The sequence below is a fragment of the Chamaea fasciata genome, unplaced genomic scaffold (genome assembly GCF_029207755.1).
Source record: "Chamaea fasciata isolate MVZ Bird 193981 ecotype frontalis unplaced genomic scaffold, bChaFas1.0.hap1 SCAF_22, whole genome shotgun sequence".
Taxonomy (NCBI): Eukaryota; Metazoa; Chordata; class Aves; order Passeriformes; family Sylviidae; genus Chamaea; species Chamaea fasciata.
Window position 1 is genome coordinate 8058332 of NW_027094107.1, and position 142047 is coordinate 8200378.

At 45.9% G+C, this 142047-nt stretch overlaps 2 protein-coding genes and 1 long non-coding RNA gene across 6 annotated transcripts; 2 read left to right on the forward strand and 1 right to left on the reverse strand.

Moving 5' to 3' along the window:
* Positions 1 to 13929: 13929 nt before the first annotated feature.
* GAB3 (GRB2 associated binding protein 3) lies at positions 13930 to 73831 on the reverse strand. 3 transcript variants are annotated; one of them, XM_066202719.1, is made up of 10 exons: positions 73148 to 73831; positions 33905 to 34208; positions 28576 to 28786; positions 27267 to 27721; positions 24725 to 24777; positions 23398 to 23638; positions 22303 to 22384; positions 20561 to 20663; positions 19213 to 19326; positions 13930 to 18223 (listed from the first exon to the last, which is right to left on the reverse strand). In XM_066202719.1, exons 1-10 carry the CDS (start codon positions 73217 to 73219, stop codon positions 18107 to 18109), a joined length of 1752 nt encoding a protein of 583 aa, XP_066058816.1. In that variant the 5' UTR covers positions 73220 to 73831; the 3' UTR covers positions 13930 to 18106. The 3 variants fall into 3 exon arrangements, with proteins under 3 accessions (XP_066058816.1, XP_066058814.1, XP_066058817.1); XM_066202717.1 differs by having other exon boundaries at positions 24725 to 24780; XM_066202720.1 differs by lacking the exon at positions 73148 to 73831 and adding an exon at positions 34647 to 34994 and having other exon boundaries at positions 24725 to 24780.
* A 10943-nt stretch (positions 73832 to 84774) lies between these two features.
* Positions 84775 to 106677, forward strand: SMARCA1 (SWI/SNF related, matrix associated, actin dependent regulator of chromatin, subfamily a, member 1). 2 transcript variants are annotated; one of them, XM_066202748.1, is made up of 24 exons: positions 84775 to 85100; positions 87567 to 87653; positions 89912 to 90078; positions 90777 to 90877; positions 90995 to 91095; positions 91374 to 91553; positions 92063 to 92218; positions 92452 to 92583; positions 93305 to 93373; positions 94112 to 94221; positions 94875 to 95101; positions 95648 to 95769; positions 96155 to 96307; positions 97663 to 97795; positions 98628 to 98776; positions 99409 to 99528; positions 99802 to 99912; positions 100075 to 100188; positions 100416 to 100538; positions 102040 to 102172; positions 102915 to 103033; positions 103223 to 103435; positions 105785 to 105895; positions 106592 to 106677. In XM_066202748.1, exons 1-24 carry the CDS (start codon positions 85080 to 85082, stop codon positions 106661 to 106663), a joined length of 3024 nt encoding a protein of 1007 aa, XP_066058845.1. In that variant the 5' UTR covers positions 84775 to 85079; the 3' UTR covers positions 106664 to 106677. The 2 variants fall into 2 exon arrangements, with proteins under 2 accessions (XP_066058845.1, XP_066058844.1); XM_066202747.1 differs by lacking the exon at positions 84775 to 85100 and adding an exon at positions 85347 to 85494.
* A 4944-nt stretch (positions 106678 to 111621) lies between these two features.
* On the forward strand, positions 111622 to 122821 carry LOC136300304 (uncharacterized). The gene is made up of 3 exons (XR_010723659.1): positions 111622 to 111708; positions 117769 to 118065; positions 121217 to 122821. It is a non-coding gene; the product is annotated as an uncharacterized lncRNA (long non-coding RNA).
* Positions 122822 to 142047: the final 19226 nt, after the last annotated feature.

A 142047-nucleotide genomic window follows, 5' to 3' on the forward strand; every position in this document is an offset into this window, starting at 1 on the left:
TTTCAGGGAATTGCCCGCCGCCTCTTTGTTCCGTGAGTGGGTGGGAATAAAAAATAAAACCTGCCGAGTCGTCACGGCGAGTTCGCGGCGGCAGAGGCAGCGGCGGAGCAGCGGGGGTGGCGGGCGAGGGGAGCGATGGAGATGAGATTTTCATCACAAATCACAGCGGTTTGGGCTGGAAGGGACCTCCAGGACAGTCCAGTTCCACCCGCCTGCCACGGGCAGGGACACCTTCCTAGACGTGGTTGCACTCCTTGTGGTGATGAGTTTTCTCTTGCGGACTTCACTTTCAGAAGACACGTCTGGGGAAAAAAAAAAAAAATAGCCCAACTTCCCGTGCTGAGGCTGTTTCAAGGGACTGTAGAAGCATTTAGGTTGGAAAATACTCGTGAGCTCCTTGACCCTTAACCCACCACTGCTAAGCCCACCACTGAAACCTGTCACCAAGTGGTGCCACATTCGCATGTCTTTTAAATCCCTCCAGGAGCCTGTCCCTGGGCTTGGCAACCCTTTTGGTGAAGAAATGTTTCATAATATCCAATCTAAACCTCCCCTGGCACAACTGGAGGCTAATTGCTCTTGTCCTGTTGCTTGGGAGAAGAGTCCGAGCAGCAGCCTGGATGCTGTGGAGCACTGCTGACATGTAGCCAAACCACTGGTGGGGTCTCAAAACCCTGTTCCAATGCTTGACGACCCTTTTGGTGAAGAAATTTTTCTCAAAACCTTTCCAGCTACTGATACCCGGTGAGGTTTGCCATGAGGGAAATCCATCCCAGCCAGACCCAGCACCGTGACAAACAAAAGAAAAAAATGCAGCATCCCTATTACTCAGAGCAAACACTCTTCCCTGGCCATTCCACAGAGGAGTCGTTTTTTAACTTCTGCATTTATAGTACACTAATATAAGTGTGAACACTCCTACAAACAGAAGATAGAACACAGCGATAGTTATTTTTACTTTGAAGTAAAAATACAAAAAGTAAGGAGAGTAAAAAGGAGGCAGTTGAATACGAGTGTTATAAACAAAAATCTAGCAGCTTCTGACAGTCAACTCGTATTTTAGGGTGCTGATTAAAACTATATTGCTTACATTATCCCTGGAGTGAAATACTCCATAAATATGTGGGTAGGCTGCCACACACCAACCCGTCTGCTATTGCCGTACACATATACAAGTAATAAAGCAGGAAACACTTGAATTCACAGTACTGTGTGTTTCACTAGTACATGAACTTCTGTCTTTTTGTAATATTTGTATGATACAGAGGGTGTTTCTTACACCCAAGAGTCAGTGTAGAGATAGTGTGGCCACTTTTCTCACTCAGCAGTCTCAAGGGCTCAATTGGGTGGCTTTCAGTTCTGCAAATTGACTTGACTTACCTTCTCCTTCAGCGGCTTCAATGAGTTACTGTGTGGGATAAGCTCCACACAGCAGCTTTCCACTTCTAAAGTGGAACGTGACAACATGACAGGTTCCATCAGTAAATAAAGCGTAACATTTTCCATTTTCTGGTAACTCATTACATGGTAGTGCCTTTTGGGCACGATCCGCTTCCTCAGGCAATGCTTCAAATTCTCTGCCTCCTGGGCAGTCCATGATCTCTTCCAGGATACCTGTGCAGTGGGGTGGAGCTTGTTCTAGGCAAACAAAAATAGGGAAACTCCGTGACCCACACAGAAGCTTGGGATTTATTACCTGCTGTCACTACAGCATGCTTCATACAAACCTGCCCCTGTCTTGGGTCCAAAATGGGCTGTGGTGGGTTACATTGGCTGCCCACCAAGCTGCTGTATCACTCCCCCTCCTCAGCCGGAGGGATGGGGAAAAAAATTAAAATGAAGTAGCAGTATACAGCACAACCCGATGAGGGCTGCTGTGGGGAAGATCAGCTCCATTCCAGCCAGACCCAATAAAGTGTAAAGAGAACAGCAAAGGCAAGCAGGGTCAGCAGCAGAGATGTCTCTTTTGATACCATTGAAAAGCACAATAACACTGAACAAATATTAGTGGTCCTATGAACTGGGGTGTGTAATGTTGTGAATGAAGGATTTCTATAGACCTAAGGGCATAAATGCATTAATACATGGTCACTGATATTAAATCATTGAACATTTCCTGTGCTGAGAAAAGTTACAACCTCTTTAGTCTGACAGGCAGCAGGCAATTTCCAGCTGCCTTATTTTTGTTTTAATCCTTGTAGTTTCTGGGGGGAAAAAAAAGAAAAAGTGATCTTGAATCTTCAAAGCCTGAGGGAGCATCAAAACAGTAAGAAAAGAAGAGATGGAAAGATTAAATACACATTACAAATGTCTACGTCTCTTTGGGCCTGTCTAAACAGGGAAGCTCTTTTGCAATAAAGGAGGGTGTGAGCTGGAGCACAGCAGCTATTCTGCACTACCTCCTCCCCCAGCAGGGACTCAATTATTTTGTTCTGTTTCAGAAAGCCCAAATCCCACAAAGAAGTGCCTGAGTTGAGTGTTTCCCACAGCCAGGGCTCTGTCTTTACTCGATGTGCTGGCCAGGCCCAAATCTGAGTTCAAATGTCCCTCTCCAGTCAGTGCACTGACTTGCCCTGGGTTCAGGCCATCCTGTGCCCCCCCTGGATGCCTGCAGGTAGAATCACAGAATCATTTGGGTTGGAAATGACCTTTATGATCGTTAAGTCCAGCCATTAACCCAGTATTGCCACAGCCACCACTAAACCAAGTGCCGCACCGACACAGCTTTTCAATATCTCCAGGAATGGTGCCTCCACCGCTGCCCTGGGCAGCCTGTTCCGATGCTTGACAACCCTTTTGGTGAAGGAATTTTTCCTAATATTAAACTAAACCTCCCCTGGTACGACATGAGGATATTTCCTCTTGTCCTGTCCCTTGTCACCTGGAGAAAGAAACTGCTCTTCAGGCCCTGAAATCTGCCCAGGCTAAAAGCCTTGCTCTTGGCCACTCTCCTACACTTATGCTTTAGTTCATTTTGGTAAAGAAGTGAAAATTACATGTACAATTCACATCTCACTCATTTTGCTGCCCTCTGTTTACTACAGGGCCAGCAATGAAGGCTTCAGACAGGAAACGTGGTCCAGGCTTGGATGCATATAAATAGATATAAATAGTGCTTGGGGACGGTGGCAGGGGAGGGAATGGATGGTTCTGGGCTTCTGCCGTGACTGAATGACACAGATGGTTTTCCAGGGAAATGAGTATTTTAGCAATGAGTAGTGAATACGCTGCGGGCTGACTGTACCTAGAGCCCTGGGAATGCAAACAGTTTAGCAGCAGGTTTGTCAATAAATACCATCTGCTCAGTAGCACTGCATCCAAAATATAGCAGAACCTACCTTACTGGAGGCTTTGTTTTGCTGAGAGAGTTGAGATAAAAAAAAAAAACCTAACAACTAAATTATTATTTTTTTTTTAATACTGTGATTGTGATCTGAAATTATAAAACTGAATTTCTTCAGGCTCGTTCAATCCCAGTTTAAACCCAGGAGAGTTAGAATGTTGTCATTAGCATTTTTCCCGGTGGCCAGTAAGACATCTGCACGGAGGAGTGAGCTGTAAACAAGGCTGCTTCTCTCTCAGTTCAGGCCACTGAAGGGTCTGAGAAACACCTGGATTCCAGGCTGCCTGCAAGGGGAGGAAACAAACCATGACAACAACAAAAATGGGATTCCTGGGGGCTGGGATTCCTGGGGCTGACATTTCCTGATCCAGCACTCCAGTCACGAACAGTGAGTGAATCCTTGCTCCAGCCTTTCTCCATGCAGGGGCACCAAGACTTCTTTCTTCTTGACTCCCAGTGTTTTCCATGAGTTTTGCCAAAGCAGAGTGCTTTGGGGATGTGTACTGCTGTCAGGTGTGGTTGAAATTGGATGAGGAGGTTTCTGGGAGAGAAACAAGGCATCAGCATCATCTAAAAAGCCTAATACCAGAAAGAGTTTCAATGTTAATTAACTAATTCTTACCTGATTAGAGACATGACAAGGAAAAACTCCACACACTGTTGTCCAGCTTGGATTTATGGGTACCATATTCTGCCAGTCTCTTTGAAAGGCCTTTGTTTCCCTCTCTCTGAGTTGTGAAACGTTGAAAAGAAACTGAGCTCCAGAACTAGGGTTCTCTATAGCTGGATTCATTCAAACCTTGCGCAACTGCAAAATACGAGAAGATCAGATCATGAGCCCCTTCCTCCAGGACCTCACCTCAAGAGACCCTGAGTAGTGACTAGGTTTGTCCCAGGGCTCTTTTTGGAGCCCACAAGATGCAAAAACTGTACACAATCCCTGGGCCTTTAGGCCCCTTTTCCAAGCACCCTGCAGACATGAAATTTATGCTGAACAGTGCAGGAGTGCTAAAAGCCACACGCTGGTTTTCCCCTCTCGTGTCACATGAGGGAAGAAGGTCACACTTCCTCTGTCCCTCCCATCCAGCCCCTGCCGAGGAGCAGAGACCTGGCCCTGGGAGCTCTGTCTCCTCTTCCCAGCCATCTCCAACTTCTGCCTCTCAAACTCGACTGCTGGTGAAGTTTCAACTTCTAAATTGCTGACTTTGTACAGAGAAGAGAGAAAAGAAAGAGGAAAAGAAAGAAAGGGAAGGAAAAACTAATCTGGAGCTATGCCACAGTTGCAAAAAGTGCTGGGAGGCAGAAAGGCAGGACTCCCGTGGCTCCCATTGCAGCAGCTGGTTGCTGTTCCTGCCCCGAGGCTCCTCCTGTTCTTTGCAGGTATATGGCTGTCAATAACAGCACGTTTGAGAAGATTTCTGATTTATTTCTGAAGTACCTCCCTGTGAAAGAGTCTCTGTCTGGTGAAGAAGCTGTTCTGGTTCTGTCTACTGAGCAACTGAGCAAGGTTCATGGAAGTCTCCTGACTTCTCTGTTTAACATTGCAGTTCAATGCTTTTTTAAAAGGGGAATAAAAGTAAATACTCCAATATGATGCAATTGGTGTAATATAATTACACCAGCCTGTCCTGGTTTGGTCTGTTACTTCCTGAGTAGGTTTATGAGAAGGGTTTTGAAAAGCAGGAACTGAGTACGGTATCTCATACAAATTCAGGATCGAGGCTTAGGCTCGGAAGATTAGTCTTGGTTTAAGGGAGGAGGGCTCGGTTTTGCCTTTGGGACTGTCCCAGGACAAACCTTGTTTATTTTCCAGAACCTTTTATGTGCGTGTGTGTGTTTGTGTGTACACTGAGCAGTTCTGATGCAGACAGTCACTGCTGGCATTAGCAGACACTTTAAGAAGTGTAATTGTCACCTGAGGAGATGGCATGGCTACCCCTGCTCCAAACATTTCAGACGGTTTGGGTTGACAGATGACCAATGTCTTGATTGATCCATTGTTTCCATCACCTTGGCATTCATTTCAGGGGACTGTCTGTGACAGACGACTCGGGGTGATAAGACAAAGTGTGATTCAGGTGCTGGAGCTGTCTTGGAAACATCAGAGAATGCAGCTTGGAGAACCCTTGGTCAGGATCAGGAGAGCCAGTCCCTGCCCTTACACTCATCATTTTAACTACAGACCAAATAAAACCTGCAGAAACCAGAAAGCTAAAATCATCGGCCGAATAAAATGGCACAAATTGTGGACCAAAGCAGATTCACAATGTCTCCATCCCTGCCAAGGAAAAGGAGCATTACCTGGCTTGGGGGAAGAGGATTTGGGGAGAGTGAGGGGGGAGCTGATGGGGCTGTGCCATGGCAACAGAGGAAGGAGCTAGCGGCACAGCCTCCAAAAAAACCACAACACTGCCAATGGAAATCAATCTTGTACTAAAATCAGTTTAAAGCACTCCTGGAAATCACAGCCCGTCAGGCATTAGTTTCACACCAAATAAATAAATAGGAACAAAAGATAACAATAAAAATGAGGCATTTGGCTAAGCAGGAATCAATAGGGGCAAAGCTGCAGATGCTTATAAGGGAAAATCTTCCATTTCGGTTCCTTAAGTGTGTCAGTGAAATGGAAGATAGGGGCAAGCCAGCACATACCTTTTATACAGATTTGCAAAAAAATTCTCCCAAATAAACCAGAAAAAGGCTTGGACAAATGAGCTTAGGCACTTGTGAGATGCCATCAAGGCATCAAGTGCTCACAAACCTCCGAAAAGCTGATCCTGAAAGGGAGGAACAGAATTAGATGCAAAGAGCTGAGTTACAAGTATTTTGAAACTGAAACGCTTGTTTGCAATACCTTGCTGATAGAATGAGCACCAAGTCAATGCCATTGAAACACAGTGGTTTCAAAATTGTCCAGGAGATGGATTTTCTTTTTAATGTGAGACTACTTTTTTTTTAATACAAACTAAACCAAACCAAATAAAGATACTTGAATTTAGCATTTAGCACAAGCACTAAGGATTTAACCAAAACTGGGGTGTTCACAGAGGCAACTGAGAGCCTCTAGAGACAGATGAGAGGCTGCTCACGGTGGAGGAAGGAGCCTGAGCAGGTACTGTCACATGGGGTGGCTCCCAGCGTACCCAACCTGCCTTTGCCACTTGTCCTTTTGCCTGGTTTTTGTGGGAAATGCTGCATCTAACCAGCAGCCCCGTGTGCCACCCAACTAATAAATAAACTGATGGATAATTTTCTCTGGGTTTGTGCCTGGGGACTGGCAGACCGAGTTCTCCAAGGCTGCAGCACAACTCTGTTGCTTTCTTCTTCGGGCAGCAGCTGAGAAGGGCATGGGGCTGTGAGGGCTGCAGAGGCTGCTGGGCAGCCAGACAGGGTGTTAATTGCAAACACCATCAGTGGGGCCATCCTTCCCCAGGGTGAAGGGGGACGTGGGTTTGGAATGGGGCATCATCAGGCCAGGGTTAGCTGTGATGGGTGCTGTGTTCCTGGGGTGATGGATTTCTCAGAGTCTGGGCCCAGGAACACCACCTGCCATGGGGAACCGTCCAGCAGCCACAGCAAGGCCAAAGGGTAAAAACTACTACATTAACATGGACGATTTTCTGCCTGCTTCAGAAGGTAAAACATGGCAAAAACTACAAAAACAAGGACTGCAAGGATTCTTGCATGCAAAATTGTCATGGAGAGGACAGCTGTGCTGCAGCTTGGGGCCCTTCCACCTTAAAGACTCTGGGTGTTGGCAGGTTCCCACCCCGTGGCTGGTGCAGCCGGGTCAGAGCAGCCCTGTGCCTGGGCACAGCCAGATACTGCTGGTTATCTCCAGGACACTGCAGGGGAGATGTTTGCACCAGGACATTTCCAGCTCGGGGGCTGCTCACACCTCTGTCCTGCTGTGTGCCAGAACCCTGTGACAGCAGCAGTGGCACTGCTGGTGGTGAGGAGCTGCAGAGTTGGTGTCACCAGTCCCGGCCCAGTTCTGCAGTTGTGGCCACTTGTAACAAAGCCAAACTGATGAGCAATACTGCAGTGAATCCCACAGACAGCATGAGAAACCTGGCTGTCGTCATCCATCACTGACCTGATCAGGAAACGGGAGCAAAATTGTTACAGGTGGCTGCACCTTATTTGCCTTAACCAACCCTTCAACCCCTGACCCTCGAGATCCTGAGAGCATGAGAGAGCGCATTTCCCACAGCAATAAATGCAGTAGAAAGCTGAAAAGAGTCACCATGGCTGGTGTTTTGCATCATCCCTGTCACAGCACAAGCTGCTGCCGGTGGTCACACTGCTCCTGGGCACCTCGGGGAGGAGGTGGCAGGGACAACAGGCATTTTCCTGTCCCTTTCAGCACAGGGAGGTGCTGGGGTGGGCACAGCGCCCAAGGTTTTGGTGTGCACAGGCACTGGGCAGCCAGGCAGGCACAGAAATGGAAACTCTGGTCTTCCCACAGGAACAGTGCAGCTCCAGGCTGGCCCCCACGTGCCTCTGTGTGCCAGTGTAAGAGACAGATGTCTTCTGCTTCTCGAGAATATATCCATAGATGTGTCCTCAGGCTATATATATATATATATCTATATATACACACACATTAGAGAGATAAAAATCTTTTACACAGATAGAGGTCTGCTTGCTTTTCATTTGCAGAATGTACTATTTCACTGGCAGCCCCTCAGGGCTGGGAGTCTTCCAGATGGGTTGTGAAGTGAAGAAGAAGCAGGTAAGGAGACACAGGGAGGAGGAGGAGGAGGTGGAGGAGGAGGTGAGCCCTGCCTCCTGGATGTCCTTGAGCTCTGTCCTGCGTGTCTAACTTGGTGTCACAGACAACAACAGCCCAGACCAGAAATTCTGGCTTGGATAAATCCAAGAGTCTTGCTAGAAGCAGAGAGGACATCATGGACCTTGGCAGTGGGCACTGTGGGGCTGGGCACAGGCAGCAATGACTCTGCAGTCAGCTCAGCATCAGCCAAAACAGCACGTGGCCTGATTTTGTTACCCAGCAGTTGATGAGAAATGCCCTTTTATGAGAAGCAATCTAGGTGAATTGCTTGAACTTGGGGGCCTGAGTCCTGGATTTCCCCTCAGCTCTGCCCAAGGCTCCACAAGTTACTGCTGGACGTGTTTCCCTGTGCTGTGGGCACACGTGGGTGTGCAGGGAGCCGGAGGAATACAGCTGAACTTCACCCCCTTCAGTACCATCACCAACAAAATGTGGTCTGTGGTGACAGCATTCTGTTTATTTTCCTAAGAAATGCCTTCTTCAGCACTGAGGGGTGACATCTATTTGGAGACTTCCATGAAAATGACTCCAGACAGCAGCTTGAGATCGACCACTTCCCCCTCACAGGTTTCACAAGCTAAGATGGGAGATCATCACGTAAGGTGGCAGTGGAAGCTGTTCCTCTTCCCTGCCTTGAGAGCAGGAGAGGCTGGATTTGGGCTTACCTGCACCCCCAGGTCTTGGCTGCAGGGACAAGAGAGAGAGACTGGCCGAAATAAATCCACCAAGTCCACAATTCTCTCTGTCCCCTCTGGCTTTGCCTCGCGATGCTTCCTGAGGTTTGTGGCACAGGTGGAGTGGCACACTTCACCTGTGAGAGAGAAGTAGCAATGTGGCAAGGCGTGCTTGGTTGCTTCCTGCAGACAGGACAGGTCAGCCACGAGGGAGACACAGGATTCAAGAAGGGCCCCTTGCATTCTAAACTCCTTTCTCAGGGTGGTCTGTGTGCAGCTGTGTCCAGACAGAGCTTGGTCAGTGGTTCATGTCTGAAGGACTGTGTGTGCCCAACCAATTGTTGGTAGCACTGAGCTGAGGTTTCAAAGTTTCAGCACACTTGTTCTTAGTTCACTTCATCTGACATGACAAGGATCCTCTCAGCCTGGAGGAGGAGGTGTTCCTGCTCAAGGGCAGCCCTAGTCCTGCAGCCTGCTGCGGTGCAGGAGGGCTCAGCAGGCACTGGGCTGCCTGCTATTTATGGACTAAGATGACTGACTTATGGTCATATTTACATTCCAGCCGTATTTTGGTTGGCACACGCACAGGCAGCCCTCAGCTGTTGAGCAAGACCACTGGCCCTCAGCTATTGACATTATCTGTCTTCCCAGAGTCCAAACCCACCACAGCCACCACTGGTGGCTATTGCTTAAGCAGAAACTGGGAGAGCTCATGGCCAGGGCTGGTTGGCAAAAAAAAGCCATCACAGCACAAAGTGCATTCCACGACCCCTGAAAGTCTTTGCCAGCACCAAGTCCTTTCTTTCACCAAAGTATTTTCCTTTTTGCCTCCCCGCTGCTGTTTGGGGTGACAGCTGCCAGGCCGCTCATGGTGTGTACAGCAGACAAGGATTATCTCTAGAGCTTTAGAAGGACAGATATTTGCATGCTTTCCAAGCCAGGATAAAAGGTGATGTTTTTGGGATGTGGAAGCTGTGTTGCCCTGAGCTCCCACCCCACTTAGCCACAGACATCTCTGGACACCTCGTGCCCACCCTAAAACTGCTGCCAACCTCCCACCAAAGTGGGATTGAGTACCCTGGAGGCTCCTGGGCTGTAATTTCCCCGTGGAAGCAGCAGGAAGGCACAGCAGGCACAGCAGGGCAGGGTTTGCGTTTCTCTCTGCGCTGTCTCACCCTGTGCCTCGCAGCTTTCCTCCCTGGGTTTCCCCTGCCTGCCCTGCCCTTGGCCCTTTGTACTGGGGGTTGGTGGGGAGGGGAAGGGAAGGCAGCCCCTCCCCGGGGAAGTGGCCAGATCACAATTTTACAAACAGGTTGCTCAACCCTGGGCTGGAGTTACTGATCCCATCTCGCACTGACCGCTGCCCTGCAGCACCAGGAAACCTCTGTGTCAACGTTTCCCAGGCAGGGGGCTCTGCCTGGCTGCAGTGCACGTGTCAGAGTCATCAGAAAAATCTGATTTTTAAAGTATTTTCTGGCCACTCAGAGTTAAAAGCTTGTGGAGAAAGCACATCCCACCAGCTGCTAAGGCGCAGTACTTGTGGGGAAAGCTTCTAGTGGAATGTGGTCACTGGTGAGAGGAGCGGAGAGAGAGGCAGGTCTGCAGTAGAAATGAATGTATTCATTGAGCCCTGGGTAGCATTTAACAGTCAGAGCTGTTCAGAGAGAAGTCTGAAGAGGTTTATGGATGGTAAAGTGTGCCTTCCCCCCCCCCCCCCATATATAAACAAAGAAAAAAGCATTACTGACATTTCTGGAGTCATTCCAAATTTTCATTTGGTGCAAAAATCAGGTTGTGGGTGTGCTGACCGTGGAAATCCAACTTTATTTTTCCTCGCTGTCGTTTTGCCTTTACATGTCATGCAAGTTCACTCCTGAGCTGTGTCTGGTGCATTGCCTGGGCAGAGGCTCAGCCCCCCCAGCACTGTCCCATGAGGAGCACGTTCCTTGTGCTGACCAGGCAGAACAGCATGGATTTCCTTCAGTGCCATTTCCTGATGATTTCTGACTAACTGGGGAGGAAGTTAAACCAGAGAAATGATGAATCTTCTGGTTTTTATTTTAAAAACGCTTTTTAAGGGACATCTCTTGTTTTGAACTGTAAACAGCCTGCCTTCCTCTCCTGCTGCCTGCCTCATCTTCGTGGGTGAAATTTACACCAAAAGCCAGATAAATTTTCTCCTGGGAAGCCCTTAACGTTTTGGGGGAGCTTCACTTGCCAGTGTCAGTTCATTGGGCTTGCTCGGTGCTTTAAAATGAATTGTTCGAAGTCTGAATGAACATACCCTAAGATGTGAACATACCCTGGCAGCTTCCTGAAAGCCACATTAATGCTAAACACAAATATGGAAGAGCTATGGGGACCTCAGGGGTTTTAGGAACCCCTGTGTTGCTCAATCCTCCATGTCGTTCTGTAGAGGAATTCTCACTTTCAGGCGGTGTAAAAGGTTGCGCTTAAAGCTTGTCCTGAATTTTGATCTGGAAATTTAAAGGAAAAGAGCTCTGTTTGCCTTCTGGCACCTCCTCAAGTGCTTGCAGACACCTGCCAGTGCTGCCTCTATGTGATGTCTTGTCCTTTTCGTTGTTGTGTAACTCTACAAAACACTCTGCACCTTCCCAGAGAAAACCAAACGCTGGCAGAGTGACAGTCTCCTGGAGAAGGTGGCAGGATGGATGCTTCATGGCAGGGGTCTGTGCTTTTGGGGAAAATACAGAGCAGGTCTCCCCCGTGCTGCTCCCGTGGGGAAGGATGCTAAGGAATGATGGCAGCAGCAGCAAACCCAGCAGGACAGTCAGAGGCAATTCCAAGAAGTCTGAGCTCCTGGACAAGGAATGGAGCGTTTTTGAATGAAGGCACAAACTGAGCTGCCACAACCACCAGGAGCACCATGCAATGAGAACACCCCCTCAAACTGCTCCCAGCTTTAAAGCCCTCAGGATGAGCCCACCAGGGAGCGAGGGCTTCCCAGGCGCTTCCACAGCGATGGATGTGCCAATGGCAAGATCTGAAAGCTGTCAGAGCAGGATGTTGAGGCTGTTTAACAATGAGCTTATGCTAAAATCCGATGTGAAAGGAAAATCAAAGTAGAACAAGAACAGGACAGTGAGTGAAAGGTTGAGTCGCTCCCTGCTCGTTCCTGCATTACAACAGGGCCGGGGATCGGCTCCCCAGGTGGGAACGGGCTGAGCCTCTGCCAGTGCCGCCTTTGTTTGTGCTGGATGCGGTACCCCTGGCTCCCAGTGTGCTCCCATAAATATGTATAACCCCACGGCCCCGTCCCTCTGCGCTCTCTGCCCCGAACAGCTGCAACAGCAGCTTCGGATGCCGTTTGATGGGGAAATGCAGATCTCAAGACCTGTCAAAACACTGAGTGAAGCCTGCATAAGTCGCTAGCAAAAGTGCGGCACCAAGACCCCACAAATTCAGTGTTGTTCCTGCTGCTGCCACTGGCCTGGGGAGAGGCACTGTCCTGCAAAGCCCACGTGAAAAACCGGATTGAAGTGTGGCTCTGTTGCTAAAACTCTTGGAGATCTCCTGGAGAGAAACGAGGTATCACCACTGTGGCCTTGAGCTGATCCAGAGCCCAAGGACTGTGAAGGAATGCCTCTTTCTCAGGCTGATGCTCTCCTGAGCAGCTCCAGCTAAAAAAGCCCAAAGCAATTGCCCTTTAACCAAAAGCTCTAGGCTGAAAGGCTGGATATTAGAAATAGGTTGCCAGAGCCTTTTTCTAGGGCTCAGCTCAGCCTGGCAGAGCTCAGGAAGAGTTTGGCCAATGTGATCCTTGGGGCTGTGCTCTGCAGGACCTGGAGCCGGACTTGAACATTTGTTGTGGGTCTCTTCCAACTCGAGGTATATTCTGTGATTCCCTGATAGGGAACTGCTGCCGTTTTGGAGAGGTTCCTTTTTCACACCCCATGAGGACGACCTGGTTTTGCTACCTGGCTGACTGCTCCGTGGCTTTTTGCTTCAGGGAAGTGTTTGATGTGGTTTGAAATTGCAGATGTAACTAGAGGGGCCAGCCTCCATAGAGCCAAGTTGGTTGCATATCAGACACTTGGCTGACAGTTTTTCCACATTATTATTGCTATTATTATTATTATTGTCGTCCAATCACTACAGTACTTTGCGCGGAGGGGTGAGGACTCTGAGAGTTTCCTGGTTCCGTCCATGGTGGCAGGGTTGATGGTGGCTTTGATGCAGTTTTCCCCCCGAGGCTCTGGGAGGAGGTGCAGTTGAGGGAGGTCTCTTTCCTGGGAAGTGCTCTCTAATGCAAGGGCTCTGCTCTGCTGGGCAGAGGACACAGAAGAGCTGTGAACGGGCAGTCAGCCTTTATCTGACCTTTTATTTGTCTGACCTGCCCTCCCTGGAAGACCAAACACAAAATGTCACCGAGTTCCGTCCTATCGGGCCTGCAGGCAAAGGCTTATCTGAGCCACCCGTGTCAGTGTGTCTTGAGCTGTGCGGGCAAGTTCTCCTCTCTGAGCTCTACACCTCCCTCGATCCACCACCCTGGGGCTCCAGCCAGCCTTACAAAGCGTGCAGATCCAAAAGTGGCAATAAAGAAACTATTTCCAAACTGCCTGGCTTGTCAGCGGCAAGGCTCGCTCGGCTCTGCTCCCATGGACTGCCCGGTTTCGTCTCCCACATCCCCAGACGCGCACGCTGAAAGGATCCCGCGTCCCGACCTTGCTGCGTGTGGAAATTATCTCACCAGCAACTCCACTCCTGGGCACGGGGCAATTAACCATTAATGTAACCAGGTTAAAGAACAACTAGTCTTCGTATTCAAGCCCGGAGCATGTGCTGAATAAATTAGTGCTTGGTGGGTCAGGAGTTGGGGCTGGGACTGGGGGAAGCAGCTCACACTGTCCCAGGAGGACACAGAACACGAGTCCAAGTCACAGCTCCAGGGTTCTCTGTTATTCTGCAAACAATCTCCCTGATACACAGGCCTATGACATTTGTTTGCAAATTTGTTTGAATTTGCATCTGAGTATTTTATGTGAACAAGTCACTGACTGATGGGAGAATTTAAAAATGGAAAAAGCCTTCAATGAAAAATGTGGGAGCTTATCCTGTGAGCACCCTCACTTATCAAAATAATTAAAGATCACAGCTACCTTTTATATTAATTTATTAGAAAAAAGATACAGTTTAATGTGCAAATATGTACACCAAACATTACAATGGAACATGAGGGAGGGGAGCCCCTTCCCTCTAGCAACGACTTGTCCCTTCGTAACAGAGATGACTCTTTAATGCTTCCCCACAGATTTACAAATACAAAAAGAAAAAAAGTATAATGCTTCATTTGCACAAGAAAACATTTTATTTTTATTTGAAAACAACAAAAAAAATATCCTGGCTTTGACATGGCATATGTCTGCTATTTTGGTGGCTTTTATTTTTTTTTTTTTAAACCTGAGCGAGTTTTGTGGAACTGGGGGGGGGACACAAAGGGAAGGCATTGCCCTGTGCTTCATTCTCATCACAGCATCTGGTGGTCTTTGAGTTCCTAAACTTCTGAATCCCTGCAGCTGAGTGCAACTCCAAAATCTGCATCTAGGATGGAGTTAGTGACAATGGAGAAAGCGGGTGCTACCACTGGCAAGGCGAGCTGGCTGGAAACGCCGCGCTCCACTTACGTGGCTGCCGGCATTTCTCAGGTCAAGTGTCCATTTCTGCCAGTAAGGAAATTAATGCTGCCTCCTGTCATGAATTAAAATGGAGTTCAGTCCAAAAAGCAAATGAGTTGTGGACCTGCTAGGCCTTGGTCAGATGTGGGGTCACTGAAGGAGGGAGTAAGGCCATATTAAACACATCCAGCTGATGGCCCCAGCAGCAACCACAGGACCCAAAGCGCTGAGCTTGGTTGTTTTCCACCTCATCCTGCAACCAAGCTTCATCCAGGGTGACGTTTCCAATTAAACCAAAACTGTTGTGCTCATTAGCACTCTCCCCATTTTGAGTGAGAGGCCCCAGCAGCGCTGGAGAAGGCACTACGACACCAGGGCTGGGCAATGCCAACTCCCTCAGCAGTTTGCCAAGGGACCACTGGCCACTCTGTGTTCATTTTATGTGCAGAGCCTCTCTCTGCATCAGCTCTCACCACACTTTTGAAGAAAATACGCACAAATAACCCATGGCAAAAAGAGGACACCATCAGGAGCGTGGCTGGCTGGCCCCAGAGCCGGCACTAACCAAGGGAAAACCAAAGGTTTTTTCAGAAAACCTGACTCAGTTTTCAGGTTTTCTCTCCTCCTTGGCCAAGGGATTAGGATTTAAGAAGAGACCTAACTGAACAGTAACTCCTTTTTGCACCAGTTGGCTCGATGAGTTCTGGTCCACAGGTTTGTCAGCCGTGGCTGCTGCAGCTCCCTCCACACCCAAACCCTTAGTGGTGAGGTGGCCACAGCAGATTTGCCCTTTGCCATCCTCCCACCATCCTCCTCCTCTTTAGCCTCTTTCAAGTATTGTGGAATTTGACCAAAACAAAAGGAAAAATGGCCTTTGAGAAGGACTGCTCTGCTTTTAATTGTTTTTTCCCCACGATTTTTTTAATTGCTCCTGTTTCGTGCGTTGTACTTGCACGAGAATGTATGTCCCAGGCCCTGGAGCAGCAGGTGGAAACAGGTTGCATGAAAAATTGCATTAAACCCTCAAACTTAGCTCTTAGTCAAAAGTGAAAGTTAGAAACCAGTGAGCAGCATTTGATCAAGATAAGAGTGTTGGGAGGGCAAGCAGGGGACACGGGAAGTTGAAAGGGGCCGTTCTGATCTGAAGACAGTCCCAGGCAAGCTAAATGCTTGCAGTAAAAATCCAGACACAGCTCTTCCTTCTTGAAGCTTCTGAATGAGCCATTAGCCAGGTTTGTTGAGATTTCAATATTTTTACAATAAACTAGAACGACAAGCGAGCCAGTCGCCTCAGATAACTTAGTGTTTTTTCCACTTCAGAAGATTTTCTGACAGCGTGAAAGGAAACACCGCAGTCAAACTCGAGCCGATCTGCGTGCGGTTCTGATCTGCAATCCGGGATCTGCAGCAGCAGAACACAGCTTCACTCACACTCTGTGGAGCTTGTCTGTGATTTAAAACACCTTTTAGCTGCTCTTTCAACCCTTCCAGTACATCCCAGCATACCAAGAGCTTTCAGCAACGCAGAACAACACCTGTGTTGTAACAAATCGTTCTGCTGTTGGCACACTTCGAAAGAAAGGCAATTCTCTGGAGCAGAAAGGCAAAGGTCTCGTGGCCCTTCCACGCTTCCCTCTCTCTGACACCTCCGTGCAGGTCCAGATCTCCCCTGCCTCTCCCCAAATGCCCAGCCCCTGTCACAGCATCACTCCCAGGGCACGGGTGCTCACAGCTCTGCTAAATCAGTTAAGAGGGCGAAACAGCTGGGTTTGAACAAACTAAATTTCACACCAGACAAAGTATATACGGAAAAGCCGGAATTAGTTTCAGTTTTTTTATGAACATCGACTTTCATTTGAGAGCTTTGGTGGGGAGGGGGAGCAGCAGAGCGGGAGGGGACAGCAGGGCAGCAATCTGCAGGACTAACCCAGGTTTTCCAAGCAGCTCTAGCCCGGGACACTTCATGCCCAGTTTGCCCCAGTCCGTGAAGGTGCTGGTGAACCTCGTCCCTGCAGGGTAACCTGGTGAGATCCTGGTCACCACAGATCCCCAGGGGCTGGGCTGAAAAACCAGTGAGACTTGCAAGCCCTTCAGCTCTCTTGAGGTAGGAGGAAAACCGTGTTTCTGTTAGCTCTGCTGCCTCTCCCCCTCGCAGAGTGCCTGAACGATGGGAGCACACGGGGTGTAGGCTGAGCAGGAGCCTTGAAATGCCTTGACATGGTTTCTGCAGTGACATTTCTATGACCTCTGTCGGTAGATCAGAATTTTTAGGATGGGTTACAGCAGTGCAAGGTGGTAACAACAGGCCCAGGAAGGGAGGCCAGCGAGTTGGCACTGTCAGAGGAGAAATCCGTCTGTCTGTGTTGACAGGAGCAGACCCCTTATGGCTACTGGGACTCATCTGCAGGAGCAAAGCCTGCGAGCCCAAATGCAGTGTGGGTCACTCAGCATCACTGCCTGCTCCCACGAGTGTGGCTCCGTAAAATAAAGACGGCAGCCGAGCGTTGCGAGTGAAATCTTTTATAAACTGTACACACGTGTTATCCTGAGATAGTGCCGGTGAGCAGTCCCAAGGTAGATGAGCTTCCTGAGCCCAGAGGTCCCCACGCTGCGTGAGCACATTGTTGTCCTGTTTTGGCAGGCTCAGAGCACGCTGCACTTCCTAATGCTTTTTTATTTTGGGGTGGGTCTAGTGAAACAATGGGGTTGACGACTGCTACCAGCAATTCCAATGGCATTTCTCCTGCCCTGCAGATGAAAGCAGTCTTGATCCTTTGCCAGCTCTCTCGAGGCTTGCAGAAACAGGCTCACAGCTTCCCTTTCTATTTTTTTTTTTTTTTTTTTTTTTTTTTGGCCAGCCAAGAGCTGTGTGGCTGCAGCCTCCTACCAGAAGAGCAGCTGTGCTGTGCCAAAGACACTTCCCAAGACAGGGGAGAAAACATCAGTAGGAATCAGACAGAAAAGTGACAGGTATGAGCCACGATGGAGGGAAGAAGCTGAACACCACGACCTTCATCCAGAGGGTCAAAGACCATGCATTCCAGTTGCATGGGCATGTAGTCCTGGTTTGAGTTCTGACAGCATCAGCTCACAGCCAGAACGTTTAAACCCGGGGGAGGGGGGGGGGAAATATTTTTCAAAATTCTCTCTTTGCTTAAGCACTATATATTCAAAAAGTTCTTTTTATTGTTTCAGTAATTTAGCCCTTAGTTGATTAGTCACCGAGACCTGTCAGATGCCTGCTGCCACAAAAGCACTCCGAGCACCTGCAGCATTTGTAGGAATATCAAAAAATAGCTTTAGCAACTAGGAATTATGCAACAGAAGGAGAAGGCAGGACGAACTAGATTAATACAACTTGTAGTGGATTTGTTAACGTTAAGGGTATGACTCGTTGCAGAATCATGCCAGGAAATGGTACCATGTAGCATAACTGGTAAGGGCAGTAAAAAGGCTAATGCATTACTTTAGTCATCAGTGAACCACTCACTCACGCATCATCCTTCTTCCAGCTGAAATCAGAGGTTTCCAGTAAAAATGCCTCCACAGACTGTTCGCATCTTACAGCTCTCTCTGCCTTTGAGCTCTGCTGTGATAGCTGCTTCATTAACGTTGTGGTTCCAGTGCAAAAAAAACCCCTCCAGATCCCAAATCTTCTTTACACTTTTGATTGTCTTTCATCTGTCCATTCCTGCTTAGTGTTCTGTAAAGCTTGAGTCTTCTGTTCATCTACCTGGACATAGTCCACTCTTTGTTCCTCAGACAGAAAAGGTTTCTATGGCACAGAGGGGAAAAAAACCAATATTTTAATTTTGAGGCTGAAAAGGGGTGCTAGTGAAACTTAAGCTTGATTTTCTGTTCTCCCTTTCCCTCGTTCCTTGATGGCTTCCCTTCACCTTGAAGCTCACAGTGACATCAGCTGACAAAAGCGTTGCTTTACAGGCTGCTTTAGCTGTAATTATCCATCTGTCACCCTGTCACTGAGCCCAGCACTGCAAGCCAGGGAAACGTGCTGTACTGGCTATTTCCATGCAGACAATCATTCTCTCCTCATCTGAGTGATCCTGATCTAAAATCTAGACTGATTTTACGTACAAGGAGGGCTGAAATACGAAAGCTTCAGAGTCTTTTGCATCTGGGAGTATTGAGTGATGGGGAAAATGATACACAGGACATAAAATGGTCCGAAGTGACAACAGTTCATTGCTTTGCAGTGGTACCTCCCCACCACCCGGGCAGGTTAGAAGTTCTTTGGAACAAGGAATGTATTTTCTCAGCATTGCAAAGGAAATGCAGATGGTTTTGGCGATGCAAGAATAAAGATGCACATTTTGCCAGATTGTAAGAGTCTGGTACAGTTTTACCCCCACGAATTTATCGTGGAGTGCAAACTTGTTACTGCAAAGAGATTTGGGGGAAAACTAGCAGGAAAGGCTTCGTGGAGACTGGATGAAAATGAAGGAGCATGCAGAGATCCTGCAAGCATCAACCCACCTGCCCAGCAGCCCTCGTGGCTGCACTTCCCAGTGCAGTCTGACCCGCTGTGCTCATCTTAGCAGCATCCCAGTGAGTCTCACTAAGGACACCTTGTCAGCGCCCTCACCATGCTTTTATCACATCAATCTTGAGCCTGACACAACTACAGTCAGCTGGAAACACCACTGGCTTCATCATGGCACTTGGGGCACCTAGCAGAGTGTGGCCCTGGGTCTAGATTTCCTCCCAGCAGACAAAAGGACAGGAGGATTTTCAGATGGCTCGTACCTTCTGCACAGGGGATGGGGAAGCAGAGTTAAAATCCAGTGCTAAGTAATCAAGGTTAGATTTCCTTGTCCATGGGAAAGCACCACTGTATGGAGATGTGGCCTGTCTGTGTTCCTGTCAGGAAAGAAGAAAAACTTTTAATGCCCTAAAAACATGATCCTAGAAGGAAACAGGATCACAAGTGTGAGTTGGGAGATTTGTCTGGCAGAATGGGAGTGAGAACAGTCAGGGCCCACAAAACATTCTGTGCCAAGGGGGCTTTTGGTTACTGACCAAATAACACTGATAATTGTGGGATGGCATAAAGAAACTGTGAGTCTCTTTTTCTTCTGATAATTCTGGCAAAACAAACGAAACAGGCTGATTTACACTCAGTTTTATCAAGAAGGACTTCTTCAGCTTCTCAATCCAGGCCCTTGGAATGCTCAGGTTTCCAGGGGTGCCCACTTAAACATCCTCATTCAATGAATTTTAAGAAACTGTGAAGATTCAGTTCAAATCTAGACACTGAAAATTCTTCTCATAAAAATCACAGATAACCACAAACATATGACAGGAGTGGTTACAACTGGAACTGCCCTCTCGAGCGGATTTCAGTCTGGTAGAGATGTGGGTTAAAATTTGAAACTGTGGTTCAAATGGAGACTGTGGTCAGTTTTGCAATGCATTTTTATAGCTATTGGTGTTGGGCTTTGGCTGCGGAGCAGACCTGTGGACACTGGCTCAGATGAATGGATTTGAGATCCGTTTCCACCTAAAATTTGAAGTAAAACGAGATTCTGATCTTTTGCAAGATATGGCTGAAGAGTGAATGAAAAAAAAGGAAGCCACAAAGCCAGATGTTCTTCTTTCATGGGATGGGAAGTGGGGTTAGTGCCACCAGCCAAAGCAGAAGCAATGAGACTTTAATGGCAGTTCTGTTTCTGCACAATATTTGGTGTGTTTCTTTAGGAAGTGCACTAACGGCTTGCTGTTATTTCCTAGGAGATTTTGCAAGGCACACTTTTTAAAAGGTGAAAAGATTTAATTTTCCTTTGTCTTGGTGAGTTCTCATGTAAATATGGCTGATCCCTGTGATCTCTTGGAACTGCTCAGCAACATTCGTGGGCGAACAGCTGAGTTCTGCAGAGCAGGAAAAGGGCTTCCCTTATCTCTCTGTAAATTGGGCCCAGTGTCTTTGCTTTAAAACCATCTCACCATTTGAAAAAAGAAAAAACAAACCAGAAGGCGAAGGACAAACCTCCTCAACGTTTTTTTTCTTCCCCCCTTAGAAAACAAACTTCTGCATTCTCCATCAATGTGACAGAGCGGGATAAAGCAAAGGATGGCTGTGTGAAAATGACATTACCATATGAATGTAACTTTCTTCCTCTTCCCCGGAAACTGAATTGGCAAATATTCTTGCTGAATTAATACCGTCTCTTTCTGGTGAGATAAAGCTCATTCGATTGCTATGAAGGAAAACACAGGAGAGGTTAAAGAAGCATCTTACAGATGCACTGAAATGAAGCCAAAGCCTCCAAGAGTCCATATGGTGAATAAACTCACACTAAGGCTGTGGCCTTTATGGGGAGGATGTCCAAAGCCACTCCTTAGCTCTAGAAATAGTGGGCTATATTGCTGACTGATTTTGTTGATTTTTTTTTCCTCTGGGATTTAGGAAAGTTTGCCGTCTGGTACAGAAAGTGTAAATTGAAGCAATTCTCTACCAAGGGGCACAGAGCCATCATTCATTTGGGTAACAACGGGGGCAGGTATCCACATTTTGGAGGCTGATGTGAATTTCTCAGCTGCTGGAGGCACACGCAGAGGAGCTTGGTCTGGCTTTGCACACAGTGTCACCACCGGCCCCCCCGTGCTGTGGCGATGCCTGTGACTCAGCCCCTGCACAAGGAAATCCATCCCATCCACACGACCCTCAGAGGTGCACGGTGGATAAATCACCACAGGCAAGCACGATGGGCATGGTTAATAGGAAATTAGATGGCCTCTCTGTGCAGCACGAACAGCAGAACTCCTTTTGCCGGATTAGTTTCGGGCAAAACTTTTTTTTATTATTATTATTATTTTGTTTAGTGTAAAACATGCAAACTCGCCCTAAGCTCTTTGTCTCTCAGGACTCTGCCCTGTGTCAGCACTGCTTGACCAGAGTGCTCTGCCAGGGGTGCTGGGGAGGCAGGGTAGTGCCCTTCCCTAACAGGCAGCACCAAGGGGCTTTACCAGCCTTGGAGTGGATGTGAGAGAGGCTCTGCAGCTGAGAAACTGCTCATCCTGTGCCTCTTTTGCCCTTCACCTGACAGCCTGGGATGGGGGAGTGGAAATGCCCTGTCTGGCACTCATGCCGGCAAAACCCCACAGTTTTTTGATTTAAAACCATCTCACCATTTGAAAAAAGGAAAAAGAAAAAACCCCGTGCCCGGGGTGTGCACAGGAGGCTGACGGGAATTTCTGGCTTTTGCACGCACACTTCAGCACAGCTGATTTCTTTTTTCTTTTGTGCCAAGACCCCCCCCAGGCAGCAGGCTGTAGTCCTCTCCTGCTCACAGGTTCCCTGAAGATGAGTCTTCTGCTGCCCTGGGAACCCAACAGTATCATCTGCTCATTCTACCTGGGCTTTGGGAGCAAAAGCATTTGTTTTACCAACAGCTGATTTCTGGTGGCAAAAGGCCACGCCAAAAGCTCAAGCCTGGTGTGTCGTGTGGCAGTGCAGAATTCTACACCCAGTCCACACTTCAGGCAGATCTTTGTCTCATCAGGGTCTCCTTTGCTGCATGAATTTTCAGGAGGAAAAATGGCTCTATCACAGTTTAGGCAAGCCAAGGTTTTAGCCCTCACAGCAGCCACACCAGGGTGCAGAGCAGCTCCAGGCTGTTTAAAAGGAACCTGCACACCACAGTGCGGAATTCTCTGGAGCTGCCCAGCGTGAGCTCTGCTTTTTGGAGACAGCAAAAACCTGGGGGACACTGAAAGGAACCCTGGGGGACTTTTTGTCTGTGTGGACTTGGCCAGGAATCTTTCTTGTGGGATGGGATAAGTTGTTTTTAACCCTGTTTCACGCTGGTTGGAATGGCAGGTTTCTGGTTGACTTACTAAGGCACAGTCCACATCCTGGTCACGGCAGCATGCTCCCGGATTGTGGAGAGGTTCCTCAGGTCCAGAGGAGGTGGTCGTGCTGCAAGTGAACACAAAAGGAGCTGTTCTCAATGGAAAGTGCAGACTGCTTGGAAAAATGCAGTTTTGTATTAACAGAAGGAAACTAACAGAGTATTTCACAGAGCGTAACCAAGACAGAAATCAGTAACAAATGACCTCTTAGGTCAGTGCTGGGAAGCAAAGTCCCCCAGTAGCCCTGAAATAACAGAATAAATATCGTGGGCATAAAGTGAGCAAATGCTGCACAAGATACGTACACTTGCCCCAGATATGCTGTGGATATGCCGCCTTGGAGAGGCTGGTTCAGCCTACAGGTCACAGCAGGTTTTGGAATCTGTTCTAAACAAAAATGTCCTGTACACGGGGATCAGGGTGATTCCTGTCACCGCTACATGTGCCCACCATTCTCAAAACCCTTGAAGAAAGGACATGAGTTTGCTTTCCTTCATGGCAATGGTCCAAATGTCTGTCCCCACTTCACAGCAGCACTGCCTGAACCAATTTCTGAGTAACCCTGTGGCTCTGCAACCCTTACAGCTTCATCACAGGCTGAGTTCAGGCAATTTCTCCTCTTCAAAGCTGAATTTTGCCCCCAGTATATTCTCTGGAAGTGTGACCCAACAGAAGTTCAACCAATAGCCAACACAGGTACTCGAGTACTTGAGTGTTTGGATGTGCCATTCCTGGCAGGTCAGAGAGCTGCTGAGACAGGAGTACATGTACTTCAGAGTGGCAGGATTTAGTCTGCTCTCTCCCAGGCTACTTTGGCTGTTTGCAGTCACAGGGAGAAGCCAGGCACTGTGCTTGTGCAGCCACCTGGGCTTTGACTGCAAAAGCCGCCGTGGAAGCGCTTCCTCCACTCACAAACCACCCTGCAAGCACGTCCTAGGCTGTAAGTCACTCACACAGCATTTCAAACTCTCCTCCGGAGAGGGGATTGCTTTAAGACGTGCCAAGGACACTAGCAAAGGAGGTGACCCACGTCCCCACCATCAGAACCCCCCAGGCTCTGCGCTTGAGGTCTGGCCTTACACTTCCTCCGAGGCTTGAGGTCCCGGTTCACTGGCGGGGGCTCCACGTCGGAGGGAAGCTCAGGCAGAGGGCTGGTGAGTTTTTCAGTGCTGACCACGGGGAAGGTGAAGGTGGCTGAGGCAGGGCTCATGGGGATGTATCCATCAGGGGAGCAGTCGGAGGGAGAGGTGCTGGGGCGCATGGGCACGTAGCTGTCCTCGGCGCCGTCCGCGGCCGAGCACAGCGGGGAGAACCGGCACGGCTGCAGGCCAGAGGGAGACAGAAACTTTCCATTAATGCACAGCCAGGAGCTGCTGTGGGCTGGGGACACACCTGAGCTGAGCCCAGGCCAGGGGCGTTCTGCTGGGGCCTTTCAGAGAGGCACAATAAAAGACAAATGTTCAGTTCAGGTGAGCGCTCCGGCTCTGAGCAGCCCCGCGCTGAGCTCTGCAAGTCACTGCTGGAAACCAGAACCAAACTGAAACTAGTCACCAAACTTGGTGACTTCATTGCTTCAGTCCTCCAGCTCCAGGGAGGCTGCACTCGCCTCTCACAGCAGTAATTCTATAAAATGAGGGAGGATCCTGAATACCAAAAGAAGTCTGGAAGGAGAACAGCTGACGAACTGGACTTTGGCAAATGTGGAAACGGAGAGAGCAGACACAGACCTACAACTCGCTCCTGATCGCTGAGGATTTGCATTGGGAAATCACTTCATGCAGGTTAGTGCTGGCTGAGTGGTGAGGGGCATCCATTACAATCCTTGCAAGCTTTCGAAAAGGAGAAAAATGTAAGCTGCCCCCCACCAGCAAAGGATCTCCCACAGAAGACAACATCCAGCAGCAGGCAGGAGACTGGCAGTGTGATGTGAGATGGTGCTGCTTGGAATTGTGTCTGCCAAAGGCCAAGGCAGGAAGGTGTGGACTGACAGAGCCTTTAATCAGAGACACTTTGAGAGCAGACACTTTCCAGTGTCCTAAAGAAGAGATATCCCTCCGGACCACGAAGTGAAAGGCTTCTTTAGACCACTTTTTCAAGGAATAAGCCATTTGCTCTGGTGCTTTTGGTCAACAGTTTAATTCTTGAGGCTGCTGGTTACCTTTTCCATTACAGACCCAGCTTCATCTGCTTTAAAAGCAGGATGCTCAGTATTGAGGCCTCTCCCTCCCTCTTCTCTCAAAGGCCACAAAGCAGCCAGCACAGAAGTTGCCCAAAGCCAGGCACTTCTTCAATTTTTTAAATTCTTCTGCTGAACGGAGGAGAAGAATGATTGAATACCAGGACGTGAAGTGATTCACTCTGAAGTTTATGTGCCAGTGTTTCAAATTTGTACAAACAGAGTACTTACCAAATTCAAGCTAAGCCTCTTATCTCGACTTCTTAGGGAACTGCCTTCCATGTCTGCTGCAAGGGAAAGAAAAAAAGTGATTAAAAATGGGATAAGGCAGTGCAACCTTCCAGAGATAATTCCGGAGTAAAACATATGGCTCTAAAATAATTGGAGTTTCATGAAGATTCCATAACTCCTAAATGAGGAAATACAATGACACTTAAGACCAGATCCAACTGAGCGGCACTTGAAGAGTGATTACATCTATTTTAAGTATGATGAAACCAAGGAACCTGCTCATGTATAATCCAGCTGTAACTTATGCTTCCTGTAACACAAGCAGCTGGGGAGAAAGGCTGGTGTGGGAGCAAGCAAGCAAGAATTTAAATGCAGCTCCTGCTCTAGTCGTTCTCTGTTTTCCCATCTGTCAAATTGGGGAAATCACATGGAAAGGGGCGATTAAAGATAATATTATTTCTTGGGTATTTATTTAGGAGCCTTTTAAGGTGCCAGGGAAGCAATTGTTATTGTACAGAAAGTGGTGCGTGGGGGAAGTTTAATGGTAGGAGAAGAAGTCTTTGCTCTGGCATCCTGAAGTGCTGATGTGGTGCACGTGGCTCGGGGTGCTGGGGAATGAACAGCCAGAGGAAACCACCAGTCTCTGTCTCTCCTTGTGCACTTGGGCTTTTGTCTTGGTGAAGGTCAATTTTATTTTCCAAGCAAAGGCCAAAAAACCCTAAAACGCAGCGTTCAGCACATAGAAGATCAGCTGTGGGAGATGCTTACAACCACCACCCTTTTCTGAAAAGGGATTTTCTGTGCAGAAAATGGCTTTTCTATGGGAATGCCTTAAATCCCTGCAACCATGTTAATCCATTCCCTGCTCTTACGGTGGAGATGTGGAGATGCCAGTAGTGCAGCTGGGGGGGCATTTTTAGTGGTACCAGCAAAGAAAAGGCTGAACAAGAACAATTCTGTCAGTGCAGGTACACATTCAGGTAGACACAGTCACTGTCCTGGGACAGCTACATTTATTTATCACGGCAAAAAGGCTCAAGGCTGTGGCAGAAGCCAGGATGCAGGTGCCCTACAGCTCATCCTCCTTCATGGCGCTTCCACCAGCTCATGCTGCTTTCACCCCGGGCTAATTACACCTGTGCACCTTCTGCAGGTTAGCAAGGGCAAAAAATTACCAACTTGAGTGCCCTCACTGGGGAAGCTGGTGAGGAACTGCTGCTTTCTCCCGCGTTTATTTTTCCGATCTTTCTTGTTGAACGCATTTTTAATTCAGAGTTTAACCGTTCGAGTGGTTTCAGCTACAGCTGAGGGTAAGAAAAAGTGGCAGCACTTATTAATTCATTGCTGCCCCCATCAGGCAGAGACAACCCTGCAGCACAGCAGCACAACGTGACGTTTGGCCACTTAATCCTCTTAGAGACATTTTGGTGTCAATTGGGTTGGAGGAGCGTGAACCAGCTGGTTGGAGCAGCGCAGGTGGAGAAGCAAGAGCAGCACCTCTCAGGGAGCAACCAAAACGTAGCTGATAATTAAGAACAGCAATTCCACCGATGGGTGTTTCTCCAGAAACCTTCCAAGAATTGTCTGTACACTGATAAACAGGCGGAGCAGAGATCTGCTGGCTTTCCCTTCTGAGCTGTGAGAGCAAGATCTAACAGCCCCACACATTGTCTGGTCATTCAAACTGCAGGAGTCTAAAGGACTAAACCTACACCTTTTCTCCTCATCAAAATTGAAGGTTTTCACATCACTGCAATACACTTGATGATTTCCAGCCAGGTATTCCAGCTGCCTCCCATTATTCTGTGGCTCCGTGTAATAAAGCTTTCCCATGCTGCATATGCCGGTTTTTGACACTGTGATGTTCTGGGTTTTAACTGCTGCTCTTGGCTGTGATGATGATGTTCCAGGAGGGAGCGGAAAAGCCAGCTCAGCTCAGAGCAGCGTTTGCTTTGCAGCCTTGCCTTGCTCTGTGGCAGCAGGTTTGCAGACTGCCCTGACAGAAGTGCAAGGACACAGTGGGATTTGTTCAAGGACGCGCAGAGTCCCTGGTTCAGCCAGGATTACATCCCATCCCCAGCGTCTCCCTGACTTCCTCCCTTTACTCTAAGCTGTGAAAAGACACGCAGCTCTCACACAAGAGGTTGGGTGCGGCAGAGCAGCAGAGCTCCAGAGGCATTTCCCACATGCCAGCCCACACTTCGACCTGCACAAACAGAGTTTGGCACTGCCCAGTTCAGCGGCTGACTTCTCATTTTGGTTTCTCTACTGCTTTCTCTTCTGAGGAGGGAGGGGGAAAACGAGCAAGGCACGAGGCGGCCCGAAGGGATCAGAGCCAGACTGCTGCCCATCTGCACACACCCGGAGAGCCTTCTACAGAGCAGGAGCCAAACCTGAGGGACAGGCCTGAATCCTGCCGGCGGATTCATTGGAAAGCAGCATTTTATGTTACACCGGGGAGGGGAGGACAGAGAGGCACAACAAGACGTCAAAACCTCAGTGTGCGTGTGGGCGGCTCCATCCCTCACACCGCTGCGCTCACCTTTCCAGTTCCTCACGTTGTCCAAGCTGGACAAGGAGATCCTTCTGGGCACCAGAGTGACCTGAGCCCTGCAGAGGGCTGCGTGCCCGTTCTGGAGGGCCCCAGTGCCCAGCTCGTCCCCTCTCCTGTCCGAGAAGTGCGTGGGCTTGGGCGGGCGCGGCGGCGGCGTGTTGGACAGCACGTCCAGCTGTGTGACACCGTAGGGCAGCGCCTGCTGGCCCTGCTCCATCTGAAACGTGGGTGTCAGCGGTGTCCCCAGCAGTGGGGAGGAGGAGGAGAAGTCACTGGATGGCCCGCTGACGTCTGTGCTCCGCGACACAGCGCTGGGGTTCGCCCCCGGGCCTCCGGCCGGCTGCACGAGGTACAGGGAGGGCTGGGATTGCAAGGAGTCCACGAAAACATCGTCCGAGGATGTTTGCTCCAGAGACCTGTCTGAGTTTGACCAGCTGTCACACCTGCAAGGAGACACAGGTCAGGAGCTTTGTAAGAACGCAGCAACCAAAACTCCCAACCACACAGTTTGGGATAAGATCTGTCCCTTCCCTCTGAGCTGGAAGCTGGGACACTTTGTGGAGCACCTCGGGCAACAGCAGGTGTCTGGAGATCCTCAGCCACCCACCTGGGAAAGGGACAGCACCAACATATGATGCTCACCCACTAATCCGTGCCAAGAAAAGCACCCCGTAAATTGGATTAGGCTGGTGCTCCCCTGTCGTGTTTGGGAGCCAGCTTTGAGTGGCAGGGCTCCCTGGGGGGCTCCAGCCTGACACCTCCGGCGTGTCGTGACGGCTAAAAGAATTATAAAAGAAAGGCCTCAGAAACTCAGGCCTGCTCTGCTAAATTGCCAAAGTTGGCCTGTCACTTCTAAGTAATTTGCATGTTCCCATGCGAAAACCAGCTTGGTATGAGAAGTGGTTAGCACAACAACCTGTTCCTGGGCTGGAAAACAAATGCACCTGCAATAAGCAGAGATTTGTCCCACGAGAATCAGCAAAGAAAACATGTAAACAACCCAAGAACAGATTTGATGGACAAGCAGAACACCTTTTCCTAACCAACAGAGTAATTGGCAGGAAAGCCATTAACCAATTAAAGCCGTGCGCGAGGTCTGCAAAACCTGGATAAATGAGTTGTGATAAGAAATGATAAATAAATAACTAAATGAAGCATAATATTTTGTTTTAAAAAATACTAGTTTTTATATAAAAACTATAAATGAATAGATAACATTGAAAAGACAATAAATAAAAGAATTGGCTTTCCCCCGCATGAAGATCACGGAGTCTGGGCCGAGTTCTCACAGCCTCACCTGTTGTGGCTGAGCTTGCCCGACTCACAGTTGGAGAGGAAGAGGTAGTCAGGGAGGAAGACGGACTCGGACTCGCTGGGGGTCTCCTCGGAGGCAGCAGCGGCTCCGGGCTCCACGGAGAAGGAGGGGTCGGCGATGCGGGAGGCGTGCGTGGAGGCGGCCGGCGAGGGCTGTGGGGACGAGGTGGTGTGAGACAGGCTCTCCACAGAACCTGCAATGGACACGGATGGCCTGGCTCAGGGATGGCTCTGCCCAGCCCTGGCCCTCTGCCTGTCACCACCTTGCTTTTGCACCAGGGATGCTTCATGCCGGAGCAGCATGGTTCTGGGTAGAGGGGAGCCTGATTTTTTGCTCTCCCTGTATTTATCCTGGCTGCAGGAAGTGCAGACCCCTTGCTCTGGGGTCCCCCTCTCCTGCAGGGCCCAGGCATCCCTCCTGCAGCCAGCAATGAAGAGCAGACTGCTGAAGAAAGAGCTGAGGCACAGCAGCCTGTTTTATCAAGTTTGTGGGGTTTTTTTTTAGTATCTAACGCCAATAATTAATTATTCATCTCCAACGCTTCAAATTAATGGTGACAAGGAAAGGGATTGATTTCTTGCCACTTTCTAGATCTCAGTAGACAAAACTGAGCTCTTCAGCTCGTGGAGTAGCCAGACAAGCTCTGAACTTGTCTGCCAGCTTTTTATGCCTCTCTCAGCTGGACACCAAGCCACAGGAGCAGTGCTGTGGCTGTCACTGCCCAGCTGGAGGCTTCTTGGCCCTGCAGACAAAAGTGACACTACTTTTCTGGAGGCCCCAAGCTGCAGAACCCTTCTCCAAAATGAAAACCCCCCCAGCAAAAAACAAACACAAGAAACCAGCGACTGCTGATAAAACCACACCGAGGATGAACACGCCTTCAAAGCGCAGCAGGACGGCAGATTTCTCTAATGCTGACATCCAGACCTTGATGGAACTGCTGGGAACCAGCTGCATGCATCCTGTGCCCCAAACCCTGCACTGTGATGAGGTCCTGAGACCCTCCAGCAGGTCCAATCTGGTCCCAACCTCAACAGAGCCACAAGCCCTGGCGCTGTAGCAGGCTGCTGTAGTCACTTCTCAACCCTGGGAGGTGCTGGGTGCAAGCAGACCAGGAGGGATGGAGAGGGCTGCCAAGACTTGAGTGGTTAGACAGCAACATCACCAAACACAGACTAAACCTCACCAAACACAGACTGAACCTCACCAAACACAGACTGAACCTCACCAAACACAGCCTAAACCCTAAACTCAGGTACACGGTGCAATTCCTGGGGCCATCCTGTACAGGGGCAGGAGTTTGGCTGGATGATCCTTGCAGGTCCCTTCAAACTGAGGGTGGTTTATGGTTCTGGTGATGCAGGGTGCCACACCAGCCTCAGCAGGCTTCAGCCCTCATCTTTCACAGCTGATCTTCCCTCCCTGCACTATCCTACACCTCATCCCTTTCAACCTGGGAGGGAGCTGCCTCTTTCCTTCCCCTCTTCCAGCGCAGATTCCCTCCTGCCTCCTCCAATTAGCCTCAGAGGGCTGGGCAGTGGTGGGCCTCAGCAAAGCATGGAAGAACATGCTGAAATTCAAGTGTAAGCGAAGGGTTTGCTGTAATTTTGAGCAGGTGCTTATAGCAGCAGGGTTTCATCAGTGATCATCTGGAAGGAATGGCTTTTATGGGGCTTCACATTTGCAAAGCAGAGCTGAGGGCTGCAGCCTTCCCATCTGAAAAATAACTTTTGTTCATCGTGCTGGCTCAGACAGTGACTCTGCTTTTAAATCTTGGACTCTGAGAGCTGTCTCGCAAGCTGACAGTGATCAAATATACACTGGGCTAACTCCCTAGGGATCTCAGAAAAGCATGTTCACTTCACCATCTGACTACACTTAAAAAAAAAACCCCAACAAACCAACAACTAAAACTGCCACAATGCATAAGAAAGAAATTAATGACATTCTGGGTAATTAACGGAGAGAACGAACAGGCCTGAGCTCCATCTGGTACTCGCAGGGTTTAGCCATGGATTATCCCATCAGGAAAGGCTGTGAGCTGCAGACCACATGGCAACGGTTGTGAGCAGGAGGGAGGGATGGGGACAGCACTGCCCTGCCCTGTTCTGACCCTCAGGGGCTCAGGGACCTGCAGCCAGCTCCTCACAGGCTGCTCCTGTCCCTGCCAGCTCTGCTGGTGACCAAACCCTGTGCATTAAAACCACCACGACAGCAGCTGGGCAGAAGAAATAAATTATGCACGGCTACTTTCAACGGAGAGAAGGCAGAGAACGGGTTTGGGGCCTGCCATCCCCTTTGCCAGAGAGCCAGCAGGAGGCTGCAGCCAAACTAACTGCTTTGGTGGGTCTTGTCCTGCCCAAGGTGTACCCTAAAGGCCTTTCAATAAATCTCTACTTTATTCCCTGGCTCTGTCCAGTCTCTGTTTCGGGTCAGCTTCCCAAGGCATCACCCCTGCCCCAGACACTCGGGCCAAGCGTCCTCTCAATGCCCTTCATGGGTGCCACGGGGCTGGGGAACGGTGGCTCTAGTGGGAGATTTCACCGAAGATGGAGGCAGGATTTTGCCTAGATAGGGTGGGAAAACCAGGAGCAAGGCCTCTTCCTCCCTCCTCCAGCTGACTCCCCAAAGGTGCCAGCTCCCCTGTCACCTCCAGCACGGCCAGTGACACTTTCTTGCGGCAGCAGCGTGTGAGTGCTGCTGGCAGGTCCTTCCTGACAGCCCTCCCAGGTGCTTCCTGAGGTGTCACCTCATCTGTCCCTTCTCTTACTGACCACAGAGCTGTGCTCACAGGAGGCACAGCTTTCACTGCTCTGCATCTGGCTGCCCACACCTCTGGCGCGGGGACCTGCCGGTCCATCCAGCTCCTTTGCTGCTGGAAGGGACAAACTGGGAGCAACAGGACAGGGCTTAAAGCTGAGTCACTGCAGGAACCTGTGGCTACGCTGTGGGCACTGAGCAGAGAAAGCAGCAGGTTGTGTTTGGGCCTCAGCCACAGCGAATTTTCAGCCATGCACAGATTAGGAGTGATATGACTCACTCAGCAGGGACTAGCGTTTTTTTTAAAACGGCAGCATTCAAGTTAAAAACAGAATGTGGCATTTAATAGGGCTTTTCTCTTCTAATGTTAATTTTTAAGGGTAATTTGTTTAAACCTACAGGCTCTCGGAGAATTTAGGAGATCCTGAAAAGCTGAAGCAATTAGCAACTGCTTGAAATGTGATGTGCAACTTGTGGAGATTTAAATCAGAGGATGTGGATGTGCTTGGCAGCCTGACCTGGATACACCCCAGACCTGAGCTCACTGGCAGGATAAATAGAAGCTCTCAGGAGCTACTTGGCATTAGAGACACAGTGAGATGTCTGGAGGCTTAGCTCACACCATCCTTGATGAGGGCTGCAAGTCCAGGTGCCAGACTTTGCACTGAACCAAGGCAAACGCTCAGCGCTGCTGAACTTCTTTCGAGGGGGTAATATCTGCCTTGGAAAGCAGTGTCAGCTTCCCCGGCTGACATTTTCCAAGAGCTGTCGTTTCTCAGCCATCAGTGCCCACACTGGCAATCTTTGCTGGGAGAGAAACACCAACGTGTGGCAAATACTCTGAGTACTGTCCATGTGCAAGGCTTCCAGGCAATAGTGCGCTGCACCAGCATCTCCCAGAATAAATTCCTCTATCTGGGACAGCCACTGCCTCAGCTCCTCTGCCACAGATCATCCCCCAAGAACATCCTCACACAGTGCCAGGAGAAGGCTGCCTACACAGCTGGCAGACAAAAATTATTTTCCTCTTTTCTCTTTTGCATGGAAAGGGTTTACCTTAATTTCAGAGCAATTGGTAAAACTGTAACTAGAATAATCCTGCAGCAGAAATAACGATCCAGGAGCAGCACCTCAGCACCAGCAAGAACAGAACAGTAGGAAGGTGGTTACTGAACATCCCTAATTCCATCCGAGCTCCCAAGGGCAGTAGACTCCAATCCCTACCAGCCCTGCTTTGAAATTTGCATTCATGGGCAGCTTGTAGCGACACATAATCTGTCAGCAAGTTTTCATGGTGGCTCCTGAAGGGGATGGGAAAAGAACAGACATCACATTTTGTAACAGGACCACTGCAGCGTTCTTGCCACTCCCATTTCCCTCAGAAGACACGACTCAAAAGGCGGCTAAGCAATGCCAGGAACCATGACAGGTTTTATTTTAACCCTTCGCACAGCCTTTTGTTTCCTATCAAATTTCTTGGTGATGGTGTGGCCACGCAGCCCTTGCAGACACCAGCAGCACTCTGAGAGCAGCAGCACAAGGAGCGCGGATGGACAAACTGCCAGGCCACCCTACCATAACCCCAAACACATCACTGCCCCGGGGCTCGTGTCCCTCCGTGCCCCCCTCTTCTCCTCCCGCACTGCCTTTTATCGCTTTGAAAGGCTTCATTCTGACTCACTTCCTCTGAAACTCTCAAATTGCTGCTGTATCTGCCCCTTGGAATTGTCGAGGGAAAGGCAGATTGCTGTTATCTGAGCCCGATTATCTCATTTAAAAGGTAAGTTAATGATGGTACAGGTCCCCACTTTAATTACTGGCTGCATCCATCTCGGAGTGGTTAATTCTTGGCAGCTTCTCAAGAAATTCACTCTGCTGAGAATATACAGGTGTAGGGCCTGGCAGAAGAGCTGCCTTTGTGCTTCACTGGCAGGACCATCTCTGAAGTCTATGCGCACACTTCCAACGCTCCTGTCCTCTGCCTTTTTCTTTATTTTCTCTCATTAACAGACTAAGGCAGCTCAGCATTTCTGTCATTGATTTATGTACACGCATATACACCCAAGCCTGTGCACATTCCACATCCAGCAAAGCCTGAGAAAACGGGACTTTTGCAGGATGCTCTCCTGGAACAGGTGTCTTACGTTCAGCCAAACTAAATAAATACAGGACATGTCATGAAATAAACGGCCCCAGAAGATAACACGCAGTCAGCTTTTCACATAAACAGCAGCTTTTCTTATGAAGGACCTGCTGTTTGCCCCAGCAGGATTTGCTTCATCAAAGCGAGACGGGGCAGTCAGTGAGTATTTCCACCAAAGGGAGACCCAGCAGCAGCTCCATCAGAGTATTTCAGCGGTCAGTATTTCCACCCAGCAGCAGTGAGGTCCCTCAGAACTTTGAGGTGAGGGTTTAGCAATATCTCAGCGCTGTATGGAGCTACAGGAACCGCAACCCTCTTCCACCAGCCCAGCCCAGCTTGATAATGAATTCCAGGCCTTGTGCCACCCCTGGGGCATTCCCCCGACCTCCCAGATGAGCCTGACCCTACCTGTGCCATCTTCCAGGTGCCCAAAGTTACAGATCTGGCTGATGTTGTGCACCCAGGCCTGCATCTCCTCCTCGGTCTTGGCCACCAGGTAGAAGGTGCGGTAGGTGGTCCTGACGATGAAGACGAAGTTGTTCTGGAACTCCTTCCTGATGAAGTTGGGCCCCGAGTGCCTGAGCACCTCGCACTCGTTGAGGTCGATGGTGCGGATGGGTTTTTTGGCGTGGCTGTTCCTGTAGTACTCCAGCACGTCGGGGTTCCCGCTCATGCGGCCCCTGCGCAGCACGAACCAGCGCTTCCGCCAGGCCTGGGGGGGACACACGGGGTTAGTGCCTCACCGCCACCATGGCAAACGGCCCGCGGCCTCCGCAGGGCTGGAGAAGACCCCTCACACACCCACCACAGCGCCAGCAGGGCTGGAGAAGACCCCTCACACACCCACCACAGCGTCAGCAGGGCTGGAGAAGACCCCTCACACACCCACCATGGCAAACAGCCCACAGCTTCAGCATCAGGGCTGGAGAAGACCCCTCACACACCCACCATGGCAAACAGCCCACAGCTTCAGCATCAGGGCTGGAGAAGACCCCTCACACACCCACCACAGCGTCAGCAGGGCTGGAGAAGACCCCTCACACACCCACCATGGCAAACAGCCCACAGCTTCAGCATCAGGGCTGGAGAAGACCCCTCACACACCCACCACAGCGTCAGCAGGGCTGGAGAAGACCCCTCACACACCCACCATGGCAAACGGCCCACGGCCTCCGCAGGGCTGGAGAAGACCCCTCACACACCCAACACAGCGTCATCAGGGCTGGAAAAGACCCCTCACACACCCAACACACCAACCAGCCCACAGCAACATCATCAGGGCTGGAAAAGACCCCTCAGCTCACTGAATCCCGTCAGCAACCCAGCACTGCCAAGCCCATGGGCTGCGCCCCCGATGTCCCGCAGCCACTTCATTTCATCCCCTCATCCCCCCGATGCCTGAAGTTTTATCTCCCCTGTGTTTCAGGGTCTGGGCTGCCCAGGGGTGCAGCTCTGAGCTCACAGTCAGTGTCACTGGGCTCTGCACACAGCAGGGACACAAAACAAACCCTTCTCCTGCTGCACACCGAGGACAACTGTCAGCCCAAAAGCACAACCAAGGGTGGGCTGGAGGGAGGGACAGGAAGGACGGGACCTGCAGTCACCCCCAGGATGTGCTGGTCCCCAAGCTCTGGCACTCGAGGAAGAGTTTGAGAGCTCCCAGATGGGGGTGACTGCAAAACCCTTGGAGTCATCATCCCTGGAATTGATGTGGAATTCCAGGGATGACGTCTGGAATTCCTGGAATCCCTGGAATGGACTACTGGTCCCCAGGCTCTGGCACTCAGAAAAGAGTCTGAGAACTCACTGACGGGGATGACTGCAAAAGCCTCGGAGTCATCCTCCCTGGAATTCTTGAAGGAACATGCAGATGTGGTGTTTGGAGACATGGTTTAGTGGCTGACCCAGTTCTCAGGGCAGCCTGTTCCAATGTTTAGCCACCCTTTCAGTCAAGACATTTTTCCTGCTGTCCAAACTAACCCTCCCCTGGAACAACCTGAGGCTGTTTCCTCTTGTCCTGTTGCTCATTACCTGGGAGAAGAGCCTGACCCCCACCCGGCCACAACCTTCCTTCAGGTAGTTCTAGAGTAGTAAAGGTCCTCCCTCAGGCCTCTCTCCTCCAGGCGGAACAACCTGAGCTCCTTTAGCTGCTCCTCATGGGCCTTGTGCTCCACGCTTGTTTTCTCTCAGGTTTTACAGTTCTTTTGATGAGCTGGCCAAATTGGGATTTTTATTTGATGCACTGGAGATTGGAAAAGGGGCAGAGGGTTGTCCCTGGGAGGTCAAGACAAACATTCTCCCTTCCCCTCACCCTGCCAACATGATGCAATCAGGATGATCCGACACATCACCGCCTGGTCCACAGAAGAGAGAACCCGTTTTTCTCTGTAAAACCCAAATACCGAGAACTGCAATTACCTGGAAACAAGTGCCTGGGCAAAGGCCAGGGCTCCAGATACCCGGCGCAGCTTCCCTCCTACGGTTTTCAGTGCTTTTACAAAGCTGTTAATGAGCTGCCAATTACTTGTGAAAGCCCAGAACAAACCCTTAAGGGAGTCGCAGCGCTAAAAATCACAGAAAACTTCAGCACGTTACAAAAGGACAATTATTCACGCAGCCACTGTCAACCTAAAGCAAACCTGGCAAGCACCGATGTTTTCTGGCCCTTGTGACGGAAGGTGCGGATCCCATACAGGCTTAAATGAACTCCTGGCAGCATCAGATGCAGCATCACTCTGTAAAGATACATGCCTCTTTCTAGGCACAAAATAATATACTTTTTTTTCTTTTTTTCCCCCCCAGCAGCTGTTTCTGTTCATCAACAGTATAAGCACCTCTGTGTTGATTATAGCTGTCACCAACACCTACTCCGAGGGCCAGAAGAAATCAATCCTGATCTCTGTCCCACAGAGAAAAGCCAGAATCAGACATCAGGACCTCTGCCCTTGCCAAACTCCATCAAAACTGTTGGATGTGTCATGCCCAAACCAGCCAGGCCAGGGAGCTGCCAAAGCGAAGTGATGGAAACCTGGGAGAGGTGCAGGGGCTCACACACTGCCCAGGGACCTCCAACAACTGCAGACACTGGCTGCTCTACCTGCCTTCATCTGCGTGAAAACTCCATTGGAAGAAACATCTGAACGAGCACTAACCACAAGCTGAATCTTTCCCAAGAACCCTTTGCCAAAGGACGAGGTAGATCTGGGTGGTGGCTTGTTTTTAAGAATCACACTCATTTTGCCTCCAGGCTATTACATCCAAACTGTTCCATCTATTTGGGGGCCTCCTGAAATTATTGTTCTCTTGATGAAGGAGCGATAGGAATGATTAGAAGTTTGACGTGTCCTCCAAAGCTTTGTGGACATCAGGGAGAAGGCTGTACCAGAGAAACACAACTACCATCAGACAGGAGCCAACATCAATCTGGAACAATTTCCATCTGCCCCTGGTAAGTGAAACAGTTCGATGCCAAAAGAAAGAAAGAATTTTGCAGCAGCATTGGTTGGCCGCCAGCACATTCCTTTGTGTAACACAAGCTATCAGTGTTTTGGTCTTGCTCCCGAATTTTTGACTTTGGGAATCCCAGAGTGGCGTTCGAGAGAAAGAGGAAGAGCTCTGTTTCCATTTCAGTCGGGTTTCTAAGAAAGGGATTGCTCCTTCCACAATCTGACGTCTCTGCTTCTGCTGAGTGAGGGGTGTGAGGTTTAGAGGGCTGCTCCTACGTGGGAGAATTTGATCCGCCTCAGCTCTGTCAGACAAAACAGCCACGAGCAAACCTCCTCCGAGCTGGAAAACAGCTGGCTAGTGAGCAAGGCAGAATGAAAGCTGAAAAGGTTTCGCCAAGGACCTTCATCACTTACCTTCTGCCTCAGGACCGTGTTCTCATTTGTTTGTACGACAGATCCAGTATTTGAGATCTAAATAATTTATTAGAGGACATACAAAGCTCAGTGAGGTAAATTGGCCTGAAATGTAATTTGCCCTGTGGGTTTTGATTTTTTTTTTTTTTTCTGGTTTTAACAACAAAGCGCAGAACAACCAGCAAACGTGAAATTCTTGAGCGGCTCTATTAATGCTTACAACTCCCCCATGAGGATAATGTTCATTTTACAGAAGGAAGCAGAGGGGAGGGGTGGCTGTGTGCTGGGTCCTTGCCTGCCTGGTGGCCTTGCAGCCCTGCTCCTGGCACAGGACCTGTGCTGCTCCCCAGGCTCTGGCACTCAAAGAACAGTTTGAGAGCTCACATCACTGCAAAACACCTGACTGTTTGGGATTGCTCTCATCCCACAAAATCCCTTTTGGGGAGAGGGGAAAGCAGCAGATCCCACCAGGCTTCTCTCCCACAGCTGGTGGAGGGCTGGGAGTGCCCAGTGCTCCTCCTGCCACCCACTGTGTGCCCACAAGTCACCACCCCTGGGGCAGGAGAACCAGCAGAGGTACAGGATCGTAGTCCCAAGGGAGTGCCAGCACTTGGGACAAGTTTTCACAGCTTGTCATTTTTTAGAGAACACTTTTTAAACACATTCCTGTGGAAAAAAAAAAAAAAAAAAAAAAAAAAAAAAGAAAAAAAAAAAAGAAAAAAAAGCTAAGCGGAACTTCATAGCGTTTCCTATAAAAAGCCCAAAAAGGGGAAGTTAAAATTCACATGTAGTCAGGTTTGTGAGCAGCTGATTCTGAGCCCACTAAGGCCATGTATGTTAAGAGAGGTTCCTGCACAGAGCAGGAGGTGTTAGGGCTGCAGAGCACAGCCCCTGCAGGAGCAATCTGTGCAGGAGCCAGAGCAGCTCCCAGCAAACACCCTCGTGTTCCAAGAGGACATTTTTTGGGAGCTCTTTGTGCCTCTCTCTCCAGAGCAAAGGGCCAGCACCACGCAGCACACACTCCTCAGCCTGTGAGACCCTCACAGAGGGGCTGACACCCTGGCAGCCTGCAGGGCTGGGTTCTAACTCCTGATTTACTCACTGGCAGAAATCAGATGAAAAAAACCTCTTCAAGCACCCCCAGCCTGTCCCCCAGCTGGAGTCATGGTTTTGCTGCTTCACTTGGGGCTGTTGGTCTGCAGCACCTACCAGCTCTGCATAATTAATCTCCCCCTGATGAGGCTGCCTGCTGGTCCCTTCCAGTCTGTGCCTGTGGAGCACTCTGGGAGCAGATGAGCTCACTGCCCATCACTCTCTGGTTTAATGCTTCCCTTGGATTTCGTCTCCCTTATTTTCCACTCAGCTCTCACAAACGTCTTCAGCAGTGAGAGGCTGAAACTCATGGTTTATGACTGGGAAAGAAAAATCAATAAATACTCAATTTCAGAGAGGGATACTCCTCCCTTAGGCCCTTCCTCTGCCTCCACAGGCATGTAATTCTATTTAATCTACAGAACAGAATAAGTTTGGGGGGGTTTTTTTGCAGCAATTTTTCTCCCTTTGCCTGCCTGTTCATGGCCACTGCACCTCTGCCTCCTCAAGGCTGGGGCTCATCTCTGGTGGGGAAAAAGCTCTGAGCTAACCAGCGTTTCCATACGGAACAACTTTCCACACTGGCACAAATGCTCTGGGCTCATCCTCTGCAAAGGGCAAGCACACAGCGAGCCCAGGGCAGCCCAGCAATGGATTTCCACCTGCCACCTTCTCACCGTGGTGCTTTCACAATGACTCGCAATGAACCTCGTTTCAAGAAAGCCGCCGTGAGCCCTCGGAGGAGACGTGATGGGTGTGCAAGGGGAAGCACCTTCTTCCTTTCAAGGTGAGGCAGCTCCGTTAATTGACTAAAAAACACCGGCCGGAAAATTTCCTGCGCTTTAAGTGTGACGAGGGCTTTGTAATAAAGCACCTCAGAGAGCATCCTGTAGAAGCAGAGAGGTGTCCTTTGTTTCTGTTCCTTTACATGAAGGAGTCTGTGGTTTGTGAAGCAAAGATGACACACATTTTTAAAAAGCAGAAAAAAAAAAAATCCCCCAGTGTTATGTTGCCTGCGAACCTACACACATTCCCCGTTGCCTGCTCTACATCCTAATCCATAATATTTATGGGGCTTTACAAAAACAAACATCTGCCCCTGAACGAGTCACTGCTGTTCAACAAACACGAAGTTTCTTTGTTACTCTAACGGGTTTGTTCGGGCATGGAGGGTCAAAACAAACCCCAAAACTTGAGGATTTAAAGTTCTTAACGTACTGGCAGAAAATCAGAAAACAAGCTCTGACGGTAAAATCAATAATGAAACCGGAGAAAGGAGCCGGACATTTGGATGAGGAAATATCATTTCACCCATGTGCCCTGTCCCTCAGTAAGAGCAGTAAAGAACTCTGCTCCTCACAGTCACTTTGATGAGACTTCCCCTGAGGACACTGCCGAGGTGGCACAGCATCCCTTTGCTCCTCATGTGTCAGAAAAACCCTTTTTCTGACTTGGAGATGGGGCTCCTGAGAGGCGTTTTAGAAGACTTTATTCCATTTTCAGTCTCATGAGAAGGGTGAGACGGTACAGATATTACAGTTCACGCCATCACAATCAGAGCCCAAGGTATTTCCTAATTCCAATCCATTATAAGTGTTTTTTGGCCTATCAGCTTTTGCCACACAATGCTGTTAATGCTTCTGAGCCAATCATCTATTAAAATACCCCACGTGGGCCTTGCTACAACACGTCTTGCACGGTTCTAGTTCTCCAAAATATCTAGTCATCATGTGAAACTTGTTTCTAGTTCAATTTCTCTCTCAGCAATGTCTGTCCCATCCCATGGCCTTTCTAAGTCACCACTCTTTATCTCAGAGTTTGCACACACACGCACAAGACGGTGTGAGCTTTCAGCCAGGCTTTGAGAATCCTCCACAAATCCACTTCCCACAGTCGTGCAGGTAGGAATTGCTCACAGGGCAGCGGTGCTGTGCCCTCCTCGCTCTCCCCACGGCTCCTGGGTGCCAAGGGGCTCTCCCAGAGAGAGGAAATGTGGGTGCTGGGGTCATGCTGCCCACGTGGGGCCCTGCAGTTTGCAGGGGAAGATGCAGAAAAGCACCTCAGCTCCTCACCCAGGGGTTGCAATGTGTCTCATGGCTCCAAAGGATCCTGTCCTCGGGGCCGCAGGGCAGGCAGGACCTCACTGTGGCCCCAACACTTGACACACCTCGCTGCTCACCACTGTCCCTGATAAAACCGTGCCCGTGAAACACACAGCAGCAAAACACAATCCATTTTAAACTGTCTTTGTTTGACAGTGACATCCTGCAAGAGGCCACCAGCTGCCCTGCCCAGGGCATCGCACCTCTGTCCTCCCTCCTGTTCTGACAGCAGTGGTGCTCAGAGCTCGGAGCTTTCCTGGGGAACAGCTGCCCTGCAAATATGTGCAGGCTCCTGGAGCTCATTTACAGAAAGCACAAGGATCAATCCATATGAAATCAGTGCTGAGTGCCACCCCAAGGGCTGCACCTCCCAGGAGAGGCCTGTGGCCAAGGGGGCTTTGTCAGGAGCACCCAACAAACCTGACAGCACCCGTGGGGAGCCAGGAAAAGACACAGAAGTTGGTATTAGTAAAGAAATGAAATACCTCCCCAGCTGCACTTGGCTGTGGTTCCCCGGGACTAACAGGATGGTAAAGATCTCACTCGCTTCCAGGAAACAACTGGAATTTCTGTGACTCAGCATCACTGCAAAGCTGTGCCCAAAGTGATCTGGAGAAGTGATGCACAATCAGGCTAAGGAAAAGAAAGGCAGCTGTGGTGTGGTATCTGCACAGCTCTGGGAGCAGCCACCTCCCATCTGGGCTGCCAGCACGTCTAGTGGACTGCCAGCTCTCAGGAGGATGCTGCAGTGGGTGAACAAAAGGGTGGAGGGAGGCTGATTTTGGCCAGCTGACCCGTCCTGGGCAGGCAGGTGGGCTCTGTCCCACCTGTACCCCTGCATGCTGCAGCCTGTGACACCAGGCAGGGGCTGCCAAAGCACTGGGGCACCGGGGCTGGACTTGACTCACACCACGAGCACCCTCAGGAGCATCCTCACACCCTCTGTTTCGTTTGGCCTTCCTTTTTCACTTCTAGTGGGGCTGTGCAATAGGTCACAGCTCAGAGCAGCAGCACTGCAGTGATTATTGCCCTTCAAGGACCTCTTCCTACCCGGAGCCCTCTGCTCCTCCAGGACAATTTTCCTTCCCAAACGCAAAATGTGAAACAGCAATTCCTTCAAGCTGCCCCTCAAACCACACCTTCTGACTGCTGCTACAGTTCTGCAAGCATTTAAGCTCGCTGACAGTGAAGGCTTACAGGCAGGACTCTTTACATGAGGATGTTTACAGCCTCCCCTGCTAGCCAAGAGTTTTAGTTCCATTTTTCCTCACAGCATGTTTATGTGCAGCGTTTAAAATGACATTGTTATCATCCTGGATGCAGTTTAACTTTCTGGAGTGCTTTATTTCACCTTTGAATGCTGAAGCACGGGAGAACTGGTACATGATGGTCACAGCCTCCATCTGTTGGGATTTGTTCACCTGTCCCAGGACACACCTGCCTCTGAAGTCACACTGTGTTCCTGATAATCCTGCTCCCCCACACCCCCACAGGGATGCGCTCCCATCTGTGTGTTTGGCTTCAGGCAATCCGCAGTGACACTTCTGCATCTGAAACCCTTTTTTAGCTGCACGAGGTGGGAGAGGCTGGCAGACAGGGATCATCTGCTGGTCTGGCCCGGCCAGTTAAAAAAAACAAAATTTGGATTCCTCAGGGTGCAGGGTTGGGCATTTTACAGACACAAGTTGAAAACAGAGAGAAAGGAGAAACGTAATATACTTAAAGACACAGGTCTTCCTGGATTTTACCATTAACTTTGTTATCTGTAAGTGGAAAAAATGCTGCTGAAGCTTTAAGCTGCCAGACAGGAATTCCTATTTTTACATAAAAAGCGCTTGTGTAAAATGGTCTGGAAACTCTTAAGATCCCCCTGACTTGTTCACAATAAATTCTTTAATACTGACTTCAGGAATAAGATACAATCTTGACTAGAGGTAAATTCTGATTTCGTAGAATGGCTTTAACCCAAAAGCCTTGCAGACTCTTAAAGGGTTTTTGGATGACTCTGCACGGATCTTTGAGATCTCAGTGAAAAATAGGTTGCTCCCAGGTTGTTTAAGAAACAAGAGTTCTGAAACACAAACGCCGGATATAAACATCTGCCGAATAACTGAATCTAGCTAAGGCACAGGAGTCTTCAGTCATCTTTGGAAACAAGTATAGGGAAATGTATATACCAAAGGGACTGGAGCTTGGACAAATTTTCAGCGAATTTGTTGAACTAATAGCTTTTATGGAAGGACTCCAAACCTGCCTCGCTAAGGAAAGGAGCAGGGGCTAATCCCCTTTTCTTGTCGCTTGCAAGCACAGTGCGAATACAGATGTGCAAAGCAGTTAAAGACCAGAAAAAACCGCCTGGAGATTGCGCCCTGCCTCGGGCTATCTGGAGTCCCTCTCCCTCTGTTTTACTTGGAACTGGCAGTTTTCTCAGTACTCTTCACACAAACAGAGCGAATTTTGCTGTTTCACCTTGTCAACTGAACATGCGGTGTGAGGTCAGCAACAGTCGCCAGCCTATCTACAACTGTCTGTGCTCACATGATGCTGCAGCTCCAGCATAAACAGGAAATTGGGCAAAGTGACTCTCTTACTAGGGGACCACAACACCGCTTTTTCTTTTATTAAAAAAAAACCCAAAAACCTGCTCAACAACACGCTGTCAGACCTGCTGAAGAAAAGCAGAGTAGCCAGCAGCAGCAGAATAAAAGCTGCAAGAAGTTGCATTTTTCCCTGATCCTAACAGTGAGGCTGAGGAAATGCCCCCCAGTTCAGTGTCCTGCTCAGCTGATCTGGGTGCGCGGGGAGAGAGGAGCCTCCACATCCCCTCCAGAAAAATCCGGGTTGTTCTTTTTGACGTCCCTATTGACTCCGCGGCTACACGCCGCAAAGGCTTTGACCTCTGCACTTCATTTCACTGCTAAAATTGCCTGGAGAAAGGAAGTGTGAGGGAGGCAGGCAGAAAAACAGGGAGGAGGAGCACATGCGTGGGAGGGCTTGCCCTGGAGAACAGGTCGCTTTTGGTGAAAATAAGAATCAACCTTTCTGCACATAGGGGCAAAGAGAGAAAGAAAAGTAGGAACAGGTCCAGTCTCACAACAGCAGCTCTGTAGTGTCCAGACGAGCTGTTTTTAGGCGTTTGGGGGGGGGCACAGATTTAACTGCATGCTCCAAGGTGTACAGGCTCAGAGATCTCCTGTGGGATCTATATTGGCTTGAAACCAGTCCCGTGGGAACCACCCGGCCTCTGCGGTGACATTTCAACTCCACTGCTGCAAATGGCAAAGCTCCCGCTTGCTCTGAGGGGACCAGGTCCTCCTCTTGACAGGAAGCTTGGAGAAATCCAGAGATTCCCAAAAATGGAAACACGACATGAAGGAACTATCTGAAGAAAGGAAATCTGCCTCTGGACTTAGGAGGAGCATTTCTCCCAACCACACCAGAAGATGAACTCTCCCTCCGTGGGTCCAGCCTGGGTTCTGTGGCTTGCCCTCAACTGATTTCTCTCCAGCCAAAGGGCAAATATCTGCTGGTGGGTGATTTCAGGCATGGTGAAAGCTCCTGTTGAGGGGAAAGGCAGCTGCCCCCACAGCTCTTACCCTGGCCATACCATCATTGTGCAGCACAAACGCCCAGCTCAACACGGGCAGGGTGGCAAGCTGGGGACCACAGTGAGCTGCCAGGGCTCCTGCAGGAGCACAGAGCGTCTGCTGCACTGGGAGAGGAATTCAACCAGAAAACAAACGCGTTAGGGTGAGATCAAGTGAAGTTTGGAAAGGCCTGCGCTTGTCCCAGAGCTGCGGTTCAGGTCTCTGCAGCCTCCCACTGGAAGCAGTGCTGTGTGATTCAGATGCTCAGCCAAAGCCAGTCGTCGCTGGCCAGATTCCCTCGGCGAGTATTTACAGAAAACAAACCAGATTATAAACTGAGAGTTATTTGTCAGACCTATTTAGTAAATATTGTAATTGCATTTAAGAGCACACCAAGTGTGTGGGCAAGGCACAAAGCAAAACAGACGGTGGAATGTGCTGGATGAAGTCTCTGCATGGCATATACACAACTACTGATGTTTTTTAAAGGGGGTGTATTTAGGTGGCCCATGCTTCCTTTAAAGCTGGTTGAGTAGAACCTCAACAACCTCAGCTGAAGGTGCTCAGTAGCTGGTTTTACACCCATTTGCTCACTTCAAACGACATCATTAGAAAACCAGCTACGCTATGGAATTTATAATTCTATTTTGACTGCAGTTCCGCAGTTTTCACCTGCCTTCCCATGAACTACATTGTGATGCTTAACCTTTAATTACTCTCTAGGCAGTGTCACATCTCCACACCTGGGTTTACTTCTTTAAAAGCTGTCTCAAATTAGTCCCTGCTTTCAACTTGACAGGAGGCAGAGCCTAGTTTTTAAATATTTTTAGGCTTATTGTTTTGTTCTCCTTAGTTTGTGTAAAAGTGGTCATCACTCACACGGCTCATAATATACAGCACCCACTGCCTGTCATTTTTTATTTTAAAACACATAAATGTTAGGAAACATTTAAACAATGCTCCTTGTGCCAGGTTTTCCTTTTTCTGTTTAAGAATTCTCTCTGAGTTGTCAGTACTTTCTCTGTTGCTGTTGTACCCGTGTGTCGCCCAAGGAAAGAGGATTTCAGGACGAAGGGTTTGAAGGAGCAGCTTCACCCCGTGAGCTCCTCTTTCCTTCATGTTTTAGGTGTGTTCCACAAAGTCAGCTGGTTAAAGTCAGCTCGAGTATCCAAACACTGCTTGTGTAAACTTCCCATGCTCGAGAGGTAACTGTGCTCTGGGAAGGCAATGCTGCTGGGAAATCCTGCAGAAAAAAAAATATCGCATTTCTCCTCAGTGCTCTGCCTGCCTCACACCTGCCCGTGGAGCAGAGTGCTCCCCGGGAGCTGGGAATGAGCAGCAGGGCACAACTGGCCCCGGAGCTGTGCTGCTCACAGCATCACACCACACCCGGCACCCACAAGGAGCATCGAGCCCAGCTCCTGGCGCTGCACAGCACCATCCCCAGGAGTCACACCCTGTGCCTCAGAGCATCACACAAACATTTCCTGGACTCTGCCAGCCTTGGTGCTGTCACCACCTCCCCAGGGAGCCTGTCACAGTGCCCAGGCACGCTCTGGGTGAAGAAGTTTTTCCTGAAATCCAACCTAAACCCACCCTGCCGCAGCTTCATGGTGTTCTTTGGTCCTCTTACTGGTCACCAGACAGGGGACCAGTGTCTGCGTCTCTTTCTCCCCTCATGAAGAAACACCTTCATCATCAGCCCTTTCTCTTCTCACCTCCTAGGACCAGTCCTTCCCATTGCAAATCAAATGCAGGTTAAGCTTTTCCAGCGCCCCGTTATTGCTGCAACTTCTGCCTGGCTGTGCGGATGTGAACGTGGCCAGGGCTGGCACATTCTGCATTGACACTGCTGCTGAAAAAACTCAGCGTGGCAGGTAAGGTCCTAAGAGCACGTGTGAAGTTTATCTTCATTTCCATGACTTCTCAAACTTCCCTTGCCGAACCAAATGATGAAATCACAACGTGTTCAGAAATATTAAATCATTTCCTCTACATCTGAATATAACGGGCTGCAGAAGGAAAACAATCACTCCTGGCACGCTGCACACTTTTAACACTCTGAATTCTGGTGTCCCCAGCATATTTACAGGCTTACCACCTCTCCGGGCGGGTACCTGTTGCTTTTCTTATCTTCTTTTCTTCGTGTTAAAGCCGAGATTAATACATGGGAGTCACAGCTTCGTGCTCAGACTCAGTGTTTATTAGTCCTTATCTATTTACAGCCTCACGAGTCCTGAGCTTTAACTAACAAGGAGGTAAAATGGATGAATCCAACTCCTTCCAAGGTTATTTAAGTGCTAATTAGCCAATAACAAGATGACACCTGTATTATTTATATTTCTGACCCAATAATGACCACCCGAGGCCCGCAATGCAGACCTTCGCACTCAATTAGAAAAAACCACCTGAAACCATGAAGAAGAAGGCGAAGAAGAAGGACTTAGACAACACCTTAAATCCTCCATATTGCCCCGTATATATTATTACACACCAAAACCTTAAATTCTAAGCTTTGCACCCTGTGAGATCACACACTTCTCTTCAAACTCCACACCCACAACCCCAGTGCCGTCACTCAGTTCTGGAAGCCTGTCCCACGGCCTCAGCTCCACTGCAGTGTTTGCCTGGGGGTCAGTGTCTTTTAGCACAGAAAGCCTGAAATTCTCAGCCTCCAGAGTTCCAGCAGGTTCCATCCAACAGCTCCTCCCCAGCTGGCTGTGGTCCTCCCTGTATATAGAAACCCAGCTCCCACATGGGAAATCCTGGCAGGGCTGCTGGTGCCAGGGGAGAGCAGCAGGGCCTCCCCACACAGAAAGGAGAGAAAGAGTGAAAAACAAAAGTGCTCCTTTCTGCAGAACCCCATGGGTTTCACACCCTGAAGCTGCTGCTGAAGATGCAGCTTGCAAGAGGACAGGCCAGCTTTCCTGAGCAGGTGCCTTCTCCTTGGGGTGATGTTCAGCAGGTTTGACAGGGATTTGTAATGCAGATCTTGCTTGTGCGTACAGAGAGTAAAACTCACTGCCAAACTCCACGAATAGTGGAACAGTTTGGGAGTCAAGACAGATTTCAGAAATGAAAGTTCAGCTTGATGTATTGGGAACAACGTGCAATTAATGTGCTCAGCAATGTCTTAAATATGAGCAATGTGGGAGAAGGGTAATAGCTCCCTTTCTGTCATTTTTCAACCTGTCAGCACACTAATCTACGAAACACCAAACTCCAGATTCTCAGCAGTGTAAACTGGGAACCGTGGTTGAAGGCAGAGATCTCGTGCAGCCTGTCTGGATCCATGTCTTTTTTACACAATAAAGCCATCAGAGGAGCCAGTGCTTGTGCGATGGTGAAATAGGATCAGTGTTACTGTTACAAAAGTGAGGACAATGAGCCAGCTGGGTTTTTCCACAGGCATTTTCAAAACTGCAGCCTTTATTTCTGCTTTTCTGCAACTTCTTCTCTATCTCTTCTCCTCCCTTCCCCATCCCTTTTTTTTTTTTCTTCCTGTGGTTTATACACTCTCAGCTACACCCAGAAAAGGAGGTCACCAGGGAGCAGTAAGGATGTGGATGCAGACTGTGACTGCATCGTTTGCTCTGAGCAGGCTGCTGGCTGCCTGCTCTCTCCAGGGCTCCCTGGGAGCAGCCAGAGAAAGGACGAGGGAGGAGGAGGAGGAGAGGAGAAGGCATGGTTTCTGGACTGCTTCTGTGTGGCGATGCTCTTGGTGCTCTTTGAAGAGGCACTGGGGGAAAACAGAGACAAGATGGGATGCGCTTCAGGGAGAAGGTGCCTTCTTGTGCCTTCCTGGTGCCGGCAGGTGAAGAACGAGGGATCCTTCGCACCCAGGCCGCTGTGTCCCATGAACACGTGGCTGTAAGGCTCTGCCACGCCAGCAAATGAGGAATTTTTGAGCTGCACAAGCTCCTTGGGATCCCCTTTCCTGCCCATTCCCCTGCCTCACCTCAGCGTGACCTGTGCCCTCCCAGCTGGTCAGTGCCACCACCTTTGTGCACGGTCACCTGCTGCCACTTTGTGCCACCAACTTCTGCCCTGGAGGGAAAGAAATACCTGTACACTTGTTCCCCCTGTGTTATGGTGTCTGGGGAGCACCTGGAGCACATCTGGGCCACCCAAATCACATCTGGCTCTAGCCCTGGGGAGGCTGCAGCGAGGGCAGCCCAGGATGATGCAATCCCAGCCACGCTGCTCTGTTGGGGTGAAAGGCCACCCCCGACATGGCCTTGGTAAATGACCAAGGTGTGCTCAGCTTCCCTCTGATGGCTAGAGTCGGTCAGTTGGCTTTAAAACCACACCTCAGCCTGCCCAAACGCTAGCAACCTTCAAAGCCGAAAGGGTGCAGCCATCGGCGTAGTCCGCAGTGCCTGCACATGCCTCTGAAGGGAGCAAATGGAAGGGTGGCTGATGCTAATACTCGAACTGCTTGAATGCTGTCAACTTGAATTGCAAAACAGGAGCTGAAGTGAAATTCCAGCTGCCTTGGAGTTCCTCTGCTGAATTTTGAAGTAATTTTTCAGTTTTGAAGTGGGTTTTGTTGCTTCTAATCCTATAGGAGAGATGAATGAAGGCAGAGGAACCAGCAGCAGAAATGCCGAGACAGCGTTACACACTAAGATCTGCTCCAACCAAACTGCAGACACATAAAAATTCAAAACTCTCCACAGGTTCGACCTCTTCTTGATCAGCTGAATGTGCAAGCAGAGCTGATCCACAGGGCTCTCCGGTGCTGAGGACGCTGCACTCCCTTCCCTGTCACCGCCGAGCTCTCCTCTGCCTCTCACCAGCGATACCACAGGCCCAGAATGGTTAAATAACCAAAGGTTTGTGCCCAACGACGTGCCTTCAGCTTGCTCCAAAGAGTGCAAATCGCGGACACTCGGTGCCTTCACCAGCCCTGCTCAGAGCATTTACCCCAGGGAGGGTGTGGAGACATTCACAACAAAGAAACCGTGCGCCACTGAAGCTGCAGGGCTCAGCCTGTCAGAGGAAAAACAAAGCAGACTTTCCCCGTGGCCACCTTCAGTTGAAATGCGGGGCTGGGGGGAGCCATGAGGATTGTTCTTTTTATAAAGAGCCTCAAATCCGCTTCTGTTGTAGCGGTTTGCTCCCTGCTCTGCCGTTTAGGCTCCTGCCTGATGTTATTGTAGGAGCGACAGCAGGTGGGTACCAACAGGCCTGTTGGTGTAGGTAGGGATGGGAGAAGGGATGCAGGCTTTGTTTAGAGAGGTCCTTTCCAGGGTGTTTATGTTCCAGGAGCAAAGCGAGACCACGGAATAAAAAGGGTTTCCAAAGGCAGGGTTAAAGCAAGAGCTGAAAAGGGTGAGGAGTCCCAAATGGGCAAGAGAATCGGAAAGGCAGGAATGGGAGGAGCAGGAAAGCTGAAGGAAGGAGGACAAACGAAGAGAAAAGAACTGTGGGGGCCATGCAGGGACAGGCCTGGGCTCTGTGAGGAGGACACAGAGCAGCAGCCTCATGGCCAGCAGCTCACACGCAGCACAGGAGGCCGCGGGCAAACCCCAGCTCCCAGCATGAGGAAGGCACGCCGGGCTTCTCCAAACCAGCCCGAGTTTTCACGAGTTTTCACCAGGGGTGGAGCAGCCCCATCCCACTCTGAATCATCGGGCCGCGGGCCGGCCCTTGCACGCATTGTTGTCTCCTTGTCTCCTTGGCTGAAGCCGAGCAGAAAAGCCGAGCAGAGCCACAGGAGGGATGAAGCCGTCCCTGAAATCCTGGGAGAACGGCATGAGGAATGATGGCAGGCAGCGCCTCACATCCCTGCTCAACACTGCAGGAGCTGCCAGTGTCCAAAATGTGGTGGGATGGGCACAGCAGGCCAGGGCAGCTCACACAGCTGCTCCTAAAGAACTGCACAGAGCCCTGGCCACCTCCTGTTTTGCTCAAGAGCTAATCAGGGCTTGTGCTAATTAAGCAGCGTACTGCAGGGAGAGGATGGGGATGTGGCTGGGCGCCAACAGCAATAGGGTAGGCAGGACCAGAGGGCTCCGCTGGCTCGCAGGGCAGGGCTGCTTTGGAAAACTTGGTCCTTCTGCGTTTCTCCTTCCCTCCCTTAGGGTTGCCTGTGGAATGAGGCGGGCTGTGAAGCCCTCTTGGAGCCCCTGGTGCTGGCAGGGCTGTGGTGGGACACTCGTGTCCCCGTGGGCTGTGACTGCTGGGGCCGGTGCTGCTGGCACAGCTACAGCCTCGTGTTTTTTGACCTTTTACTCTTCCAGAGATAGAAATGGGATTTGTCTGAGGCTTGGAATAACTTCCTGCGATTGTGCTGGAGAGGGCTAGTCTGGCTTGCTAGATAGCTGTGTCTGTCGGGCTGGCTCGGGGACGGAGAAAGCAAAACCTCTGCTCCGTGCCTCAGCTGAAGACAGATTTAAAGGAGCCCACAGACACAGCTGTGCCTTAGAGAAAAACAGAGGAAAAACAGAGAAAAAATAGAGAAAGAGCCGGGAGCATTGTACATTGTCCCCAGCAGGACAACTGTGCCTGGGTTTGGGCATTAGCCATGACTGGGGAGCCACAAACAACCCCGCAGCAAATGGTGTCTGCGTTTTGAGAGCGGCTCCTCAGATGGTAAAAGTTATAAATCCTCCCTGCATTGGTGACGTGTGTGGGGAAGGAGGTAATGGTCTGGAAATGGATCCTTGGGGATGATGAGAGCAGCAATGGTTGTGCAAGCCTCCCCCTCCTGCTCCACCATCCCTGGGCAGGCACCGAGCTGAGCTGAGCTGCTTCTCCTGCATCTTTTGATGCCCTTTGCATCTCTTCTGTTCCACCTCAAATGGGCTTCTGGCAGCCTTTGCAGGTGGCATTGACAGGTTAGATGTTTTCAGCACAACATTCAGCAGACCTGCTGGGATCTCCCAAAGAATGAAGGAAATGCACTTCAAACAAAGCCTTCTCTAGGCAAGCTTTTCGTTGTTTCTTGTATTTTACTGCTCAGTACTCAAACCCACTAGGAGCAAGATGTGTGCCAGTGTATTCCTGCGTGACTCACTCACAGCCTGGCTGCCTCTGACTCTCCTTTCTTGAAGTCTGGGGTAGGAATGGCCCTTCACTGGTATTCCCTTGAACGACTGAACACAGAGCACCTGCTGGGCAGGATCCTTGACTGAAAACGGTGATTTTGTGCTCCTCTGGCCAACAGCAGTGCCAGCTGGAGATCCCCTGGTGTGCACCAAGGAATACTCAGGCTGTATCCAGCCCAGCCCAGCTCCAAGCCCCCTCTCCTCCGGGCTGGAGGTGTCAACCCTCCCTCCTTGGCACTGCTTGGACAGGGAAAAAAAAACTCTCCTCACCTCTGCAGAGGATGGGTCCGTGCTATTCCCGAGTTTCATAGTGGGTAAGAAAAAAAAAAAAATTGGATCTTCCTGCCCAGCAAAAGCAGAGCTTGTCCCAAAGCCAAGTCACGTTCTCTGCTGCCAACAAGTCCCAACACACGAGTTCAACACACTCAACACTTGTGTGCAAAGACACAATTCACAGGTTTTCAGCCTCAAGTGTCAAACAAACTGGAATTTTAAATAAGGTTTTATATATATATAAAAAAAATCTGCAAACCAAACAGTGAGAAATTAACAAAGAAAACCCACCTAGTTTATTTGTAGGTAATTTAATTCATTAATTTTAAATCCTTTTTAAAAAGTGTTTAAATGCTTTTGTATGTTTTCTCAATTCTATTCAAATGCAACTTGTCTCAAGTCACATAAAATAATCCTCGCTGGGGGAAAGCAAGCTTTTCACAGTGATACCTCTTTAATATAAAAATTGTAACATGAAGAACGTGAGTAATTGTATATTAAGCTACACCAATGCCTTGATATTTATGGATGGAGATGAAACATGCCTGTTAGCAGAAATAAGCGCTGCATTTATCCTAAAAACTCCACTCAGTGGTAAATCATTGCACATCAACTAATGAAACTGTATTTCAAGGAAATAAATGGGAAAGTACCCGTGGCAAAAAACGAGACTAAGAAATTACAGTTTAATTCAAAGATTTATACCTTGTCATTTAAATTAATATTAAAAGATCTGTGTTAACACTACTCTGTGTGAATTAATGCTCTTTATAGGGAAACTTCCTCAGGATGACTGGACTAGATTGGGGAAGTATCATGAGAGGGAGCTGTTGAAATTAAAAATAAAAATTACCCTTGCCCCCAGAGGGAGCAAAACGTGCAGCCTGTCATCAATGGGGCTGCATGCAATGCCCTTTTTCTACCCTCACTCTTGTGTGGCAAAAAGACAGCGGTGGACTGTCACAACACAGGGCATCTGTTAACTCACAGGTTAAGAGGTGTCTGAGGGCTGAGTGATTAATCTTTCTCACCACACCCCATTTCCAACCACTGAACTCGGTTGTTTCACTTGTGGTACAGCAGGCAGCTGCCACGTTTTCACCGGGACTCTGAGAATAATGCACATTTAACAGAGTCTTGGGAGCTTCTCCTGCGCAGGGGTTTTCCCCTCAGTGCTCACAGGCTCTGAGCTGGTGGCTGCAGCCACGATTCAGGCACAGCTGGAGTTTCATCTGAGAACAAGCACGCAGATATGCCTGACACCACTTCACCATTAAAAAGCCCAAGTCATGGTTTGTACGCAGCAGTTTCACACTTTGATGAGCACGTGTGAAGTGGGTCAGCACTGCGGTTGTCTTCTAGGCACGACCTAATGGAGTGTGCAGGTATGAGAGCAGTCTGACCGTAAAGAAAGCAACAAAAAATCCCCCAAATAAACAGCACCACAAAAAGATGCAGAACCATGCAGCTCAGCTCCCTGGAAGCTTAGGCTTTTCTCTGCCACGCCAATAATGGGTGGTCATTATTGGGTTAAAAGTATAAATAATGTAGATGTCATCTCGTTATTGGGTAATTAGTGCTTAAAAGACCTTGGAAAGAGTTGGAGGTACTCCATTTTCTAACATTTTTCTTCCATTTCTGTTAGAGCTCACAACTCATGAGGCTGCGCTATAGATAAGAATTAATAAACATCTGAGTCCGAACACAAAAACTGCGTCCCGTGCATTTAATCCCGGCTCTAAGAGGAAGAAAAGAAGAAACCCACAAGCAAAGATGTTACATCACCCTGAATGTCCGCGTGGATTCTCACGAAGTTTCTGGAATTCTTTGCACAAAGCAGGTTGGCTCCAGAGCTGAGAGCCTCCTGCCCCGTTGAGGAAGGTCTGACCCTTCAGCAAGCCCTCGGTGTCACTGTGTGACCCCGTTCCAGGAGCTGTGCTGCTGTATCATCACCTGACAGCCAAACTCCACAGGTCCTGCCCTGCCTGCAGGGCAGGGATGCTGCAGGAGCTGTAAGCAGAAGTGTGAAGTTCAGGCCGGCTGGTTTTGCTAACTGAATCCCATAAAAAGCGATGTGAGATAAAGGTTTGTGTGAGCACAGAGCAAACAAACACTCTGTGTAGATGCAGGGGCTCCGGGGAGCTCAGCACAGTTAGAGGAGTTCCTATCCCTCACATCCAAAAGATAATTCTGAAATCCAGCCTGACAGAACCTCTTCTGCCAAAGGCTGTTTCCTGAGGGTGCCAAAAAAAATGTCCAAGCATTTATGACCAAATAATTTGCCCTTCAAGTTTCGGTCCCAGTTCCAGAAAGCACTTAAGCTCATGCTTCACAGCAAGCCCAGGAAGAGTCTTTGGCCTCACTTAAACTAAAATTTAAGGAATCAAACCCGCTTGGTTTTTTTGCCATTGTCCAAGTTTTCCCTGCCATTTTCACTGCCCAAAAAGTGTGAGCAGCACCTGGCAAGATTAAAGGAGAATCTTGACCCCAACCAAGTGAAGTGCTGCTGTGTAACCACATTCTGCCTCCAGAGACAGGGAAGATTTCCTGTCAGAAAAATGCTGTTTCACAGTGTGTATTTAACACACGCACACTTCGTATGGAACGAAACTGAAGGGACACTTCCAAAGCCAAAGCCATGCACCAAGAGTCGAGCAAGCACCACGCATGAACATGCGCACGAGAGGGAAATCTTGGGGTTTCCATGTCTGACATCTCGTAATTTTGATCTGCAGATGGGCCGTACAAAACCAGCAGCACAATTAACCTCTCCCTGTCTGGGAGCTGCATGGGAAGAAGTCTTCCCCCGGTCCAGCAGGGAGAGCGAGGCAGGGTTTGCTTCTGCAAGCCTTGCAATGGTCCCTGAGGGATTTGGAAGTGGTGGAAGTATTTGAAAGAAGTGCAGGTGTGGTACTCGGAGACATGGTTTAGTGGCTTGGCAGCGCTGCGTTAATTGGTTCCATGATTTTGAAGGTTTTTACCCAACCTAAATGATTCTGTGATGAGGGATCTCGGCCTGTGGGACTCGAGCTGTTTGTGCTCGGAGTAAGGAAGTTTAAATCTGAGCCGCAGTGAGTGTGTAAGGCTGCAGGGAGGAAGGGCTTTCTCCGCTGCTGCACTCAGAGCAATCTCTCCTTTGTCTAAAGGCCACTGTGGCTGTGACTCACACACAGCCGTCAGACTATTAACACTTTTATTCCAGCTAGTTATTTCTGGCTTTCGGCAGTCATAATACCTAAATGCCTAGAGTGCTTCCAGGGTAACTATAGTAATTACAAAAACAAACAACAGCGGCTCGACCCATGGGTCAGCTGAAGCCAAGCTCTGAATCACACACTTTTTTTTTTTTAAAACCTATAGTTATGAAAAGGAATTTCGGCTGGACAACAGGGCAGTTCATTTCCTAACACCTCAGGGATGCTCAGCTCAGCACAGATGCTGGGAGTGCTCCATGAGCAGAGGGGTGGGTGCTGCACAGCTTCCCTGAGCAACAGGAGCCCGCAGACGGAACTGCATCATGCTCTGTAAACCCACTGCAGGCTGATGGGCTGCATGAATGGTCTCTCTTCTTCTGGGGATTCATAATCTGTGTGTTCCAGAGAGCTCTGGAGGTCAGAGCCCTGAAGTTAGGAGGCTGTTCAAGCTCTCGACCTCCTTTACACTTCCAGTTCTCCCTATTCCTGCAGCAGTGGTCAGTTCACTCTCAGCTGTGTCAGTAATTAGCAACCTCATGTTGGAAGGGGTAGAGCCTTCTAGAAGAAGCCATAATGTAGTCAGATTAATTGCCTTGCATCTCAAAAATGTCGCGTTTTATTTTTAACCAAAATACATTTGCTTCTGCAAGGCTGCACTGTGTTGCTGCTTCACCACAACGGGTTCTTCAACTCCTCTCCCTCTCTAAAACAAGTCAAAATCTACAATCTTTTTTGATTGTTTAGGGTATTTTAAAGACAGATGCCTCAGTAGCCAAACACTTCTCATAACCCAAAAGCTGAAGTGCAATGTGAGAAACCAGATCAATCACAAACAACGAGCAAATATATTATAGCAGATAAGACACCTCTTAAAGATAGACAATGGCCATTGATCCTTCAGTTGTGCTTCTATTTATTTCCTATAAAATCAATTTTGCTAAACTAGAGGGCCGTGAGGTGTGTGTTATCAGTCAATAAAAAAGATCAGAATACAACGGAGCAAGACCTTTATGATTCACTAGTAAACCACGAGAAAGAAACCACCAGTCCGGAAGCATCAAACCTTCCAGCAGAACAAGATGCAATAAAATGTGTTACAGGAGCAGCCAAGCTGACTTGCAAACAGCTCCCAGTTCTCTCAAGCTGTGTGCCTCATCTTAACTGAACAAGATCTAAATTAAGTTCAATCCAGAATCTCAAGGTTGAAAAAAATCCAACCTGATACCCTGAAGAGGAAAAGGAAAAATATAATGAAGTTTTTGTTTCTTCTTCTGGCTTTCATCAGAACACAGCAGTGCAAAATACTGTCTACAGACACGAAGCCAGAGTTGCACAGAGGAGAGAAATTCTGTGCTGCGTGGGCTGAGAGAATTCTTGCACATGATACCCCAAAAGGGTGGCCCTGAATGAGAGAAGAGATTTTCTTTTGAGGTGTTTCCCTTGTTGCCTGGGTGCTGTTCACAGCAACAGTGCAGGGAACAACACACAGAAAGGACACAGTAAACCCATGTAAACCCATGTAAAACCATGTAAACCCATGTAAAACCATTGTAAAACCATTGTACAACCAAGGGTGCTGTCAGGAGCTTTCAGGGATGGGCACCGTGGAACCTTTACAGCTTTCTGCTGTGGATTAACTGGTGTTTTGAATAACAAATCTTTTGAATTTTATAGGGAAAGACAAGGTTTATCCTTGTGCCACTCCCCACGTCCTTGCTGGTCTCCAGGGGAGGAATACTGCAGGAGTTCCCCTCAAGGAGAAAACCAAGCCAGTAAAATCCCTTCCCCTGGTCCCTCCTGGCCCAACAATGCAGAATATTGTTGAGTGAAAATGGAGTCACACTCACAGGCAGCAGATATAACAGAGACTTCTGAAAGCAGTGGTTGTACGCAGAAAGCAGCAACTGCTTTCCTTTTTTTAGACCTCATGCTTATTTGTTTAAACCACTAAGAGACATTTGCATGTTACCCTTTTCTGGTCAGACACAAAAAGCATAATGCAGAAATAAATGCAAGAGCAAGTAACACCTCCTGCTGACTTTCAAGTTCAATTTTAACTCATGAAACACTTGAGTGAAGATCCCTCACTTGATTTTACGCTTTCAAAGAAGCAAGGATTATGATCAAAAACGGCTTTTACCAAGAGGTGGAAAGAAACAACAAGAACCCCAACTATTATCTTTCCCTATTTTAAAACCTCATCCCACACTTGACACAAATTTAGAACTGAATGCGGAATTACTCCTACTCTTCTCCTTCACTTATGACTCTTTTCTTACCACGTTTTTTCAGCCAAGGAGGTTGTAAATGTTCCCTGGTGAGGAGGGTCCAGTGCAGCAGGCAGGTTGGTGCTGCTGGCTGACTGACAGTTCAGACTGATGGCTGGATTTAAATGATTTCAATGGAGCCCGCTGGGAGGTAAAACACCCCCAGGTCAGGAAAAAGATCTGTGTTACACCAGCAGTGATGCTAAACCGGCCGGCAGTGAGTGGATCCTAAGCCCTGACATTACAGAGGTTTTTCAGGCACGGAGTTTGGGGTGGCTGCAGCACTGACGTGCCCGTTCAGAGGGCACTGGCCCAGAGCTGGTGGCTTTAGGAGGCTTTAAAAAGCAGGCCGAGAGAGATGGCAAAAAGACAGGCAGAAATGTGAGCTTGTGAGACTTTAATTCTAGTCCTTCTGCTGATAGGAAAGCCTTTTCTCAGCAGAAAAATAAATTTTTTTATGGTGTTACAATGCCCAGGAAGAACCATATGGTGATGCTGTCTTGATGTTTGTGTTAAGAGTCAACGCAGAATCCCAGGGAGCTGTTCTCCAGGGATACACCATGGGAAGTGCCTCTTCCATTCCTTAACACTCTGATTTAGAGGGAATTCCACAGAGAGAGAAAACAGTATCACACGAGAAAAATTAAAAGTGGCATCCTGGCCTCGGAGAAACAAGGAGAAAAATTTCTTTTCTGACTCCAGCAGGTCAACAAGAATAATCAGACGCACACACAAAGCCACGGTGTCCTGTGCATGGTAAAGATAAACAACACAATGTGATGTCTCAAGCCAGGGAAGTTTGTTGAAAAGCAATCTAACCCCAGAGAGCTGATGGGCTGACTGTAAGATACAGAGGAATACTGAAAAAGCTTCCAAAGGAAGATTTTGATGACACCACTCCTTGCCCAGTAAACCGAATTTTTTTGGGGGGGAAATTTCAAGGATTGCAACAGACAGAGGAATTTCAGACAGTGGCCACTTTCTGATTTCACACTCAATGGGTGAAATTGATGGGTATGGTCTGTGCTAAGCACAGCCCAAAGAATTTTGCTCTGACTTTGGCCCTCCCTGTGGTGCTGCCATCACTATTTCTGTGTGCAGTCAGAGCAGGAGTTGGACAGAGGAAGACTTGAGGCGAAGCACAAAGCGTTTCTTTTTGCCAGGCAGCTCCAAAACTCACAGTTATTTCCTCACCAGGGTTCCAGGAGATTTTCAAGAAAAATCAACTGTCCTGACTTTTATGGAATTCCAGTGTGCTGCTTGTTTCAGATGAAACAGTGCTAGGGCCATGGTTTAATGTTCCTGTCAGTGAAAGACTGCGTGATGCTGATTTTCTTTCACCCTCTCAGCATGGACACTCAGACTATCTTTGATACTCCTACTACCTTTTTACTGTGGATCAAACCACCATCAAAGAACCCACATAGGAAACCAAAAGAATTTAGATGCTTAAATAATTTATACAATCTAGCCTGGGAGCAATATTTGTACCTGTGTCACTCAAAAGGACATTTCTAAACCAATAATGCAGCAGGGGCATGATGCTGCACTCTTTTGCACACTTCACCCTGCTCTGAAAAAGTAAGAATTTGCATTATCCTTTTCACTTCTGGAAAAAAAAAAATTAAAAAGTTTGAAGTGTCTTGCAATAATTTATTCATGCGGTGTAATTAAGCACAGAATCTGACCCAGCTTGGCAGAGGCAGGATTTCCAGCTCTGTGGTTTTTCACCTCTGAGACTATTTACTGTTTGCTTGCCAGTAATTACCACAACCATCTCCTGCTTTGAATTCTGGTACAGGAGAGGGTTTCCAATTAGTTTCCTTAAACTTAAAGGGAACTTAATTTTAAAACTCAGCTTGCAAAACCATTTGCAAGTTTTTCTTCTTGCTCGTTCACCACCTTGGGTTTCTTATTGGTTTCTGTCTAAAATGCCCTGGCCAGCATTTCCCTTCAGTCCCTGAAGTATTTTTGGATGTTGTTTTTTAATACACCCCGTGCCTAAAGGGACAAATGCTTGGAAGTGTTTACATTTTTCACTTGTTTCTTGGAAATGATGGCCCACAGTTAAAAAGAATACTTCTGCAACAATAACGTGGCACTTCAAGAGCTTCTAGTCTTACTGAGTGTTTGAATTAATTTTTTTAACCCATCAGAGACGTCCATATTTTATTCTGTGACTTCCTCATTACTTAAAATAAATTGAGAATGATGGTGTTTACTAATATTATTGCATTGCTACTGTCACGAGAGTATAATAGACATAATTTAAACAGTGACTTATTGAAAAAAAGCAATTGGAATTTTAAGCCTATCTTAGGAATTTGGGGTATTTGAGTGGTCATCTTTCAATAAATCCAAAATAAGTATTTTAAATATGCCATAGGACATTTCTGTCCACCTCTTTGAATGCTAATGTTGATCCTGTAACCTCAGTCTCATCTCCACAATGGTTTATTCCAATTTTTACTAAAATCAGACGGAATAACCCAACTGCCTTGACTCCATCCTTCTGCTTCTTTGCAAGAAGACAGGTGATCATGATGTTTAAGCTCCCCCTTTACTAGTTTAAAACCTTCCACTTTATCTCATATTATGGTGAGAGATACTTCAGAGAGTTAGACTGTACAAGCAGTGAACAGAGACCTGGGATTTTTGTTGTTGGTTGGCTCCTGTACGTACAGAATTTAATTATGGAAAATCAGAACATTCTCCTTGCTAAACACTCTCTACAGGTCCTGCAGTGAAATATTCCCAACCATGCAACCCAGTCCACCACTTGGTCCAAAGAATCTTCACGAAATTACTGCCCCATTAATGATGGGCCAACAGCACCTTTGGATGAGGTTAATAAATTGGGAAGTCTTAGTGCAGGCTCCAAGGCACCACAGTAAAAACAGGAGGGATTAAAGAATCTCATTGTTTGCAACTGGAGAGAATACACCAAGGGCAAGGGGGACACAAAAACCTGAACTGTGCTCTTAAGACCTGGCGACAGCAAAGCGAATATTTTATTATTTATCATTAAAAAAATTTGTAATACATAATTATTTAATCATTATATAATAATGATTATATTTACCACTATTATTTATTAGGGTAGGGTGTGGGCAAGCAGGGATCACCACTGCTTGTGCTGCTGCTGCTTGAATCCAAGGGCTGTCTGCATTTTTACTGGCACAGCTGAGCTCCAGGTATCTGCTGCCATGGGCATGCCATGGGAACGTTCTGACATCGATAAAAACAACGTTGTTCCCACTTTAGTTTCTATTGCTCCAGAAAGAGTTAAAGGAAAAAAGACGTCGCTCACCCCAAGAATATCCGAGATGTTTATCAGCCTAATGAGGGTGATGTGAATTCATGCATCACACACATCTATGTGGGTTTCCTGCAGATTACTTTGGAAATGGAGCTTCTTGGAACGAGGCAGTGGCAAACATTTTATCTGTGCTGCACACAAACTGGTGAGTGAAGCAGATTTTTGCTGCATCACTGAAGATGGATTATTGGAATTTCCCACAGGAATATATTGCTCTGAATTAACAGCCTAGGAAAAAAAAAAAAAAAAAAGCAGCTTCTAACACTGGTTTATCACAATGTGACTGGGAGGTGTCAGCGGCCACTCCAAGCTATTAGGGGTAAAGATGCTTTTTCCTGGATCCAGCCATGAGTGCTGAGGTGATTTGCAAACGGAGCCCTCAGGACACGCACAAACAGCACGAAGCAAAACGGATCCTCGGGAACAAGCCAGGTGCAAACCACCCAGTTCTTAAACACAGAGATTTAGAGATTTCTTTTTCAAGATTTTCTGAGTTTTTTTTTTCCTAAAACTCCCGAAGAGTTGAAGTTGTTATGGAAGGTGCAAGTCGCTCAGGGTGAACATGAAATATCTCCAGCCGTTAGACTTCACTGCTGGGAGAACTGGAATGGTAGGAAATAATCCCAAAACAGGAGGTTTTCCTCCCCAGGAGATGCCAGCTCTGCCAGGAGAGCTCAGGGATGGGACTTTGGGTGCCACCGTGGCTGGCAAGGACTGCCGGAGATGGGCTCCGCTCTGTTTGGAGAGGGGAGACAAAGCAAGCCGGAGGAGATGGCTGCAGTGCAGAACAGCGAAAATGAAATAGTGCTGTGGGGAGCTCGGTGTGCAAGGCAGGAAAGCCCCCAGACGGGATGGAGGGCACAGCTGGACCAGCACAGGGCAGGGCTCTGCCTGCCGCAGCCTCACCACCACTCTCAGCTTAGGAGTTCGGATGGGATGTGAGGAAGAAGCTCTTCGCTCAGAGGGTGGTGAGGCACTGGAAGTTTGCCCTGGGAGCTGTGGCTGCCTCTTCTCTGGGAGTGCTCAAGGCTGGATGGGGCCCTGAGCAGCCCGCTGTGGTGGGTGGCATGCTGGCAGGGGTGGGGATGGAGGGAGATGATCTCTGAGGCGCCTCCCAAGGCGAGGCACCCTGTGGCTCTGCCTTCTCACACAGCCCTGGTGCACGGCAGCTCGTCTGCCGGCCCATCTGCTGAGCTGCCTGCTACCAGAATTAGGACTGCAGCTCCTCGTTCCTGCCTGCAGCCTTCCAAATCTTCCACCCTCCTCACTGCAAACCCTTCTCCTCCTGCTCGATCCATCACGCCACCCATCCTCATCAGCTGGCTGCTGGGACAGGAGGTGTTTGGCAGCCTGTGCTTTGTCTCTCACCCCTCAGATCAAGACCCTCACCTGGGGACAAGCGTTCCATGCACCCACCAGACAGGGTCATCGCTGCAGAGGTGGTGCAGGGATCCCCCAGCCAGCAGCCAAAACGCTTTTGCATTCTGTACTTCCAGGTCCCCAGCACGCTGTTGGCCGTGAGTCATGCAAACCTTGCAAAGCAAAAATGGATGCAGCACGCATGGATTTCATCTCTCAAATAGAAAGTGAGAGGTTTCAGCGACAGTTTACTCTTTTTAAGAAGTCACCAGTTTCTCTGCAGCTCTGCTTTTATTTCTCACCACAATTTTATCCGGCTGTATAAATACCTTTTTGTGGAAAATGTTGTGAGGGAGATGTTAAAGCAGGATGAGCTGAAACTGTGCATTTGAACATACTCGCTCCCATTCATTGCCTCCAGTTTCCAATCAGGAGCTGGTAAATGCTGCAGTTCCCATTCCACGCACCACCTCTCCCAGCGTGTCACTGGAGCTCTGATAACAATGTCACCGGGAGCTCTGACAATAACGGCAGATCTAGGGGTTTACGCTGGGATGCAAAATCCTCCCACCTGCTTTTCTCTTCCCACTCCCTTGCTGCTGAGGACCCTGATCTGCATTCAGCCAATTCATAGAAAAGCTGAAGAGAAAAGCCTTGAGCTCAACTTGACATTCAAGCTCAGTGCTTACAGGCAATGAGACATCACCAGTCACAAGGTGCTGTTGTTACTAGTAAGGAATCTGTAGGAAAACAGATCATTTAAATCTTCCCCATAAGTATGGTCATAACGGCTTAGAATTTGAGAGCACATTTTTCAGCTTCTGGTTTCTCTCTAAGCTCCTGTTTTCCTAAAGAACATGAGGTGCCATTTCTATTTCAAGGTTTGTTTTTTGTTTTTTTTCCTGATGAGTCTAAGTAATGAAAGCTTTTCAGAGAGGACAAAGAGGTATCGCAAGCAGATCTGTGCAAACTCATAAAGGCAAATGAAAGCCTCAGATCTGACCCTCCAGTCTGACTGTGCACCTGCCTGATTGCAGCAGCTCCTTAAAGCCAGTCCTTCCCTGGCCTTTCTGTTCTTTCTGGGTGCTCTTGACTCTGGAAGGGAGGAGTCTTGTGCTGGATGGAATAGACTCGGCTGTGCCATCAACACCACATTTTGTTGCTGTGCAGGCTCATGTGCCTTTTCTTGGTATCCCAGCAAGGAGCCATGGGGATTGTGCACCGTGGACTGAACCCGGGGGGATTCTGCACAGCCAGGTTTCCACTCAAAACAATACTCTGCCCTACAACCAACTGATCTCAGGCTTTATGCCCATTAATAGTGTCAAGTCTCACATCTGAGAGCTTTCCTCTGCTCCTTATCTTTCATTCGTCTGCATGGATTAAACAATGACTAAAATCTCCAACAACATGCTCATACAGAGATCCCAGCTCCATTTCCAGATCCAGTAAACCCGAGGAAGGAGTCAAACTGAAACCTGTCTGTGGGTGCGCAGGGAGCTGTGAGCACATCAGAGTTAGAGCCAGCACTGCTGGTGCCTCCACACAGCTGGGGCTGCTGGACTGGAGGTAAATGTTTCCTCAGACTGGCAGAGGGGTGAGCCTGTGACTGCCCTTCTCCATCTCTGGGCTCTGGAAAGGGCTGCACAGCTGCAGCTTCTCCCAGCTTCACTCTTCACCCCCCTAACGCGTGCTGCCCGTTCTCTGATGCGAGTTCCACTGAAGCATCCCCGACCCCACCGCAAGGTAAGTGCCACACTCAGGGGAGTTTGTAGTGAGCGGGAGCAGCAGTGTAAATGTGCCTCATCTCCATCAGGATAACCACAGCTCATCTGAGGGCTGGCCATGCCTGCCAGCTCCTGCCCCGGCACCATTTCACCCAGTTTAACAACCGAGCTGCCCAACGAAGAGCAGGGGCAACCATCCCCTGCAGCCCATCTGGGCTGCTCGGAGGGGTAAACTGCAAAACAAATTTGCCTGTAAGGTTTCGAGGATCATCTCAAGGACCTGGAAATACAGTGAAAGGCAAATAGGTCCCTTAGGAGGAGGACAACAGAACAGAACTGCAGAGGGCATAATTCATCCCTCATCCCACCCAGCAGGGCTGCTGCTGCTGGTTAGAACCGGGCAGTTTGCGGGGCACACGCAGCACAGCCCTGGGAAGGACAAGGCTGTAGGCTGCTCCTCTCCCCAGCTGCAGACTTCTGTGCAGAAAACGCCTGGTGAAATCTTACTCGCTCCAAAGAGAGATAAATCATAGTAATTGCACTTTGGGGTTTGAGATAAATGCAGTCTCTGGCAAGGGTAAAGGATTTGACAGAGTCCAAATGAGGGTTTGAACTCCCCCGGGGACGAGAGAGCCTCCAACACCCTCTCCTTCAGCGTGAGCCTGAATACTGGCTGCGGTAGAGAACAACCAATTGCGGCAGCAAACTTGTGATGAAAGTAAATAAACAACCCTGATGGATCCTGAACGACTTGTTTGTTTTCTGACACGGAAAGTCGGACACACCCCAAGGTCTGAGGCATTAGGGGTTGGCTTGGGGCTGAAAATGAGGAAAGTATCTTATTCAACCAGCTATTCGCATCCGTCGTATTAGGAAATGCTCCCAGTCATTCAAGTCCCATCCCTTCAATTCAAGGAGCGCTAACAAAGGAAATTTTAAACCTTGTGCAAGTCAGGATCAAGTCTTGTCGCGTCTTTGGCCCTCGTGGTACCTCTGACTTAATCCTCTTGTACAAGTTTGATGCTAAATGTGGGATTTTCTGGAATGCTTCAAACCCAGAGGTCTCTTGCGTAGGGGGAACTCGTTTGTCTGCAGAAAAGTAACGGGTTTGTGGAACTACAAAGGTAACACCAAGAAATCCCTGACAGGATTGCGTGCACTGGGCTGGTTAAGGCTGCTGCTGCTGCTGCGGGGCTTCTTCCCTAACACACAAAGAAATGGGAGGACTCGTGCTGTGTCACGGGAATAGTTTGTCTGTAAGTGAACATATATATGTATATTTAAAGAGGAGATGTTCCAGATTAATTACAAATCTGCTGAAGTAACTAACTCAGGGCTGTCCCATGTCCCACCTCCTGCCAGGGGAAGGTCTGGGAGCTTCCAGCTGTACCTGAATGAAATGTCCCTGCCCTTGTGCAGGCTCACAGAGATGTTCAGGAGGTACCTGGGGCTACACTCAGACAGCCTGAGCACGTTTTTGTGTATCTGCTCTTTGGGAACCTGCCAGACTACCCCAAAAAGGACAATGGACTCAAATTTCCTGTTTTTTATCCCTCAAAGCTTGCTCCCTCTGACAGATTTTCCCTTTGCAGAGTGAATTTTCAGCAAGTCCCCGTGTCCTTTGACACCTCCACGTACCTGCTCAATTGAGGCGCCACTGTTTTACTCTGCAGATTTGATCCTGCATAGGACAAAGCCAAAGGACTCAGAACACCCAAGGTGTCATTTTTTTAATACTCTTGACATGCTCAGAAATTCTGTTGTAATTTCCTTCTAAGTAGTCGAGGGTTAATGAGACTGAAGAGAATAATAGGAAGGAAATAAATAATTATAGATTCTCCTTTTTTTTTTTCTCTTTTTTTTAATCATGTCCCAAATGTCACCTTTGACCTGGCTTTCTATTTCTGGCATGGACTAAACTCCCTCTATTTATTTAGCAGCCTACACACCATTACAGTAACATAGCAACAGTACTTTCAGTTGTGAATTCGAGAAAAAAAAAAGCAAAGCAAAAAAAAAAAAAAAAAAAAGAACATATGAACATATTAAAACTGTTAAAGGATTGCAGTCTAGTAACACTTCAATAAATGCTTCTGGGTTTTTTTAATTTTCCCTTTAAATACCAGAATCATTAAGTTTCCAGCCTGCAAATCCAAAGGAGAGGGATGCACAGGGGAAGCAAAGCAGTGTCACCACCAAGCCTGTTCTTCCTGTGGCAATCTGACTGTCCCCTAACATTTCTGTCTGTCTGTCCGTCTTAACGATGCTTCAGCTTGACTTTATCAGGCTCAGAGCAGATGAAAGCAGGAGTTTGGGGAGGATTCTGAAATAATGATGGGGTTTAGCCGGTGGTTTTCCATCACTTTTCAAAAATAGTTCACCACTATTTTATAATCCGTAGCTCAAGGCTGATGTGGCACTCAGTTATCTGTCAAAAAAGGAATATTTGGGAAAGAATGAAGTGTAACAGCAACAGGAGTGATGGGAGTAACAGCCCTATTTTCAGCTGACAGTCCAAATCTCACTGTTTTACTGGGAAAAGTAACCGGTGAAGACCTGCAAAAGCAGCCCTGGACTCAAGGGAGGACCCAGTGAAAACATGTTGCAAACCTTTTTTCAGTGGGAGCAAAGCACTGGAAAATCTCAAAAAAACCCCAATTCCCTGAGCTACTGGAGCGCTTCTTATTTTTAAACCTAAGGCCTCAGCGAGAATGCAATTATTTCCTTACGGTGGGCTCAAAATGTTGACCTTATTAAAACCAAAACTCCTTAAGCCTGCAAAGCTCCCACTGTAAATATTAGTAAACAATGCAGACGGTGGAGCTGTATCACTTCTCCTGAAACTGGCTCTCCACCGCTACCGTAAACTCAGCTGGCATCTCTTCAGATGTTTCTTCTCCACCCTGAGTGATCTGGTCTGCACAAAGCCAGCTTTCCCAGCACCCAGAAACCCAGAACGTCGGTAAAGCTCATGGTTTTACTGCTCAGTTTGTAAAGGCTGTCAAGTTAAAACATAGCTCATGCTTGTTCTGAGCTATTGGCTTCTCCCTGGCACGGCCAGTTCGTGTCAGCCTGGAGAAAAAAAAAAAAAAAAAAGGCTTCACAACTGTAAAATCCTTGAACTTCCACAAACAGTTTGCAAGTTTGGTATGTAGAAAACAGATTGCACACAAACTCTGTGCTCTGCTGACATGACAACAGTTGCAGAGTCAGAGAAGGGTCCCCTTATGGCCATTATTCTGTCCAGCAGAAATATGAATACGTAACCCACGGTTCTCAAGGCTTGGGAGTCACAGGATGAATATTTATCACTAGCAGGCCCCACAGAAAGTATTGTCTTCAAAAAGAAAAAAAAAAAAAAAACGGCGTCAAAAACGAGCCCAAAACTTTCATATGACAATCAGAGTTCGGTTTAAATTAACACTCTCATTTAAGCAATTTCAAATCCCTACTAATAACAACGTTTTCCTGCCTTTCTGTGAAATGCTCCACGAAAAGGGATCCTGGGTGACTGGAATGTGCTGTTCGGGGCTTTTGTGGAAAGCTACAATGCAGTTTTGACTGCAGGGGTCAGGTGGGGTTTTTGGCATCAGGAAGGAAGGGAATAACAAAATCTCTAAGAACAGTTGTCTCATTCTAACAATTACAAAGCTATGAATGAATTAGCCTCAGAAAGGGAGTGTTTTCCTGGCACAAAGACTGGGCTTCAGTTTTGGTTTATTTTGAGCAAACACTAAGCTGCAGCAGATTTTAAAACTGAGTTTTGCATGGCTATGTGTTTGTTTGTTTGTTTGTTTGTTTTTCCTGATGCAACACAAACTGAAACAAGTCAAGGATACTATCCTAAAGCAGAAAAAAAACCCCTAAAGGCTGAAGTATTGCATTTGGTTTAACAATTAAATAAGAGAGCAGAAAATGTATTTTATCTGGCTGGATATAATGTTTTGACATGCAAATTTTATTTGAAAACCGGCGTTTTTTCCTTGTCTTATCACATTACTAATTCATTTCCAAATCAAATGAAAAGGACCAAAAAAAAAGCAAATAAAACGGCTGTTTTTCTAACGAGCAACATTTTAGGAATTAACTTGTCCCTTTCCCTAAAAACCTGTCGGATTTTCATAACGAATATTCACAGCATTTTAAAGCACCATTGGTAGAAGTGTTTATCCATATTTCCATAGATTTCGTGCTGCAACAAAGACTTCACCAAAGCACAACTTGCATTTTCCTCTGAGCTGTCTTTGACTCGTTTAATTACCACTCCAGTTAACATTTCCTTCTCTATTTCACACCAGCATGGGTTTTTTTTTTTTGTTTTTTTTTTGAGGCTCTATTTTTGAATGCAAAGACTTGATAACTTGTGGGTTTCTGTTTTGAATAGAAACCAATAGCTGGACATTGCTGTGCCCTGAAAACATGCACTCAAAGATTAAACTGGGGCTTCAGGACTATTATGGCTCCACCCAAATAAAGAGTTCAAGGGAAATTATTCTGATACACAGGTTGCCAAGAACAGCAGTGTTTTTTAGAAATTATTTCTTTCTTAGAAGTCAGCCTATCTCATTAAACATTGCATTTAACCCAGCAAAACATCGTTAAAATGGAAGAAAACGGTCTAGAATAAACATCGCAGTTAACCTACCAAAACAAGGTCTGGTTGGCACACAGCTAATTACAAATGTTTCACTCCGGGGATGGAAACTCCTCCCTAACATAAATATTCTGCTGTTGTTTTGCCAGTGAGATCAATTTGTACAGGATTTCACAGAGAAGGGTAGAGTGCCACACGGGAGCTGCTGTTTGAAAGCTTTTTTTTTTTTTCCCCCTCAAAATTCAGTTTTTTTTTTTATATACAAACCAGATCGATAGAATATTTTAAAATGAAGTAACAACAGAAAAAAACAGGCACCGAAATTTACAACTGGAACGAGCTAAAGGGCTCTGACAACTTTCTGAACCCCACGTGGCTCCTACTTCCACCCAGCCTATGGACCACAGTTCCAAAACCCGCACAAATTGGTTAAATAAACTCAGGGAGCTGGGGATATTTATTCCAATCAGCTATGAAAGGTGGTCGGAATTCTCTGTTCAAAAGGGACGGATGACTCAGGAGGTGAGGCTTTGTAAGAAGCATTTGGAAATAAAAGGACTGAAGGATAAAAATTGGATTTGGGTTTCTTCTTGGTAGTATTTTTCAGAAACTTCCCCCAAACGCCAGACCAGCAGAAGTCCTTGACCTCCCAAGGCACTTGGGGATTTCTTTCAGGGGAGGGTGGCAGCGTCCTGTGGCTGGATCAGGGAGCAGATGCTCTCCATCCCACCCTCCCTCCTGTCCCTGCTACTCTGAGCAAACTCTTCCATAATTCTCCTTTACTTTTTCTTTCTCACTTAACTTCCTGTTTGTTCTCCCGATAAATACCAGAACTTCAGCTGAAAATGGGGAAGTTGCCTAGATTCTCTTATCTCCTGAAAGCCCCAGGCCTGCTGTGCTGCGGTTGGGTCCTGGCAGATCCCCCAACGGTCAGAGATGCCGGGCTGGGCTCTGCTGGGCCCTCCTGGCAGCATTTACTGCACCAAAACCCACAGCTCCACCAGCTTTTGCCACGGGGCACGCTAATTTACACCTCTGTTTGTCCTCCCAGACCGGAGCACTCCAAGGAGAAGTGTGGTAGGGAGCACAAGGCTGCATTTCCTAATGTGGGGTCCCATTTGGGACTCTTGTTCTGGAGATGCTGACAGGGAGTTTTGCTTTTCGACAATGTCTGAAGAAATGAGTCACTCAAGCAAAGTGGGAAACTTGCCCCCTTTTTTTTTTTTTTTTTTTTTTTTTGAGCAAGTGGTCTTCCCTCATCAATTTGTATAGTACTGAAGATTAAAAATAGCTCTTCAGCTGGGCTACAGCTGCACGGCGTTGACTTCAATGGAGCTGCAGTGACTCACAACAAGCCAGCATCTGTACGTGGCCCTTTACTACTGCAAACCACGTAACGAAACGCCAACAGCAATAAACACTGGCGGGGCACTCAGAGGAGCCACGGCTGCTGCTGTTCCACACCAGGCTGACAAACAACGGGACAGCGATTTGAGGAGAGGCTGCAATCAGCGGCGTGTTAAAAATCCCTCCTGTCAGCACACGAGCAAGGTGTCTTCCCAATAGCACCGGTCATGTCATTAGGCGTTCATTCTAATTTCATTAGACATTCTTCTGCGTCGTTTTTCCTTCCATCGTGACTTTTTGCACGGGCTGTGCTAGGCCCTTTGTGTTCAAGGCCATGGAAGCGTTCCTTCCTTCCACCTCTCCCAGTGAAGAAACAACAAACAATAACAGCCAGTGATCAGACGTATCTCCACACGAAAACTCCCAAGGAGCCGGCTACTCACTGCTGACATTACAGAATTGGGATGGATGTTCTCAGCACCAATACAAGGAACTGTGAGACCCGTCGAATTTGAAGCAGATTCCCCCATCGCATCTGATTTCCTACAGAGGCTGGCATTCACCGACCCACTGACACCAACAGCGAAAATCTTCAGTGGGTTTTCTTTCTGTGGGGCTGAATGCCAAGCTCTGACTGATGCTGAACATTTCTGGCCTAGAGCAGGGTGGACTTTACCTCCGTCACCACCACTTCTTAGTTTTTGTCAGCATTTGTTCCTCTGTGCCTCCTGCCCCATCCGCAGCTTCCCCCCAGCTCTGGCTGCTCCCTGGCACCCCTGAGGCCCACACCGAGCTCCTGCTCGGGGAGAAAAGCTGGAACCGAGCGGGGAAACGAAAGCAGCACAGCTTTGGGGTCACACTCAGAGGACAAAGAACTGCAGCACACACCAAATGCTCTCCTGGGAGACTCCTTGCACAACTGCCTCCACGGAGAGGCTGACGTGGTGCTTTCATGGTTCAAGTATCAGGCAGAGAGAAAAGCATTGTCCATGCCGTTAAATCACTATTAGAGTATTTGCCCGCTGCTGCAAAGCTCCCCGCGCTTTCTAATGAATTCTTTGTGTTTAGCATTCAGCTCTCTGTTTTTACAGAAAGTTACACTTGGGTAATTAATCTCATGTTCGTTTCCTGCACATGCGAGAGAGCAGCCTTTGTTAGGGAATGATAAGACACTTCTAAGAATAGTGCTGCTGAGAGCATCGGCTTTGGAAGACATTGCAGGAAAAATATAGACTCTTAACACCTGCTTTTCACTTTCAAAGTTTTGAAAATAATGTTCTGCCTACCTAGAGGCAAATTCTGACTCGTTTATGCATAGAAAACCGAATTGCTTCCATCAGAGAACAAATATAAATGAAGGAATACTTTGGCCTTTAGGCTCTAGTCTTGGAAAGATTAATTTGTTTAATTTTATAAATACTGCAAATATTCCCAGTGGCTTCATCAGTACCATTGTAATTCCCAACCTGAATTCATTGCTTTGTCCGATCTTTTAACCACATATTCCACCGAAATTAAATGGGTTTTCTTACTGATAGGCGCAATAGGGGAAGGATTAAGAATTTATCTGTGTGTAAAACACGGGACCCTCAGGTCAGACCTTACAAAGGCCGGATGCTGAACTCGGGAAAATGTAAACTGGGAGACAACCCCATGAGCGCAGATGAGGCAGTGCAGGAGCGGTCCCACGGGCAGCAGGCCGGGCTGGCACCTGAAGCTCCTTGGAAGCTCAGACCACGTTCTTTTCCAGCTGAACACAAAGGGTGGTGTGGAACCCGGGGATTTATGTCTGTTGTCAGCTCAGAGCCGGAGCCAACACCATTCTCCTGTAAGCGGTTGACACTTGACACCTAGTGAAGTCAGTCTGAACAGTCATTGTTTTAAAGCCCTGTTGTTTTTAGGCAGTCACTGTGGTTCAGAGCTATCTCCTGCCCCAGTGCAAGGTGTAGGAGCTGCCATGCTGGTGAAACTCTACAAAAAATAGGGGGAAAGCAGTTTACAGCAGGTGAGAGACAATTTCCATTTGGTTTGTAGCATCCTCTGTGGCACCAGCCATGTGAGAAAGGACATTAAGCTTCGCTGTACTTGCAGCAGATTTCTGTCTGCTTTATTATGGACAAAGGACTACCTTATCCTCCTAACCAGAAAACAAAGCTTAATCTGCAGAGATCTGGCTAATCGAGTGGTTGCTGTTCGGAGAATAGCACAGGCCAAATTTCCCCTGGTTCTGTAGCGCAAAATCGGAGCGGAGCAGACTGCGAGTAGCCTTGTGAGCCGATCAGAGCCCCTGTTGTGACTATTATCCTGACTGCATAATGGGGGCTTTCAAACCCCAGCTTTATCACATTCTGTTTTCTCTACTTTGCCCTTTTATGAATATTGAGTCATCAAAAATAGCTTCTCTGACAGAGCTCCTAATGATAGCAGCTGGGTGAATCAGTGGCTCTTACACTGTGCCTGCCATACAGGGCTATTAGCGCACTCCTTACAAAATATACCCCAAAATGAGATGCCCCGAATTTGTTTGCGGCCCCCGTGAGACGCATCACAGCGGTTATTTTAGAACTGGAAGACGCTAACTGAACGAAGCAAATATTCTGCCACTTCGATGCAATGCTGTGGTCTGCAGGAAGAAACTCTGGCTTAGAATAAGGCAAAAAAAAAAAAAAATCCAACATCAGTAAATTACTCTGTCTGCTAGTTTTTAGCCAAAGGAAAAAAAAACCCACACAACCAAACGATATCCACCATATCCTTCCACCAGACAGTTTTGCCTCGTATTACAGGGAAAAGCTAACATCAGCACTCGAGAGAAAATGCTGATAAACAGAAGTGAACGCCACAAATGATGCAAGCTGTGCACAGGGCTCCGAGCGCCAGAGAACACGGCCAGGGGCATCCTTCGAGTACGGTGCAGAGCTCTGGGGGAAGTCAGGTTACAAGGGCATGACTCAAACGGGTATTACCGATCCCCAAAGTGTCACAGCAGAACGTAGCAGCGTGCCTGGTGAGGAACCATCACAAATGAGTATGCAAAATGGCCCATGAGGGGGCTCACGTTTTTAATGCTGTCCCGAGCAAAATTTTAAGGGTCATTTATTCCTACTTTCCTCTCACCCCTGCGATGAGGCAGTTTCCTATGTTTGCAACACACATCCCTTTTTTCTAATGATTCAGACAAACAGGCAAGGCGGTAGAGAATGAAACAAGGGGCCCATAGTGCAGTTGCAGATCTCCATGCAGGGCTCGCTTCTTCCCCCCAGCCCTTTTCACCTTTCAGCTACCGGGAACTTTACACACAGCATCTCCCAGCATCTCCTTAGCACAGACCAAAAAGCTTTCTGAAGCTGGCTGCTAACAACTGCATCCGGCGTCGGTAAATAAAGTGCCATAGAAATTAGCAAGTGTCACAGAAACCACAGGACGTCTAAACACAGCCAAGCCTCGGAATTTAAATTATTAGAATTTTGGCTGTTTGGGTGTTTTTTTCCCTTCCCCTTTCTTTTTAGGATGTTCTTGTCCGTCCCTGGAAAAGTGACATCTGCAGCACAATTACAACAATTCTGTTAGTTACGGCAACGTTAACTGAAACCGAAATGTGGTTTTTTAACCTAAAATACGTTGCATAACAGCTGAAGTTGCTACAATCTCACGAGCCGGGAAAGGGTAATTCCAGAGGGCACAAGAATGCCGGTGGAAACTAAAACACTCCATAAGCGCACGGACCTGGAAGTCTTTTTGTTTTGGTCCGAGGCGAAGACGAAACGGACGAGAGATTTCAACGCCTTAAGAGTAAGACAGCGAGCACATGCCGAAACCGCTTTAGCGAGAAAAAAAAAAGAAGAAAAAAAAAAAATCAGCGAAGCCTCTGCACTTACGTATCTCTTGAGTTTCTTCTCGGGGGGTGATTTGATGAGCCATCCAGTGCAAACCACGTCCCCCGAGCTCATCTTCCCCCCGGGCGCGGAGCGGCGGAGCGGGAGCCAGGGTGCGGGCTGCCCGTGCGTGTGTGCTTGGGGTGTGTGTCCGTCTGTCCGTCCGTGCGTGTGCGCCGCGACCTGTGAGTGTGTGCGGCGATCTGGGTGTGTGCCGGGATGTGAGTGTGTGTCCGTCCGTGCGTGTGTGTGCGCTTGTGTGTGCTGGGACGCGTGTGCCTTATGCGTGTGTTTCCCTGGATGTTGAATGCGTTTCCCTGGCTGTGTGTGTGTGTCCCTGGATGTGTGTGTGTCCCTGGATGTGTGTGTGTCCCTGGATGTGTGTGTGTCCCTGGATGTGTGTGTGTCCCTGGATGTGTGTGTGTGTGTGTTTCCCTGGATGTGTGTGTGTCCCTGGATGTGTGTGTGTGTCCCTGGATGTGTGTGTGTGTGTGTCCCTGGCTGTGTGTCCCCGGCTGTGTGTGCGTGTGTCCCTGGATGTGAGTGTGTCCCCGGGTGTGCGTGTGTGCGCGCCGTGCCCGCCCGTGCCCGCGCCGGTGTGTGCGGGCGTGTGTCCGCCCGTGCGGGTGCCTGTGTGTGTCTCTGTGTGTGTGTGTGTGTGTGTATTGTTCCCGGCCGCTTGGCACCCGCAGCAATCAGCTTCCTTCAGCTGCGCTCCGCTGCGGCTCCAGCCCGCGGAAGAAGTCATGACATTGATCACTGACACGGCCAGCCCTCCCCTCCGCCGCCAGCACAATGCAACACACCGAGCACGTGATGGGCGGCCGGGGATCGCCGCCTGCGACACCCCGGCACCGGCACCGGGCGGCTCCCGCTCCCGGCCGCGCATCGCCCCGGCCAGCACGGCCCGGAGCCCCGGGGGTGCCGGCTGTCCCTGCCCGGAGCCCCGGGGATGCTGGCTGTCTCTGCCCGGAGCCCCGGGGATGCTGGCTGTCTCTGCCCGGAGCCCCGGGGATGCCGGCTGTCCCTGCCCGGAGCCCCGGGGGTGTCGGCTGTCCCTGCCCGGAGCCCCGGGGATGCTGGCTGTCCCTGCCCGGAGCCCCGGGGATGCGGGCTGTTCCTGCCCGGAGCCCCTCGGGGATGCTGGCTGTCTCTGCCCGGAGCCCCGGGGATGCCGGCTGTCTCTGCCCGGAGCCCCGGGGGTGTCGGCTGTCTCTGCCCGGAGCCCCGGGGGTGTCGGCTGTCCCTGCCCGGAGCCCCGGGGATGCCGGCTGTCCCTGCCCGGAGCCCCGGGGATGCCGGCTGTCCCTGCCCGGAGCCCCGGGGGTGCCGGCTGTCTCTGCCCGGAGCCCCGGGGATGCCGGCTGTCCCTGCCCGGAGCCCCGGGGATGCGGGCTGTCCCTGCCCGGAGCCCCGGGGATGCTGGCTGTCCCTGCCCGGAGCCCCGGGGATGCCGGCTGTCCCTGCCCGGAGCCCCGGGGATGCCGGCTGTCCCTGCCCGGAGCCCCGGGGATGCTGGCAGCCGCTGGAGCCCCGCGGCTGAGCCCCGGTGAACGCGGAGGTGCCCGTGAAGTCCTGGGGGGACCCGGCACGGGAAGGGCTCTGGCCGGAGCAGGAGGCAAAACCAGCGCCAGTGGGGTCAGCCCCCACTGAGACCTCCAGTACGGCTTCCAACATCTAACAAAGCTTGTTATTCTGTGGATTTAGGGGGGTTTCCAGCAGCATTTAGCCCCCTGTATGAATTTAATAGGAATAAACTTCACATCATCACAGATATTTTAGAACCATACTTTTTCAGAAGGTGACTTCCAAGGGGACTGCCACTCCACTGTCACAACTAAAAAACACGCCCAGAGCGGGCATAACGTTGCTGATATCCTTGGAGTTTGTGCCTCTTTCCAGGGTGGGAAACTCCTGCCTTTTCAAGGACAGGGCAATCTGTTCATTTTCTGTAGACTTTTTAAACTCTGACTTATTTAAATTGGACACAGTGGTTCTTCACTGATTTCCCCAGTCTGTTACTTCAGAGGAGTGTCACTTGCAGTGCAGCCTGGCTGGGCAAGGTGTGATCAGCACCAGCAGGCCCATGGGAGAGTTGAATGTTTTCACAGAATTTTTCAGGTCTCTCTGGCAGGGCAGGCTGACAACAGCTCGCAGTGTCACTTCTGGAGTCTCACGAACTAGAAACCTGATTTTGTGTTTTTCAAGTTTTTAAGCAAAAAGGTGATTGCAATATGTATTTATTGTATTCAGTATAATATGTACTGCAAATGGCATAACTCTATAAATATAGGCCCTATGTAAATGCACATAAAAATATAAATAAATCTGTACAAACTCATAGATCCCTGTTGCTAGTGCTTTACATTATCACTGATCTCAAAAGAATCCTACAATAAATGAAAACTGCCATGAACAAACTATAAACATATTTCAAATGTGCTCTGGCTTTTTTAGATATGTTTTTGTTTGAGAGCGGCTTTCAAGCAGTCTTGCAGTATTATTTAATTCCCAACCTTCTAATCTACTGCCACCTTCACTCAGCTCCATCTATCCGTTATCCACAGTGATTTTTTTAAACAACTTCACACGTTTAATAGCAGGTTTGTGAACAAGGCTCTGCAGCACTTCTTCTTGGAGAGATATATCCAGCCATGGGACTTATTTAGGGAAGGAAAGTCACACTTTTCTTCCATATGTGACTTGCCTGTGTCACCCTGACAGATACAGTAGCCTTAAACTAAAGGCTTTAAAACGTCCAAATGTCAAAATAAAACGAGTTGGGATACAGTTCATGTGTTATCCCTGCCCTGTACTGACAACATCCAGTTTTTACTGGCTCATCCTTCAGACAGATGGCTTCCCTTGTGCAGCTGCAGAAAGGCAGCAGAGGGAATGGGGAGGGGGCAGGACAGGGGGAAAAGGGGAAAAAGGAGCCTGGGCTACCAAATGAATTAATAATATTGAATAGGAGAGCTCCGGCTCTGTCTTTGCTGTGGTCAGTGATGACACTGCTTAAATCACCCCGTCGTGGTCCCTGCACTTCTGCCATCACCTCCACTGCACACACATGGTGTGTTTGTGTGTCTGCATGAGGAACTGAGTCACAAACCTGGCTGGTTGGAAAAGAATGAGTCAAAAAAAAAAAAAAAAAGAAAAAAAAAAAAGAGGAGAGAGATTATTTTCCAGCTGTATCAGGACCAGTTTCCTGATCTGATAAATGCTGTGGCCTGCAATAGCATGCGCCTTATCAAGGGAGGGGGTGATGCAGGGGCAACAAGAAGAAATCAGCAGTTGCTTAAATTGGCACTTCTGCCCAAAACCCGCCTGCTGAGTGGTAGCCATGGTGACAGGGAGGGGTGCAGTGATTCTGTTCCCTGCTCCATGGATGTGTCACTCCTCTGTCAGACAGCCCCTGTCCTCTGGAACTGCTGGAACGGCTCAGCTGCCCGCAAAGCACCTGCCCGGCCACTTGCACTCAGCACATTCAGAATAAATAAAATCTGTGCCAGCTCACTTATGGTGCCGGTAGCTTGAGGAGAAGCACAGGAAGCCATAATTAAGCAGAGCATGTGGGGGTTAACGTGTTTGTTCTGAAAGCTGCTGTACCTCCTTGGTATTTGTGCTCCAAACATTAAAAGAGCAAGTAAAGTTATTTTCTTACACTGACAACTTTCATTGTGCTGCTAATGTATCACTCGCGCCCATGTTTGACAATAACAGGCCTAAAAATTAGTGGCATCTCATCCTGATGGAAGAAGAGGGATTTCACTTTTGTCCTGACCCATGCACAAATTTTTCAGCCACATTTAAACCATAAAATTGTTTTCCTAAATCGCTCATCCTGATGGCGAATGACAGGGTCTTTGTTTTAAAAATCCTACAGCTGAAGACATGTAGAGGGTGAACTGATGTTGGAAACAGGATGGAAAGTTCTCCATCCTCTCTTCTACTGCTGAACAGGGGTTTTCTTCCCCCCCCCTTCCTAAGTACATTATCCCAGAGGTGCTGCCACTGTGTGAGGAATCCACATCAGCCACATCCCTAAGAGAATTCTCTGCTTGCCATGGAAGTGCTGGTGTTCTCCTTTCATCTCCTAGCTCAGGCTGCTGATGTTTCAGAGGAAAACAACACTTGACTACTAATAAAGCAGAGGAGAACAAAACAGCTCCTTGCATTGATGGGCAACTCCTTCATGACTCGACAGACCACTGGTAGAAGTTACGTCTGCTATTTAAGCTGATCCATTTCCATGTTGCGCAGCAACTGGTGGTGTTATTATTAATACTGAGAGTAGAGAAAGTTCTTATTTCCTTGTGCACAAATGGATAATCAGGATGGAGAGGATGGGAAAAAAATCAGGAGGATTTATTTCATTCACAAATTTATCGGTATAAAAGGAGAGAGAGATGCCAGAGTTACCTCAACAGATATTTGCACAAGCAGATAGTTTCCTGAGAATCTCGCCTCACGTTTAATTTACAACACCCTGCAGGCATTGTGAAGGTTGAGGTGCATGCAAGAGACCACCACAGCTCGGGGAGAACAGTCTTTTTCTCTCATCTAGCAACTGATCCCTGTTTACACATGGAGCTCTCACCACCCTTACTCAGCAGAATGCTCACATGCCTCTGCAGCATTCTCCCAGCCAGCAGAAAAGCCCAGTGCCACAAAAAGACATGACACAGTCGATATGTTCCAGCTGTTCCTGACAGTTACCACCCTGCTCCCCCCTGCAGACAAGGATTTCACTCCCTCTCTCTCTCTCTCTCTCTCTCCATTCACAAGGACAAATTTAGCAAAGTCACGGGATAATTCAGCCCCTGCTCTCCCTTTCAGCAGCCTGTCCTCGCCACACAAATCAGGTCTAATGGAGGAATGCGCTCAGATCCTCAGACAGACACGATTTGTGGCTGTTGCTTGAACAATTATCTGCCCAAGCTGGAGGCTGAGCACAGGCCCAGGGTGCTGCTGACCTGTGTGCACTGTGCTGTCTGATTGATGAATAAATACATTCTGCCCGCTCGGTGCTCCGTCACCCCCGGGCCCTTGGTGGCAGTGACACCCCTTGGGCACACACCTGATTTCGGAGCAGGGACCACTGTGAAAAGAAAAAAAAAAAAAAGGAAAAAGAAAAGAAAACAGAGGAACGTTGCTGCGGTTTTGCTCCAGGAAGCACATGAACTCTGTGAGCTGCCTGTGGGTACGGCCTTTATTGTTGTGGACAGGGCAGAATCTAATTTTACCCAAAGCTCTCATGACACACAGGGAGAACTCTGTCAATCCCTCTCGGAAAACAGACCAACGCCCTCTGGCACTAAGCTCCCCTGTGAGACATGCAGCATCTCAGAGCAAAGTCTCCTCTTTAGGAACGTAACTGCTGGAAGACTGGCCTTCTGCTGAATGGTGCATTTATTTGCAAGCGTAAAACTGTCTTTTTCTGAAGTGGGAGAGGCAACAAACAGGCTCACTTTGGTTCAAACCTCTGCCCTGGCTCTTTTGCCACATGAGAGGTTTCTCTCTTCCCTGACATCAGCAAAAGCACGCACTAAAAATTGTGGATTTGCTAATTTTCAGCTTCTGTTTGGAGACTAGTAAACAATTTTATGATGTCGGCACAGGTGATTAAGTCAGTCATGGCTGTTCCTTTCTACACGTGAATCAAACATTTTGTGAGGATTTCCTCATGGGGGTAATGATCTTACTGTCCCCTCAACGTCAGCAAATACAGCATAAATCCACCAAAATACAGCAAACGGATTTCTGAACTCTGCGTGTAAAGGGTTGCTCTGGGTGAAGAATGGAAATGCAGGAAAGGAGGGATTGTTTGGATGGCAGTTGTGTGTTTGAGACTGTTACAAAAAAGGAAGAATCATTACAGGATGAGGAAGAAAGAAGGCCCAGGCAGTCAGGGAAGCAAAATAGCAGGAAAAAAAAAAAGAAAAAAAAGAAAAAAAGGCACAGCAAGGGGAAAAGCAGACACATTATCCTATGTGGACTAGGATAAACTACTTTTGTCTAACAGACCCCTCAGCAGAAATGGAAAACAGCTTCAGCCTAGTTTTTCACAGTGTGCAGATATCTACAAGTAAAAATAGACATAAGGGACAAGATTAAAAGCATTTTCACGGCAGGGTAAAACCCGTGGTAACTGAAGCGATGGCTCTTGGCTTTTGGGATGCATCTGCCATGTTTGCAGGGCTAAGGCAGGCAGAACTTTGCAGCATCCTTTTGTACATTTCCTGTATTTAAAGGAAATCCTGGTGCATGCTAAAGCCTTTCAACAAGAACTGTTGTGTTTACAAATAATCTGTGATCGGTGTGAAATCAAAGCCACAGGCTTTTGGTTAAGGGAGAGATAATTTGTTTTGGGGCAAAGAAGTAAGAGAATTCTTTGTGAAGAAAGAATCTCAACCATCATTTAAGAGGCTGTCCTGCACCAGCCTGCTCACTGGATAGTCACAGATATTCCGAATTTTTTAATACTCTGCCTTTGTTAAGAGCAGTTTGTTTATAGGTTTTCAGTACTGCAAAATGATTACATAGGTTAGGGGAGAAAGAGATGCCACTGCAAGGAGTAGCAAAAGATGCTTCAGCTCTATTTCATTTGGAGGAAACTTTTGACAGCTTGAGCTTTGATCTAAAATCTCTTTTAAAGTGCTTTTCTGGTCGGGGGGCTGTCTTCTTGAGACAACGCTCAGATTCTGGCAAAGCAGTAGCTTATTACAGCAGGAACTATTTCACGACCTCCAAAGGCATCACCAGTCACTGGATGACATCATTGTTTGTAGGTGGGCAGAATCTGGCGTTCAGGACAGAACACACAGTTGTAAAACTGTTTATTAAAGCCTGGCTACGGCAGCTTAAACTGATACAAATTAGTGTGGCTGCAATCCCACCCTTCATCTTGCTGTAGCTCTGTTTTGCTGCTGTGTTGGCACTGGCCCCTGTGTGCGTGGGCAGTCGAGTTGTTTTGCTGTGCTGATCTGAGGAAAAAAATAGGAGCTCCCTTTGTTAGGATCAATTTTGTTTTTCAGAATCTTGAACTAACCCGTTGCTCACCTGCAGAAACACCAGTAACGGTGCAAGGGGTCACGAACACAAACTGTGAGAGTTCCTGGCTCTTCCAGTGCAAAAACGAACATGCAGCCAAAAATAAAAAAAATAAAAAAAAAAAAAAAAAAAAAAAAGGAAGAAAAATTAGCAAAAACACTGCATGGTTGGGAAATACAGGGATGTTAGAAGAGTTTCCAGTACCACAGTAAAGCTCTGGCTACTAAAGCCTGGATTAAAAATGCAGTATTGGGCTAAAGTTGTCAAAACAAGGAGCATTTGTACAGCTATCAACTCTTTGAACCAGATACAAAGGACACATCAGCTATTTTGTTACAGTTCCCAATGCTGAATGGGGTTTTGCATTTGCAAACCCTATTGGCAAGGCCAGAGACTCTCTGTTGGGTGAAATGAAGACTTGATGCAGAAGATTGATATGTTGATATGATTGAAGTGTCGATAAGAAGCCGGCACCACAAAAAAAGCCCCAACAAGCAAGAGGAAAAAAACCCAAAACAAGTGAAGAAAGAAAAAACAACAACAAAAACAAACCCTCACAAAACACCCAAGCAACAAAACCCTATGTTCTGTAAGAATAAGCAATGCCAAGTCTCTTAGGGCATGCTGTTGCCTGTTCCTGACGCAGAATCTTTTGTTTGTAGCCATGGACTGGGCTGCTCTCGTCTGCTCAGCTGCTGCAAAGCCCTGCAGCCATGGACTCATCCTCAGAAATGGCATCTCCAGCAAAACCTGCCTCACAAATGAGTGGCACAGGAACCAAGAGCACGTTTGAGAAGTGCCTTCTTTATCGTAAGCTCCAGAGGAGGAGTCCTGGGCTTCTTTCTAATCCTGTGAACAAGGAAATAATCTGGAACCCTCAAATCGGTAAATTTGGAAGGGAACTTGTGAAATAAGGAGCTGAATGAAACAGGGCTGCACAGGTGAGTGCAAGAATGGACAGAACTGTGCTACTGGACACAGCCAGGGTTACTTCTAGAGCAATAACCTGTTCCTAGCAACAATATTAAAATAGCAACACTTGATAAAAGCATTTTAAGCGAGATGCTAACACTGCTGTGCTCAGGGTAACGTGTGGTTACTGTGGTTCATCACACTTGAAGGCTGATGTAGGCACGGAGAAAAAGGTGGCAACTATTCAAGTCGACTTGCAAACACCCCGGAGATAGCTGTGCGACTTCCAGATCCCGCTGGTTTCTGAATTCTAAAGCTGTTTGCTGCTTACAGTTCACATGTATTGCACAGTTGTGGTTTAAGTTCATTGCTGGTATGATGAAGCTAGAAATGAGCAGTGTCCTAGAAGTGGATTTTGGCATTCAGCGGAGACCCTCCTGAATGTGGGAGTGAGCAGATCCCAGAGTAAGAGGACACAACCTTCCCAAAGCCCTCCTTAACAAAACCCTTTTGCCATTCTAAGGGAAGGTGCTGTATGGAAGAGATACACTTATAGAGGAAATTAAACGACATCGAGTAAAAGACGGTTTACAAAGTAACTTTAATTATTTTCTTTCCTATACTTGATCAAATTGGCTTCAAGACTGAGCAGGACTCACAGCGAAGAGTCCTCAGGCTGCCGGATCCTTGGTCGAGTACAGGTCGGTGTTGCCATCTGGTGGCACCTGGCAGCGGCACTGTCACTTGGAAATCGCATTTTCCAGTCACGAAAAACACACATCTAAGCCACATTTTATCATTTAAGCTGTTGTCTTCTGTAGAATCAAGGTTTTACTGCCAACAGGAGATCACCATCCCCACGGTGCATCTAAGAGGTTGTTGGCTGGGGTGACAGTGGGGAGCCAACCTCACCTGCCTGCTAAAGGGGCTCGGAAGGATTTGAAGGCTCCTCTTTTTTCAGCAGGTGCCTGCATAATCCTCTCACTTCATCTCTAGCCGTAGCCACTGCTCTTCAGCTGCGCTCTGAGTGACGAACCTGTTGCTACCAGTTTCCTGGCACGGATTTGGCAGATTCCTGAGTTTATTTGTTCTGATGAATTCAGCAGCCTTGCTGGCTTACAGGTCCACACTCACACAAAGGGGGCTTGTGGGGCAACTTGTAGAAAGCAATTCTGCAGAATACTAAGATTTATTTAAGAAGTTACCCAAACCCAGTTGTATCTGTGCTAGAGAAACAAAGACTGCTACCATTAGTCCCCTGTTCGGAAAAGGTTGAATAAACACTGCCCAAAATTTTAAAATCTCATGGAATTACCTGGACAGTATATGAAAATGTCACTGGATCCATAAATTACCAGCTCTTTACATATTTCAGCAGTGTTTAAAACAAACAAGCGGGTAACACTGGAGCCTGCAATTTCTCTTTTTAAATCTGACAATAGAATATAATTCTCATCACACACAGCATGGTAAGTGGCATTTTCCTGAGGTGGGCAGAGGAGGCCTGCTAAATTGGCGTGTAGGAGACCACACATTCAGCCCTGGTGATTATATCTGGCAGACTCTAAAATATGGAGCAATAAACCTGGGAAAACAAGGAGCTAATAGCTATATCTACAAGGTTAACTAGCCCCTTGCCTCCCAACACATAAAAAAACCCCAAACCAAACCACAATTGGATGTAGTCAATAGAATTTTTCAAATATGACTGCAAAATTTAGGATACAAAGTAAGTGCGAAAAAGCACTCCCAACTTTTAAAAAATAATTAATCCGATGATCACATGATAATGCTGTTGTGTGACTAAGTGGTTTTTTCAGCCCCTGCTGTAGATCCACAAGGAGTGCACAACATAATCTAAGAGAAGCAGCTAAGAACATCTCTGCAAAGTGTCAAATGCAAATGTGAAGCACACAAGCAAAAAATAGCCAAAGGAGATCTTTCGTGAAAGCAGCAGCTTGATTGTTTTGTACAGCATGCAATGTTCCTGTGAATTTCAAGGGAAAAACAAGCTGTGACAAACACTTGAGAGTGTTTTGCATAAACAGAAGCTTCGAGCACTTGAGAGTGGAGAAGGAAAGTCAGATATTAAAAGTATTTAGTGCGCTATTTGCTCTAAAGGTTGAGAACAGCCACGTCAGGGACTGGAATTTTCCCACTTAGAGACTTTCTCATAGCTGACGGTAAGCTTCATTTTCTACAGAGCTCTGCTTGGAAAAACTGTTTGGAGTACTCTTTCAAAACCAGTCACATCACTCTTCTCGATTGCTCTGAGAAAAATGGACTCCCCAAAGCTTTTAAACATAAATCACGTGGAAGGGTTACTGCAGACGCCGTGGGCCTTGCATTTTTGTGGACAGAATACACAGAAGGTGCTAAATAATTTGGAACAGCACGGTTACTCCTTTCCAGCTGTTTCACAACATGGAAAAGGGGAGTTTGGAGCTTAAAAAAAAAGTAATCCTGTAAGCTATTTTTGCTTTGTGAGCTCTACTGGTACCTCTTAGCCCTGCAGATGACAACAGATGATTTTCTCTCTGGTTCCACCTGGGGCAGTTTAGGGAAACACAACATTTGCGCCAGGGTTTGGAACTGCTGGGCTGAATCCAGAGCTCTGGATGGGATCTTGCCCCTCTGCCCTGCTCTGTGGGTCCCCAGCATGACAAGGACACGTTGGACATGCCAACATTTGTGTTTATACTGATGATCATAAACATCAACGTCTCCAGTTCCCCCTTCCAGAATCTCTTTTTCATAAAGCTTTCACTCGATATTTACATTTTATTCGGTTGTCCAGTTATTTACAGAAATGGTCCAGTGATAACGCAAGGGGGGGAAAGAAAGCAGCAATTTATTTTTTTTCCCCAGGAGCTCTCAGTCGAGATGTTCCTTTGCTGGTAAATGTGTGATGTTAAAGGAATGCAGTGCCCTGGTGTGTGATTCCAGAGGAGGTCTCAAAGGGGGGCGCACGAAGGAGGGAGAGAGAGCAACTTTTTACATGGGAACGGCTTCAAACTAGGAGGAGAGATTTGGATTAATTACTAGTAAGGAATTCTTTAATGTGTGGGTGGTGAAGCACTGGCACAGGTTTCCCAGAGAAGCTGTGGCTGCTCCTGGATCCTGGGAAGTGCCCAAGGCCAGGTCGGATGGAGCTTGGAGCAACCTGGTGTGGGGAAGACAGACAGACAGACAGACAGACAGACAGACAGATAGATAGACGGATAGACGGATAGATGGATGGATGGATGGATGGATGGATGGATGGATGGATGGATGGATGGATGGATGGATGGATAGATAGACAGAGAGATGGATAGATAGATAGATGGATAGATGGATAGATATATAGATAGATAGATAGATAGATAGATAGATAGATAGATAGATAGGTAGATGTATGTATGTATGTATGTATGTATGTATGTATGTATAGATAGATAGATAGATAGATAGATCGATAGATAGATAGAGATGATGCTAAAAGCAATCCTACCTCTGATACATTGCAGCTGTGTTAATTATCAGAGTGGGAACAGCCCTGCCCTCCCAGCTCTGGGTGTGATAGAAGAGTTAGCGGGGAGCGGGCTCAATTGGAGTCAGCTCAGGAAGGGACAGGAGGGCGGGCAAGGGGCAGATAAGGTAGGGCACTATACAGGGGACAGGCAGAGTTAGGTGGCCGGGCAAGGGGCAGATAAGGTAGGGCACTACACAGGGGACAGGCAGGGTTAGGTGGCCGGGCAAGGGGCAGAAAAGAGCGAGCCAGGACAGAAGGAAGAGGGAAGACTGCACAGAGTAAAAAGCCGGTGATGTGCGGAGCTGCCCGTAAGACTGCAAAAGAGAAAAGGCATGAGAAACCCCTGGGCAACAAGAAGCCGATGCTCGGAGCCGGCTGCAGTTTTTAGCGAAGCACTCTGAGTGCAGTGCCCGTCTCGACTTCCACAACCCGGGACAGTGTCAAGTGCTCCCGCCCATGGCAGGGGGGTGGAACAAGGTGATTTTCAAGGTTTATTCGACCCCAGACCAGGCTGTGGCGTTTACGCAGCGGCCCCGGCCGCGGTTCTCTCTTAGAGCCGCGGCGTCACTGGGGAGAACGGGACAAAGAGGAGCAGACCGAAGCGAACCGGGCGGGAGCCCCTCGGCCATGCCGGCCCGCCCGCCTCAGGCGGCGCGGGGGGCGCGCGCCCGGCCCGCCCAGCTCTCGCGAGAGGCGCGCGGCGCGGGCCGGCCGGAGGGGCGGGGCCGCGAGGGGCGGTGGGGCCGCCCCCCCAGCCCCGGCTCCGGCACCCGCCGAGCTCAACATGGAGCCGGGCCCCGGCCCCGGCCAGGAGCCCCGCGCCTCCACATCCTCCGCCACGGCCGCCCCGCCCGAGCCCGGCGCCGAGGAGGTACCGCTCCGCTCCGGGGAGGGGCCCCCTGCGGGTGGTGGTGGAGCTTGGGCTGGTCGCCCCCCCCCCCTCCTGCAGGCGCCGCTCGGCCCTCAGGCCGCCCGGGCCCCTCGGCGGGGGCTCAGCGGGCCGGACGCGCCCCCGCTCCGTGCCTGCCCTTCGGCATGGCCCCCATCGCCCCGCTGTGCCCTGCGGTGTTCCCGGCCCTGCCCCGCCGCCTGGGCACGGGGCTGGCACCGCTGAGGCCGTGCGGACCCTCTGCCAGCCCCGCGGCCTGAGCGCCCCTGCCGGGCCCGCCTTGCCGAGCTCCCCCGCCCCGGGGAAAGCTGTTCCCTCGCCGAGCCCCGGGGAAAGCTGTCCCGGAGCCCCGGGGAAAGCTGTTCCCTCGCCGAGCCCCGGGGAAAGCTGTCCCGGAGCCCCGGGGAAAGCTGTTCCCTCGCCGAGCCCCGGGGAAAGCTGTCCCGGAGCCCCGGGGAAAGCTGTTCCCTCCCCGAGCCCCGGGGAAAGCTGTCCCGGAGCCCCGGGGAAAGCTGTTCCCTCGCCGAGCCCCGGGGAAAGCTGTCCCGGAGCCCCGGGGAAAGCTGTTCCCTCGCCGAGCCCCGGGGAAAGCTGTCCCGGAGCCCCGGGGAAAGCTGTTCCCTCGCCGAGCCCCGGGGAAAGCTGTCCCGGAGCCCCGGGGAAAGCTGTTCCCTCGCCGAGCCCCGGGGAAAGCTGTCCCGGAGCCCCGGGGAAAGCTGTTCCCTCGCCGAGCCCCGGGGAAAGCTGTCCCGGAGCCCCGGGGAAAGCTGTTCCCTCGCCGAGCCCCGGGGAAAGCTGTCCCGGAGCCCCGGGGAAAGCTGTTCCCTCGCCGAGCCCCGGGGAAAGCTGTTCCCTCGCCGAGCCCCGGGGAAAGCTGTCCCGGGGCCGGCAGCTCCCCGGGCTCGGGCTGGGAGCTGGCAGAGGTCAATTCCTCCCTTCTGCATCTGCCCCGATGCACAATGCACCCCTGGCTGCCAGCCGCCTCTCTCCTTAGTTTTTTGGAAGAAAGGCACAAAGCTTGTAGAAAGTGACGTATTCAGGTATCCTTGGAAACAGGACAAGGTTTAACCCGAAGGATGAATCTTAGGAAAAAACTTAGTAGGAACGAGGACCGTGCATCGTATATTTATTATACTGGAGGAAATTGTGGAAGTATTGGTAACAGTGCGTTCAGGTTTTTAATCACAGTTACTGATGGGCAATTTTGCCTGTAAAGAATGTTTGTAGCTTTATTTTATTGTGTGTACAAACAGTTATTGGACACAGTGCAGCGTAATCGTGAACTTTAATTGGTTGCTCAAGGAAAATTGTTTGGCTTTATTATATGCAACTCACTCTGCTAAATTTTATGCGTGTGAACTGTACAGTTACAGCATCTGCATAACAATGGCTGTCATGCAACCTGTTGTGCTCTGCTCCCCTCGCAGTGTTTTACTTTATAAACAGTCCTTGTACTACCGAAACTGCCTTGCTGCCTGTTTGGAAATGTATTTGCACCTTGTATGTGTGAGCTAAACACAGAAGGAATCCTGATTATTCTGAGTGCATCCCTTCAGGGTTTTCAGCGGCGCAAATTACAAGTGTAAAGTCAACTAAAGCAGCAGCAGTTCTTGTTCCCAGTTTTTTAATTAGGTGTTCGTGGAGCCTCCTTACTTTGGAGTCTGATGTTTAGAAACCAAACATTTTAAAATTTTAAAAATCCTAAAATATACATTTTTGAAACCTTATTGTGTATTTACATAATATTATGGATTTGCATTCATTCACAGAAAGTGAGATCTCTGAAAGATTAAACTTTGTGCTCTTTCAGTAATTTCTTTCAAATTGGATCCTGCTTGCAGAGATAAATGTGGGCATCTTCAGTTTCATCGTGGACATGAGGTTTTGCTTTGGGTGAAATGACATGATTAAATGCACTCATTTCATTTTGAATTAATTAATTTTTAAAAGTAGCATGGTCATTTTGCAGTTCGTAAGTTTGTTCATTTTGATACATTTTCCTAAAAAAAGTAAAGAAACTGCTATTTGTAAAATGTTCAACTTTTGAATTCCAGAAAAATGATCCCCCATTTCAGCTCAAACTTCCTCCCAAGGCAGCTAGACCTGAAAAAGAAGTTGACCCAGAATATGAAGAGAAGATGGTAAGTGCTTTCATGACAGAACATCCTGCAGCTTTTCATGGCACTGTGGAACGGGATCAGCACAGTTACAAGGAGTTATTGCAGCCTGGATGTGTCAGAAGGGAAAATCAGATCCAGATTGATTTAGATGTCTGGGCCCTTGTCATGTTTCTCACAGTGACTAACGGGCCAGGTAGGGGTAGTTCTGTTCAATACTGTCCCATTCTTCCAAGTATTTTTGTCCCCGTGGTTTTTGGAGTCGTTGCCTGTGGTGTTTATATTCAGTAGTTGTCAGGATTTTTACTTCAGTGGTTTCTTTTTTAGTTATCCACACCCATCTGTGGTAAGGAGCTGGTGTTCAATGATGTTTTATATTTAGAATTCTTCCCATTTTGTTTTGGATCTGTCTCTGCCAGTTTTATTTGATGGCTCCTTGGGTCATGTCAGAGGCCTCCTTAAGCTGCTTCTTACTTAACTGAAATGCTGAAGCTGCCAGTTTCCCTCATATAAAAACATTAAGGTTTTAAATATTTAAATGCCCAATAATATGTGTGGCATAACAGTGCCAAAGAGGATCTGTGCATGACACCAGTGTTGGGGGATTTTAGTGCTGGAGAGGAAACGTAACAGGGTCACTTCTGTGTTACAAAGAGGTAAAAACCTGGAGGACTTTGAATGACTCCTTGAATGACATTTGTAGTAAGTTCTTGGTTTAAGCTGGTACGTCTATCTTGTATTGTTTTTAAAAGCTTTAATGTTAAATGGATGCCTAACAATTACAGCAGAGACCGAAAGGACTGGGTATCACAGAAGTCAGGGAAGAGTATAACTGTTAGACATAGAAAATTGATACCCACATGTATGAATTCCTAGTTTCTAGCCAAAGAGAAGAGCCACGGTGAATCTGTTTGAGAATTAGTTGAGCTAAACTTGTTTCACAGTAATACATGGTGACTTTCCAGCTTTCCTAAATTACAGCGTTAGTTCAGTTGTCCTGAGGCAAAGGGATTAGATCTAACAAAATTACCTTTTATCAATTGTGCAGTTGTGAGCTAGAGCTTTGCTGTTTCATCAAAACATACTGCTTATACTAAGGCAATAATATTGCAGGCAGGAAATCATATTGTCATTCAATATAGGTCCTTACCAACAATGATTATTTCCCCGAAACAGTCATGTATTATTTGTTAACAGTGAATCCTCTAAATGGGTTTGTGTTTATACTGATGATCATCAACCTTAACGTCTCTACTTCCCCCTTCTAGAATTTCTTTTTCGTAAAGCTTTTACTTGATATTTACACTTTATTCGGTTGTCAGGTTATTTCCAGAAATGGTCCAGTGATAATGCAAGGGAGGGAAAAGCAGTGATTTGTTTTTTGCCGGGAGATCGCGGTAGGGATGTTGTGTGTGCTGTGAAAGGAAGGCAGTGCCCTGGTGTGGTGAGATCCTGCACTGCACACCAGCATCGTTCCTTCTGCTCTTGCCTTAGTGATCCTGCTCTTGGGGGAGACTTGCTGCTTGTGAGTGGCCTGCAGAAAGGTTTTCTGTGCGTCAGCTGTTTCTTGGAGAGGTTATGATGCTGAGCTACAGTTTCATTTCCACACGATCGGAGATCACAAGGAAATTACCTGACATGGTGCAGTGTTACATGATGCTTAGATTTCTCATAGTGAAACTGATTAGTTGCATTCTCTCAGAACTTGGATTTTATCATATTTTTCTGGAAAATGATGTAGCATGTTATTTTCTAAATATAAGGAAGGCCACGTGTGACATAGTGAAGTGCACATGTCCCATTGGGATGGCAAAACTGAAGTGCTTGGAATTTGAAATCTGCCAACTAAATTCACCAGCTTGAGTGAAAGCAGTTCATCCATTGCTTCAGAAATAGTTCTAAAAGCAGAGCTACTAGATTGCAGTCTCTGATCAAATCCTGAAGCTGAATGAAAGTTCTCTCACTGATGAGCAGGGTTAGGATTTCATCCCTTACTGTATGTCATGACTTTAATTTTGTCTTTATCTTTCGTAGGCAAGGATTAAAATCATCCCTTCACCACTGCTGGTGTGCCATGAAGCAGCTCCAGCTCTGTTTCACAGTGCTTGTAGCCCTCTGACTTGTCTAGCAGAGGGTCTTGTCAGTCTTTCCTCATATAAGTTGCTTTCATGAGTGTCTGAGTTCTGTTCCTTAACAAGAATACATTTTTATGAAGAAAAGTTACCTATTTTTCTTTTTCTTTTTTTTTTTTTTTTAATTCTCTTCTCCACTTTGGAAACTAGAAAGCAGATCGAGCGAAAAGGTTTGAATTCCTCCTGAAGCAGACAGAACTTTTTGCACATTTTATTCAACCTGCAGCACAAAAATCACCGACATCTCCACTGAAAGTCAAGCTGGGACGGCCACGGCTGAAGAAAGATGAAAAACAGAGTTTGATTTCAGCTGGGGAGTATGTTTTATTTTTATTTCTGACTTTTCACGTGTTCAAACAAACATGTTAGACTTCTGAACATAATTATTTTACATAGAAATTGCACTTTCAGTAAATCCAGACAATTTCTTGTTAGTGGTGGATCAATTTCATTAAAAGCTGGTTGGTTTGAAAGCATCATCTGCTCCATCAACCTAAGCGTGACCTTGGATCAGAAATACACTTTTAAAGCAAGTTGCCTGATTCTTGCCATGTGAAGTGCTTTGCTCTGTGTTGTGGCAGATCCTGCCTGTAGTGCTTCTGGGACGTCTTGAAATAACAAACAACTGGGGTTTTTTTTGAATGTTTGCAAAATGGCATTCTATTTTAGAAATTTGAATTTTTTAAGGAGTTTGAATATGTGATTTTTCTGAACTTTGTAATTATCAAGTCATTGAGTCCAAGGCTGCCACTGATGTGTCTTGTATTAAAAAGTGCCTCAGAGAACTTGTGATGTTGTCAGATTATCTGAAATGGGGGGTTTCATATCAGCCTTTCTAATTAAAGCTGGAATGATTCCTGAGGAATAACATATTAACAGGCTGGGTGTTTGGTCAGAACACCAGGACATTCACGCTGTGGGGCAGTGATTGTTTCTGTTGTGACTTGTCTTTGGAGTCTGTAGCAGTGTTTTGAGGTGGTTTTGCTCACACATCAGTGTTGGGTTTTCCCCTCAGGTACCGCCACAGGCGCACGGAGCAGGAGGAGGATGAGGAGCTCCTGTCTGAGAGCAGGAAAACGTCCAACGTGTGCATCCGCTTTGAGGACTCTCCCTCATGTGAGTGTGGGGTTAGGAGTCCTGTGGTTTGATGTAACTAACATCTGAGCAGACTGCAGTTAAAATTTTCTACTTAGAGTTAGTATTTTTCTACTTAGAGGAATCTTGCATTTGCAGATGTGAAAGGAGGAACACTAAGGGATTATCAGGTTAGAGGTTTGAACTGGATGATCTCATTGTATGAAAATGGAGTTAATGGCATTCTGGCAGATGAAATGGTAAGCAGTAATCTTTTGGATTTTTTGTGGTAATTATGGAGCAGAATACAACATTGAAGTGCTTACAGTATTTCATGCATGTGCAAGTAGCATGCTTCATTCTACAGCAGGCTGATTTTTCATATCTGAAATCCCAATGAAAGAAACTATTGCAAACATTTCTTGTGTAGTTCGCTTTAAACAAATGGCAGAATTATGTAGTAAGAAAATGGTTAGAAAGTATTTCTTTATGGTATTGCACTTCAGCAGCTTTCTTTTCCCCCTCTTTGTCAATGCAGGGCCTTGGGAAGACTCTGCAGACAATAGCTTTGTTAGGCTATCTGAAGCATTACAGAAACATTCCTGGGCCACACATGGTCCTGGTTCCCAAATCAACTTTGCACAACTGGATGAATGAATTCAAGCGCTGGGTTCCGTCCCTACGTGCTGTTTGCCTTATTGGAGATAAAGATGCCAGAGTAAGTGGTTTACATTTCAGGAATGTTATGCATTATTGGGCAAAAAATATGTGAAAGGATTTATATGCCTTGATGTGGGCCTTGAAAAGCAGAGATGGGACAGAGGGAGGTATTTGGGGAAGAGAGAAGATAGTTGGGAGTGGACTATGTAAGTTGTTTTGATACACTGTAGTGGGTTGTATCATTGAACAAATTAATTTAGAAGGTTTTTTCCTCTTTTAGTTGTCTGAGCTCTATTTGAATTACAGAGAAATGATGCTGAAGAGCAAATAGTTAATTTTGAGTAGGAACAAATTTGTATTTTGCTTATCTCCGGCTTTCTCTGTGCTTAAAGTACAAAGGACTGAAGGCTTTTTTTTACAGTAACTTTCAGTTACTGAGGAGATGTTTCAGAGTCTTTTGTGTGCTAGTTTAGTACATCAGTGATTGTGGTGTAGACACTTTCCCTGAATGCCATAAAAATTATTCATATTTTATAAGAGTTTATTAATCCAGTTGTTCTGCTTTAGGCTGCATTTATCCGTGATGTTATGATGCCTGGTGAGTGGGATGTTTGTGTTACATCCTATGAAATGGTAATTAAAGAGAAATCAGTCTTCAAGAAATTTAACTGGAGGTACCTGGTAATCGATGAAGCCCACAGAATAAAGAATGAGAAGTCTAAGGTAAATTTGAAATTGTTTGATTCTTTGAAGTCAGTTCAATACAAAAGGATTGCATCTGATTGGAGCAGATTTTAAGTGTTAGGCGTGGTGGTTTTTTAAAATAGAAGCCACAAGCTATTGGGTGGTAAATGAATTTCATAGTAGCTCACTGTCTCTAAGTTTAATTGCCACTGTTTTAGGTTTCAAAAACTGATTTAGTGTAGATGATGCTGATAACTGTGTTGTGTTTCCAGCTGTCAGAGATTGTTCGTGAGTTCAAGACAACAAATCGATTGCTGCTCACTGGAACTCCTCTACAGAATAACCTCCACGAGCTCTGGGCATTACTCAATTTCCTTTTACCTGATGTCTTCAACTCTGCAGATGTAAGTTGATGTGTGGAAGTACAGTGTTGTTAGGTTGATTCCCAGGCTGCTGTCAGGAGGAGAGAAGAATGACCAGCCTGGTAGGAGATGGATGTTATGCTTGTTCAGGTTCAGGGAGTGCTCTGTGACTTACTGTGTACTTGTTATTTTACTGTACCTAGTTAAAACAGTGCATTCTGTGCTGTGGATGAGGCCTCAGACCACTAATTGCAAATGCAATACTTTAAATAGTTCAAGAATTATGCAAAGTTTGAGAAAAGCAATGAAATATCAAGAATATGAAGCATCCAAATAAGCACAAGCCTTTTTTTTATTAAATTTAGAACTTGAGTAATCTTTCTTCTCTTTTACTGTAAATGTTTCTTTGTGCTTGTATTACTTGTTATTTTTGCTGTGGTGTCCATCTAATTTTCTTAAGTAATCAAGTTGTATTTTTAACTTCTTGCCTGACATAAGCACTTGGACACTGCAGTGATGAGCATGGAAAGTTGTTGTATATTAATGGTGTAATGGTATTTGGTGTGCAGAATGATGCTCTTGGCTCAAATGTTACAGCATACCAGGGAGATGGCACAGAATTGCAGGCTGATTTTTCTTTCACAGAAGTAATTTGTCTCAAGATTTATGTCACTCTCAGCTGGAGTGAAAGAGATTCAGTATGTGTCTGTTAAAAGTACAGGTGATGAACCGTTCATACCAATTGTGCTGTTTCTCACCACAGGATTTTGACTCGTGGTTTGACACTAAAAATTGTCTCGGTGATCAGAAACTTGTGGAGAGACTTCATGCTGTAAGTAATTAAAGCTGTAATCACATGTCATCATTAGCATGCACACTGTAAAAAAGAGAACCAGATTATTTTCCCCTTCATCTCAAAGTTGAAAAGGTGAACATGAAGGTATTTAGTTACAGGAGTGCCTAGCAGAATTTTCATGAGTTAAACATTGGAGCTTCCTCTCATAGGTGCTACTTTTTGTGTGCTACTGTTTGAAGCAGACAAAATCTGAACAGAAAATATGAAAATCAAGAATTTTAGATTTTTTGAAACCATTTCTTATTGTGAATAGTACAGGGATACACATCATGCTCGTCTGAATAAAGGCCTTTAACTTTTGTTTTGCTGTGCATGAGATAAGACTTTATTTTGCAGTAGCAAAAGAGGTCAGAGAAACTACAACATGCATTGCTTATGCTTGAAATGTTGGTGTGTTTTGTCCCTGCTAGTGGAAATGAAACAGGGCTTATGTTAAAAAGGATTAGATTTTATGGACTTGCAGGTTTGGCCCCTTCTTGAGATAACAACTGGGTTGATTATGGCAATCCTTATATAGGGATACATAGATTTACGTGTGAGTTTAGTCATTGCTAGACAATTTTGTTTTGCAGAATTTTTCTCATGGAGTCACCATGACAGCAATAGATCCTGATTAGTTCTGAATAAATTTCAGATATTTGAATCTGTTAATTTTGTAGTTGTGGCAGTCAATTTTATACACTTATCTATGTAAAAACATCTTCATTTGTGCAGGTTTTGAAGCCATTTCTCTTACGTCGCATAAAAGGTGAAGTAGAAAAGAGTTTGCCTCCAAAGAAGGAAGTGAAAATTTATCTTGGGCTCAGCAAAATGCAGAGAGAATGGTGAGTTATTTACATGGAAATAAGGTTATTTTCTGGTAAACACTACAGCTCTTCACCCTGGTACTTTTTGTCCTTATAGTTGCATGTTGAGACAGTCAGAGAAACTTATTTATAGCTGTCTTAGGGCTTTTGTAAAAAATGCACAAGTTTGAGAGCTCAGGAAGGGTAATGAAAAGAGCTGGGAGGGAGAAAGCAGAAACTTTTTCCCTTCCTTGAATTTATTTGAAAGAACAAACGCCTCCTAAGCTTCCTGCTTTGATGCACCAAAAAGTCTTACCTGAAATTAAAATAAAACCTTGAGGAGCTACACACCCAGAAGAGATGTGAGACAAAGAGCCAGGTCAGTGTAGCAGTTTCTGTCAAATTAGTGATGTTTTTAATCCACTTTGTACTACTAAAATGAAAGTGTAAAACAGTCCAGTGAATGACAGATCACTGTCACTCAGAGAGAGATTCCCTTTCATATTTAGGTATGAATTAAGAAATCCTTATTTGTCAGTCAGTTGTTTTTGCCAAGTTTCACAATAATGTAACTCGCTGTTATATAAACAAAGCCAACTCCCACATCCAGAAATAAGAATTGGGATGTTGCAGGGGTTCATTCATTCAAATAAAACCCAGAAAGTTGTTCAAAACTGTTGTTAAAACCTCAGGTATACCAGGATCCTGATGAAGGATATTGATATCCTGAACTCAGCTGGCAAAATGGACAAGATGCGTCTGCTGAACATCCTGATGCAGCTGAGGAAGTGCTGTAACCATCCTTACCTGTTTGATGGTGCTGAGCCAGGCCCTCCCTACACCACTGACACTCACCTCATCACCAACAGCGGCAAGATGTTAGTCTTGGATAAACTGCTGGCAAAACTCAGAGAGCAGGGTGAGTGCTGTTGGTGGACAGCAGGGATCTGAGTGCTCCTTGTCAGTTAAGTTTTGTTATTTCAAAAATAGCACAGGTTTAGCCTTTCCTGCACCCAGTGTGCTCATCACTTTCTGGGAGGTTTTTGCTGAAAGTTAATTTTCTGTAGATCTTAACACATGAAGGGAAAGAAATCTTACAGGAAAGCCTTACAAAACTAAAAATATGGAGATGCAGAAAGAAAAATTAGAGCTTCCCTTCTCCTTTCTGTAAGAATTTCTGATGATAGGATTATTTCATCTGTGCACACCCACTGGCACCAAATTTCATTACAATGGCTTGAAGTGTTCTGTTTCTTTGGTTGTATATTTCTCCTGTATAATTTATCAAATAATCTTCTGGAGTGATTAAATCACTACCAGAAAAGTAACTTCAGAAGGAAGACTTACTCAAGTTAGACATAGTACAGAATATTTCACAAATTCTCAGTCATGCACTATAGCAGCTCAGTGATAAGATCAGTGTGAAAACACAAAATAAATGTCCAAACCTGCTGTGTTGTGCCAGGTTCCAGAGTCCTGCTCTTCAGCCAGATGACTCGCTTGCTGGATATTTTGGAAGACTATTGCATGTGGCGTGGTTATGAGTACTGCAGGCTTGATGGGCAGACACCACACGAGGAAAGAGAGGTGGGAAAGTTGTGTGCCAACAAGAAAAGCCTTTGGTTTAGGTTCATGAGTTATTATTTACATATGTGTATGCAGCCACATCGTTATTTAAAGCAGAAATGCTACAGTTTTTAAAAGGTTGCTAAAGGTTTGTTTTTCCTAACTGAAGTCCACAGTGTGTTTCATTTGATCCTCAGCTAAATGAAAAATACAGTGTATTGTGGAGTCAGTTCAGATTTTTCTCACCTGTCCGAACATAGTTTCTTTCTTCAATAAAATTATTTTTTATTTATTTTTTTAATATGTATAAATTTAAAAGAAATTTAATTGGAAAGCCACCAACGTACTGGAAACTTGTTTGAAAGATCTGATGCTTTAGTGACACCTTTTTTATTTCTTCTTCCAGGAAGCAATTGACACATTTAATGCCCCCAACAGCAGTAAATTCATTTTCATGCTGAGTACCAGAGCTGGAGGTCTTGGAATTAATTTGGCAACTGCTGATGTGGTTATTCTCTACGATTCAGATTGGAACCCCCAAGTAGATCTGCAAGCCATGGTGAGTTAACTCCCTAATGCACAATTATTTTGTTTAAGTTGTCAGTGTTCTATTTTGTATAACTGTTTTCAGAACTTGAGTTTTTGTTATTTTCTTTACTTTCTGTATACACAAGACAAAAAGTAAAGAGAATCCTTTAAGAAACAAAGGAATTGAATAAAAGGGCATGAACAATTTGTGGAGGAAATAGTAGATTTTTGTCTGTTAATATTTGTCTTAATTATTTTCCTGATGAGAGATTACTTCTATCAAAATAACGTATCAATACTGTTTATAGAAATAGAGAATTATCCTGAATTCTGTCTTTTCAGAAGAGAACAGTAAATGAATAGTAGAGGACTGTTTCCAGAATAATAGCAGATAATTAAAAGCGTGCAGCCTTACATTGCTCTCATTTGGGAAGTTCATGCTTTTACTTTTTGCTTCTGCATAAGCATAAAGGCATTTGGTGGTGATGCTGGGAGGGGAAACTTTTGGGTTAAACCTACTAAAATCTTCTCTTTCTGACTGCTGAATGTAAAAAAAACTAGTCTAATTTGTTTCATGTGCAATCAAACTCACGTGGTCCTTGCATGATTAGGAGGGTGGGTATTTGTTCAGTGGTTTGTAATTCTTAATTTTCTTTTAATACACTTCAGCACATCAAATATTGAATAAGAATAGCTCATCCTTTAGATATGCATGTTGACTGCCAATAGTTGACCAACTTCCTGGAGCCTAAGAGTGTGATTTGTGGACTTCGGTAGGGTTTTCAGGAACAAATTAATATTATGCAGGAGAGTAAAAGATTTTACAAGACAGTCAGAAAATCCTGGTATCCACAGTTTGAAGGACAGCTGTTTAACTTTTTTTAGATTTAAAAGGACACGTTTTCCAGGGAGGATTAACACAAGTTTTGTAGAAATGGGTGTAGTGTGTCAGTCATAAGCCTCCTTTGCTGGCTTGGGAAGAGCAGAGTGTTGGAGCTGTGGCTGCAGGAACTCTGCACATGGAATTAACATGCTCAAGCCAGGGATGCAGAATATCAACACCTGTGTTAAGTGAGGGAATTCATTAGAAAGCAATACAAGTGTGTGCATGTGTGTGCTGTTGTATGTGCACTTCCCAGCTGCAGCCTGGACAGAAGTTCAGCTCATTTACAACGAGGGAAATGCATTTATTGCTGTGGAATGACTCCAGAGTGTAATAGCCATAAACAAACATCGGAATACTGGTTTTACAGTGATCTGTGCTCTTGACTGAGCAAAGAACCAACAAGTGCAATGCTGGTTTGAGGCTGCTGTTTGTGCAAGCTAACAACTGTCTATTGCTTGTGAGTTCTTGTTGCTGAACACTCACTGATTTATGTTTGTTAGGATCGTGCCCATCGTATTGGTCAAAAGAAACCAGTACGGGTGTTCCGACTTATCACTGATAATACTGTTGAAGAGAGGATTGTAGAAAGAGCTGAAATAAAGCTGAGGCTGGACTCTATAGTTATACAACAAGGTATCAACTGCTCTATATGTTTGTCTGCAACAGAATTGTTCAGTCCCTTGAAGTATGGTTAAAGAGCTGTACATAGACTTAGAGTGAGTCTAAATGAGGAAGGTAAACTACAGCTGAATAGATGTTGCTTAGTTTTGTGATACGTTAAAAAGAAAAAAAAAATCAGATCTATTCCATGGCAGTTGAAATAATGGATTACTTATGCTCTTACACATAAGAATTAACTGAATAATAGAACATCTTTGTGTACTTTCCTTTCGAAGCACTTAGGGGAATAGTTTGTCAAAACTAAGGTGTTCAAGTTAGGTTTTAAGGGTTGTTTGTATTGACTAAAGGGTGGGCTATTGAAAGGATGATGGTCAAAATTTTGGTAGCGTGAGAAGAGATAGCATTAGTGAAATTTTGGGACAGAAATTCAAATTTTGGGAAAAGCAATTGGAAAGTTGGGTTCAAATCAGTGATGCGAATGTAGAAAATGTCAGGCACTTAGTGGTTGTTATAGAATGCTTTGTCTTTTCATCTTGAGATGAGATTGTGATCTTAAAAGTTCAGCTGACTTTGTTAGAATTAGATCTTAAATGTAAAATTTGGATTATCTGATTGTGAAACGTTTTCTGTTACGACTTGAGTTAGAATTGTTTTTTTTAATTTTCCCCAAAGTTCCTGACTTCCATTTATTCTCATCTCGGGCGAAATGCATTTTTTTTTTTCTGCGTGGTTGTTCTGTTTTTCCTTTCTTGTTCTGTCAGTGAAGTAAAAAAAATTCCAGTGCTTGCCTGGTCCTGCTGGATCTCCCATATTCTAACTTTGGACACATTCCTTGTGATTTTAGGGAGGCTCATAGACCAACAGTCCAACAAACTGGCCAAAGATGAGATGCTGCAGATGATCCGGCACGGAGCCACGCACGTCTTTGCCTCCAAAGACAGCGAGCTGACAGAGGAGGATATCACCACTATTCTGGAAAGAGGTGAAAAGAAGGTTAGAGAGCTGTTTAATATGGAATTCAAAATACACATGCACAAAATGGAAGGAGATCTGATTACGTAAATCTGTTATTACTTTGCTATTTGTGCAGATTTTAAATATTTTCAAAATATTTTGAAGCCGTAGAATTAGTGATTGTAGTTATTTTCAAGGTTCGTGCTGATCATATCTTAATATGATAATATATATTAATGATCCCATATCTTAATATGATAATACCGTATAATAATATACTTTGTGGTCTTTTAGAGAAATGTAAATTTAGTGCCAACAATTCTGATGGACACAAAGTCTTTATGGAACTTCATTAGGTAATAGAGAGCTCTTTGAAAAAATGAACTGCCATTTCAGCTCCAAGGAGATGGGCATAAATTTAAATTTTCAAGTTAAATTTTACAATTATAGGACTACATCCTAGCATAATAAATTTAGTTTAATGGAGAGTCTTGAAGTCAAATTGCTCTAAATTGAAAAAGGACAGTGGGTATCTCTCTTCAGAAGAAAATGTAAGTAAAAGTTAAAATCAGGAGAAGATGTTGAGGATGTTGTAGTAATGATGAAAGCTGTTTTTTCAGAAGAGATAAAATAGCTTGAGGGAGCCTAAAAGTATCTTCCTCTCTTTTCAGACAGCTGAAATGAATGAACGCTTGCAGAAAATGGGAGAGAGCTCCCTACGAAATTTCACCATGGACACAGAGATGAGCTTGTACAACTTTGAAGGTGAAGATTACAGAGAAAAACAAAAGGTAATTTTCTGTAGCATTTAAAACTTCAGTTTAGAGATGCAAGCATAAAAGCCGCAAGTTAATTTTAAGTGCCTAAGTACTTGTCATAATCAGCTACAATTTCCAGCTTATTTTTGAGCTCTGTTGCAGCATCCAAATTATTGAGCCTAATCCATTGGATTTGCTGTGCAAAAACACATTCCTGTTTTGCAGTGCCACGTTAGTCATTATTCTTGTGACTTTAGGGGAGCCAGACAATTACTTTAAGTATCTTATTTTCTTTTCTGTGTGAAGCTGAGCATGATGGAATGGATTGAGCCTCCTAAAAGAGAACGTAAAGCCAATTATGCAGTGGATGCTTATTTCAGAGAAGCCCTACGTGTCAGTGAGCCAAAAGTCCCAAAGGTGAGAAGTTGGCAAGTGCTGGAAGGGTTTTATGTCGTTCTTTTGCTCCTCCTTTCCCATGCTGCAGCCCCTGCTCTACCCCTGTACATTTACAAAGTCATTGATTCCCACTGCAGAAAAGTTAAGCCTCTATAATGTTGATGTATGTGTGTATTTTTCAAGGCTCCACGACCTCCAAAACAACCAAATATTCAGGATTTTCAGTTTTTCCCACCACGGTTGTTTGAACTTCTGGAAAAAGAGATTCTGTATTACCGTAAAACTATAGGATATAAGGTAATTTTTTTTTTCAAAATTTCTTTTTTTTTTCTTTTCAAATCAATGAAATGCATGATGAACTCACAACTTAAATCCAGTCCTGTTCTTGGGAGGAGGAGTTTAAACAATAAGATCTGAATCTAGACAGAACACATTTGGTAACTTCTGTACATGTTAGTGCTTTTAAAATGCAGTCCCTGAAATAACATTGCTGCACTCCTGCTTTTTGATGCCCCTGATTTTAGGTCCCCAGGAATCCTGACCTTCCAAATGCAGCTCAGGTACAAAAGGAGGAACAGAAGAAGATAGATGAGTCTATGCCTCTGAATGGTGAGGAAAGTGAGGAGAAAGAAAAGCTTTTAACACAGGTAAAATAAAATCAGCTGAAGTATTTCATCGTATGTTTGTGCTAGTATGGAACATAAATAATGGTAAATACACACAGGGAAGTTATGCTGATGTTATTGAAAGAAGAAAGCACACAACATGTAATGATTTTGATTGGTTTTGCTTTGAGGGACCTTTCCTGTCCTTGAACAGGTTTACATCTACTGTTTATTTCCTTCAAAGTCCTTGAACATTTGAGGCAGCAGCTTGTGAAGTTGATGTGCTGCCCAACAATACATGCAGAAATCCAATCAGTGGATTTCTTCTACTTTCATAAAGCTTGTGTGGCTTTTTTTAGTCAAAAAGGGTTTGAATCAGGACAAGCCTGTGTTTATACATGGTGTTTGTGCAGGTGTCTAAGGCATGTCACATCCATTAATTTTGTCCCAGTCGAGTTGTTAGGCATGTTGTTTTTGTACTGGGACTGAATCTCTGTCACTAACTAGTTTCCTGACCTTTTGCCTGATTATCCTGCTGAGTGGGCTTATTAAAAGCTGCTTGTTAAGGAGAAAGGTGTCTCTCAAAGTCACAGGATTTTTAGATTCAGAGAATTTTCTGTAGAAGAATTGGGGAATAGTGTGCCTTGGAAGAAAATTGCAAGGTCACAATTTCACTATTGATTTCACCTGTGTATAGCAGAGGAAATACTTCAGCTGGTGCTGATGTGCATATCAGTACTGCTGTTAATGATTAAAAGAAATAGTTGTGTTGTGTATGTTAGACTCACTCTGAACATGCTAATTGTGGAGTGAGCTTATTCAGCTGGGAAACGGACACAATTCCTTGTAAACACATTTCTGTGATGAAGGAAGCTCAGTGCACTACAGATTATTGCCCAGGCATGTGATTGTTTTGTTTGTTCTTGGCACTTTCTGCTTTCCCTGTCTTTAAACTGTAATGTCTCTTTCTTGGGTGATGTTTTTGTGCTTGTTCAGTTTGGGATTGATTTCTTTGGTACATAACAAATTCTGTTTGACAGCGCTTTAGAGTTTCCATTTGATTGCGTCTCTTTAGACTTTAGAGATCTTTTCTTGACATACTTAAGCTTTCATCCAGCTGTTTGTCTGCTTCCAGGTTTGTTAAATGTCTGAAGTAGGAGCTCTTGCTTTAGGTACTTGCAGTGCTGTGAGAACTTGTGCTGACACTTGCATTGCTGCACCTTGTACTGCTCTGAAGTGTATCTGCAGAAGGGTGACTGTCACAGCTTGTTTCTTTGGAGAAATACCAAAAAAAACCTTAAAAAGAAAGAGCTTTTTATCCTCACTAATGCATGTGGAATCATGCCCAAAAATAACTCTTTAGACTTTTAATGATTCAGTAATAAGCCCTGCATAACTCAAGTTTATGGAAATCCTGAAAGACCATTAGCCATTCTAATTATGGGATGCTGCAGAGGAGCAAATGGTACAAACATAAATCAGAATTTTGGAGAGTGCTTCCCTTCGACCTGATAATACCATCTTGATCTCTTGTTGCTTGCAGGGTTTTACCAACTGGAATAAAAGAGATTTTAACCAGTTTATTAAAGCTAATGAGAAATATGGTCGTGATGATATAGACAATATTGCCCGTGAGGTGGAAGGAAAGTCACCTGAGGAGGTCATTGAGTACTCAGGTTTGTGATATTTTGAAGTGTATTTATTGACTTACCAGATTTTTGCTACGTGTTCTTTCAGAATTACAAGATAGAGAATTTGGATGCATTTAAGAAATTTTTTCGTTAAAGTATGCAATGTTTTTTTTTTTTTTTCAGAAGACTAAATTCTGTTTAAAAGGTTGATTTTTGCAGCTGTCTTTAGCCCTCCTTAGTCAAGATTTAGAAGTTGACATAGTTAATTCTCACTGACAACATGGAGTTGTGAAGTTGTGAATTTCCCTTAGTGCCAATGTGATTCTTTATGCTGTATCTCTGCTATTTTACCTACTACACTGTATCTTTGTCTTTTTTATTTACACAGTGCTTTTGAGATTTCTTCCTCTTTCAGCCTTCGATATAATTTTACTAAACACCTTCATAAAATCAACTTTGCAATGTTCTTCCTGTAGTTAAAAAGGAAGAGCTCCACAAGAGTTCCCCTCAAAGTGTTGAATTTATTTTACAATAAATTATGTTGCATGTAAATTTTATTAGAATTTTTACTAAGCCTTTACTTACAGTTAAGTTTTAAAGATACTGAATAAAGAGTCAGTGCGAGCATAATTTTTGGCTGGCATAGTAAAGTGGAGAGTGTTAGCTCACGGTTTAAGGTTTCATGGAACCACAAGCTAAATTCTTTTTTTTTTTTTTTTTCCAGAGTATCTTAACAGTAAGAGCAGAGGAAAAGAGTATATTCAACAGTTTTGTTTTGTGTTTTTAGCTGTTTTCTGGGAACGTTGCAATGAACTGCAGGACATTGAGAGGATTATGGCTCAGATTGAACGAGGGGAAGCAAGAATTCAACGGAGGATCAGTATCAAGAAAGCCCTTGATGCCAAAGTAATTATTCCAGGTTTTTTTGTTTTCTGTAGCTGACTTTATCCAAAAATTCCTTGAGAAAAGGAATAATTGGGGATGAGAGTTCTGGCTTTTTATGTAGTGTGCCATCTAGCGGTGATCCCCAGTATCACGTAGCAATTCCTTGATGTAGCATTGTACGTTTATTACTCATTTTTGTTTTGTGTTCAGATTGCAAGGTACAAAGCACCTTTTCATCAGCTGCGTATTCAGTACGGAACAAACAAAGGGAAGAACTACACAGAGGAGGAGGACAGGTTTTTGATCTGCATGTTGCACAAGATGGGCTTTGACAAGGAGAACGTGTACGAGGAGCTGAGGCAGTGCGTGCGCAACGCGCCTCAGTTCAGGTTCGACTGGTTCATCAAGTCCAGGACTGCCATGGTGGGTGCCTCTCACAGGGACCTAGGGCACCACAGGGGGGGTGTCCTGTTCTTTTTTGTTAGCTCCACCATGTAAAACTTGTTTAAGAAACAAATGGTGAAAGAGTAACTTTGGGGTTTGTTTTCGTTTCTATTTCTTTTAAAAGTAACCTTTTGCCTTAGTACAGAAAAAACACAATATACAGCTGGTTCATCAAATCCAGGACTGCCATGGTAGGAGCTGCTACTACGTGGTTGAGAGAGAATAATATGGAAATGCGAACTTAAAACGATCTTTCAACGTGTATTTACTTTTCTGAAATGTTCTAAATTATCATGCTCTGGATGGTTTAGTGTTATAGCTGATATATTCTTATGTCCTGACATTTGTGGAGGTATTAATTTCTAGGCATCCATTTTGCACTAGTTTGATTTTATGTGTTTTTTTTGGTAAAGAAATGTGCTGGAAAATCACATGATAATAATAATGAATGAAGTATAAATGCAAATATTTATAGAGGAATAAATAAGTTCAGTGAAAGTGGTGAAGGCTTCCTAAAATGCTGAAATTCACATGTGATCGTTTAAACTGACATGAAACAAGATAAAAAGGGCAGCATAATTCTGAGAAGGGCTTAGCAGGCTCTTTGAGAAAGCTTTGTGTTCTAACCACTAGATGTCTCTTGAATTCCGTATAAACAGCTCATTTATCTTCCATCTTATTTCTGTTTCTTCTCCTGAAGATTTCTCTTGGAGAAACAAATTCTGCTTCATTTAATTATTTCAAAATCAAATTTGGTTTATCCAAAATGTAAGTTCTTAAAGGTACCATGAGTGCCTAAGACTGTAATTTTTTTTTTTCTTTTTAAATTGAGCACAGGTGTTTTTCTTGTTGTTGTTTTGTTTTTTAATTTTTGTCCATGTAGGAAGAATGTGAAATATCATGGCAGTAGCGAAACACATGTATCCATTCTCTGAAGTCATAAATGATGCATATTCTCTTTTAGCTTTCTGCAAACCCTCCCTGGCAGAAGACAAATGACTCCTTAGTAAATACAGGAATAGCCAAGCCTGTGGCCAGAGCTGAGGCTGCCTTTGCTCCCCAGTCAGCATCTCTGCCTCCAGCCATGCAGAAAGGCAATGCTTCAGTGCTCCCATCTTATTTATTGCAATCCAGGTCTTTATAGCAGTGAGGGGCTGAACAAAGTACATCTTCTCTCTTTCCATCCAAAAGAGAAAAGTATCAGACCGCACAGAATAAAAGCCTCGCCACTGAAAGCGCAAGGCGTTGTAAATCCGTGTATTTTTGTGGTACTGAAATGGAATGCAGCAATCCTTATTGAAATTTCAGTAGCTCAGTGCAGGATTTATTGCCCAGATTCTTTTTCATGGTAGATGTACAAGAAACCTGTGTGCATGTCACATCTCACTGTCAGCCGATCCTGTGAATCTCCAGAGAAAATTGTTCTTGAGTCCAACCTCTGTCCACAGCAGATGCTTTGGAGCTGTAGTCCATCTGGAAAGTCTAACCATGAACCTGAGCACTTTTTAAATGTGTGTATTTATGCAAGCATTTGTCCCCAGCAAAGAGGAGGCTCTTCCTGAGTGCCTTAGACAAGTGGATCAAGGTTATTTCTTAGTCCTTTCTGATTAGTTGCTTGTTTTGAGTTCTAACACAATCCCATATCTCATATGCTAGAAAAAAATCCAGACGATGGTGATGAAGCAGCTTGCCAACCATTAGTAACTGCAATGCAGATATTTAGAGTTGTATTGGAAATACTTTTTAATGTGTAAACAGCCCTATGACATTTAGTCCTGATGGCTTTCAGATGGCTTGCAAGTCTTGATGCTAAAAGCATTTAGGGCCTACTATCTCTTGGGTCCTGTTTGAATAAGAACACAACAGTGAGTTCACCATTTATCACTGAATAGATTTTTTTGGCCAGTTTGCAGCTCTGCTGTGTCTCTTCACCAAAAAAACCACCCTAATCTGTTTGCCTGAGATAACTTTGCTTCCTTTTCTCTCTGCTTTAAAGATATATTTGAAGACCTCTTTCCTAAAATCTGGCATAGTGGGCTGGCAGGCTGTAATTTGCTTCATTAACCAAGATGAAAGATCACATCAGTCAGATCACATCAGACTGGAAGACAGAATCCTGAAAACTCCTTGTTGGGAGGACAGTAAATCCTTTCCTGTTTCTAAAGGTTACACTGAGGGAAAGACAGATAATAGTAACTAAGCTAATGATTAGATTTATTGAATATTTTAGGGAAACAGAAGTGCTTTGAAATGAAAGAATTTTGAAGATCCTTATGTAATCAAAGCTGTATAATTTACTTAAAAATTTGATGTATTCTCTTTCCTTAGGAGTTCCAGAGGCGCTGCAATACTCTCATATCGTTAATAGAAAAAGAAAACATGGAAATTGAGGAAAAAGAGCGAGCTGAAAAGAAGAAAAGAGGAGCAAAAGTTACAGCAGTATGTTTAGCAGCACTTACTTTACTTCCAGTGGGGTAGAATTCAATTTTGTGTTGTTTTAGAAAATGCAAAAGATAATTGTAGGCGCTGATTGCATTAGTAGAAACCATGAGGTGAGAGATTAAACTGAAATGTTTGTCTTCTCACAGCTCTCCTAGATTTGCTTAGGTAGATATTCCCAATGCATAGTATTTAGGGGCTTGCTTTCTTTTTTTGAGGAGTCTTTTATTTAAGTAGCAGAAGAAGACTCTTTTTGGAAAGTTGCGCTGCCTGTTTGCTGCCTACTTACGTGCATTCCGTGTTGCCTCAATTTCTTCTCAGAGATTGTTTCCTCCCCTGCGTGGTAGTTGCTGGAAGAAGGAATTGAGAGTGCTGCTTCTATTTTTGAAGGGTTGTCATTTTTAGAGCAGAATTGTGTGTGAGTCAAGGTCCTGATCTTTTCATCCAGTTCATGGTACGCGTGGTGCCTGCACCACTGAGACAGTGTGAAGGTTTTATGGGTATAAAAAGAGTAGAAGTAAGTGTCTACATCAGGGATTAATGTTTGCCTTTTCATTATATCCTACAAAGATGAACTGAAATCTCGGATGCATTGGGGTTGTACATTCCCTTTTGAATAGTTATGTGTTTAAATTTATTTTTTTTTATAGTGCCACCATCCTGTTAAATTCATACTTTTTTTTTTTTTCTCCTTAGTCGCAGAAGAGAAAAGCAGATTTGGCTGCTGAGAACTCTGGGAAAAAAGATGCTAAGAAAGTGAAGTCGTGAACCTGAAAACTGAATGCTAAATACTAAACTGCCACTTTCTTCACTCCATCCATGTGTATTAATTGCCAACTTCTTTGTATTCATGGTACTCTTCCCCAGGTCCCATGCTTTAATTTTGCAAATTTTGTATCCTTTACAATGCCTTTCTTTACCTAAAATGTGTAGCTTTATATCTTATGCATTCCAGTATTTTTGTGTACTGTATTTTGTGAGTTTCATGTCTTTGGCAAAATTCACTCAGTCCTTGGTTTTTTGAAGCTTGTGCTGAGGTTTTAGCTTTTATATGTTTTATATGCTGCTGCTTTGAAAGAAAACCTAGATTCTATAGCTGTATTATTGTTGTTTCATATTTTAAATTTATATGGCTGTTGGAAAAATAAACTGACTGAATTATTTGAAGAGAAATATACTTCACCTTTGTTTTCCCTGCCCTCTCTCCCTTTTTTTGCATAGCTGCATTTAGCGAGAATGTTGAGGTTTGTATAATTGTGCCTTCATCATCAATGAGATTTTTTTCCAGAGGAGTACTCAGACAGGATCGGGAGCATGACAGAACAAAATCTAATTAGACTGACATCCTTGTTTGCTCTCTGAATTCAATGGACATTTCCTCTGAAATGTTCAGAAGGAAGCCCAGCAAATACACATTTTTTGGTTTTCTTTACCAGTGACTTCTGCTGGGATGCATCCTTAAACGCAGGGTGAGGTGTTTCTCAGAATGGCCTCTAGATGAAAACTTTTCTTTGCCTCGAGAAAGGAAGAAGTCAGCTCACAGCTTCTGGTTGTTGAAGTAGCAAACAAAATAATTCACTCTCTGGTTGGTAGGCTCCTCAGCTCTGCTGCCTTGTGCTGAAACATCTTCGTTGCTCTAATTATCTCTGCTGAAGTTCTTCTTCTTTTCCCTTTTATTCAACATGTCAGTCAGAAGCAATGGGGATATGTTATGGAGTGCTCCTTTTTAGTATTTCTATTTTAATGAAGGGATGAAAGTGTTGGATGTATGATTTTTTTTGACTTTGCAAGAATGGCCTTTATTAAGCAGGTTCACAGTTCCTGCTCACTTCGGAGTCTCTGCCTTTCCTGGATCAGTGGAACAGTGACTGTGACATCTGATGTTTGACTTTCATGTTCTGTCTCTGATCTGGTGTTTAGTACAGTGAGACATGCCCTCATAATGTCAGGTCTAGATTAATGCAGTGTGCTTTACATGGTACTTCCCTTGAAGACTACTTGTAAACTTCTTCTAGTGCAGTTTGCTTCCTTCAGTGGTTTGAGGTGTTTTGAGATAAAGAAACCTCTTTACTCTTTGTATTTTGTGCTTGGCATTGGCTACCTTCTTCTGTGCTTGTAAAATACAGGACTTTATAAAATAAAGTTCTTGAGCTCTGCCCATTTTCTTCAATGTCATTTAAAAGATATTGGTATGTCTTTGAAGGTTTCTGGGATTAGTATCTCTAAGTTTGATGAGGAATTTCCAGCTTTTTTTGTAGTGTCTGTTAAAGGCTTGGGGTAAAATGGGTGTGGTGATTGGTTGAGCATTTCAAAAGATAATTCAAAAGGTTAGAGTCTGTATTTTGGAATGTAGCTTTCGTCCGGGGACCACGTTAATTATTTTGCTGGGTTGTATTTGTAAGACTTGGTATTTGTCTGTTGAACTTCATCTGATGAGTTGAGGGGTACATCTGATATCGATGGGGCTCCTTATAGGCTGCAGATTGGTCATGGGAGTCAGAGAATGTTTTTAAATGAGTGTGCAACCCAGGTGGGACAGGAGTGCTCAGGAGAAGCTCTCAGGTCTCCTCCGAATGTGGTTCTGGTGTTGGAGCAGTTAACATCCTGCTTTTTTCCATGTAATTATGGAAAAAGGCTGTGCAGCTACATGCATACATAACCACAGATCCCTGGAGCATTGCTATTAATAGAGAGGGGAAGATGCCTTATTTACATTTGCTTTTTGGCTCATGTGCCACTCACTAACTTTATGGCCTGAAATGATAAAAAACAAGTTAAAAGAGATGGGAAATAGAGGCTGCAAGAGCCAATTGAAATGTTTATGGAATTACATGGCTAGGTCTAGAGCTTATTCTGTTGCTCTTATTTAGCATTGGATGAGTATTTTAATGTTTTAAGTCTTGAAATAAGTGTATTCTGGTTTTGTTTATTGTAGATTAGCTCTGTTTGGCTTGCATGTTTTTGTGTATCCGGTTTCTCTGTGTTGCAAAGTGTAGGGGAGAAGTCTTAAAATGGTAATATCTCAACACGTTGTTTCATGCAGATTTCTCGGTTTGAGTTACCACTTGAGTTGATGTTCATTTGTGTCAACGACGTGAGACACAAACCGTGTAGAAAAGATCATGGAATTGTTCTTTCAGATCTTATCCCTTGGTCAGACAGCTCCTCTGGAGAGTGATAGATTCTCCCAGGAGCTGTCTGTTACCTCTTGCAAGTCTGTAGTCCCTAGTTAAAGTGAATGTGCTGTTGAGCAACAGTCCTTGAGAGCACTTGGACGTTATAAACCAGCTCCTGGCAGATTGAGCCTTCCCATCCATCATGTCCCACAGCGATAACTAAAGAAAATTGCTAACAGCTGCTGGTCAGGATTAAAGGAAAATGGATCTTTCTCTTCCCTTTTTCATTCTTCCAGTTGCAGACACCAACACAGTGTGTGCCTAGCAGGATTTTAAATTGTGTGCTGCTGTGACTCAAAATTAGGTGACAGAAATGGAAGAACCTTCCTACTTCTGTTATTTTCTTAGGTGAGGAATACTGTTTGTATGAAATTAGTAAGCGCTGGATGTTACGTGATAGGAAACTTCAGAAAAGTTTGGGCCTTCAGGCAATTTTAGAGTTGCCAAAAATGCTGCGAGATAAAACGTCTTGAAAATCAATTTAGTTCCTTTTCAGTGGACAAGTAAAATTTGATTGGGTAAGCATCAGGCTTGAAGAAAGTCACCTGGCACCTTGGACTCACCAGGCAGTGCACGTAACATCCTGGGAGAGGTCACAGCCATTGTGGTGGTTTCCTTTTCCCATTTTCACCATTTCCTACTTACTAGCCCTTTTATTTTTGAGTTATTTTTTTGGTGTCCTCACTAACATATTGCTGCTAACCTCCTTCATTGTGTGTTTAATTTCAGTTTGTTGCAGTGACACAGAAGGAATGAACTTCTTGTTGGTTGGTATTAGACCATATTTAGATGCTGGTTTGCACAAATGGTGTTACTATACTTAAATATGAAGTAAGAAATTTTTTTTTCTTGTAGATTAGCATTGCTTGTTTGATTTAGTGCTGATGCTGGTAAGGGTTTAGGAAAAAAGCAGCTATCACTCTTGGAGATGATGAGCAAGGAGTACAGTATACAGAAATTAATCAGAATCTCTCTAAGTGCCTGATGGTGATGCCAAACTGATTTCTGCTTTTACAGAGACTTCACATAGCTACAAAGCTACAAATATATAATGAAGAATACATAAAAGCAAAAATCAGTTTGGCATCAATGGAAGTAACTTTGTTGTGCAGTTCCTGCTGTGTGCTGCTGTGTTACAGGCACTCTGCATGCCTCCTGCCCACGTTCAGTAGGGGGATTAAGTACTTTCAGTGATGAGAAATTAATGCCAAAGCATTACAGGTTGAAAAAAGGTGGAATTTTGCAGTCAATACCCATTTATGCGAGCGCAGAACGATGAGGTGGGTGCACTCATTGGCGCTTGTGATGCTGGAAGGGATTGATCACCAACTGTAGTTCTGATCTGACTAAAGAGAGGTTGGCAGTTGTTACATTTTACTGAATTTTATCTGGTCCACACACTTAGCTTCAAGCATGTATGTAAATGCATTCGTGGCTCATTGTTCTACTGTTTGATATGTTCTTTTTCTGAGAGACTAAAAAGTTGAACTTAGTTGGCATATTTTGAAATGTAATGTACTCTTTAATTGCATTTGCATGGTGTCCATCCTTTCATGAGAGCCTTAATAGGAGTAATATTTGCTGCCTCAAAGGTATGTCAGTGTTGTGCTGTTCAAGATGACTTCTGAACTTTTTCAATCTGGGATTTGTTTCTTAAGTTGTACATATATGAAAATAAAAGTTAATACGAACCTGGTGTCTTCTGGTCATTCTGGTACACAGGGGTCTGTGACTTGGTTGTTATTATAACCTGCTTTAAATCCTGGCTGGTGTTGGGATGGAAGGAAGATGCACAGGTGTGTGATGTGCTCTTAGCTGGGACTGAGCCTTTGCTTCTAGGCCTTATTTCAAATCCTGCTGGGTCAGTTGCCATCATGGATCTTTTCATGTGGAGGTTCCTTGGAACGCTGTCCAAATTAACAGATGGGGTGTCTTGGCACCGTGCCCAGGCCCTGTGCAAGCCCTGCTCTCACAGCAGACTCCCTGTCCAGTGTTTGAAATGGGGAGAGACAAGGCTGAATCCTGGGGAAAATTGCCTCTGAGAGCTGGGCTGGGAAAATCTGCGTGTAATTAACTGGAGATTGATGGCTAGGTCTATCTATTTTTATTGCTAACAAACGGGAATTGAGAGCAAAGCCACTGTAACTTGCTGCTGAGTGAGTGGAGTTAGGAAGGCACTGGAGCTGTGTGTGCCTCCTGTGCAGCACAGCTTGTCAAGGCTCTGTGGGCTCCTCTCTGGCTTTTCTTCCTGCGCCTTTACTCCCTCAGACCCCAGGTGGTGGTGTTGGACCTGAAAGGAGCAAATGTGCAGATGGAGAAGCTCCATCCACTGTGAACGAGGCCGGTGGTGAGGTGCTCTATGCAATTGCTTCATTTCTGTGTTGACAGGAATCTGTAGGAGAAGGGAATGCAGGTGAGAATGTCCCTGATAGGTAACAGCTGTGACAGTTACCCAATCCAGCCTGGCCCCGGTGGGTCACAGCTGTGTCCAGTAAAGAAAAGCGTGATAAAAGGGAGGGGGTGAGCTGCTGAGGGGGAGAATCATGAGAATCATGAAGGGGGAAGAACCTTGAGGAAGAGGGAATGAGAAGATCACGAAAAAGGAGGCTCCCGAGGAGAGAGAATCACTGCTGTGAGGTCAGTCTGGGTGTGGAGTTAGAGCCTGTGGTTGGAACCTGCAGCCACAGTCTAGCCGGGTAAAATCCTGCAGTCAGAGGCTGCAAACTAATCCCTGCAGTCAGAGTTCAGCGGGAAATCACCAGCAGTCAGAAGGGAAACCCACAGCAGGAGCTGCTGCGGGCAGAGTCAGTGAATGGCTGGAGTCAGGATGGCTGAGCTGCAAGGAGGAATAAGCCAGGACCCTTTTCGTGCTGTGAGAAACAAGGAGTCTGTGTGGTAGCTCATTTCTGCCCTCGAACATGAGGGCTGCTGCAGCACTAGTCCAGCTGTCTCCTCAGAGTTGCCATTCCTTTCCAAGCACGCACACAAATGCCTGCCTGGCTGGTTAGCTGCCGCCTGAGAGGCGATTTGAGGAGGTCTTCCCATCTAGAAGTTGCAGTGTGTTCAACTTAAAAGGCCTCTACCAAAGTTTAAACTGAGCCAGTCTGCAAGGTGTGTGTTGGTTGAAGGCGGGCACGTCTGCCCCACAAAAAGCAGGACTTCTCTTCGGGGGCTTACTATTAAAATTATGTTGCTGTAGTTAAAAAAGCAAACCAAAAAAACCCTCCCCTTTCAAAACGTGTCAGCATTAATTCATGGCTTCTATACATACATATCTCTGAAATAATTTTACTTATTTATGTTGCAAAGGGTTGATTAATGTTACGTGACTGAACGTGTGGAAGAAGTACAAGAAGTTTCTTTTGTGTCAGCCCTGGAGACTCAGCATTTTCTTTCAATATTCAAAAAGAAATTTAATTTTAACTTTTTGTGATACTCACTGGTAATTAACTGCTCCGTGTACTGCATCTTCTTATGCTACGGGCCTGAAGATTTTCTGTTGGAAACGAAAATCGATGCCAACAAATTCAGTTGTTGCCACCTTATTAGGTTATGGTACTCAATGTAAATTAAAGTTTTGAATTTGTCATCGATCAATAGATGCAATTATTGATTTGGGATGTATGAGGTAAAAAGTGAATAAGTGAGTTTTCTGTCTTTGTTTTTGTAACTTGAAAACATGTCAAAGTTTATTGAGCTGCAGGTTACTTTGTAGTGAACCTGAGGCAGAATCAGAACCACGGGAGTAATGTTAGTGTATTTCTTGGGTGCTGTAGGATTTTGTTGAAATATGCTGGCTTCTTTGTTTGTTTGGAAGCCTGGGGTGCAGGGCTTGGTTGGCTGTGTGATCCCCTCCATGAATATTGTACACAGGCAAACCCATCACCCTTCAGAAATCCACGTTAATTAATGTAATTAGTGCAGCAGGATGGGTGCGCTCGACACAGCCTTGCTCGGTTTTCTGAGTTGCTCTTGGTCCAACGAAGGTGCCCACAACCTGAAATCAGCAGTGCTGCCAGTTTCTGTGCATTAATAAATTATTTTTAATTTAGAGGGCTCTGTTGAAGGGTTGCTGTAGAAATGTTTTTCTCATTGGGAATTGGCTATAATAATAAAAGTTGAGAAAATGCAGTATTTTTTACTGCTTTCATGGTCTTGGGCCGTTGCTTTCAGAAATAGAGAGGGGGGAAAAAAACATCAAGAAGAGTTGATTGAGGACATAGTTCGCTTGATCAAAAGAGGATGCAGGCCTCAGCTGGCAGGACACCCATTAAAATAAGAGCCAAAACAGATTTGTCAGGCAGTGCAGGAGAGCAGCAGCCTGGGGCTCTGAGCTGGGACAGCAGCAAGCTCCTTTCTCTGCAGACTCTGTTGTTTCCTCTGCTGAGGTTTATGCTGAGTATTTCCTTTAGGAGTAGGATGGATATTTTATCTCTGGGTTATGGTAGCACTAAGTGATCTCGGGTAGGGTCTCGAGGTGCTGCTGTGATATTAATAAGAGTCTTGTAATAAAATTCAGCGTCTACAGTTCTTTCCAATTCATGGCTGCTCTGAGTAGTTCTCAGGATCAGGGCCTTGGCTATATATAAAAATAAGTAATTGATTTGCTTTCTATTGAATAAATAACATGCTGGTGGGATGATTAATGAATAAGAAATCACCAGTGTCACTGGCACACAAATGGAAATCATCATTCCCTTAGCAAATCTTTTTTCTAGTTGGGTTTAAGTTTCCACTGGGAATTACAGTTTCACTAATTTAACAAAACCACCTGATAAATAACTCATCATTTTTTATAGATGTCCATTAAATAAATCTGTATTGAAGTACCAAGAAGTGACACTTGTAGAAGAAACATTGCTGCAAATAATGAGAAAATTGCAGATGTATTTTATACCTCTTCTGAAAATCAAAAGGTCTCATAAATACAGTCTGTAAAAATGTCTGTGGAAGAGTTAACATAACTGTACAAGCAATAAGCCTGACCTTTCAGTGTAATTTATTTTAGATTTGCTCAATCCTTTTTTATTAAAACTAGCACATCTGAAGCAGAATTAAATCCTATTATACCAGCTCTGTGATTGTATCAATTTTTCTCTGCCATGGCACACTTTATTAAAAATTACTTTGTTTCATATTGGTTAACGCAATCAGGGCAGTAAATGAAGTTTTGTGGTCTTCGGTAAAGAAAGAAGCTGTGTGGTTTCTATCCTTGGGAGCAGAGTGAATTGCTGTGAGGATCAGCTGAGTTCTAGCCCTGCAAAAGCCAGCTCGGGTATTTCCAGCTATGAAATTTCCCGTATTTCCTGTCCTTGTGTGGGTTTTACCTGCTGTCTTTTTTCCCCCCTCAATTTCTTGCAGCGCAGCATTGGGTTGGATTGCAAGAAGGGGATTTAGATGGAGCCATCTAAATTTATATATATTTACATATATATAAATATATATATATATATTTTTTTTATTTTTATTTTTATTTTTATTTTTTTTGGTGGTTTTAAGTCTGTCTGGTGCTTTTTAACTGACCAGGATCTACAGCACTTTGGAGTATTTACTGCTCCTCTGTAATGGGCTGTTAACAGTCTCAGGCCCAGCCTCAGCAGCCTTGCAGAGCATATTTCCATGCTGATGACACGTTTACAGTGAATAATAAGAACCGACAGGTTCTGTGTGAGCAGGTTAATGCCCCCAAATCAGCTGCTGTAAATTGCTGTGGGTGGGTAGAACCTGCTGCAGGAACCTGCTTTTCTTTTCAGAGAGCATCACAGCAAGATCTGGAAAACGCCATCAGTTAATTTGGTGCTTCCTCTACTCGTTGCAGGAAATGTTGTCTTTTTTTCTTCCCCTCTCCTGTGCACAGACGGGGGGAAGAGCTATAGCTGGAGCCATCCCGAAAGGACTTTTTGGGAAAAGGTGACCAGAGCAGCCTCCGAGCAGCTCTTGGTGCTTTGAGGATCACATTTGGTGGGTTTAGGAGTCCCTGGGAGGATTCAGCGTCTTCTATGCATCTCCTCTCCCTGCAGAGCACCGTGCTCAGCTCAGCTGCTCTCAGTGCCTTTATTGCTGTGCTTTCACTGCTGCTGTGGCTGTGCTGAGGCAGAGCCTCCTGCCAGCAGCAGCCTTCTCCTCCTCCCCTGGAACAGCGTGTCTCCAGTTCTGGCCTTTTAAAGCGGCGTTTCCATTTGGGAAATCTCAAGTATCCTTTTGCTTTTAAAACTGCATTAAGTGTGTTATGTCACAGGAGTCCAAGGGGCTCAATATGCACCTCGGGTAGGGAATGAGGCCTCTGGGCAGGGTTATTGGTGGTGTGGGATTACAGGGAGGAAAAATGCCTTATTGCTCCTTTCCATCTGCCCGCAGCAGACCTTTCCAGGTGCAACGTGTTTCAGCTGGTGCTTCTGGAAATGCTCCAAGGCTGCAGTCTCCCAGGCTTTGGGACTGTGTGTATATATTTCTTTTAGAGAAAGCCACACGCATGCAAATAAGAAGGAAGGGAGAAGCTTCTAGAGGAGAGCAGCCTATTCACCTCAGAATCAGATCTGAGTTTTCGCTGGTTGTTTTGTGTTATAAATGCTGCCTTCAGCATTCACTTGGAACAGTTTCAATTCTGGTGACCAGCAATGAGCTAATAATCCCCGGTGTCAAGAAATCCTTTGTTTTGTTACCAAATCATTGCATTACAGCCAGCTCAAGAGCAGAGTTTCCTTCCTGGGAAGGCAACTCGGGCTGCAGGAGGGTTTGCTGCTCACTGCACTTGCCCAGTCCTTGGCCTCACCACTGACAGTCGCCGGTGTTAACTCCAAGTGAAGGCACAACAACAAAACTCATTTCGCACACACACCATTGAGCATCAGACATGATGCCCAACCCCAGGTGGAACCTGAACCAGTGACCTGGAGGTGAAATGGTCTCCTGCAATCCCCCGGAGCCCGCAGTGTTTGTGTTCATCCCGCTGAGCACTTTTTCTGCATCGAAAAGCAAATTAATCTGTCACCGAGACTAACCCTGCTTGTCTCAGAAAGTAAACGCAATTTTCAGATGTGGAGGGGGTAATTGGAGACGATTTTTACATTCTGAGTCAGAATGTCAGAAAAAATGTTCGCGTCTCTTTGGTTGTGGTTTTTTCTTCTGTGGAAGTCCAGTGACTATTTTTGACCTAGGTGGCTTTTATATGAGGAAAAAAGGTGGACAACACAAAAAATATAAATAATAATGTAGAGGTCTTTTACTTCCTACAGGTAACTTATTTTATTTTTTCTGATTTGGAAGTGGGCTAGACAGAAAACATGATCTTATGCCAGCAGGTGGATCCGTCTGTCATCCCAATCACTGTGGGCTTTGCTTCTCTTTCAGAACTGAGCAAATCCCTTCCAGGCCAGGGAAGGCTTTAGAGAAGTGGACAACTAGAGAGGCAGCTGCAAAAGTGCACAAGTCTTTATTTTACACAAAAAAACCCCCCAAGAGTTTTCAGCTTTTTGGAACTCTTGACTCTCCAGTAATTTAAATGAGGGGACACGTGTCTAGTCCATCAGTTAATCTGGTCCTGTACTGATAAAATTCCACAAATGATCTGCTTGGACACCTTGTCTGGTACAGGGTCTGTGACTGAGGAGGATTTTTGTGAGCAGACTCTTAGGCAGTGGCTCTCTGCTGAGGGAGCCCATCCTCTGATGTCTCTGGACATCACAGGAAGGGGAAGCTGTTGATGTTCCTGTAGTTTATACCACATGCCAGTGATGTGCATAAAAATAATCAGTGAAATAAACACTCAGGTGTCGATGCTCTGGCAGGAGGGGTAGCCAAGGGAATTATCTGTGTGCAGAGGGATGATTTAAGTTGAGAGCAGCCACAGGGATAGTTGATGCCAAATCTACCATTACCATTGATTTGGGCATAATTAGTTTGGATGAAAGCAAAATCCTGCCATCAAAAATAATAAATTTAAGCGTAGCAGGTAATTCAGGAGTCAGAAGCCTTCATCAGAGATGCTTGAGGAAGGTGTTTTGAGGCTTCTGATTCTGTGACTTGGTGGTGGTTTGTACTCTGGTTGGGCACAGGCTCTGTACTGGAAGGAAATTCTCGTGACTCACTCAGCATCAGCCAGCTTGTTTGTTGTGTTGCACTTGGAGAGCTCTGCAGTGAAAGGACCTTTCTGACCTGTTACTGTCAGGGATTTCATGTGTCTCCTTTACAACTCACTCTAAGATTGGCTTTTATTTTTGGATCTGCTACGAGTTTTTAAAGGCTCGTGTGGAGCCACTCTTTGATCTGAGCTTTTGCAACTCCGAGCTAACCTCAATTTCTTGGTATTGCCCTTTCATTGGGATGTACTTTGAACCTCCTTCCCCTCACCCAAAGGACCAGGTTTTTCTCTGACCCTGTTCCCTGCTTGCCCTGCAGGGTTTTTGTGTTCTATAAAGGGAACCCCACTGCAGTCCTGTGGTCCCCCAATCCCCCTGGAGAACGTGCTGCTCACAGAGGGTGTGTGTTAGACACTCAGCTACAGTGAGACCACAGATTTTATTCCTTCTCATGGATTTAGTGACAAATCTCCAGCCCACAGCTCCTTCCTCAGCCACGGTGCTGGTCACCCCACCAAAGTTTTGAGCGTCCTGTGCAGGTACCCCGTGGCAGCTGGCTCTGTAGGGTGCAAAGCAACCTTCCAGCTGCTAAATTAATACCTGCTCTTTTATTTTGCAGGCTGGAGGAGTAAAAAATGACCCTGGTTACAGTGCAGGAGAGTTGACAGTGGATTGATGTGGTGAGGAGGGTGCAGGCAGCCTTCCCAGCTCACTGCAGAAGTGGCCGAGGTGAATTGATGGCAGCCTGAGCAGCCCAGGGGAGCCATGGAAAGGAGCTGCACCTGTATGGAACTTGTGTGCAAGATGCTCGTTCACAGGGGAATAAGAAACAAGCAATACACTGGAAAACCCGGTGGGACAGAAAAGAACTTGAGAATTGGAAGGAAGAAGCAAGTGAAAACAAATCTGCTCCAAGGTAGGTGCGATGTTCACTCTAACCATTCACTGTGCTCGAGGCTGTGTTTTCACCTCTGTTTGCCAGCATTTTCTGCTTTTCCACAATGAGTTCTGACCTTTCGCTGGAGAACAAACGCACTGAGCCAGTGGCCCGGTGCCTCGTGCTGAGCTGTGCCAGCTTGTCCCAGCCCAGGAGCTGCCCCTGTGCTGGGGACAGGCTGACTGCTGCCAGCTGGCTGCTCTGGGGGGTTCAGGAGCCCTGTTCCAGGGGCAGATCCAGCATTTCGGCAGCAATCTGGGAATGAGACGCACTGTGTGGGTGATGCTCACCGTCACCATCAGCCTGTAAATGTCAGGTGAGTAACAGGGTGCTGCAAAAGCGTCCTTGGATGCACCGGCAGGATGAGGTTTTGCTGGAGTCCTCCAGGAACAGGCTGAGAACACCACAGGCACTGTGGAAAACGGTTAAATGGGGGTGGGAGGTGGCCAAAGGAGTGAGAGCACCATCCAGCTGGGCAGCCTCAGCTCTCCGAACAGTCCAGCTCCGTGCAGGAATGGAAGCAAGTCCTTTCCACCCCTTCCGCTGAGGTTCCTTCTCGTATTAGAAGGTCACCAATTACTTCTGACTGAGCAGCAGGGTTTCTTCCAGGCTGCAGGAATTTAATGTGGTTTTTTTGTCCTGTTGTGTGGCTGCTTCTTCCAAGGGGCATCTCTTTGTTGCTGGAGTGGATCATGGAGACAGCACTGCTCCAAGGAAAGGGGGAGGAGGAGGAGGAGGACTCGCACAGATAATCTGCCTGGGGTTTAGACAGCAAGAGGCCAAAAGAGATTGTTTATAGTCTAGCCTAGTAAATGAATTTAATCTATATAAACTCTTGATAAGGAGCTGGTTCCTCAGACACGAAGTGTCAGAGTAATTCGCTGGTACCAGGCTCAATTTACGCTGATGGAGGAGCTGGCTCATATATATTTCCTTTTTAATTTACATTTGGCTGTTTTCTGTTTCTGGGAAATGAATTAAGCAGAACTGAGGCCACTTAGGGAAAGTGTCTGTGTGAGGCTGGAGGAAAATCTAGCTGGACAAATCTGCTGGTTCAAATTCGTAGCTGTACTGAATTTGAATTAGACCTTTTAAATATCTTGGTTTAAGGAAGCTGAACAGGTAGGCTGGCGGAGCAGGATGGGGGAAACAGCTTTGTCCTCCCTGCTGGCATCCCCTTTTGTACTGTGCACGTGGTCAGGCACAGGACGACAGCCCCGGATTTACTGGGAAATCATGGATCCTGAGAGAAAAGGAAATGAGGGGTTAATGCTGTCCTCACTCACATTCGGGCCAAGGATTTTTAGATCAGCATTAAAAAAGTGGTGGCTGTGAGGGGAAGAGACAACGCAAGAGTGTGAATTTGCTTCCCAAGGCATTTTTCTCCCTGAGCTTTGAGGAGGGCTGTGCACGGTGCTGCAGCCCAAGGTCCCACTCAGCCTTTGCTTCAGAGGGGGACTGGGAGGAAAAGATTCAAAATGAAAAGATCCTCTGAAATGCAAACAACGTGGTTTCCAATAAGGAAGTGTAAATTAACCAAGGAGAATAGTGTCTGTTGAAAACAGATTAGTGAGGAGTGTGCCCGTGGATGCCTGGGTGGCTTTACCAAGCAGTCAATTAGAGTCAATTATCATCCTCAAACTCCTCACCCCGTGTTTAGTATGCTTGCAGTGCGTCCGATTTAGCTTGTGCTGTTTCACAGGTTCACAATTTTCTCTCGGTGTCTGAAATGATCTAGCTGGGGACACCAGGAAAGCGCCAAGCTTTAACTATGTGACCATTGTAATTCTTTTGACTGAAACCTGATTTGATTCAGTTGAAAATGACTTTAGTGTATTGGATTTACGGTTCATTTAACAAGTGCTGTAGGTGTCAATACATTAGTGTAAACCTGCTGCAGGTAGTAATTTGGTTTCTAATGAGGTTCCCCAGCAGTATCCAGCTATGAGAAATGGGACATTCTTCACTGGAGCACAAAGAGCACCTGCCTGATGGCAGATGTTGTCTGAGGCCCTGCTACCTCACTTCCTGGGAAGAGCGTGGTGTTATATCTTGCCGTGGGCTTTAAAAGTGCCTTAAACCGATCAAATGTTAAAAGAACAGATTGGAAAGAATAAAAGATTGCTTCCTAGAAGTTCTGTTTTAATTATAGGTTTAAATTACGGCTTTATCTCTTGCAGCCTTAATTGTGCAGTTTGTTGCAGATGCAAAACTTCAGCCAGGTTTAATGGAACTTGAAAGAGAAACCTTTTATTTTTATGGGGCTGTGTGATCAGGTGTTCATCCTTAGCCTCCCATTGCCTTCAAACCGTTTCACTGAATGATCCTCCTGGTGCAATATGGAAACAGGTGTAGGACAGAGAAGCCAGAGGTGTCTCCCTGTCCCTGGACCCCCCTCTTCCCCCTCTGGACACCAGATAAGTTCCAGAAAAGCAGCTGTAAAAAAAATATTTTCCCCTTTCAAGGCCAAGTGTGCGGCCAAAAGCGTGTCAGGGCTCACAGTAGCTCTAAGAAGCCTTTTCCCTTTGGGGGAGACCCTTCTGCGCTGGGCAGATCACAGGCACACCTTCCTTCAGCACCTGTGCTCAAAGAATGCTTTTGAATTTTTTATGTGCTGCCAGGTAAGCTTTTGTTTCTGCGTGAAGCTGATTCCCGCAGGCTGAGACTTTCCTGATCAATAGGAGAGTGTTTGGGAGCCTGAGCCCAGCAGACTGGGTTGGTGTGACTAAGGGTACAGAAGATATCAAATTTGAGGGCTCTGGGGTGATTTAACCCCAAATTTGGGGATTTGGGGGCACTTTGACCCTAAAATTTCGGGTGTCTGGAGGAGCTTTCAGTCCCACGCAAAGCAGCCTTTCACCGTCTCCCAATTCTCTCCACGTCTCAGCTGGAAATCCAACTCCTTTTGCTCCTCTCTATTTTTTAATTCCTTTCCTTTGCTGTTTAGCTGCCAAGTGCTGCGCGCTGCAGCAGATAATGGCAGAGGCTGCTCAGGATGAAATGGCGTGGCATTTTCTGCCCTTTTGTAAACTCTATAAAATAAAGATGAACTTTTCCTGCCCGTTCCAGCCGAGGCACAGCTTGTTGTAGGGTGTTGGCTCTTTACTTTTATATTTTTTTTTATTTTTAGGAGCGCTGTTCGCATCCTCTGTGTCAAGACCAATGTCTGGGGGACTGCTTGCCCACGGCCACAATTAAAAGAGTTTTTTTTTGGGGGTATGACAACTCCAGGAAAAGGAAAAACAGTGAACAGAGCTGCAGAGAGGTGGCTCTGGGGCGAGGATGTGAGTGCTCAGTGCTGCAGTGTTTGTGGAGCGTCTGAAAAGGCGCTGCAGTCTGCAAGTGCTGCTCCGGATGGGAAATAATTCCAAAGCACCTTCCAAACCGAATGGTCAAATTCTCAGTAGACTTGTTACTTCAGAATTTAAGTGACAAAAATAAAAAAAAAAAAAAAAGCCATAATAAGCTTTGTTTTCCCGCTGGGAATTAATAAGCCTCAGTCAAATAGGATACTTATTAATTCCGAGTGAGAGTGTCCAAACAAAGACTTAATGCAGTTTAACGGAACCTTTCAATCTGTGTTTTTTGGATCTGCTTGGTTTCCTTAACAGTGCACTGATCTGGGCAAATCTCAAGGTTTGTGTTCCTCTGCTTCAGAGAGAATTTCTCCTCTGAGGTGCTGACTTGGAGGGTGGCAAACAGCTGCCAAGCAGAAGCTGCATGTGTTAGTTTTATTGTCTCATTTTGCACGTTCATGTTTAATGAATCCAGAGATAATTAATGGCATGGGCATACCCAACTGCTGGTCTCAAATGAGAAAAACGCCCCTGCTGGAGCCTCCAAAGGTGGAGTTCCCACCTCAGCACCTTTCTGAGCTCACCTCTCCTGCCTGGGATGAAGGAGCCACAACCCATCTTTGGTGATTTTGGGCCCTCATGCGTTTGTCCCTTGGTCTAATCCTGCAGCACTTCCATCTCCTAATGGTCTAAAATCAAAATCGAAGGTCTAAACAGTCGCAGATTTACAACCCATAAATTCATGTCAAGTTGTTTTTCTTGTCTTCCTCTTTCTGCTTTCATGATTCCTGTTCTCTAGGCTTTTAGGAAGCCACAAGTGGGTTTTCAGTCGGGCTGCTTTAACACGGTGTGAGTCTGGCACAACCTCAGGTTTTCCAAGCTCTGGAAATTTAGAATAAAGAGCCTTATTCATGTCTGAGATCTGGCAATGCTGCCTATTCCCTTCTGGTCCCTTTTATCATGCAGCTTGACAGAAATATTTTGTTTGTTACTTTAAAAAAATGTGTTTGTTATAAGTTAATTTTATTTTTTTTCTTGTAAAGGCTCATCCATCCTGGTATTACATTAGCAATTCTACTTTGTTCTTCTGTGAAGCAAGTCTCAGTTTACAGGTACATCTGCTTTCCATTCCACACCTTAAAGAAAGTCGTCAAAAAAAATCTTAAAACCTACTTAATGAAGCCTTTTAAATGCTCATCCTGCACTTTTGAGTGAAGAGCAATTTATATTTCATAAAAGTAGAAGCCGAGCTGCAAGCTGTAAGTAATTATCATATAATTAAATGTCTACTATGAAAGAAATGAAAACTCAGGCTTCTTGGGAGGCTTCCGTGACTGGTTTATGCAATCACAAATTAAATTACATTTCTTTACCTTATGAATGTTCTGGAGGTACATTAATCTAGTTTGGAGGTGCACCTTGGAGACTGCTAAGCTGTGTTAAAAGGGGAAGGGAGTTTATCAAGCAGGTAAATTCCACAGGCCGGGAAGAAGAACTCATAAATATCTGTGATGGGTTCTGCAAATGCGATTGTGCTTTTCTTGTCTGGAAGTGTTTACAGCTAATAATGAAGCGAGCCCCCGCGTGAGCAGCGGTTTAAGTGAACTGCTGTGGTGTTAGATTGCTGAGTTCCAGTGGACGCGGCCTTTCTCTGCAGGACAGAAAAATATTGTCCATTTGATAAAACAGAGGTGGGGCGTGTTGGATGTCAGGGAGTTTGGACAGAGGATTAACTCTTCGTGTGTTTCAACTTCCTGTGTGCTTGGTTAGAAATCCCCTTCCACCTCGCAAAGGGCAGTGAATTTGTGGGTGGCACTGCTGGAATGTTGGAGGAAGGAGCCTCAGTGGTAAGAAGGGTGACGAAGCAGCAGCACACCAACAGGAGCACTTTGTATTCCTGCACGTTGTTGGCTTTTTAGGTGGCACAAGGTTCCCTTTCACCTGAATGTGGGAAAAGCTGGATCATTTAAAGGCAGGAAACCATCGGTTGGAGCTGTTCTAATTTAAGGAGCTGCTGCCGAAACAGTCTTTATGCCAAAAATGAGGGAAGGGTTTTCCTGAGCCGATGGAACTAAACAGCAGTTTCTGTTGGCTTAAAGGGCTGGAAGAGTGAATGTTGCACCATATTTTTGCGATGTATTTGTCTTGCATGAGCCTTTGCAACAAAAAGGACTGCTCCAGTCATGGCTCTCTGGGAAGCTCTGGCACTGTGCTGCTAAAGGGGCTTCTTTTAGACCAAGTGTCTCTGGGCCACAAGAATATAACTTTGATCTCCTCAACTGAAGATGAATTTCGTGGCGCCTTCAGCGGGCAGCGCAGGGATGGTTAATAATCTCAATTCACAGCTGTATGCAGTAGGGTGGTGACAATGTAATGGTGTTCTTTATGGTGTGTCAAGGGGACATGTAATTGGTGTTGGCTTTTCTTCTCCCTCTTTTTTCCTAAGGTTAACTGCTTTAACCTTGATTTCAGGCCGTATTTTTTTTTTTTTTTTCTCACTGCATTTCTCCATTATACATTATTTGGTTTGGTTACAGTCACTAGACTTTAACTGCTCTGACATATTAATTTTTAAGGGCACAAATGACTTCATTAAAATAATGTCCTTCAGATAAGTGCACTTGGCGTTGTGACGGGAAGTGGACTGAAGGAAATACGAAGCATCAGCTCCTCTACGTTAAGAATTTATTCTGGGAACCAAACCCAGTGGAATATGCTTCTTTGTTAACTTTTCAGAAGCTCAGTAGCCTACATCCATCAATTGGTTAGGAGTTTCCTTTCTAATACGCATTTAGTCGAAGATTTGGTTTATGTTTACAATTACATGGAACACTGCTTTGTTAATCTCACGGAGTCGTGGAATGGTTTGGGTTGGAAGGGACCTTGAAGATCCCCTAGTCCCACCCCTGCCGTGGGCAGGGACACCTTGCACTGTCCCAGGCTGCTCAGAGCCCCACCCTGGACACTCCCAGGGATCCAGGGGCAGCCCCAGCTTCTCCCTGTCGGAGAAGGGAATACAGGTGACCTTGTCCCTGATAATTAAAAGCTTCTCCAGGGCTGTCCTTAGCTCTTGGAAAGGCTTTTAGAATTTTTTGGTTTTTTTTTTTGTTAATCGGCAAGTTCGTAGAAGTGAAATGCTTTGAGATAGCGATGGTCCAACGGTCCAACCACTGACATCCAGCAGTGATTTTACCTCGTGCTGGAGGCCAGGGAGGGCCTGAGCCTGAATTACGGCCTATTTTTCCTGTCTCTCCCAGAGCCTCACAGCACGTTTGATGAACACAGTGCACTGCTTTGGGGTGATGAGGCCCCGGCCACTTCCTTCATTTCTTCCAGAGCAGCACTGCAAAATGAGGTATATAAATGCTGGAGCTTGCTGCAGATTAAAATACATTTCCTAAAAAATAAAGTTAAAATTGAAGCTGACCCAAGTTAAAAAGCAATTTTCTCCGAGAATGCAAAGGCATAAAGGAAAAGTGCCTTAGCGTGATTTTAAGTGGGGCTCTGAACGTGGGAGATAGAGAGCAGGAATAAAAGGACACACGCCTTGGTGGGGTGCTGCAGATGGAGAGAGCCCTGCAGCAACGTGCCAGGAGCAAATTTCAATTAAATGAGCACACTCTTCATGCAACTATGAAATTCTAGCTAGATAAATGGATTTTAGAAGAATATATGTATTTTTTTTATTTTTTTTTTTGAAACCGTGAAGTCACTTGATAAGGTAGTAATAAATCTGTCAGGATTTCTGCTCTGACCAAAGCTTAGCTGTAATACAGGATTCATTTCAATACCTAAAGCCATTTTGGGGTGGGAAGAGACTTTCCCAGCTTCGGAATTAGATTTCTCTGCAACGGGTATTATGTTCTTGACCCCGCAGCATTGCCTTTGAGGAGCAGCAGTGTCTAAAATCCTCTGTAATGCAATAAGCTGAGCAGCTCCGTGTGTTGTAGGGCAGCGCTGATGGTGGCCCTCGTTAAGGCACTGAAATTTGTGAGGTAAACACGGGCCTTTCTCCAGGACAATTAATAATTTAATCTCCCCGAAGAAGAGGTTTCTCTTCATTTATCCCAGCTACCCTTTGATTTTTCTCTTCAGCCCGTTTCAGCTGGCATTTCTCCCCTCCTCACCCACACGGGTTGCCTTCTATAATAAGCTCCTTCAGCAAAGAGCGGCTTTTATTTCTTTCAGATTGCAGTAAGCTTTTATTTCTTGTAAAAAAATAATTGCAGCTCGCTGTAAAAGACATTCTGTGGTCGAGCAGAGCACCTTTTAGGAGCATGGCATGGCGAGAGGCTGCCTGTGGCTGGTAGGAAGTGACACCTGCTTGGCCTGGCCAGGACTAACGAGTCAGCCCTGGTGTGAGTGTGCAAAGCTGCAGGAAATCCTGTGACAGAAATCCAGCACAGCCTGGGGACTCAGGGCAGGGAGACGCTTCCCTGCTTTATGTTTATCCCGTAACATTCTTTAACACTTCTACCAGGTGCTGATTGCAAGGTGACTAACAATTATTTTGAATATGTATTTTCAAAGCATCTCCCTTGACAAATTTAAATTGAGCTGACGATTCTTTTAGCACACCAAAGTAAATTAGCTATGGCACTGGTAGCTGGCTTTAAGTGTTGCCTTCCCCACTCCTGGTAGCTGGAACAGTTGTGCTTTTGTTTTACAATTAATATTTCAATGAAAACTTGTAAGGTAGTGTGGGCATAAATATTTAATATCTCCCCTCCATGTTTCTTTATTGCTGAGCTTGATGACAAGTTAGTAATTCAGTCTGAAACGCAGATAAAACAGTAATGTGAACTGTTTAAATCTGCATTTTTCCAAAGCTCCCGTGGTCAAGATGACTGCATTCTAGCAAGAATATTGCTATTCAAAATTGTTTACCTCTACACTTCAGCTGAGTGCTGCTGTATATGATAAATGAGGTAAATAAAGGTGCCTTTCGGGCCCCAATAACTGCACAAGAAACTTAATCATTCTCACTAACATAAAAATAATTTAACAAATGGAAGAGTGGCATAGCAGCCAAGGAGAAATTTCTGAATATGGCAGCACATATGGCCAAGGTCTCTTCAGGCATAATTCAGACTTTTTTCTTTTTTTTTTTTTAACTTCCCTGTTTTTAGTAGGTTCGTTTCGTATTTAATGCAGAATAAAACTTTGTGTTTTCAGGGTTTGCTGTTGCTTTTCCAGAGTTTACCCGATTTTTGGTCCGGGTATCAAGCATTATAATTTATTTTTCCCCCATTATAACTGGTACCACTTCCCCTCGTGGCTAAAAGATGTTGACATTCGCGGTGTTGTTCCTCAGGAAAAAGCAGACGGATTTCCATCTCTTTAGAAACATCTCTGTCACTTTTACCACCCTTCCTATCACAGCCAGCCTGTGAGTGTCGTTTAACAAACCTGCCTGTTCGTGAGACATCATTTTCTCATGGCTGCTCTTGTTGCTGTACTATTTTTTCTGTCCTTCTAGTCCTATTTTTTTCTGTCCTTCTACGCAGGATCTTGCCTTAGAGGTGTTTGTTTTGCATGTGGATTTTTTTTCTCAGTGCATTGGCATCGTGCCTTCTGCGTGCTCCTTTCCCCTGGAATTCCCACGTAACATCTCGTGGTGGGATTTCCCCTGGACAGTAAACGGCTTCTTTCGCCTTTTGTTAGTTGGTTTGGGAAGTTGGAAAGCTGGAGCAACAATCATGGGTGTCAAACTATTATGAATTATTAAAAGGAGCACAGCAAGGGGAGCTAGAGATAATTCCTCATTCCGAAAATGAGCACGTCCCGTGTTATTGCTGCAGTAATTACCTAAAAATACTTAATACTTAATTACTTCCAAGGTGTCAATCTTCATAACAGTTTATTAAAAGATTCTAATGGGTGCTGCAGCAGCTGCTTCCACAAGCAAACCTATCTGTGGCTGAACCTGACATTCTGCTCTAAATATTATTCCACCTTGACCAACTCTGTTTCTCCACGTATATCCTGTCACAGCTGTAACAGATTGGGATGGGAGGGTTTACCCAACTGCAGTGGGAATTGCTCTGCTCACTCGCTGGAGCCAGGAGAAATGTTTGCAAACAATTCATCACAAAAGAAAAAAAGAAAAAAAGAAAAAAAAAAAAAGAGCTTGGAAGGGTTGTTTGTGACCCTGGTATTGACTTATTTCTGTTTCGGCCGTGCAAATGGCTCGTTGATTATTCGGATGTTCCTCTTTTGGGGCTTGTCAGCTGGGTGAGGGGATGGAATTCACCTGTGTGATGCAGAGAGGGAGCAGGATGCAGGTTAGGAGCACAATAATGTCCGTGAGTTACCAAGAATTAATTCCTGCTTGTGCATTTGCTTTGGCCTTCATTGCCAAAATGCCTACTTGGCCTGTTGAGCAGGCAGCTTCACTCTGGAGCTCCGTGGAAATAGTGAACCAGGACAGAGCATAGTTCAGAAATCGAAAAGCTATTTCTCTCTTTTTCTGTACAAAAAAAAAAGAAAGTGTAAAAGCACCCAAATTAATAAATATATGAACAGAAACAACTTGAAGGCAATAGTCTCTAATAACAAGCTCTACCTTAACTTCATTAATATTGAAATCCCTTAATCTGTGCCTTCAAACCCCGTTGTGTTCCTCCTTTGCTCTTTGCTTTTCTGTCTTTTTGAAAAATTTTCTAAGTCAGGTATTACTGAGAACTGCAGGACTGTCCTCTCTCCATTTCAGCAGCAGGAGTTTCATGAGGAAACTCTGAGGAGTTTCGTGCCTCACTAGGGTGTGTGAGTTCCATCCTCCTCCTGGTGCGATGGTTTTGGGGACCAGGACTGAATTACAATTTACTTATTTAGACCTTGCACTATCCTTGGTGTCACGTCAGGGACTGAGACACTTGATGTCCTTTTTTGCCCTCTGAGCTGTCCTTAAAACACCCCATGACCAAGTAAAGACTGGGTCCAGGTTTTGCTGCCTGCTTGGCTTTCTCCCACTGACTGAATTTGGGACATTTGGCCCAGCCAGAGAGCTCCGGTTGGCAGAACAGAGTAATGAATTATTAACAGCCTGATGAGAGCACCTTTTCTCGTTTCTGGGAGTTTCCCGTTCATTCCCTGAGCAAGTAACAGGTGTCTTGAGACATGAAGCCTGCGTTTTGAAAACCTGAATTTTTCATTTCTCGCCTTGGATGCTTCTCCGTGCAGCCTCGCTGAACCTTCAGGGCTGCCACACTGCATTATGCATGTGTGCCACTGTGGTTTGCAGATACTAATTTAACCGAGTGTTCTCCTAAAAAATGCACTGTAAATCTTGTTCGGGGAGGCTCCCGCTCTGAGCAGCACCTGAGTGGTGTCAGCAGCCTGAGCTGACCTCGCACAGGTTTTTTTTTTTTCTGTGTTAGTTGCCCTTGTCCTTGCAGGGTGCGACTGACACGGCACAGGAGGGGAGCTGGGTTTTTGTTAATTATTTTAACTAAGTTCAAACTGGGTCACCTGAGGAGAGAAGCTGATATCAGCGAGTAGGCAGTGAGCTTTGGTTCAGCGGCAGTGGGTGAAAATTCAGAGTTCTGCTGATTTCCATGCGGTGGTTTGTACCAGTCGCACGTGCAAATACTCAGGCTGTGGATGGGTGTGCAAGGAAAAGGAGAATAGTCATCAACATTGATGCCCACGAAACTGATAACGTAGGGCTGGGTTTAAGTTCTCTTTACCTATTGACCACTAAGTTGTTTTGGGTTTTTTTTTCCTCCCTTGAATGACTTTGGCTGAACTAGGCTGAATTAAAACTGGTGTCAGAATCACACTTTTAACCTTCTCACGGGTTTTTCAGCTCCTCGGGTGTTACATAGACTGTGGCTGCTCTTCAGAGCAGTCCAGGCAGGAGGGAAGATCTCTCATTTGAACATGCTACCTCTCAGACTGTAAAAAATGATTCGAAATGGAGATATGACTTTTTAAATGTGTTCCTGTTCTCAGGAATAAATCTGCTGATGAGTTACTTCCTGGCATCCTCATCTGCATGAAACAAAAAGGTTTGACTTTGGTGGGTTTTTTTTTTTTTTAAAATTTGGAAAATAAGGCAGAAAATGAATTCAAAGCCAAGGAATAGAAACAGAGGAGCTTACAGCTTAGTTACAGCTTCCTAAAAATTAAATAAAAAAAATGTGTTGTGATGGTTTACTGGCTTGTATCTTACCATGCAAAGGGTGGCTCCCATGAGCAGGGGAGTGTATTCTGCACGAGATCCAGTTTATTCTCTCTGTTAGCCTGAATAATGAATGTTCTTCAGAAGAGAATGCAAATGCTTTTGGTTGTGTTTTTTCTTTTTTTTTTCTTCTTATTCCCATCTCTAAAATTGGGACAGAGGGTTTGTTTAAAAGCCAACAAAAAGATTAAAATGGGATGGAAAGCCTGCAATTATCTGTGATAAACAATGCATTATGTTTTGGTTTGTGGGCTGTGAGGCTGTCACTGAAATGTTCCTCATCTCTTGTAATATTTTGTGCTACTGCATTGCTTTTCAATTACACAGCTCCGAAGAAAGTTTCCACTGACAAAAGCAGTGAAAGCACATTGCTTTTCGTATTGGCTTTTGGGGTTTTTCTCCCTTCTTTTATAGGTCTCAGGTGTCTCTTCAAATATAAGTCCAAATGACAGGAGTCCAGGAGTTTGAAAGTTATTAGAGAGATATGGATACATGCAACTAATGAAATATGCCTGCTTACAATATATCAAAACAGGCAGAACATTGAGGAAAACTCAGCGATCTCAATATTTAATATAAGCTGGAGCTAAAGTGTATATATATATATATTTTTTTTTTTTGCAAATGCAGCATATGTTAATCTATTGCTGAGCATTCGTCTAGCAGATTCAATTTCCACTCATAATTTTTCATTTATTAGTTTCTCTTTCACATAAACACAGCTGTGTATTCTGATCTATGCTGCTGAGAGCTGATGTGCTGCAGCACGTGGGGAGCCCAAGTGATTTCACGTGGAGAGCTGGGGAGGAGCTGGAACGGGCTGAGGAACAGTCGTGGAATAAATATTGGTTCAGACTTGAATTGATTTTTGCCGAGGTTTTACCCCAAACCTTTCACCATTGTTGATATTGGAGATGGAGCAATGAATAGAGGAGTGGTTAATGGACGGAGGGATGGTTTTGAGCCATGTCACAGCTCAGGAATAATGAACAATTTTCCTGTATTTGGCCCCAAATATCTCTGGTATGCAAATTTACTCGTAGTGTGCTGCTACAGTTAATGGAACTCGCAATGATTAATTCCAATTACTGCTCATTATTTCTCTAGCGTGTCAAATGCACTGGAAACAAAATCTGGTGGGTGCTGAGCATTGAGATCTGGCTGCAGTAGGAGAGAACTCCTGATTTCTGTCACTTCTCAGCTTGGCCTGTGTGTGCTGGGTTGTTTTTACCTGTGCAAACCTTGCTGCGGGCAGAGGTTGGGTCCCCAGCTGCTTGTAAAAATCACTGTATTTTCTGACTGCTGGAGTTTTGCTGGTTTAATATCGGCTTTAGATCTGACCCTCAGGGTTTTGGGTGGCTGCTCACAGCGCTGTTATTACCAGGCTTGATGACAAGTTACCCTTGTTCTGCGGCAGCAGGTGAGGTTGGGATCTCAGAGAGATGGTTGGCACTTGGAAGAAGTTCTCCTCTGCAGCTCGGAGGTGTGTGGCTAAACGGACAAGACGCTTCATTCCTTTTCAATTCTCCTGCAATGGTTTGCCGGGGAAACATTTCGAGGTGCCAGCCTCAAAATGGGAATTCTGCATTGAGATACTTGGTAAATTTTATCTTTTAAGGGAACATTTCACCTTTTTTTTTTACAGCCAAGAGGGCTGGAAGGGTGAGATGTGGGGTTTTGGACAAGCAGGGCTGTATCAGCTGCTCACAGTAAACTTGGAGTAAATTACTGCTCCATTGCTTGGAATTACTCGCAGTTTACTCCAGGATTAGCATATGCATGGCAGCTCCTGCAGAGAGGCTGATGGGCTGGAAGCATGTGGGGGTTGTTTTTTGCAGTAGTTTACTCGCGTTACTTCATTCTTGATCGTTTTCTTTTTGTAAAGACAACTTTTAATGAGTCTCTGACGACCCATGTAGGGGGTCCTGAGCTGCTCCCAAGGTGTGCCAGAGCTGGAGAGTGAATTTTCCTGGGGCATTGCAGGTGATTTCTGGGACAGCACCTGTATTTAGCCACAGCCACAGGCTGAGGGAGGCAGTTGATTAGGCAGAAACAACTTTCAGGCAGCTTATTTCAGCTGATAATTTTAAGACCTTTAAGAGGCAATCCACAAGCAAAATTTTAGTCCTCGCAGAGATGTTTTTTTATTTCTCTTTTTGCTTCCCCTGGCAATCTTGTCGGAATTAATATGTAGCTGAATAGCTCCTGACTGTGACCACGCAGACATTGCTTACAATATAATACTTGGCCTTTGGTTAGACCTGCAGCAGTTTTTAAACATTAATTTGGTGATGAGGTAGTGATACGCACAGCTACAACTCCTCACTTACAGGAAACATCTGATCTAAGCAGAATGAAAAGGGTGGATGGGGTAAGGAACGTTTTCCAATCCAGTCTTGCTGAACAGACAATTAGCAAGATCATTAAACTGCCTCATTATAACCATGATAATTACTGGATTAACACACTTCGCTTCAATATCTCTAATTTGTTTTGTAATATAAGCAAGATGGGGAGATGATTCCTCTGCATGTGAGACCTCGGACAGCCAGTTTCAGGAATTAGGGATTCTTGATAGTTAAAGAGCGAGCAAGGGTGAGACAGCTGGAGGAGGAGGAGGAGAGCGTGGGAGGCAGCAAGGGCTGCCAGCCCCCGAAGTTTCATTAAGTCACTCCAGGCTGTGCATCTCCTCAGCTGGGTCGCTGCAGCTATCAAAACCTGCTGCACAGACACGATTATTTCTGGAAAACTGGGAGGTGGTAAAAGGAAATTTTTAATTTTTTTGGATCCCCTTTCCCCCCCCCCCCCCCCGTACCTGCAAAGCACCTTGCTTTTATTTCACACTGAAAATGCGGGCCGATTGCAAGCGGCATCACACCCCAAACGGCGTTTCTGCTGTAGCCGAGGGGCTCTGCCCAATTTCACATTTAATGTTTGAGCAGCAGATGGAGCAAAGCACCAGACAAACTCTTTGTGGATCAACGTGCTCAGAGGGTGACCGGACAGGAGGGAGAGGAGCAGGACAGCTGCAGCCTGGTCCCTTGGAGCCCAGGGGATGATGATGATGATGATGATGATGAGGGCTGGGGGCCGTGGGGGGCTCAGGGCACCCAGAGGAACCTTCCCAGCAAAGCCCAGATGAATACTGTGCAAAAAGCAGCATTTCTGGGAGTTTCTGAGCCCTGGAAGGTTAAAGGACAATGGACTATTGTTCTCTCCACCCTGGCTGCGAGAAATTAAATGCCTCAGCTGGGCACAGCTGAGGCCACTGCCCAGACCCTGTGTCCTTCATGACAACAAGGACATTTTGGGGCTGGAGAGTGTCCAGGGAAGGGAAGAGAGCTGGGGTGGGAGCGCTGGGGGTGTTTAGTCTGGAGAAAAGGAGCCTCGGGGGGGACCTCATCACCCTCCACACCTACCTGACATTTGCTTGTTTAGTGTCCTCAAGCTCTATCAGCCCAATTAAAAACATTCCGTGACTTTTGCCCTTTTGATTTTCATTAGTTACAGCCTCTTTAAACATTATTTATCGGTGTATCAGGTTATTTGCAGAAACCTGTTTAAGACTGTGAGCTGATGAATAAAGGATTTCCTTAGGCTTTTAATAACGCTGCTAGGAGGCCACTAGACTGCTCTGACTGCAAGATCTTCAGTTCCATTTCATTTAATGGCCCAGGATATTTCTGTTGAGTAGCTGAAATGTGTTAAAACTAGGTAATTTAAGAAGTAGGCATTTAAATTAGATGCTAAGGTGTTAAGAGACATTGAAACATCTTGGATTCACTGCTTTTTGGCAGAGTGGCTGTGAATCATTTAACCATCGAGGGTCTTTATTTGATGTATTTTTCTGCTGGATCACACAGAGTTTTTAAACAAGGGCATAGCAATGCTAGGGACAAACTAATTTTCCGTGGTCCCTTGTTGAAGTTTCTCAGAGCTGCTGAAAGGTGCTTTATTTACACTGGACCAAATAGACAGCAGCAGGGAGAGGGAAATGAAGAGGATTTACTGAGTAGCAGTTTATCAAAGGTCAAATATGTGAAACAAATTCTTTTTCATTTCAAGTAGGCAGAAATAATCCAGGTGGTAGGCTGAACCTTCTTGTACCAGAAGACACCTTAAATTAAGCCTGTTTTACCTTTCCCTCCCAATCCTATCTCCCCCTCCAAAAAACCACAAATATAAACACTCAAACCACTACACTAAATTTAGCGGACATAAAACCACTACAGAAGGGAACGAGTGTTTTTTTGCAGCTCGGTTTTAGCTACAAGAAATGTGAGTGAATGGCTCTCCTTGCATGAAGTTTTAATGCTGACTTGATCCACGGCAGGGGAATATGCAAAAACCCAGCAGGGGAGGGTTGGCAGCTCTTTATTTTAGGAGCTAGAACATGAATCTTGAATGTTTGTCAGATGTTTTGCCCCATTCTAGGTTGAAGAGCTACTGTTTAATCAATAAAAATGAATAATTTAAATTCAATATCTTCCTGTCACTATCAATAATACTTTTGTGAGTGATGTATTACCATTGTAATTGGATTTGTCAGACACCGCCAGCTCTACATGACAGTTTGTTAAAATTTTAAACTTAATTTACTATAGGCAGTTGACTCGGGCTGTTTGAATTGCATCGATGCTTTATCTCAAAAACATTGATTTTCCCAAAAGTATCTTTTTCTGCCTTTGTGTTTATTGCATTATTAACCAGGTTGAGGAAAACCAGCGGGAAGGCATGGTCAGAGCTGGAGTTCCATCCCCCACCATCCAAGCTGGTTTTGTCCGAGCCAGGAGAGTTTTGTGAATTGCTTTCCACAGAGGTGTGCGGACCTGTGGCTTTTCACCATTTCTTCTCTCCCCGTTTGCCGTATTTTACTTTTTTCTGGTGGCTTTCAGCTCTTTTCTACCCTGCGCCTCTGTGTCCATCTCTTACTGGATTTGAGGAGACCACAGCTGCTCTGTACATTGGGTTCATCTTGTGTGGCTCTCTTCTGTTTTTCAGAGGTGCTTGGATGTGTTTAAAAAAAATAAAATCAGTGATCACCAGGAGATGACAGAGCTCTCATCTCGTGTTCAGGCACTTGGGGAAAACAGATTCTGTTTAAAGGCATCGTGAGTAATAAGCGTTTCGTGCAGAGATCCACCTTTTGGAAGCGAGCCTTAACTTCCTGAAACATTTGGTTAAACTGATTGATGTTTTTTGTCCACCGCGTAGAAAGGAATAATCTAACGATTACAGTAATCCTGACGAGAAGGTGGGAGGGCCAGAAAACACAGCAGCCAGCAGCTGACTCCTCCGAGGAGAGAGGAAAAGGCCCAGTGTGACTGATGAGCGCCTTTTGAGGATTTACAGCAGGAGGCAGCTCTTGTTGGCTTCTTTTCCCTCTCCTCACTTTCTTCTGGAGCCGTAATGCAATCTGAGTAATTCCATCCCGGGAAAAGGAAAGGACAGAGGAGCAATTTGGTGGCTGCAGCGATGCTCTGGGGCCGTTCGATGGCAGCGTGTTTTGTGTCCTTGTGTGGGAATGGGCGTGCTGGGGAAATCCAGACCCTGTGCGGGGCCGGCACAAGGGCTCTGCACCACTCATTTTTCTCTGGGGTCGTTTTTTCCTCCACGTGTGGGTGGTTCTTTCTCCCTCTCTGCTGGGGTGAATTTCCTCTGCAGAAATATCCTCCCTGGGAGGTTGAATGTTCCTGCTCTAAACCAGAAATGTTTTTGTGTATTAGTTTTACACCAGGAAAAATGACTGGACGGAGTCCAAGAGATCTTATTTCACCATGAACATGATTTCATTGTTTGGTTTGATGTTTAGGGATTAAAGGCCAGCAAAACCAGTGGGAAATGGCTGGAATGAGCGTGTGCCTGTGCTTTCCATATTATTATTATTAATTGGGTAAATTTCCAATTATTATTATCCTTGCTTATTATGTACGTGCACTGATTTTTTTTTATGCCAGAGCAAACTGGAGCATTATCCATGGATAATGGGATTGTGCCCACCAGAATCCCAGTGGACAGAGTGATGGGCTTTGCCCAAGAGATGACACAGGCTGGGGCATGAACCGGCTGGTGGATTCAGTTTGGGGAGCACAGGCTGATATCAGCCGGGAAAAGTGACTTGCTTGTGGTGAGACTCGCTGTTGCCACTGAGGAATTTAAAAAAAAAAATGGGCTGGGAAGAGCAAGGAGGGCTCTGGGATGGTTTTTCCAGTGGGTCCCTTCACTGAGGGATTAAAAAAAATGGGCTGGAAGGAGCACGGGGAGCTCTGGGATGGTTTTTTTTGGGGGTCCCTTCACTGAGGATTTAAAAAAATAGGCTGGGAAGAGCAAGGGGGGCACTGGGATGGTTTTTCCAAGAGGTTCCTTCCCTGAGGATTGAAAAAAATGGACTGGGAACAGCAAGGTGGGCTCTGGGATGGTTTTTCTGGGGGGTTCTTTCACTGAGGGATTTAAAAAATTAGCTGTGAAGAGCCAGGGGAGCACTGGGGTCGTGAGAGAGAGGAAAGGGGTGAGAGCTGCGTGTCAGTAACCTCTGGTGAGTTAGAGAAAAGCTTGCTGCTGCAGTCTGCTGGGTGGATTTGAGCCAAGGTGTGAAATAAAAGGTGTTTCAGGGGTTGTCTCACACACCTGGGGTGGTCCTGAGGGGATCCCCAGAGTCTCTGGCGGTCTGTGCTGCCCCTGGGGGTGAGGCAGGAGGGACGGGACAGAGGTTCTCTGGCTCCAGGTTGTTTGCGACACCGCGGAGAGGGAATCCTGTGCTGCAGAAATTCCAGCCCCACGTGCAGCTGCGAGGGCTGACAGCCAGAGAAACCCTCCTGAAGGCGGCAAAATCCGAGATTTTGGCATCTGCCCACCTGGTCTCTGTGCTGAGGACAGCATTAACCCCCAGCCTCCCTCCTGAGAACTCATCAGCAGCCACATTTTATTCTTTTTATTTTTTTTTTTTTTTTTTTGCTGATGCCACAGTCATTTTCACAGCATTCCACCGCGGCTACACAAAGAGGGGATTACGAGTTCAAGTGCAGGGAGGAAAAAAACCCCAGCAGCAGGAACAACTGGACTTTTTTGAAAAAGAGAGGTGCTATTTTTCATGCAAATGTTCTCGGTAATGAAGAGCGGGGGAAAGGAAAGAACAGAACATACATCACGCGGAGGGAAAATTGTTTCAAAACAGGACATTTTTCATGGGTTGCCAGGAGGTTCTGGCTGCTGTTTGTTGTGGCTTGGTGATGTACTGGGATCACTGCATGGAGTGCAAGCCCAGGAGTGAGCAAACCAGTGTCTAGCACGAGATCTCTGATTGCCACATCCTCAGGAGGACATGTGACTACTGCCAGGTGACCAAAATGGGGAAAAAAAAAAAAGGAATAATAAAATCCTTTAAAAATTATTAATTTTTATTTAAATTTATTTTAAAATTAATTTTTTATTAAACTTTATTTAATTAAAATGTGCTTTTAAAATGAAAAATTAAAAATAAAATTTTAATAGGAATTTATTTTATGGAAATTTATTTTTTTAAAATGAAAATCGAAATTTTTATTAAAAAAATAAGATGGGTAATGGAAGTTTGAGTTTAATTTCAGAGCGTGATCTCCAGTAGATGTTTTATTCCGAAAAAGGATGGAAACTGTTTGCTATCTGTAGCAGTGTATTTGAGACCAGGATGACTAAAGGGCTTGACTTGCCCTGTAAATCAGGGATAATAATGAGTATTTCACTGTTGTCAGATTTTATATGAGTGAATTCATTTTTTTTTTTCTTTTTTTGGCTTCTTGTTTCAGCGCTATTGAAAGATTCTGGCCTGGGGGTTTTGGGGGGTTGAGATTCTCTATTTGCAAGGCACAGTGGAAATAAGAGGTCAGGCCCTTCAACAGCTCTTGTGCTGAACACCAAGGGCTGCACCTGATTTTTATTTGGTTTTGGGGTTTTGGGGTGTTTTTTTGTTTGTTCAACTGACCCAGGGTGGAGGTGGAGCCAGGACATGAAAACTCAAGGTGTGATTAATCAATTTAAATAGCACTAGTCGGTGTTCTACAAAAACACAATTAGCTGAAGTTGCCCATTTTGCTGTGTTCTTGTAGGATTTACTTTTAGAGTAAGATTATTTCAGTGGTCGTAGGGATCTGACCAAGAAATGAACTTCTATGGAACCTTAGGAAGTGTCTGTGGCACACTTGTGTATCTAAAACCCTTTGTGTGTCTGGCCCTGCTGGAACAAAGCAGAGCTTCGTGTTAGGAGTAGTGGAAGAAACACTACAGAGGTTGCTTTGGATGCACTTGTAATCAGAATTTTTTTTCTGATGTTGTTAGTGAATTTGTAATGTAAATATCATAGCAGTTTTAATTACTTTGCAATTTGATACGGGGAGGATTTATTGCTGTGTTTTGTGACCTGTGATTTATTTGGTTTGCTGTAGCACGCCTAATAGATCTCATGGGGTAGTGCAAGAAAAGAGCACGTGTTGCTGTAGTAATTACATGCCCAAATCTCAAAATCTCCCTGTCTTATTCATTAACTTCTAAGGTTCCTACTGCAGGTCTTGCTGGTGCATACATGAAAGGCACCAAGTCAGATTCGTTGCAAAATTAAAGCTGTTGAAGCCCCAAGGCATCCCCCTCTCTGCAGAGTCCTGTTGGAGTGCCAGCAATGCCTGTCTCAGAGATTTCTTGCTAGGGGCTCAAACCAGCGTTTGGAATTTGGAACAGGCCTCTCAAGCACCTCTTTAGATCAATAAACCACCCTGGCAAATGTAGCATCTCAAAAGAGTCTTAACAGCACTTCAGCTTCTGCCCAAGGAGAACGAGATTTGGTCTTTCCGCAGGCGGGTGTTAATGCCCAAAGCTGCTGCGCTGCCAGCTCTGTAAAACGGGAATTTGGCTTCTCCGCTGCTCCTCCGTGCCCCACGAAGAAGTTCTGGAGCAGCAGGGATGCAGTGAAGGGTGCTGCAGCAGCTTACAGCAGCAAAGGAGGGTGGAGTGTTTCCTTCCAGTGGTCTGGGAGGGCTCCCAGACACTGCCTGGCCACTCTGGGCTGTTGAGAAGGCCAAAAAATGCCCAACTGAACCCAAATTAATAATTTAATCTTACACCAAACCGAGGACCTGGATTCTGTGATGGTTGGGGGTTTTTATTTATTTATTTATTTTTAATTTTTTTTTGGTTAAGGTCAGAATTAATAATTAATAATGTTTAAGGATTAAGGTCATGCACAAGGAGTCACAGTTCTGTGCGTTTGGACTTGGTGTTTATTATTCCCTGTCTGTATTACAGGCTCACGAGCTGTGAGCTCTGACTAGCAAGTTAGAGAGCAGGGGTAAAATGGAGCACCTGTCTGTCCTCACAAGGTCTTTTCAAGGACAATCCACCTAATTATGAAACGCTACCTAGATTATTTTTACTTTAAACCCTCTAAAGTTTAAAAAAAATTATTTTTGCTTTTACTTTAAAACCTAATATTTTTATTTGAAGTCAGCAACGTGGACTCCATAAATCATTTACAGGAAACCACCCAAACTAGTGAAGAAGAAGAACCCAGACAACACCCCAAATCCTCTACCTTGCCCTGTGTATCACTATATACTAAAATCTCAAAATCCAAGTTTCTGGAATTCCCATGGGAATCTGTTTTTTTTTTGTCTCGTTGTGCATAGGATGTGTAGCAGAGAGTCCTTCTCCATGAGGAAGGTTTTCTGTGCTGAAATGAGTGTTTTCCACGTGCATCACCTTTTCTTTAGACTGAGGATAAATACGCTGGTGTACCTGTCTCCCCGGCCCCAGCAGGTGTGTGAGCAGTGCTTTGCAGAGGAGATAAGGCAGAGAAAGCCTTTAAGAGCCACATAAACCCAAAACTCTCATTTATTGCGCTCCTTGTACTTTTATGGGGCCAATCCTAAAAAATTTTCCAACCTCTGTGTCTGAAGTGATGCAGTGAAATCTCGTCTTTTGGGGAGTCCAAGTGGAAGTTTGTTTGTCAAGGCTGCAAAGGCCAAAGAGAATCAGGGATTTAATGCACCGTAATTTTTTTTTCCCCCCTCACTGGAACGTTTGCAGGGTGTAAAAGGTGCATTCAGTGATGTGAGGGGAAAGATTTCCCTGACAACTTTCTTTAACTCCCAGAGTGCCCCTCTTTTATTTGGGAGGAACAATGCCAGCTGATAATGAACTGCTTTCTATTCGAGGCTTCAAGTCAAATATTCGGTTCCTCATTAATAATTCAACGTGACAAATTTATTACCTTGAAGGTGCTGTGAGGCAATTAGACAATGGGAAATTGTGTCTTCCTTTCAGCCCACTTAATTGGCTTTCAAGTGTGACATTCATCAAAACCTTGACTTTTCATGTAAACTTTCTGTTATGCAAGACGTGGTTCTAACACTGGGACTACCAGCACTGGGGGAAAAAAAAAAATCACCTGGGGGGTGATTCGCAGGTTGTTTTTAGGAGCAGAAAGAGTGGGAAGGGCAGTGTGTGAGAGAAACTTTATTTAAAGCCAGCAGATAAATTATTATCAGTAATTTTCACGTGATGAAACGGCCTGTAGTTGCAGAGTAATTTTAGGAGTTAGGGCTGCTCGCTCTCTCTCTCTCTCTCTCTCTCAAGCACTGTTACAAAATTGCCAGTAAAATTAACATCTCTATAATTTCTTCCCCATTTTTATGTATTGTTCGGGATGTAATAGAACGAATTGGTTTTAAATACAATCTTTTTGCACTCCAGGTGTTTTAAAACACTTCGCACAGTAATGATATGTTGTTAAACAGTGATAGAAAAGAGATTACCTTCCTAATAAGGACCCTGGGCAAAGAAATCATTTGAACACCGGATTTCATATTCTTCATTTCTAATGTGACTGCCTTCAGTGTTGACCTTTAAAAGACTGCCATATGAGCTCTTGAGTCTAAGGAGCACCTTTGACTACAGTAATTTATTTTGCAGCAGTTGCATGTGTGTTTTCCATTTCTGACATTCAACCTGAGTTTTTGTTATTTACAGGCTTTTTTCGTTTTTTTTTCTTCGTATCCTGTAACTCACGTATGGCTGCAGTCTTTCAAGGACACCCTTAAAAACGAAGTTGTTAGCTTCAAGGGTCTGATTTGTCCTTGTAAACTCACACACAGTTGGAAACGGAAGAAGTCGTTTTGAGGATGTGCAAAATTAATCAGTTTTTTGATTATTTCGCTTGACGGTAATGAATTTGGTTTATTGAAAAAGCACATCGCTAGCATCTCCTTCCATCCACGGCGTGCTTTTAACAGACGAATGTGCTTTTAAAAAGCCAATTAAAAACCTTAAAACACTGCGTTTGACCTGAGGCCGTGGAAAAGGCTCCCAGAATGGAGTGACAGCGCTGGGATTGTGGGTGTGGAGTTTCAATAGAAGTGTGTGAGATCACCGGGTGCAAAACTTGGAGTTTAAGGGTTTAGAATACAGTAATATATATAAAGCAAGATGGAGGGTTTAGGGTGGAAGCTGAGTCCTTTTTCGTCTTCTTCTCCATGGGTCTGGGTGGGGTTTTGTAATTGGGTAGAAAAATCCTCATTGTGGGCCACGGGTGGTTGGTTATTTTGTTAAAAGTAAAAATAATTGAGGTGTCATTTCATAATTGGACAGTTTGTGCTTAAAAGGCCTTGTTTTTTGTGGGCATCGAACTTCATGGAGACAAGCAGAATACATTTGTGCTCACCATGTACACGTATTATTCATATGGGGAAAATTATTAGGTTCAGTAACATCTGGACGGAATGGAGATGATAGGATTTCATGATTGAAAGGCATAAGGCTTGCTCATTTTTAGGGCTTTTTTTTTTTTTTTTTGATTACAAGTTGTTAATGACTAGAAGAGAGATTGTGTTTTGTTAAAAATATGATTTCGTTTTAAAAAATGCAAAGTCTGGGGAAAAAAGTGGTCCATAAGGATAGTGTTGACTTCAGGGGGAGCTTAACATTCAAGGCATATGTTATTCTATTTGGAAATTTAATTTAGGCTCCAGTCCAGAACACTTAGGCATGTCTTCAGCTTTTACTACTTCTGTGGTGATATTTGCCATCAGAATAGTCACACTGATGGATCAGAACTTCACTGAGATAATGGCCTAATTTAATTTGTATTCTAAGACAAGATCATTATGCTCTTTAGCACATGGAGCTCGTACACCTGCACGTCTGGCAGGTGTAACAATGCATTTCCAGACCCCTGAGTACTCGTATTTTATCCTATTGCAGTGAGGTACATTTGCAGGAGAAAAAACCTAAATATTTATTACTGTCACGTAATATTTTATTTATGTGGATCCAGGTTTCTTTCTTAGCGGAAATCTGAGGCCAGTGAAAAACTTGGAGGATTCTAATGAACTGCATGGTCTTTAATGAAGGCAGGGCATATCCCGAGACATTAAACAATCGCCAGAAGAGAAAAGATGCTAGAAATGTTGCCAGGTTCCCCGGTGAGTGCCCAGCCCAGCGTGGCTGGGAGGTTCCTGT

What these genes read in the sequence shown, in the direction of transcription:
- GAB3 (XM_066202717.1), bottom strand. Translation starts at nt 73,219, where the DNA reads ATGAGCTCGGGGGACGTGGTTTGCACTGGATGGCTCATCAAATCACCC. An exon ending in GGCAAGCTCAGCCACAACAG is followed by an intron (nt 27,722 to 28,575) that starts GTGAGGCTGTGA and finishes GTCTCCTTGCAG; the next exon opens with GTGTGACAGCTGGTCAAACT. An exon ending in CAACGTGAGGAACTGGAAAG is followed by an intron (nt 24,781 to 27,266) that starts GTGAGCGCAGCG and finishes TTTCCCTTGCAG; the next exon opens with CAGACATGGAAGGCAGTTCC.
- SMARCA1 (XM_066202747.1), top strand. Translation starts at nt 85,408, where the DNA reads ATGGAGCCGGGCCCCGGCCCCGGCCAGGAGCCCCGCGCCTCCACATCC. An exon ending in TTGGAGATAAAGATGCCAGA is followed by an intron (nt 91,554 to 92,062) that starts GTAAGTGGTTTA and finishes GTTCTGCTTTAG; the next exon opens with GCTGCATTTATCCGTGATGT. An exon ending in CTCTATAGTTATACAACAAG is followed by an intron (nt 97,796 to 98,627) that starts GTATCAACTGCT and finishes TTGTGATTTTAG; the next exon opens with GGAGGCTCATAGACCAACAG.